The sequence below is a fragment of the Pygocentrus nattereri genome, chromosome 6 (genome assembly GCF_015220715.1).
Source record: "Pygocentrus nattereri isolate fPygNat1 chromosome 6, fPygNat1.pri, whole genome shotgun sequence".
Taxonomy (NCBI): domain Eukaryota; kingdom Metazoa; phylum Chordata; class Actinopteri; order Characiformes; family Serrasalmidae; genus Pygocentrus; species Pygocentrus nattereri.
The window spans coordinates 26,615,452-26,752,105 of NC_051216.1; the positions used below are offsets into that span (position 1 = coordinate 26,615,452).

At 39.6% G+C, this 136,654-nt stretch overlaps 1 protein-coding gene and 1 long non-coding RNA gene across 3 annotated transcripts; both read left to right on the forward strand.

Moving 5' to 3' along the window:
• Positions 1-15,707: 15,707 nt before the first annotated feature.
• On the forward strand, positions 15,708-118,538 carry LOC108431467. Of its 2 annotated transcripts, XR_005130363.1 has the most exons (5): positions 15,708-15,756; positions 50,054-50,119; positions 92,085-92,258; positions 102,267-102,462; positions 116,241-118,538. It is a non-coding gene; the product is annotated as an uncharacterized LOC108431467 (long non-coding RNA). The 2 variants fall into 2 exon arrangements; XR_001858155.2 differs by lacking the exons at positions 15,708-15,756; positions 50,054-50,119 and adding an exon at positions 91,871-91,991.
• sox1a (SRY-box transcription factor 1a) lies at positions 96,608-98,366 on the forward strand. The gene has a single exon (XM_017704647.2). It carries the CDS (start codon positions 96,949-96,951, stop codon positions 97,978-97,980), a length of 1,032 nt encoding a protein of 343 aa, XP_017560136.1. The 5' UTR covers positions 96,608-96,948; the 3' UTR covers positions 97,981-98,366.
• Positions 118,539-136,654: the final 18,116 nt, after the last annotated feature.

Genomic DNA, 136,654 nt, shown 5'->3' on the forward strand with positions numbered 1-136,654 from the left:
ATATTTTCTCCCTATTGTTTGTGCAGATGTAGTTATTTCCACTGGTCCTCAATTTTTTTTAAGTGAATCAAATTCAATTTGGACGTCAAAGAAGCGATGCACTTTTTTATGTAGCCTTTTTTTCATTTTCTTTTTCTTTCAGTCTCATTTTCTTTTGCTCTTTCTCTCCCTGGTTCCTTTCGGTTGCGTAGGTGTGTATGTGTGTGTGTGTTTGTATGTGTGTGTGTGTGTGTGTGTCCTGTGTGTACGCGAATGTAGGAACACATGCGCATGTATGTTTTTTGTATGTGTGCGCATTATGCATGATTTTGGCAATTGCTGAAGTGGAATGTGGAACTCATCTTACTTAGCAGAGAATGGGCCAATTAAGGCCTAGCAGGGAATGAGTAGTGGTGCAGGAAGCCCACTGAATGTTCCATTGATTAGCAATGTTAGCTTAATCACAGAGTGTCATAAGCTCATATGCTCCAGTCAGCAGGGGCTCACTCGCTGCTCTCCTCTAAGAGGGCAAGGTTTGGGTGGCAAAGTGGAGGTGAAACAGGCCAATGATTGCATTTCCGTCGCCTCAAAGACGTCAGGATGTCATCCAGAAAAATAAGCGGCGATTAGTGCCTGCAACTTTTCCTGCTCCATGAAAAATTTCCCACTTTACAGGAAACGGGAAGATTCAGATGACTGGAAGGTTTGAATGTGAGCTAATGTTGGTGTGCGTGTGTTCTTTATTTATCATGCTTAATGGATGGTGTGAAATATCAGTTCATATTCATTTTCATTCACATAAACTCCCGCTTAGCCTTTTTTATCCCTGCCTAAATTTTTGCAAATTGAAAAGCGATAGAGAAGCAGACTCGTCTAATAAGCATTACTTATCATATTAATTAAAATCGGATGGCACAATATGGCTGACAGCTGTGGGTTTTGATTTGTTGTGTTGCTAATGTGACACTCATTATACAGGTCATGGTAAGACAAAGCCGCAGGGGTAGCCGTGGTAACATGCAGATGCGGAGACTGAGGCCTGCTACACAAACACGGGGGGCTCGCCTAAACGGCCCATAATTACCCCAGCGCACAGCCCCACAGTAACCATGGAGAGGTGAACAGCAGTTATGACCTCAGACATGGGACATGGATTCAGATGTGTAATTGTTTTTAAAATGGAATTAGTTTTAGGTTTTTTTTGGAGATGATCCATATTTCTCGGCAATAGCTTGTATTCAAAGGCAGGGCCATTTAAATGAATAGTGAACTCAAGATGTGTGTTTTTGTCCTGCCTCTCTCTCTCTCGGTCTCTCTGTCTGTCTCTTGGTCGCTGTCTCTCAGCGAGATCTGTTGTGTATATGGAACAGAACAGTGCTTTGACCCCCAAGGTTACTGTATTCCACTCTTCTGCACCTTTCCTTTTATTCTCTTTTTGCTATTCATAATGAATATTTAATAAAGAATATGTAGGACAGAGTTATTGCCCTGAGTATGTGTGTGTGCTTGTGCGTAAATGACTAAGTTGTACTGTTGGGGACTGTGTTGGGGGGTGTCACTCTAAGTTTGAGTGAAAGCTGCATGAGGACTGTGTGATCTGTTCTCTCTCTTCTCATGCTCTGAGCATGGCCGTCTCAGCATGGTCACTGCCATAACTTATAAAATATCCCACAGCATTCTGGGCAAAGCACTGACCTGCTTACACTATGTGTTGTCTCTGCGGCACAACTCTGTATTACTGAAATGGTAACTCAATCATAAGAGAAAGAAAAAATGTAATGTTCTTGAATTTAATGTACATTGATGTAACATGTTTTCATTCTACTTTTGGACCTTTTCATTTGGCCCGTTCATCATGAAATGTTCAACAATAGATATTTCTTTTGCAAAATTCTTTCTTAATGCTTTCTGAATATTAACATTTTAAGACTAATAGTAGTGCTTTATGGATACCCAACACAACAAATATTATTCATCCTTGCATTTCGCAAATCATTTAGTTGACTTGGCTTGGATGCTTCTCCTTTCAGATGTAATATATATGCACACACAGTATTGTAAAGAAGCCACCCTTCACTTATTTAAGTTCCAATCAAAGCAGCCATGAAGTACAAATTATTCATTTTTTGCTGTCTAGAAAAAAACCCCAATAAGAAACATATTTGAAATTAAATTATGCAGAAACCTCAACAAGTAAATACGATTTCTTATTCAGTATTTACTGTGTCTTGCTTTTATTACAGATTCCATTCTTTTCAGTAGGCTTGCTTTTAATTTTTTGTAGAAATCTGCAAGGACATTTTTCTATACCTTTTAAAGGTGGTTTCACTTTCTGCTTCTCACTATTCAACTATTCTCAACTACATTTAATGATGTTGAGAACTGGATTCAGTCTCATCCTTCTGAGAACACTAGCAGCTTCTTTGTTTGATTTGTAAATTGTCTTCTTATTTTCTGTTCTCAGCTTTTCAACAGCTACACATCCTTTCAGCGGAAGGGTGCACAGAAACACGTGTAGATTTTTTCAGATCTAAAGTAATAGTGGTGATTGATTTTCTCCTCTCTCTCAAAGATGAAAGTTTTAAGTACTGTTTATGTGATTGTAACAGGTTTAGTGATCTACCATGTTTTGCACGATTCCCTGTTTTTTCCCCTTGCTGTCCTTTGACTTTTCCCTTCCTCATGTGTCTCATTTCCCTATTATATCTAATCAGTTCAGAGATATCTCATGAAAATGAATGAAATTTGTGCTTAATGGCAGTTTTGACTGGAAATGAAGTAAATGAAGAATGGTCTCTGACTTTTGCACAGGACTGTACATATTAATGTACAGCCACACAAATTAATACAATGTGTGTTTCAGAATGATATTTTCTTCTTAGCAGAGTGACAGAAACATCTTTGTGTGTGAGAGAGAGACTGACTGTGGCTGGGGGTTATGGAGATTTGGCGGGCAACGGTGAGGAGCAGGGTGAAATGCGGGGTCAGGATTGGACGTCCCGAACGTTCACCCCAACACCAGAGGGCACAGAGAGTGGGGCGTCACCGTGGTAGGGTCAGCGCGGGGTGATCCAATTCCCCCTGGCTGCAGCATGGCTAGATTGGGCTAGATTGTGTGCAGGTCCTTTTGAACCCACTCCATGCAAAGGTCAACAAAATAAGATGAAGAATCATAACACGGAGAACAACGCTTGTGTACACCAGCACACTGTGTCTGTGTTCGGAATTGCGTGTGTGCGCATACACATTGGTGTATGCGCGGCTGTTCTTTTGATGCCAAGTTAGTGTTTGTGGCAGCAAATCTGAATGACATTGACAGGGCCAGACTGTAATTAGTGGTCTGATCGGAGGCTCTGAGGAAGCAATGCATTGTGGGATGTTTCCTCTGACACTGAGCATTTACCAACAGCTGCCTGTCAATGTGATCTCCCTCTCTCTGAGAGAGGACGCTTTAATTAGTTAGAATCCCAAGAGGAGCCTCTCATTTACAGTGGTGGCCATCTTCATTTAAATCAGCCCCTATCTCTCAATCCCACATCGCTTTTTCTTTTTATCCATCTTTTTTTCCCCTCGTCGCTCCAATGGCGATTCACCTTCATATTGAGTTCTGTTTTCCCCAACACACCTGTCTATTCTTCTCTGAAGTTCATTCATTGTGTCTGCCTTCTTGTTCTCTGTACCTCCACCCACTCTCCTCAGTCATCCATGATGTTCTGTTTTTCTTCTTTCTGATAGCTGCTCTTTCTAATGTCATCTCACCCACCACATTCAGTCTTCATTTTCTTTTCTTTCGTGCTAGTGTGCTAATTCTGTTTTCCTACACCCCCTCACTCCCTTCTTGGCTGTTTCATTCGTGCAGTGTGTCGGTCAGGCTGATGCTTTTTGCTGACCCTTGCGAGTGTTCTTGTGTGGTGATGACATTGTCCTCTGACACTCAGGAGACTCGTCCATTTTGATCTCTTTCTTCCTGTCTATAGCTCTTTCGCTCTCTCTCTTTGTTTTACATTAGGACACTATATCTCTCTTCCCATCGCAGCATGTCCCGGCTCATGAGAAGGTTTTTTCACCTTGAGTTACTGCTCATGAGAGCCATGTTTGCGTTCACCACATCCATGCTCAGTGTCGAGAAATACAGGTCAGCTAGGGGTCAGCGGGCCTGTAATGGCCGTCCTTAAAGGCTCCTTATGCAGTACTGTGAATCTTTAACTGAAAAGTGTCCTGCCTGCGGACAGATAATCAACACTTACAGCCGTCTTGTTGAAATGTACTGTTGCCTTCGCTCATTTGCTACCTTGGTTACTACCCTGAGATGTTTTCCTGTTTTTTTTCCCTTTTTTGTGCTCTGTCAATTTTATTCCATTGTTCATGTTCCTTTGTGAGCTCTGTGAATGGAACAACACACTGTTACTTGTTGCCTGTCAGTCATGTTGGTTTGAAAGGATTGGGGGGACTCGGTGTCTGTTGAATGTTGTAGTGCTGTCAGAGCTGGCTGTCTATCTATGTCAACCAGTGAAGTTGTCATTTCAGATGTCATTGTGACATGAGGATAATCAGACGAGGCAAACTGGCTGTGGAGTTCTGTTCTTGCTCTTTTACTGTTCCACTACATGGAGCACTTTGCAGCTTTTAGCTCATTGCCTATTTTCCTGCTTCAGTGGTAAGCTGTCTTGGTAGTGAACAGATACCAGACTAAGAGGCAAACTTCAGCAATATATCAGATCTAACTTCCTATCTAAGAGTGATTTTGGGCTGGCGGTTACAACACAGTTACTAGATCTGTAAATTATTTCATTTATCCCAAATCTGGACAGTGTGCTTTTGAAAATAAAGGTTCCAAAAGAGTTAACTGAAGAACCACTTTTGATTCCTTAAAGAAGCTTTTGGTGGATTTTTTATTGATGCTGTTGGAAGACAACCTCTCAATTTTTGTTGTTTTTCAGTTTTTGACATCATTTAAAAAAGCCTGTTGCCCTTTAAATTGTATGTAAATTTCATGATGAATGGACCAAAAGAAATGGCCCAAAATTACATTCAAAAAAAGGACACGTAACATTGTGTGTTTTTTCCTTCTCCTGTAAAATGATCATTTTAGAGATACAAGGTTTTGTTCTAACAACACTGATAGTTGTGAGTGAGTTTGAAGTTTGGAAAGCCCCCATTTAATGTAACCCTTACAAAGAGAAATGGAAATGCTGGTTTTTGGACACTTGTTACTTTAATGTTATTTGACACATAAATCTAAAAAACAAATGATTGTGTGAAACATAAAAAATGTGTCATGACGTGCAGTCAGTGCATGACATATGTGATCACGTATTACTCACGTGTTTACTTGTGATCACATGTGGTATTTAGACACTTCATGTAGGAAATATATGACTCTTCTGTTAAGGAAATCTTCTGTACTAGCTTTTGAAGTTAAGAAACCTTTAGCATCCTTTATTTTTAAGAATATACATCTTTGTGTACTTGTCCCACCACAAACATTAGCTGTGTCTACCATGCTTCTCCTCCCTGTCTTTTTAAAAATTCATCTCATGCTGCAGAGTTAGATGCTCTGTAATGATATATAATTATCCCATTTAGTGTGTCTGGCCCTGTTGCCAGAGCGAGTCATTCTCACTGTCTGTCTTTCTGCTCTTCCATTTCTCTCATTACCTGCACTAGGGTAGTGCCAAGACAAATGCCAGCAGCTATGCCAAGCAAGTGAACACTTTGGATGCTCGTGTTATGTGTCCACTCTCCTCTCCAGCCCATAGAATTGGCCAAATTAGAAGGATCGCCACCTCTTCACAAGTGGCATTTTTTAAGTGGAGTCCATTTTGGTTCCTCTTGGTAGTGTAATAAGCTTGAAATCAGTGCATCATTGACAGGATGACATGGAGGCTGACTCCAGATCATCTCTAATGGGCTTTGATAACATGGAGGAGAGGCTGTCTGACTCATACAAAAGATAGCCTTCTCAGTTACATTATGGTACTGCCATACCATGCAATTACTGGACTAGGGTCAGCTTTACTCAAAGAGTTTTAAGAGACATCCCTCTAGGCTGTGGGGACAGAGGTGGAAGGTGACATACAGAGAGTGTTTTTTTAATCCTTCTGAGCTACAGTAGACTCTTCATCTTCAGCTTAGAGCTTGTCCAGTTCGGCTGCCTGAGGGATTATTGTCTGGGTTTAGTTTTGTTATGCCTCCTTGATCCCTGTTTTTGTTCTGAAGTGTCCCCCTGAGCCTTGTGTCAGATGTCTGAGACTAATGGAAAACGGACCACATTTTTATTGATATTAACGCTCAAAATTTGGCACCAGAATCCACTGACTTAATCACGTCGGACTGGGTGAGTCAAGCAAAGACCCTCGAACCAATCATTCATTGTCACATTATCGATAGTGACTCTCTTCTCAAGAGCTGTTTACAAAAGGCCTCTACATAAGGTTTACAAGAGACCTCCTAATCTGCAAGTTACACAAGTGAAAGCAGATTTTCCTTCTCCTGCAACTCAGAGTTTATTTAGTGAAGTTCCTTTTGGGAACTATCCTGTTACTTACTTTCAACAATGTCATTTTACATATGAAACCAAAACCCTTAATCACCCACACACTGGGAGGATTTAGAAGATTAAAAGACTCAACTCTGACAATGTGATTCACACTCTTCATTTTGAATAAAGATGCATTTCATCTGGTAACCTAAAGAACCTTGTTGTAGATGGTTCTTTAACGAGTCGTTTTTGTAATTTAAATGAAGAATATAAGGTAAAGGTTCTCTAGCAAAAGGTTTTATCTTTTAGGAACCTTTATTTTTAAGAGTGAACATATTCTTTTGACTATGTATAAGTTAGGCAACATTGCAACTTTTAAGAAGCATTTCAGAGTGGAGAAGTGCAGACATCCTTATTAGAAGGAAGAAGTAACAAGTAACATCATTGAAGTCCAACGTCCAGGCTCCTGTCTGATTTACACTGTCTGTCCAAAAGTTGGTAGACACCTGCTCATTCAGTGTTTCTTCTGAAACCTGAGAAAGTTATTAATATGAGTTTCCCACATTTGCTGCACTGACAGTCACTACTCTTTTGGGAAGGCTTTACACTAGATATTGGAACATTGCTATGAGGATTTGATTGCATTCAGCCACATAAACATTATTGAAGTATTGATATTTGATGGTTAGTTCTGTTTCACAAATGGCACTCGATTCAGTTTTGAGCACTGGGCTTGGTGACAGGCTTGTGTGCAGCTGCTCCAGAGTGTGTCATTCTGTTGGCAGTGTTTTTCTGTGAAGATTATACAAGCTGTGTATATAACTGAATGTCTGTGTCAGTAAACACTTATAGGAAGTGTTGCACCTTAAAGTGGCTGAATTCTCTAATTTTAAGAGGTATCTACAAATGTTTGGCCACACTGTGTGTGTAGGTATTAAATCCATAAAATATCCACAGAGATAATAACCTGTTCTTTAGTAGAGATGAATCAGAATGTTAGAATATTCAAAGAGTCTTGAAAGAATCAAATAGCAAATTAGGATTTTCAACATGCAAGCTTGTCTCATAGTAATACATTCTCTTAATAACCATAAGATTTCTGAATCCTGTATTAGAGTTGAAGAGCCTGTGTCTCACATTTTGGTCAGAGTTTCTTATCTGATTACTCCAAACATGCTCTCTCTGGCACTGGGCAGCAGACAGCATAGTAAAAGGTGTAGAAAAGACTAAACACAATAGAATAGTTAAACACAATAAAAAAAACTTTGACTTACTTACCTGCAAAGAAGAAAATTAAGGTTTGCATCCAGTTTTGTAAATCATTTCCATCAAAATATATTCCATCAGTCTTACTGAAGAAACAAATGCATAGTGATGAACTTCTACAATAGGTTAAAATTGCATTTCATTGCTACTGTGCATAAAGCATAGCAAGACGTCCTCTAGTAATTACATTTAGGAGTTTCATTTTTCTCTACTATGGTATTCTATAGATCTTTTGTATTGTCGTAAAACACTGTGTCTCCAAAACAGAAAATTCAAAAGAGATGGAAAAAGTATGTTAATGTACCAAGACCATATTCAAGAAATAATTTTCTATCAGTCCATTCATCATAAAATGTCCATACAGTGCAAATGGCAGGTACCATTTTGAAATAGTGGATATTGTCAGTTTTTATAGGGGAGTGTGAATATATGTATATATATTTTCCTTATTTTCCATTCTGGGTTTATTTCAGTGGTGTGTTTAGGACCATTGGGTCTGTGGGGAATCAGGGGTATTTAAGGACATTTTTTCCCTTTTTGCAGGATAACATGTTTGCAGTTTTTGAAGTAACAGACAGTGGACAGATCTTATTTTGTGCTCTTGCACAAGCCAGGCCTTTAGTGCTTCTTTTTTGGCATGTAATGGGTGAGTATAAAGAGGAGAGAGGACTGTTAAAGAGATGTCTAAGGTCAGCTGAAACAATATTTTTCTTGGAAAGTTTGTAACAGAAATTGTGTGTGTGTGTGTGTGTCTGTGTTTGTGATTCTTTGCTGTGAGTTGGGTGTTGTTGGATGTTGTCCAGTGTTGCCAGCTGGAGGTGACGGGCTGAAGGCCTTAGAGTGACATCATGTCCCCCTCTGTCATCCCCAGCTGCATGGCTGTTCCCCCACCTGTCTCAGCCATCACAGGCTGATGGCTGCTTGTTATTAAGCCACAGAATTCTCCTTATCAGTGTCTTATGAGGTCAACTCCATTTCACTTCATTTAAATTAGTTTCATTTGAGCCATTTCAGATGACTGTCCGAAGTTCAAGTCATACTTAACTCTGATAGAGTTTTAGGCAGAACAATCAATCTGTCTTTGACAGCTGTATTTATTAAACATTTATTGAACCTAAAAAATACAGTGGAGCAAGTCTAAAAGTTGCCTTAATAACCTATGTAATGTATGTAATATATAGTGTATTGTATACAGAATTTCCTTTTTTTGAATAAATGGAATGTCCACTTGGTCCCAGTATACCAGTATACATGCTTATTCAGTAGTATCCAAAAATGCTTCACTGATAGCTTTAAATCCCACCACATGATTTGTAGATACAAACTCTCCATCTTACTCAGTTGCCTTAACATAACAGTTCTGGCTACCAGTTTACTGAATGTGTTCATAAGGCTACACAATAACTACATAAGCCTTTCATGACAACTCATGATCATTCCATCCAAACTGGTTCGAAGTCAGAGTTGAACTTGGACTTTAGACTAAAATCTGTTTCCTTTGAATGACCATACACGTTAATTATTTATATTTTAGTGAAACAAATGATTAAAAACTCCATTTTGTCACTGTCACGTCTGCAGAAGAAACTAACTCGATCTCCCAGAATCACCAGGGAGATGACCATGACACGTCCTACTCCGTCCCAAAACACACACATGGGCTCGATCTCCCAGAATACATTGGGAGATCAGCTGACTCCAGATTCTCCCACACGATCCTATCCGTGTTCTCAGTCACCTGATTATTGAATTGTTAAACCTGTCTGTTTTGATCATGTGATGTTTTAGTTAGCATATAAGCCTGGGCTTTAGATGTTGTCCTTGCAAGGTATTGTTTTGCATGGCAACTACTGAGCGTTCTTCTGACTGTCTTTTCATTTCAACTCTGGTTTTGGATTTTGTGTGAACCCTTGTTTGACTTGACTGCTCTGGATATTCTGCCTTTGTGTTCTCACCTTCTCGTTTGTGTTATGATGATGACATTGGACTGCCCCTTTGGTTTGTTTGCTTTCTATACACACAGAAGCTTTTCTATACACACAAAGCTATTTGCTTTCTGTGTATTGACCTGTTTACCTGTTTTTGGATCACGATTTTGGATGTGGATTTCTACATTAAAACCGGATCTTCTTTCAATGTCCGCGTGTCTGAATTCTGTAACATCATTACAGTCACCAGCAATACAGTTATAATGCCTCAGAGATTTTATCGAATGTTTTAGTAGTGATTGTTTTGGTAGTGATAGTTTTAGCTAATTTTGAATTTCTTTTATGACTTAAATACTGTATCTGTCCCTTTACACACATCACAGATCAAACAGGTATTCAAGTCAAGCAATGCTGCCTCCTCTCTCTTAGATAAACTGCAGGTCCTAAATATTCAAATATATAGATTATAGATTAGTACAGTCTCACAGTTTGTGCAATGTGATAGAATGTGATTTTGTTCTGTAATTCTGCTTACATATTTAATATTCTAGTTGACATGGTCATAGTGACTTTTGACTGCTCTAAAATGATATTTTCTCATTTTGTTTTTATTTAGTCTCACAAATGATGAGATGATATATTAAGGGAAAAGACATTCAGTATTCAGTACAAATTCAGTATTCATTTTAACTGAAAGCTTTAGCGACACTCACTTGCTTTTTACTTGATAACTGATCTTTATTATACCTGCTCCTTCAGCTCTGTTGGTCTCCTTTAGCTTCTTTCTTGTGCTCTCCTTCCTGTGTTTAGTAATACATCATTTTGTTAAACTCAGATTTACAAGAACTCAAGGATCAGTGAGTTCATTTTTTGCTTCTTCTTCTTCTTTCGGCTGCTCCCTTTAGGGGTCGCCACAGCGGATCATCTGCCTCCATCTTGCCCTAACTACTGCCTCCTCTACTTTTACACCAACCATCTCCATGTCCACCTTCACTACATCCATAAACCTCTGAGGTCTACCTCTTCTCCTTCTACCCGGCAGCTCCAACTCCAACATTCTTTGACCAGTATATCCACTATTCCTCCTCAACACATATCCAAACCATCTCAACCTGGCCTCTCTGGCTTTATCTCCAAACTGCTCCACCTTCACTGTCCCTCTGATCTGCTCATTTCTAATCTTGTCCAGCCTTGTCACTCCCAACGAAAATCTCAGCATCTTCATCTCCGCCACCTCCAGCTCAGCCTCCTGTCTTTTAGACAGAGCCACAGTCTCCAAACCATACATCATAGCAGGATGCACTACTGTCTTGTAAACCTTCCCTTTCACTCTTGCTGCTATCCTTTTGTCACACATCAGCCCTGACACCCGTCTCCACCCACTCCATCCTGCCTGCACCCTCTTCTTCACCTCTTTTCTACACTGTCCATTGCTCTGGATGGTTGACCCAAGATATTTGAAGTCATCCACCTTTACGACCTCTACTCCTTGCATCTTCACCTTTCCACCTGCCTCCCTTTCATTCACACACATGTATTCCGTCTTGTCTCTACTGACCTTCATTCCTCTCCTCTCCAGTGCAAACCTCCACCTCTCCAGATTCTCTTCCACCTGCTCTCTACTCTCACCACAAATTACAGTGTCATCTGCAAACATCATGGTCCATGGAGCCTCCTGCCTGACCTCATCTGTCAACCTTTCCTTCACCATTGCAAACAAGAAGGGGCTCAAAGCTGATCCCTGATGTAACCCTACCTTCACATTGAAACCATTTAAACTGGCAAAAATCTTCTCACCTGACTGCCACCTCTTAATTACTTCTTACAGATTGAGGAGGGATATAAAACTCTGTCAGGATCAATGCAACACCACCATTAGTTATGTGTATAGTACTAATATATAACTTTTACTGATGTTATTGTTTCAAAATACGTATTTGTAATAACAAATAATCTGTGAAGAATCTGTGAAGATCTTTAACTAGGTGGTGTTCATGCTTTATGGGTAATCCCCTGTTTTTACCTTTATTTTTGTATGGCCCTCACCCAGGTCTGATATGATTGGCTTAGACTTTTTCCCAAGTCTTGCAGTTTCCTGTTGTTTTGTTATAAAATCTCTGGTGGTGGATTAGAGCAGCAGCTTCTATTTCTATCATACTGTTGAAGATTTGAACTAATAATGTACATTTAAATTGTACTTAGAAATAAAACTGGTATAGTGACACCCTAGAAACATAGCTTTAAACAATTGTACATACATAATGTCTTAATGTTGTAATGTTGTTTTATTAAAACACCAAAAGACTTTACCTAATTTACCTAGCCACCTCCCAGTAGAAAACAATTAAAGTTGAACATTTATTACTACCTCTCTGCCTTGAGTTTAAATAGACCATAACATAATCCTTGTAAATTTCTAAGATCTTAATACTTTAATATTTTTTATATTTGCAGTTAGAACTATTTTGGTTGAATGTTCCACACAGACATTTATAAGGGCTAATTAGAAAAGGCAGTACTTGCTGAGGTGATTTGACATAAACATTGACAAAAGCAGCCTTTATGACAACTGATGCTTGTGAAAATAGGCATTAATAAACGTTTTTGTAGGTTTATGTCAGATGTCATGAAAGAATTATGTAGATGTCATGTAGCCTTAGGAATGCTGCTCTTCAGTGTTACCAGTTCTGCTTATATAAATAATTTATATTTATATTACATTTTCTTATATATAGTTTGCAGTGATGCAGTGGACCCAGGCAAATATGGCCAGTGCAGTCCACTTGCTCTGCATATACATCCTGTTGAAAAGTCAATCTAGGAGTAAATAATAGTGTTTTTTAGGAGTCTGCAGAGTGTTTGTTCAGTCTGGGCATTGTTTAGATGGATTAATCTGTTATCTGGCTTAAGATGATCCAAGGAGAAATAAAAGCCCTTGCAGCCTTTTTGACCTCGCTGTTGAGACCTTGAATTGTGATATACTCCCTCCCTATCTATTGGCTCTTACACATGCTTTGCTGTCTTTGTCCAGTTTAGTCTGTGGAAGAGCTGCAGAAATCTGTTGCTGAAACACTGCACTGTTCCAGAGAATGGCATATCTGCATAATCTGTTAAATTGTTAGGTTGTTTAGTGCTGATGTCCTCTGGGCTTCTGCACCAAGCCGTTGAGCAGATGAGATGGCTTTATTTCTTTGCCCTGCTAAGTCATTTTTAATCAACCCTCTGTTTGCATGGGGATGGCCCAGGGGAATAGGATGAGGGGTTATGTTTGAGATGCTGGGCCCTTTCTGGGGATGGGAAGGAGGTGGGGTTAACCCATGTCTGAGCTGGAGGAAGAGTTATATTTGTTGAAAATGTTTAAACATTTATTGATTGAACAGTTGAACTTGTCGGAAATCAGGTTTCCTGTTGGAAACTCAAAGGAATGATCAGTGAAAATCTAAATTATACAATTACCCCAGATTTAGTGGATCAGTCAAGGCATGTTTGGTGTCCAAATTTGGCTTCTTTATCTCAACTTACTTAAACTATATCCAGGTCTCTATTAAGGTTGCACCAGTTTTGCTTAGGGCACAGTTTGACTTACAGAGAACTATAAAAGTGAACAAAAAACACTGTAGCTGAATGCTGCAGTCATACATTTTAGATAACAAACATTGTGCTGAATTCTGATCCTATTCGTGTGAATACACTTCACATAGATAAACAGATGCTACACATTGTTTTAAATTTGTGTTGTTTCTGTCAGTAAATAACTGTCAGTTGACTTCTATTGACTTATAGTGTTTATCAGCAATGTTATGGCACCCTCATAAGACCAGCGCTAAACTTAGAAAGCTAAATATGGACAACAAACATATTTATGCTGATTGACTTTTTTTTTTGCTAAACCATTTATTTAATAGTAGGATTATTGGGTTTACTACTTTGATGAAGAATGCCATGTGAAAAAGGTATTTTATTATGCTGACGTATCATTGCTGTCAGAACAAAACTTTGTGCAAAGTGAGTTTATTTCAATTATCATGAATTGTTCAGACAATGTAAAGAATCACTGTTGATCTAGCAGTTTTAGGATACATCTATGTATGTGATTTCCTGTTGAAAACTCAATAGTAGAAAACTGTTTTTACCACTTTAATCTCTTCAAAATCCCAGGCCTGTTACATACTAAGGCTTATTATAGTAACTACAGGGACTTTAATGCAGATTGGCTGAGCTATTTCTAGGTTATATGAATTTGTTATAAAACTTCCTGATGGGTCCTGGACATTTTAGGGGGTTAATGAACACTGTCATGTATAAAGCAAATTTTCTAATGCCAACATGCCATTGGTTTTGGAACAAAACCCTGTATATCTTCGCTGCATAACTGTTCTTGAGAAGGAAAAAATTTTCTAATTTTTAAGTTTCAGGCTGTACTATATGTAGTGTTTGGGGATTGTGAGACCTCTTTGATGGAAAAGTTTTGTAACATTGGTTATGCTTCAGACATCTTCACCAAGTGGATAAATCTGATGATTGTAAGTTTGATTAGAGAGCATTCAGTGAGAACTCAGTCAAAACTTGAAGTACCTACTATTTTCATCATCTTCATCTGTTTAATGCAGAGCTGGACCTTTTTTTTGAGCCTATGCGTGTGTTGTTTATATGCGAAGATGACAAAGTACATAATACAAGTTAGATTAAATCTATATGTATGTCTATTTATTCCACATATTGCATTACATGAAGGCTGATTTTTATAGACAGACCTTTTAAAAGCTTACTTTTAGTTTCTGTTTAAATCACAATTAATCACAATGGCTGTATTAATCAAAAATGTCATCCGGCATGGTGTGGTCCAAAAAACTCCCATAAAATCCATCTGATTATTGTTATTGTTTTAGGCTTTAGGCTTTACAAGGTGAGTTAGGAACGCACAGAGCACTGGTCTGAAGTCTGTCAACACTCTTGAAGGCCTTGCGCACAGATGCTACTCTCTTACTCACTAAATGACAAACCTAAACTCTTTGGCAAAGAGGAGGTTACTGTATTTCATTTTTTCCTTCAATTCAACTGTAAACACCCTGGTAGACATTATCAAGGGCCTGTTTATGAGTGTGTGAAGGTGTGTGTGTGTGTGTGTGTGTGTGTAGGGATGTGTGGGTGAGAGAGAGGAGATGAGGGCCAGTGCTCTTTCGTCTCACTCCATTGTGCCGCACACGCTCAATACACTCAACTGACCAAACCCACATGTTCCCCTCTCACAGACGAGCAAATATAAGCCGCAAAGGCTCCTGTGTGAGGTTGAATGCAGAAGTGGTGGTGGTTGCTGTTCTCTGAAGGACCTTGAGTTCATTGTGTAAGGGGACACTTATGCATTTGCGTCTGGCTCCATTATGATGTGCCGGCCTCAAGATATAGTGCCGGATAGAGTGACATTTTAGAGAAGTTCTCAAGTTACATGCAAACAGTTATATATGTTGTACACCTACTCTTTTGTCCAGGTTCAACATGCCCGATTTGTCCACATTCTAGAGGCAGTACAGTGAATTGCATGCACACCTAGTGCTCGTACTGTCACTCCTGCCTATGTGGAAACTCTCTTGCACGCATGGGCTCACGAATGCACACTGCACACGCTCAAAGACAGCAGCAGTGAGATAACTTCTAACTTTGTTTTGACACTTTTGATTAAGGACCATTGAAGGGACACCTGTACTGTGGCGGTGAACAATAGCTGGGCCCCAGGAGAGATTGATTTTCTGCATGAGAAAAGGAGTCTTTGTCTAAAGCCACACGCTCCTTTCTTATGCTAACGAGTCGTGGAAGATTTCCAATTCAATTTCACCTGAGCGCTGGTCAGCTCTCCGCTCTTTTGTGTGCTGTCCCTCGAGCCCCTCTAACACACGCACTCAGACACACACACACACACACACACACACACACACACACACACACACACACACACACACTCACTCCCACTCCCCCATCTTTTAAACTCCAATTTAGCAGTGATGGGTGGGTAGTCCAGGGGGAGGTAGATGGAAGATTGACAGGTGGCGGGGAGCTTCCTCTGTGATATCTCTGAGGCTCGCCGCCACACAGGAGAAGAGTGGGGTATGTATGTCTACTTCATAGAAAAGGCCAGTAGGGCCGTGCCTTAAAAAGAGGATCAAACTGAGCTAGAGGATGATCTTAAATGTTCTTATCCTTATAGAATAATGCATAGAATTGTGCGTCTGTGTCTCTCAGTTTTATTTAACAGAGGTATTAATGTCGACTCATATTTAGCACTTTCCACTCTGATCTGCGCCTCCTTTTTAAGACAGATGATCCTGGAATTTAAACAGCTGTTCAAAAGAAAATAAAAAATGCTATTTGCATATTTTTGCCTTCTCTGTACATTTGGAACATTTGGAATGCAATATTTGCAAGCTTTTGCATGGATAGGTACAGTGATTTTTTTGCTGTGACAGTGTAAATTAGTGCTGAGATTCTTTTGGTTGCTTTCTTTATGCATGTTTACAAACCAAATGCCACCCCCTTATTTAAGACTTTCAAATCAGATGAATGATATCTGTATAAAAGTAAAGGTCTGTAAATGTATCTTGGCTTGGCTGTAAAGTTCTAATGAAAATGCTTATTGGTGTAGAACCATTTCAAAAAACCTTTAAAAAGGTTTAGGGCTGTCAGTATCAAGAATAATAGTGATTGAATATTCTGCTGATTATTTTAACAATCAACCAGTCTTTGTGTTTTTTAAGCCAAACAAAGTATAGGCTTAACTGAGCATATCATATAGAGCTTTTCAAAGATTCCAAAATACTTTACTGAGAAAGATATAGGAAGGAAGGAAGCCTTTGTCCATACAGCTCTGTTTCTTACTGTAAGTAAAGCTAGATGCAAATGCTGTTTTAAAAAGGTGAATAATAATGATACAGATTGTTTTAGATGGCAGCAATGATTCAAAATGGCACAAGTGAGGTTTTATCTGTATGTATGTGTATTTGTGCTCTGTACAACATTACATTACGACTACAGCCCAATCACATAGACAGGCCATATGAAAGCACATATTGACTAAACCACAAAAGTCAGTGCAAACAAATGCCTTTTGTAATTTAATTCAAGTACAGCTACTGTCTGAATCTACTTGGAGCTGCTGCAGGGTCAGAGCACCAGTCTGATGTCTGATATGTGACCACTTTTGAAGGCCTTGTGGACTGATGCTACTCTCTTAATTTATTAAATGATCTTAGACAGAAATGAGCTTTGTGGCAAAGAGGAGGTTACTGTGTTCCATTTTTGTTTTCAGTTCGACTGGTTAAACACACAGGCAGACATTGGGAAGAGCCTCTGTGTGTGTGTGAGCGAGAGAGAGGAGATGAGGGCCAGTGCTCTTCATCTCATTCTGTTGTTAGGCCTTATTCATTTTAATACTTTGAGTAATTTTAATGCCAAACTCTGGGAGATTTAAAGAAATCTTCAGTACTGCTTTAGTCCACCTGTGTGATAAACCTCATCTATGGGAATGTCCATGTTATGTTGGTTCACTACTTTCACTACTTCACTACTTCAGCAAGTTTTAAGCATGCACATTTGAATCATTTAAAACTTGTAGCAGACATTCAGGTGGCATTCTTTACTTTGTATGTTGCAGTTTTCCTTTGGTAAAACCTAACTCTAAAGGCTGTTAGCCTGTTAGCTGTCTGTTAAGCTGTTTCAATTTATATCTAATTCAACAATGCCTCTCAATTCATGTACACACGATTTTTGACAGTAAACGTGTAATTTTATTCATATATATGCAGTTTGTAACTATAAATGTGTTCGTGAAACCCTGCTGTTGTGTGTTTCATCTTTTTCAGTGATGCACAAAAAGGACTTGATCACTAATAGCTTCCGCTTGTGGAGAACAGCGGTGGACAGTAATTAAGTAAATGTAATTAATTACTGTACTTAAGTAGTTTTTTCGTGTATATGTACTTTACTTAAATATTTCCACTTTCGTGTGTCTGTACTTTGCTGAAGTATTTCCATTTTGGGTGACTTTTTACTTTCACTCCACTACATTTCAAAGTCAAATATCTTACTTTTTACTCCACTACATTTTGAGAAATCTGACGTTCCTTTTGGTTTTTGTTTGTATAAAAATGTAACATGTCAAAACAAAAGAAGCACAAAGCAAGAACACCAATCAGCACAGCGGTCACTTTGTTCTGAGCTTGTTTTGACCTGTTGGTCATACCAACCCAGTGCAGCACACGGTTCAACATCAGTGCAGCAGCATAAACATTTGGGAGCACATACATTTACCTAAATGATGAACTAACCTAACTTTGTGTAAATAGACCATAATATAGAATTATGTACACATGCAGTCGTGACTGGCATGTTTCTTTTTTTCTGAATTCATACAAACACTTTCATTTGATAGTAAATTAGTTTCACTTAGTTTATGTTTATGAACAGAGACCTAAAGATCAATATACACTGCTCAAAAAATAAAGGGAACACGTAAACAACACAATATAACTCCAAGTAAATCAAACTTCTGTGAAATCAAACTGTCCACTTAGGAAGCAACACTGATTGACAATCAATTTCACAGCTGTTGTGCAAATGGAATAGACAACAGATGGAAATTATTGCCAATTAGCAAGACACACTCAATAAAGGAGTGGTTCTGCAGGTGGGGACCACAGACCACTTCTCAGTACCTTTCTGCTTTCTGGCTGATGTTTTGATCACTTTTGAATGTTGGTGGTGCTTTCACACTCGTGGTAGCATGAGACGGACTCTACAACCCACACAAGTGGCTCAGGTAGTGCAGCTCATCCAGGATGGCACATCAATGCGAGCTGTGGCAAGAAGGTTTGCTGTGTCTGTCAGCGTAGTGTCCAGAGGCTGGAGGCGCTACCAGGAGACAGGCCAGTACACCAGGAGACGTGAAGGAGGCCGTAGGAGGGCAACAACCCAGCAGCAGGACCGCTACCTCCGCCTTTGTGCAAGGAAGAACAGGAGGAGCACTGCCAGAGCCCTGCAAAATGACCTCCAGCAGGCCACAAATGTGCATGTGTCTGCACCAATGGTTAGAAACCAACTCCGTGAGGATGGTATGAGGGCCCGACGTCCACAGATGGGGGTTGTGCTCACAGCCCAACACCGTGCAGGACGCTTGCCATTTCCCAGAGAACACCAGGATTGGCGCCCTGTGCTCTTCACAGATGAAAGCAGGTTCACACTGAGCACATGTGACAGACGTGACAGAGTCTGGAGATGCCGTGGAGAGCAATCTGCTGCCTTTAACATCCTTCAGCATGACAGGTTTGGCAGTGGGTCCTGCCATTAGGTACCGAGATGAGATCCTCAGACCCCTTGTGAGACCATATGCTGGTGCGGTTGGCCCTGGGTTCCTCCTAATGCAGGACAATGCTAGACCTCATGTGGCTGGAGTGTGTCAGCAGTTCCTGCAAGATGAAGGCATTGAAGCTATGGACTGGCCCGCCCGTTCCCCAGACCTGAATCTGATTGAGCACATCTGGGACATCATGTCTCGCTCCATCCACCAACGCTATGTTGCACCACAGACTGTCCAGGAGTTAGCGGATGCTTTAGTCCAGGTCTGGGAGGAGATCCCTCAGGAGACCATCTGCCACCTCATCTTAGCATGCCCAGGTGTTGTAGGGAGGTCATACAGGCACCTGGAGGCCACACACAATACTGAGCCTCATTTTGACTTGTTTTAAGGACATTACATCAAAGTTGGATCAGCCTGTAGTGTGTTTTTCCACTTTAGTTTTGTGTGTGACTCCAAATCCAGGCCTCTACTGGTTAATAAATTTGATTTCCACTGATGATTTTTGTGTGATTTTGTTGTCGGCACATTCAACTTTGTACAGAACAAAGTATTCAATGAGAATATTTCATTCATTCAGCTTATTCAACTTATTTGTGATCCTGAGTTTAAAGCAAGTTTTTATTCAACTTGTAACTAAGTTACAAAGTAATCTTAAACTGAAACTTTGCTTGTTTGTAAAAGTGATTTCAGAGCCACTCGGTTCTACCTGAGGGAAACTGTTTACCTTCTGTGTTTTGTGCTTATGATCATTTTAATAGATGTCAGTGTCATTAATTAATGAGATTCTATTAAAAGACTGGTTTACCAAGAGAGACGCTGGAGGATTTTCACCTAAAATGAGTTCAGGAAGCGAGTCTTGTTATAAAAATGATAACAGGACATCAGAGCCATAATTAATCTTTTAGTACTTTTACTTTTGATACTTAAGTACATTTGAAGGCATATACTTTAGTACTTGTAATACTTTAGTAACTCAAGTTGAGGTCTAGAGTAAGGACTTCTACTTTTACTGGAGTAATATTTTATCTTGGGTGTCTCTACATTAACTCAAGTACATGATTTGTGCACTTCGTCCACCTCTGGTGGAGAATGGTCAGATTGCTAAACACAGCTTTATAATGACCTGCAGATATTCTAAACCAATTACTAAACCAATTAATTGAGGATATACATTTTCATAGATTTTTTAAAAATAGAATAATTAATTTTAATTGAGGAATCATAACAAGGGTCATAAAGAGTTTCATAACAAGGTCCTAAAAAGATTTGCCACACCTGCACATCTCATTTACAAACATGATTCTTTAAAAAGTCAATCACTGAGAGGTTCTTCTTGGAACCAAAAAACGTTTGTGGCATCAAACTAAACAACTGTTTTGGAACCTAAAAAGTCTAAAAAGATACACATGCTAAACAACACCATGTTTCAGTATGGTGCAGCTTTCACCAGACTTGGTATTGTGGTGTCTGAAATATGTATTAGTGTCCGGTGAAAGCTATAAGGTGTTAAAGTGTATCGAGGAATTAGCTGAAAAGAACAGATGTTCTAATTCTCCTTGCATGTTATATGTATTGTCTAGTCCACCCACTGGCTAGAACTTCACATTATAGCTCACGTTTTGTTCTGCAACTTCTTTACATGTTTATCAACAAAGCCTGGGCAGGCATGGGCCCTTCACTAGCCTGATTTAGCTTGTTTGACTTACCTACTAAAGCTAGATTGGTAAACTGTATATTAATTAGAACAGTTGCATGGCTGGGTTGTTTCACTTTCAAACAACTGTTGTGGTTGATTTAATGCTTGATTTTTTGAAAAGAGCAGAAGTGTATTTCATCACATAAGATGTTCAGCATTCTAAAGACACACAATGACAGAACATTAACTGTAGCATCCTACTTCCATAACTAAATTTCTCAGTGGGCTGATAAGAATGATATTCTTAAATGAATAGGTCTCCTCATGAAGCTGACCATAATTGAAATAACATAATTGAAATGGCAGTGAAGACGTTATGCAAGCAAATGCTGTAATATTTTATTAAGATTATTCTAATGATTGGAGTATAGGGATAATATGGAGAGAAAGTGCTGATACTAACACAATGCAAGAACTAAATCCAAAAATGAATGTGAGATGAAGTGAGATGAAATACTTGAATAAGCTTTTATTAGGCCCACTTTATAGCTGTATTATTTCTATGGAAATTCGCCAGAGATTCGTGCCGTGTAGTTCAATAAAGCAAGTAGCACTTAATTAATTTCTCTCATTAATGAAGTTGATAGAAAACCATACAAAAGTAAATGAGCAAAACTGCTTAAACAAATAAGCTGTAGTCTTCTGCAGTTCTTCATTCTGGGTTTACAGAGACAAAGAGTTGTCTGCTGGACTGATGCTCAACAGCACCAAAGAAGCAGAAAATTGGTTACTCCGATAAACCAAATGGCATCATGCTGCAGAAATAGTCACTGTATGATGGAAAGTCGGCTCTATTTTTCTTCAAGCTCAGCTAATATGTAGTTGTGATCAAATTTGAATAATTTCTTCTGAGGTGGTCTAGAGCTGATGGTCCCAACTCAGCTTACATGACCCTTTTGACTGTGTTGTGTGTAATTGTGTCATCAGGGAATCAGGTCAGGTGATTTTGATGTGTGTGGTTTCAAAACAAGTTCTGAAATATTATGCTTCATTCATTCAGTGTTTTTTTTTAAAAAACAGTTAGCCTTAAATCACTTGGCAAACCATTTGACCTTAAAGGGCTTACATGGTTGATGATGCTGGCAAAACAGGAGATTTGATGCAATAATTTGCAATTATGTTGCTACAGCACGCAAGAGTGACTCAGCCATTGACAAATTTGACTCTGACGCATTGCTAATTTTTAATTAATTTGTCATTTATCTAAGCTTATGAGGAGCCGTTTTTGTTTTATACCACACGTCTTTATTAGGTAATGTGGTGCTTCTGTGCAGGCATCACGTAATCTTGGCCTGAGGAACTGATATATTTAGTGGCGAGGGTATTGTAAAGGATGTTATAGTGAATATGAAAAATAATTAAGGTTGTTTGATCCTGAATCAGTGCATGACTGTTCTTTGAGCTGTGCTTTCTTTGGACTCAGACTGTAAAATCGTTTGAGTGCTGTCTCCTGTGGCTCTCTGTTCCTTCCTCTGAACTGAATCTGTGACATGCTCACCTCTAGCAGATACATAGCCCCGCAGGCTCCTCTCAGTGCAAAAGCACAGGGAAATTATTTGAAACAATAAAAAAAAAACAAAAAAACAAATACTCTTCCTCCTGGGTTTACTGTTTTGGTAAGGACCCAAATCCCTTAAGATTTTTTTTTTATCCAATGCCGATTCTACGCTTGCCAATCTCTAGAACAGGATTTCCTTGGTCAGCTTCCCATATCTCTCCTTCTCTTCCTCTCCCTCTGTTACTCCACACTGCTGGAGGCATGATTAGGGGTGTCCAAATTCTGCCCCCACATGTTGGTTACAAGGCGCACCCCCTCCCTAAAGCCTTTCGACGCAACACCCTCTAACACACATCAACAACCTACATTTATCACTTTTGAAACCAGCAGACCTTGTTTTTCTTTTTGCAATGCAGGGATTCCAGTACAGCATGTCATTTTCAGCCAAATGATATCCTCTGTCCTTCTCCATCAGCTACCAGATCAGCCAGAAGGTTTCTATTCTCAGAACTATGAGATGAATCTGAGTTTGGAGCTGCACTCAGTGATCAGCTGCTTAGATCAGCTGATCAACTTTTGTATCACCTTTACAAATTTGATCCTTCCAGCTGTGTAGGGATGTGAACAAAAAATAGAGGAGGTAATTTTATCATTTGAGATATTCTGTGTGCAGCAACCTGAGAAAAATGTAACAACTGACACCATTTCTCAGAGGCAAAATTTAAAAAACAAAATGAAAAACAAAATGCATATCGTTTTCCTTGTTTCCATATGCTATCCATGAACATTCATCACTATCTTTGGTCCTCACTTGTGGTTTGCTCTCTTGGCCTGCTTTATAGATTTCCTGTGGTTCTGTGATTTGGGGGGATAACCATTATAAAAGCTTAATTAGCTTGATTTTATTGGGGGGGTGGGGGGTTACTGGGCCCTTTTTGGTGGAAGATCCAACAATGATGTGGATTTATATTCTGGTAGACAGGTAGAATTGAACTGTGCTGTATAACTATCCTGAGGAACCCAGGGCCTTTAGAAGTTGAGTGGCTCTGCAACATCACATCCACTACCATACAACTAATTAATGTGTGTGTTTTGTTCTTTCTTAACCATAGAACCTGGTTACACTGAGCTCTTCCAAAAAGCTTTTTGGCATAGATCTGCCATTTAACATTACTTTGGAGAACCCAAAAGTGCATCCAACATCTCCAGTTATTGTGATTCTTGCAGAACATTAAGGAAAACCAATATTTGTCCATAAACAGACACATTTTGTTTTAAAATTCTTGATTATTAACCTAAAAGTACCTGAATACATGAGTAGACATAGATGTAGATGTATTAGGACATTTTATAGCCATGATTATGAAGCTTAGACAGTTTAGGAGGTTTTATTTTACTGAGTTCATCATGTTAGACAGATGACCTATCCAAGGTTCTTCTTGCCATGTTTAAGGCTTTAATATTTGCTGAAGCTCTCTTAGACTGCTACTGATGTTCTCCAAAGTCAGATACCTTAATCATTCATTTCCTTTGATCTCTGGCAGATGGATGTACAGCTGCTATGTGATCCTCCTCAAGTTCATGTCTAAGGTCAGCAGTTACCTGAAGGTCTCCCTGAGAGTGAGCATTATGAAGACAGGTCAGGTAGAGTTACATCTGCTCCTGTTCAAGGTTTCACCCCCACCTCAGGCATGACTGTGTATCTAGACCTCTATAAACCTGCTGGCATTTATGCTTTAGATGATATAATCCAAGAGGTTTTGACTTTGCTGTGTCTTCATGGCACTTGTAAAGCACTGTATGAGAATGTTGCCAAAAATGTCTTTCTCTCTTTACCTTTGCAATATCACAAAAAAGGCAGTTCTATGCATGGTCAGTCATATTCTGTGTTATTCAAACAATTAAGTGTTTTGTGCCGTGGAAAAGTATTTACCCCTTCCTGATATTCTCTGCTATTGCTCATTTGTCACAGTCAGTGCTTTTATACCTTTAACACACTGTAATATTAGACAAAGAGAACATGTTCAAACATAAAACAGTGTAACTTTTGGACAGTCCCTATCAGCTGTAAAACTTCTGCATTTCGTAAAAAGGACATCATACCAACATTCAAACGTGGTGGTGGTGGTAAAGTGTGAGGATGTTTGGCTGCTTCGTGATCTGGATGGTTATTAAAATCTTGCTGTTATTGAAGGAACTATGAATTTGGTTCTCCATCAAAGTTCTTGAGGACAGTGTCTGCTCTTCTGTCCATGAGCTGAAGCTGAAACATAATTGGGTTATGTAGAAAGACAGTGATCCAAAACAGAAAAGCAAATCCACATCTGAATGGCTTAAAACCTTAAATCCTGACTTAAACCCAGTAAGGATGCTGTGACAGGGCCAGTCAGTAGAGCAGTTCACACTTGAAAACCTAATAAAATGTCTCAATTAAAGCAGTTCTGCAAAGGAGAGCGGGTTCACATTCCTCCACAGAAATGTTGATTTCAATTATTCCTGCTACTGTCCATGAAACATGCAATTGCTATTAAGGGGTCTGTTTCTTTTTCACATTGGGATGTCCTTGTTGTTTGTTAACTGCTGATAAGTTAATATAACTAGAGATGATACCAGTAAGATGATAATGTAATTATCAAAGTAATGTAATTCTTCCACTAGTTGTACACTAGAAAAGTCTTAATGATGGAGTGTCCTGACACAGTATTGTAAAATGTCAAACAATCAGTTTCCATTTTGGGTGACTTTTTACTTTCATTCCCCTACATTTCAAAGTCAAATATCTTACTTTTTACTCTACTACATTATGCAAAAAAAATAATAATAAAAATGTAACACGTTAAAACGAAAGAAGCACAAAGCAAGAACACCAATCAAGGCACAGTGCGCACTTTGTTTTGAGCTTCTTTTGACATGTTGGACATATCAACCTAGTGCAAGCGTATGGTTCAACGTCAGTGTAGCAGCATAAGAGTTTGAGAGTGCCTGTTCCTATATAATTGATGGAAGAAACTCCTGACTCTAACCATACTTTGTGTAATAGACCACAATATAGAAATATGTACACATATGCAGTGGCATGTGTACACATGTGTGTGACTGCCATGTGTCTTTTTTCTGAATTTATACACTTTTTCATTTTATAGTAAATTCATTTGGCTAGTTTATATTTATGAACAGACACCTAGAGATGCAGTATAGTAAAGTAAAGCACATTTGTGTTCAAGGCAAGTTTTTATTTAATTTTTAAACTTGTTACTAAGCTGCAAATAAATCTTAAACTGAAACTTTGCTTGTGTGCAAAAGGTTATTTCAGAGCCACTTGGTTCTACCTAATTGAAATTGTTTGCCTTCAGTGATTTTTGCTTATGATAATTTTAATAGACGTCAGCGCCACTAATTAATGACATTCTATTAAAAGACTGGTGTCACAAGAGTGACACTAGAGTATTTTCATCTAAAATTAGTTGATAAAGCAAGAGTCTTGTTATAATAGGACATTAGAGCCACAATTAATCTTTTAGTACTTTCACTTTCGATACTTAAGTACATTTGAAGGCAAATACTCTTGTAAGTGGAGGTCTAAAGGGAAGACTTCTACATTTACTGGAGTATTACTTTACCTTGGTTATCTCTACTTTAACTCAAGTACATGGTTTGTGTACTTCATCCACCACTGCAGACAATTAACATTACTGAGACTTACTATTATAATAGGATTCATTGTTCTAAAAATGTAAACTCTGGAGTGAGGAGTAGTCTGAGTGTGGCATGTTAACATTCATGTTTTATTTGTTTAGTTTTATATTTGTATTGTTTTATTGAATTATTAACATAATTGCCTTTTTAGTTTTATGTACTTCTTTGCTCATTCAAAGACTAGTGAAACAATGGCATATCGCGCTTTATGGTGTAGAGTTCAGTGGAATTATGTAACGTTATGTGTGTGGTTGTTCCTCTACAGTGAAGTGTGCTTGCTTTGTGCATTGAACATGTCGTAGAAGTTTTGGTTAGTTATGTGCAATGAATATGAATGGGCTTGTAGTGTGTAAATGGTATGCTAGTATTATTTGCTGTTGGGGGGGGTTTGAAGTTCTGTTGTGGAGTGTAGTGTGTTATATCGGGTCTGTGGGAGTTGTGTATTGCTACATTGCGTTGTAATGGTACACTGCAGCGTTTGTGTGTATTGGCGTTTGGGTGTTTATTGGCGTGTAATGAGATCATCCCTCTGTGCTGTTGGATATCAGAGAACACCATCAGTGGAGAGAGTGGATGATCCATGGGGAGATGAGAGGCCTAATCCTCCCTCTCTCTCTCTCTCTCTCTCTCTCTCTCTCTCGCTTGCGCTCTCTCTCGCTCTCTCTCCCTCTTGCTCTCTTTTTGTGCTTCAGGGGAACTAACTAACTCTTTCTCACTCTCTCTCCATGCCTCCCTCTCTCTCTCTCTCTCTCTCTCTCTCTCTCTCTCTCCCTCTTCATTATTATCTGCTGCTTGGCGTCCTTCCTCTGCTTCTGCCAGTGCCAACTAGTGGGAAGAGGAGGCATCAGGGGAATTTAGAGTCTAAATATACTCACCGTGGGTAAACATGTCCGCTCACACTGAGAGAGAGCAAAATAATCCTAGAGGCCTGAGAGAGATTAGAGATTTTCATTTATAATCCACTCTCCCCCTCCTTCAGGTTGGCTCGAACAGAAGGGACTGTGCTGCTTGTCCTGTTCTTTTTTCCTCACAGGAAAAAGCTCTTTTTTATACGTTGATATTTTACAGTTAACAGCAATGACTTAAGATAGATTGTCTCCACCAGTGATAGTTTGCATTGATGTTGAACTGGCGCTCTATGATATCATGAGTGCATTTCTCTGAAAGATTTCTCAACAGATAGTGGCCATTAATAGAAAAGATTCCTCTGACAAATAGATGTACAATGCATTCCATAAGTATTGAGACAATGTCAAATATTAGCTAAACTTTCAGATGCTCACCAATAGAAGCAGTAAACCTACAGCAAAACTAATTTTAGAGTTAATCGACCAGTCTAAAGTGCCTCACCATATTCTATCGTTAACAAACTAGTTAGAAACTTTTTGGTGGCAGCATCACCAGGATGTGAGCTTGCGATCTCCTGACGACATTGTGAAACCATACATACTTGTGTCACTGGGCTGAACAGCTAAATTTTAATATGCAATTAAATTAATAACAAAATGTACAATATATCCAAACCTTTAGCATGAGAATAACATAACACAAAAAAACTTTGAGAAGAAATAAAAACTAAGAAAAAATAAGGGGTCATTTATTACAGAAACCAAAAGAAATGTGGCTACTCAGAACTGGCAGTCATATACACTTATATTTAGAATGCAAATATTTTTCATTGTGCAATATGTTCGTAAATGCAATATAGATCTTATGCAACTCTTATTTTTATTCTTATTCTTATTTTGTTGTAAATAGTCTAGAGATTTAACTTTAACTTTTATTATTTATAATGTTTATACTGTTTCTACTGCTTCCTGTGCCTTACTTCTATTACTCTATTACTCTGTCTATTATTACTATTACTCTGCTGCTGCTGTAATGCTGTGAATTTCCCCACGGTGGGACTAATAAAGCATTATCTTATCTTATCTTATCTTATCTTATCTTATCTTATCTTATCTTATCTTATCTTATCTTATCTGGTCTTGTCTGGTCTTGTCTGGTCTTGTCTGGTCTTGTCTTGTCTTATTTGGTGATTCACAGAAGTCCATCATATCTGTCAATAAAGCACTGTTATTTTGTTAGAGCAACTAACAATAAACTATTAGAGCATAAATGTAACATTTGAAATATAAATATAAAATGATTAAATAATAATTTCATTATCAACTATCAGATTTTCTAATCTCTTAAAGGGGAATTATGTTTATTTTTCAAAATTTCTTCATAATTAAAGGGCAAATGTCCTACTTTCCTTTCTTTCTTTCATTCTTTCTTTAGATAGGTATTGCCCACTTACAACATTTGTGTGGTTTATGTACAAAAAAACAGTTTTTTTTCTTATGACCAATTTTGAACCTTTCTTTATCCTTTAGAATTAAACAGGTTGACTTTCGTTAATGTGCATTTAGCACTGATATGTAAATGACCTTTGCTCTTTAATATGGTTTACGTGCAATATCAAACTTTATATATATATATATATATATATATATATATATATATATATATATATATATATATATATATATATATATATATAGGAATGTACTATCTGATGTCTGAGACACTTTTTAGAGAGGTTTTATTTACAAAAATGGTTCCTCAATGAAGCAAAAAACGTTCTTTAGGGAACCAAAAGTGGAGGTTCTAGTGGTGGCACTACTACAAAGTATTCTTTTGGCACCTTTATTTTTTAAGAGTGAAGTTGTTCATACACAGGATCTGACCACTGGAAATGAAAGCCTGGGGTGCAGTACTGTTGTTTACGGGATGGACTTTCAGCTATAAATGCTTTTCTGAATTTATCTCATGTGGCAGCTTTTGATGCAGTGCCATTTAATCTAGATCAAGAGCCACTGTACAAAGTGGAGGAGACAGAAGGGAGACCCTCTGCAATATCGCACAATCTGTACTATACACACAATGTGTGCTTATGTTTGCTTTTATTTTATTTAAGCAGATAATAAACGTGATAAAAGATCATCTAAGGACAGGTCTTACAAACAAACAAACAAACAAAACACTTTGGAATAATTATAATAATTTACAATATAGTGCAATTTTAATAAAGCCTACCACTGCTATTTTAGCGCTTAGTTTTCTTTGTGCCACAGAATTTTTTTTTATTCCCCCTCTTTTTTTAGCTATACAATTTGAATTGAAGATTTGTGATCAGAGAACAAATGAACCAAAATAAATATGAAATTTCACATGTGGACATTTATGAATTAATAACTACTAACAATTGTGCTGTGTAAGATGAGCACATTGTGTTATTATAGAATGCTTTGTAGCAGACCCTTTCTGCACAGTGTAGTAGATTGTAATCCTCTACAAGGTAATAACTCAGACTTATAGTACCAATCCTGAGATATGAAATTATGCAGTTTACACTTAAGTCTCAATGAGAGAATATAGTTGTTTGTATCTCTGTGTCGTTGAAACGGTGGTGTCTCCACAGCTGAGCTCCACCGTCCCTGTTTTCACGCAGCCACTGATTAGTTTGCTGTCGCCTGATTAGAAATTAATTAAAATGATGAAACAGACTCCAGAGGGGGGGCAGAGGGACGCTTTTTAGGAGGATGTGGCTGATGACTTTCATGCAACCATTATGCCTCAGTCCAAAGGGATGTGTGTGGACGCGTGTGTGTTTGTGTGTATGGTAATCATACTACCATTTGTGCATTTTGGAGTGGGGATAAAGACTGGGGGTGCCTCATAGAGTCCCCTCCCCCATCACTCGTTGTCATTGCTGTCTCTTTCCCACTGTCTTCAACAACAGTTCCTTAGCCACCCTCTTCATTACGCCATCTCTTCTGCATGCTGTCCTTCAAACCTCCTTTAGCTCTTTCCCTCTTTTTTTGCCTTCGTAGATCGATGCTCTACATTATTCTCCCACATCTCTTTGTGTGCTCTTCACTTGTGCTTGGCGGGCACACTTAACCATTAAAACTTCAGTTTAAAATCTTTGAAGATTGCTGAAACCCCTCCTTCTTTCAATTTAGCGCCCTATAAATTCACATCTTCACCTTCTGTTCCCATGATGAAGTGTTCGCAATCCCCACCCACACCCCATCGCCTTCCTCAGTCCTGCATCAGTCCTACTACAGCTATGAGGGGGGATCTGACCTTCTAGCTACAGGCAGAAACTGCCCACAACTCCGGTCCAAGTTCTCAGAGTTCTCCCCCTCCCTCAGTCAATCTTCCCTTATACTAAATGATGAAGGCATGGTCTGAACTAAGACACCTGCCTTAGGACTGTCACAATTACTCTATAAAAAGAAGAGTCTATTAAAATTGATCATAGTTGGCAGTTTGCATTGTTATATGTAGTACATTCTTTTACTGGTCTCTCTAATACTGAGAACCGGGAATGATAATCACATTCATTTACATGCATATTTGCCCCTTTTATTCACATTTTACCACATATTTTGTGGCATATGTCTACCTTATGCCACCCAGTGATGCCTTGAGTGTCTATTTTTTATGAAAATTTAATGTAAAGGGCAACAGGCATTTTCAAATTATGTCAATAACTGAAAAAGACAAAAATGGAGACAGCCATTTTCAGACAGCAGTGATATTTGTTGTGGTGGGTAACACATCTGCCCCCCCTGCGGCAGGCTGGGATTCGTTCTCCCGCCCAGGCAAGCACTATACTTTATACCAATAAGAGTCGTTGGGCAAGACTCCTAACCGTAACTTAGCCTACCTCTATAAAATGATCAAATTGTAAGTCTCTATGAATAAGACCATGTGCTAAATATTAAATGATAATAACATCCTGACAAAATAGAAATATGGGAATAACTAATGTTTATTATTGAGATGCTTGAATGCCTTCAATGTGACACTATCCTGAATCTATGTGAGAGAAATGCTTTAGTCAAAGGATTCTACAAATGACCCAAATTAATAGGGAAATCCGTTTCATTTTTAAAATTTTGTTCACATAGTCATGTACAGGTATAAAGCTGTACAGCAATGCAACTGCACTGCAGTCCTTAATATAAATGTTTAAATTTGCTTAAGTATTTTAATATCAGCGATAAGATGTTGCAATTCGCCCCTCCCGTCTTCCATGTGCTTTTTGTTTTAGTCTTGTCCATGTGCTTTTTGTTTTGATTTCTTCACTGTTCTGCCCACCTTGTTTCGTGACTCCGCCCTTGATCGTTTTCACCTGTGATGTCCGCCTGTGTATGATTAACCCTTGTTGTGTCCCTGTATTTAAGCCCTGTGTTTTCCTGAGTTTCTCGCTGGTCTTTGTTTGCTGTTTGATTTGTTTGAAATGTTTGAAATGTTTGAAGTGTTTGAAGTGTTTGACGTGTTGTATGATGTTGGATTTTCCGGCCCCCGTTGTTTGTTTAACCTGTTCATTTTCATTATGTCTGTACCTCCTTCTCTCCGTGTTGGCTCTCTGACCCTGGACCATTTTGAACCTGATTATGGATTTGCCCCAAATAAATCTCGCTTTTCTCAGCACGTGCTTCCGCATCACCGTTCCCCGTGACAAAAAGACCAGCCAACCAACCGGACAGCAAATCCCCTGGTCCTGAGGGGACATGAGCGTCTCATCGTTCCCAAAAGAAGGCTAAGGACAATCCCATCTTATATTATGACAACGAGACCTCAGGTAAGCGCCTTGGGTCCAACCGTCTTGAGCAACGCTGCAGGGAGGCGCTACCTATAGTGCAAGACGAGGTGAGATGGACAGAACATGCAGAAAACCCTTTTTACGGCACTCGGCTCATTCTCAAGCGCCACTGCCAGCTTCCCATAGCTCGAGTGAGCCTTGGGAGCAGCCGAGTGGGTTTTGTTTCTGCTTGTTCCTCCAAGTTGTTGCCACAGTCTGTTCCTGGTGTTGTGGACGCCGCTTGAGTTCCTGATCCTGTGGCCGCACACCGTGGCACGCCTGCACCCGTGAACGTCGCTGCAGGCCCGCCTGCCTCCGTGGACGTCGTTGCAGGCCCGCCTGCCACTATCGACATTACAGCCCCTTTGTTCCCGCCCATCCTGCCCTCGCCTGTGTCTGCTGCTCCCCGTGGGCCTCCAGTTCTTCCTGTGTCTGTTGCTCCCCATTGGCCTCCTGTTCCGTCTGTGTCTGTTGCTCACCATGGGCCTCCAGTTTCGCCTGTGTCTGCTTCTGTGTCCCCTGTATTGCCTTGTCCTTTGTTTTTGCCCTCCTCTGTTCCTGGTGTTGTGTTGTTCCCTGCTGTTGTGTCTGTGTCTGTGCCCGTGCCTGTTCCTGTTGTGGTTCCCGTTCCTGTCTCACCTTCTGTTTCTGTCCCAATGTCTGTTTGTGTGTTGGTTCCTGTACCTCTGTCTGTTCTTGTTCCTGTTCCCTTGTCTTTTGCGTGGTCTGTCTTATGGTCTTGTGTTCCTTGTCCTGCTGTGCCTTCTGTCGTCCCTCGTTCTGTGTCGTTTTCTGTTGTGCCTCCACGTCCTCCCTTTTAGCCTTTGTTTTGTCCTCCATCTGTTTCTGTTTCTGTGCCTTCGGTTCCTGTTCTGTGTTCTCCTGTGTCTACTCCTGTTTCTTTTTCTGTGTCTGTGCCCTTGGCTTCTATTCCCGTTCCTGTTCCCATTCCTGCTTCTGTTCCTGTTTCTGTGCCTGTTCCGTCTTCTGTTTCTCATGTCCCATGTCTTGTCCCTGCTCTTTTCGCCTCGGCTCCTGTCCCCGTTTAGTTTGGTTGTGTCCCTGTTTTTGGTCCCTTGTGTCTGTGTTTGCTTTTGTTTTGTTTAGTTTGGCGTGCTTCGGAGCCATGCTTTTTGCTTAGGTCTTGTCCATGTGCTTTTTGTTTTGATTCTTCACTGTTTGATTCTTCAGTGCTGATATGTTATTGCCAAGCTTATGACGGTTAGCTCAGCATTATGTCGGATTTGAGCTCTGTTCTAGATTAAATACAGACATTTTAAGCCCGTATTAGGCATGTACCATCGTTACTTTATTTGTCACAACTTTAGTAAGTAACTTCTTCTGTGAAGGCTTAAACTCAGTCTTTTAGAATTACAGTGCTGTTAGCTCACTGCCTTTCTGTAAGCTTTCTGCTAACCTACTGAGCCAATATAATAGTGAAAGCAGAAGATATCCACTTACAGAGAACATCATCCAGTTAAGGAGAACTTATGATATTTATCTGCCAGTTCTTCATTTGGTTAGATTTTATAGTCAACGATAACAACTGGCATTTTTCAAGCAGTGCCACATTTTGTACTTGTAACACTTCTGCTCTTGCTATACTTTCACTCTGCTGTAGTGATATATGGTGCAGCTGCAAAATGCACATTCAGCTCAGTCAGCTCAGAGACATTTACGGGGACATAAAGTGGTGATTTAACAAATAAGCACACATTGCTTTACTTAGTATAAACAGTAATGAATGATACATCTGTTCTAAACCAATTTTTTTCCATAATTTTTGACCATAAGCGGTCACAAGAAAAATAAAATGCATATGTCTTTATTTTACAATCAATTACATCCTTTATAGGACTTATAGTTTTCCTTTTTCAGTAATATATTTTTTAAAGGGCTGGCATTTTTTAAAAATTGAATTCCTGATTATCATCAAAGTAGTCTGTGGATTGTTTGTTTGCTAACTGACATTGGCTCCAATAGGTTTTGGGATATTTTAACCATTAAGAGATTGGTACACTTTTTTGGTAAAATCCTTTAGGTTACTACATAAAATGGTGAACAGTTATTTGTTTTAAACAAAAACACTTTTACTGCAACATCAAACCAGTAGCAGTGCCAGAACACAAACCTGGAGCTCATAATAGTACAAAAATATTTGCTTTTTTTTGCACACAAGCAAAATTGCAATATGGCAGAGATGATGAACTGTTTGATGATTGTGTCATGGTCAGAGATCTGTAGTTATTCTGTCTATCTAATGCTATAAAGTTTGCTCAAATATTTTGTAGTTTAAACAAGTCGTGTCCGTTCACTCTACATCACTCTACATATCTATATTATGTTCCTCCCCAGATTTATCTCAGAAATGTTGACAGCATCACTATCAATGCAAGACAGTATAAACTCTTTCAAATTTTCATACCAGCATGTGAAGCTCCTTGATTAATTGCTGAAAACTGTAGCTGTTAGATTGAGATGGTGTTTGTGACTGTTTAACAATCCCTCCCAGTTATTGTTATTGATTAAACTGGGATTTTGTTTGGTTTATGTCAAAAGTGAAGTGAAGTGAAAATGAAAACAAATGTCTTATAAAGAAATGTACTTCTTAAGATTTAAATATTGCAAATAAGTATGAGCTGTTATTCTGGGTGTACCAGTGATGAAAGTGGATGCGACAGCATCAAACTTTAAAGTAAACATCACTTGGTTTGCCATTTTACTTTCTAACACTGCACACTTAATACATTTTTAAATGTAGCACAGTTGTCCAAATACTTTTCAGGGCCAGTGTAATTGATAGTGACAACCCTTAAGAGCATATGTAAGAAGAGAATATGTGCATTGTTGAATGTCTAAATCCACATTGCTCACAGGAGTAGGGGAATTGGCATCCCTGCAGCAGTGCTTAAAAAATGAACTGAAATTAATTACCTGAATTGTTGTAGACAGCACAGTTAGCATTGTGTAATGATAAATGCTATGTCGTATTAGGGCCTGATAACATCAGCCTTATGGATAGCGGGTAAATTGCTACTCCATAAGCGGTTTATACAGCTGTTGCATTTCTGCGTTTCACAGCTGAATGAACCTGTAATTGGAGCCTAATGAAGCCCAGAGGGGCTGGGTGGCGGCGAGCGAACACGCCGGTATTTATTTAACTGTGGACTCTTCAGATTAAAAGGTTTCAGTGTTTACCCCATGGCTCAGTGGATCATCTTTTCAATTTAGCCTGACAAGCGCTGAACAGCAATCCCTCAGAGGCACACTCAATTTCGAATAGGTGAAGAGAGAGAGCATGCGAGTGTGTGTGCAGAGAGTGTGCCTTAGAGAGGCAGAGGGGAATAGAGGCAGGGATAGAGGGATGAGGAATACAAAGTTTTGAACTGTAGTATTTGATAAGGTTATTGTTGATTTGAAGTACATTAATCATTGTTCTAGTGTAAGTGTTGTATAACAAAGTTTTTTCAGACAGTAAATAATGGGGACTTGTTTTTCTATTTTTACTTGATGTAGGATTTCAGCTGCTCAACAGTTTGGGATCTGTTTTGTCGTATTTTGTGTTTCATATTTTGTGTTTTGTGTTTTCACAAACTACCGTATGTTTTCTGTGGGGACTGCAGGCAGGTCTGTTTAGCACCCTGACTCTTTTAATAAGGAGCCATGCTGTTGTAATATGTGCTGAAATAAGCAAGACATTCGCTGAAAAAGACATCATCTGAATGGCAAAACATATTTTTCCAAAACATGTATATATCATTCAGCATGAATGGTGCCTTCACAGATAAGCAGTTTACCCATACCATGTGCACTAATGCACTCCTATTCCATCAAGGATGCTGATGAACTGTGTGCTGATAACTAGCCTGGAGGATGCAGTGTCAATGATTTCTCCCCTCTCTCTCTCTCTCTCTCTCTTTCTATTTGTGTGTGTGTTTGTGTATATATATATATATATATATATATATATATATATATATATATATATATATATATATATATATATATATATATACACTGCTCAAAAAAATAAAGGGAACACGTAAACAACACAGTATAACTCCAAGTAAATCAAACTTCTGTGAAATCAAACTGTCCACTTAGGAAGCAACACTGATTTACAATCAATTTCACAGCTGTTGTGCAAATGGAATAGACAACAGATGGAAATTATTGCCAATTAGCAAGACACACTCAATAAAGGAGTGGTTCTGCAGGTGGGGACCACAGACCACTTCTCAGTACCTTTCTGCTTTCTGGCTGATGTTTTGATCACTTTTGAATGTTGGTGGTGCTTTCACACTCGTGGTAGCATGAGACGGACTCTACAACCCACACAAGTGGCTCAGGTAGTGCAGCTCATCCAGGATGGCACATCAGTGCGAGCTGTGGCAAGAAGGTTTGCTGTGTTTGTCAGCGTAGTGTCCAGAGGCTGGAGGCACTACCAGGAGACAGGTCAGTACACCAGGAGACGTGGAGGAGGCCGTAGGAGGGCAACAACCCAGCAGCAGGACCGCAACCTCCGCCTTTGTGCAAGGAGGAACAGGGGGAGCACTGCCAGAGCCCTGCAAAATGACCTCCAGCAGGCCACAAATGTGCATGTGTCTGCACCAATGGTTAGAAACCAACTCCATGAGGATGGTATGAGGGCCCGACGTCCACAGATGGGGGTTGTGTTCACAGCCCAACACCGTGCAGGACGCTTGCCATTTGCCAGAGAACACTAGGATTGGCAAATTCGCCACTGGCACCCTGTGCTCTTCACAGATGAAAGCAGGTTCACATTGAGCACATGTGACAGACGTGACCGAGTCTGGAGATGCCGTGGAGAGCGATCTGCTGCCTGCAACATCCTTCAGCATGACCGGTTTGGCAGTGGGTCAGTAATGGTGTGGGGTGGCATTTCTTTGGAGGGCCGCACAGCCCTCCATGTGCTCGCCAGAGGTAGCCTGACTGCCATCCTCAGACCCCTTGTGAGACCATATGCTGGTGCGGTTGGCCCTGGGTTCCTCCTAATGCAGGACAATGCTAGACCTCATGTGGCTGGAGTGTGTCAGCAGTTCCTGCAAGATGAAGGCATTGAAGCTATGGAGTGGCCCGCCCGTTCCCCAGACCTGAATCCGATTGAGCACATCTGGGACATCATGTCTCGCTCCATCCATCGTTGCACCACAGACTGTCCAGGAGTTGGCGGAGGCTTTAGTGCAGGTCTGGGAGGAGATCCCTCAGGAGACCATCTGCCACCTCATCAGGAGCATGCCCAGGCCTTGTAGGGAGGTCATACAGGCACGTGGTGGCCACACACAATACTGAGCCTCATTTTGACTTGTTTTAAGGACATTACATCAAAGTTGGATCAGCCTGTAGTGTGTTTTTCCACTTTAATTTTGTGTGTGACTCCAAATCCAGGCCTCCACTGGTTAAAAAATTTGATTTCCACTGATGATTTTTGTGTGATTTTGTTGTCGGCACATTCGGCTTTGTACAGAACAAAGTATTCAATGAGAATATTTCATTCATTCAGATCTAGGATGTGTTACTTGAGTGTTCCCTTTATTTTTTGAGCAGTGTATATATGTATATACACATGCATATGAACTTGAGTGACATCCCATTCTTAATCCATAGGGTTTAATTTGATGTTGGCCCACCCTTTTCAGCTATAACAGCTTCAACTCTCTTCTGGGAAGCTCTTTCCAAAAGGTTTAGGAGTGTGTTTATGGGAACTTTTGACCATTCTTCCAGAAGTGCATTTGTGAGACACTGATGTTGGACGAGAAGGCCTGGCTCACAGTCTCCGCTTTAATTCATCCCAAAGGTGTTAAATCGGGTTGAGATCAGGACTCTGTGCAGGCCAGTCAAGTTCTTCCACACTAAACTCGCTTATCCATGTCTTTATGGACCTTGCTTTGTGGACTGGTGCGCAGTCATTTTGGAACAGGAAGGGGCCGTCCTCAACCTGTTCCCACAAAGTTGGGAGCATGAAATTGTCCAAAATCTCTTGGTCTGCTGAAGCATTAAGAGTTCCTTTCACTGGAACTAAGGGGCCGAGCACAACTCCTGAAAAACAACCCAACACCATAACTTTACACCATCTACCAAACTTTACACTTGGCATAATGCAGTCAGACAAGTACTGTTCTCCTGGCAACCATCAAACCCAGACTCGTCCATTGGCTTGCCAGATGGCAGTGCTTTACACCAGTGCATTGAATGCATTGCATTGCGCTTGGTGATGTAAGGCTTGAATGCAGCTGCGTGGAAACCCATTCCATGAAGCTCTCTACGTGCTGTTCTTGAGCTAATCTGAAGGCTGTATGAAGTTTGGAGGTCTGTAGCGATTGACTGCAGGAAGTTGGCGACCTCTGCGCACTATGCACCTCAGCATCTGCTGACACCACTCTGTCATTTTGCATGGCCTACCACTTCATGGCCAAGTTGCTGTCATTCCCAATAGCTTCCACTTTGTTATAATACCACTGATAGCTGACTGTGGAATATTTAGTAGCGAGGAAATTTCACAACTGGACTTGTTGCACACGTGGCATCCTATCACAGTAGCATGCTGGAATTCTCTGAGCTCCTGAGAGCGACCCATTCTTTCACAAATGTTTGTAGAAGCAGTCTGCGTGCCTAGGTGCTTGGTTTTATACACCTGTGGCCATGGAAGTGATTGAAACACCTGAATTCAATGATTTGGATGAGTGAGTGAATACTTTTAGCAATATAGTGTGTACATCTATATATGGACATTATGCCCTAAGAGGTTCTAAGGCAAAGTTCAGCTAAAACTGCTCTACACTGGCCAGTAACAAAGCAACTTAATTCTCTTCTAGATGTTTATTTGTTTATCCTTGCTGATATTTTTGTTTGTGGATTTTTTTTCCATTCTGATTAGATGTATCACTAGGGAAGAAGCTGGTGGATTTAAAGGTGCTGGCCAATGCAGGCATGAAAATGGATTTCAATAAAGCACTTGCAACCAACTTGATTATGACCTCCTCTATGACTGTACACACACACTCCCACGGTGCGTTATGCATGGTGGTCTAACCAAACAAGCATGTGCAGGCTAATTGGGAAATGCTTTAAATAATTTCTAATTAGAACAAGTGTGATAGTAATTGGCTTGGTAATCTCAGGATTAATTAGTGTTGCTGTGCACTGTGTGTGTGTGTGTGTGTGTGTGTGTGTGTGTGTGTGTGTGTGTGTGTGTGCTCGAGTGAATGAATGAATGAGTGAATGGCTCCTGCAGGTTTCTTATGGACCTTGAGCCACTCAAGGGGGTCTTTGGGGGTGCAGACAGAAGCATCTTTGTTTGGTTTGTCATTCTGTGGGTGGCCCCTCTGCATGGAGAAAGACACATTTGTTTCCAAGCAGATAATGAAATAAACAGAATCTATTAAACAGGCTGTCCACCCTCATGCCCTCATCGACTACAGCCCCCAGCTCCCCCCTTTTCATACCCTCTGCACTCTCTTCTTTTCTAGTAGACCTAACAGTGTGTCATGTGGGTCCATCTAAAATGCTGTCACTGTACCAGACTGTAACTGAATAGCAGGTGTCCACAAATAATTTCCCTTCAACGTTCTTTCTCTCATCCTGTTTCTCACTAGTCTCCCCAGCTTGTCAGCTGCACTTCACTTACACACTCTTTCCCATCTCTTTGGTCTTTCTTATGCCTGCTTCCTCTCTCTCTCTCTCTCTCTCTCTCTGTATGGTTCCCTCTCTTCCTCTCCCTCCCATGTCCTCCTGCCCATTGCCATGCTAAGTGGCCACTCATACTGGGAAGGGAGGAAGTGAGGTGAGTTCTGACTCTTTACACTGACCTGGCCTCTCATTACTCTATTCTTACTCCAATAAAAAAGAGGGAGTGAGGAAGAGAGACAGAGAATGAGAGGGAGAGAGATGGAGAGAGGGAAAATAAGAGGGAGAGACAGCAGGAGAGAGAGAATGAGAGATATTCAGGATTGATTTAACGTGGCCAAGCTAGAAGGCATGTGGGTCTTTCAAGGACATGGACTGTGAAAAAGTATGATTTTCTATATTTAATGTCATGTTATTTGTGTTCAAGATGCACTCGCTGCTTTTTTGGTTCAAAAGCCACGCTTCATTCATTTTCCCATTTTGTATGCATTGATGGATGTCATGTCCTAAGAGGTTCTGAGGCTAAATTCAGCTAAAACTGCTCCACTCCTGAGAACAGATTTTGTTCATTTCATTGTTCGTGTTTCTACATAGCCGTTTTACATTCTAACGATTTCATCAATTTGGCTTAAGGACTGTGCTCTTATTTGAAAGGATTTGATGGTTACCTCCTTAGACTGCAAATTTATTATTCAGTTATTAACCTTATGACTTATTATTCTGGAACTTGAATAAATTATTTGTTCTCTAGTATGAAGTTACTTTGTAAGTTATGTACTAAAGAGGAAGAGGAATGAAAGTATGGGCTCACATACAGACTATTACAGGGCCCTTAACGGGCTGAGTATCAGTTTTCATGTGAGATTTTAAATTGCATACGCAAAATTTCTATTTAAATATGTAAATTATTTTTATTGTATTGAATTAATGAAAAGCAGCAATGTAATATCTGTATCCTGTATAGTGGGTTCCACTGCCCTAACCTGTATTCTCAGTGATAACTGATGGAGGACGTCTGTGGCCATGTTTCGTCCCTCCGTTGCCCTCGTTGGTCCTGACCTGGGTCCTTTGTTCTAAATTCTAATGTATATAAGGGTATGGCTGGTCCCATGGCCTTTTCGCTGACATTTATTGGGCCTGTGCAAGGACATGCCCTTTTCTCCGTCTCCCCCATTCCTCCCCGTTAATCAGGGGGGTCTGAAAAGCAGGCAGATAAGGCCATTGTTTGGCCTGACAATGTCCTGATGATACGGCCAGAGAGGATCGCTAGCCTGCGCCTTCCCCTTTCAGAGCTAGCCTGCCACCAGAGAGAACTCATTACTACAGAGCAGCCAGGTTAATTAGCTCAGAGAGAGAGAGAGAGAGAGAGAGAGAGAGAGAGAATCTTAGAGAAGAAGAGATCGACATCTGTATTTATTCCAGAGTAAGTTTTTTTAATGGCTTTTCTGATTGTTTGGAAATGAGGAGGAAGCCACCAGCAACAGTGGCTGTCTGTCATCTGTCTGTAATCTCACCTTTTATTTTGTTGTTTATTACAGTAAAGGGTACAACTATTTCAGTACAGTATCAAAATAAATAAATAAATAAAATAAACAGAGCTGTAGCTAGAACTTTTAGAATAAGTAGCCAGGTACGACCCAGAGATTTTATTGGCACACTGCCAACATTTGCTAAATAAAATAGTATTACTGTATTAAAATGACATAAAAACTGTTTTTTTTTTCTCTGAAGATAACTAAAGTAGTCCAGCGTTTCCACATGAGCAAAATATCAATACAACTATTGCCAAAGGTAAACAGAGAGGTAAAACTGATCAAACATATTTTAATCATTCATGAGGAAATTAAGCAAATTAAATGCATCACCTTTTACAGTGCAGAATGAGAAACATTACATATGAGCAGTAGACGTTATTCATTTAGGTAGGTTATACATATAATTATTCTATATAATAGAAAGTTTAGCACTGTAAATGTTAACCTACACATGCATGTATTCAACTGTAAAAAGAAATTAGCCTGACAAATGAATATAGCTGACTTTTGATAGCATAGCCTACTTCATAATATGGCATACAGAGCAGCCCTACTGAAGGGAGCCAGCACACATTCACTTGCCTCTTTGCTGAGCAACAAGATACATTCATTTTAAATGCTGCATCATCAGACATTTATAACTGATTGGTAACTAACATGGATGGCAGAGTTTTTACAATTGATGCTTTATTGATAATGGTTGACTGATGATGGCTGACTGTCTTAATTGACTTGATCTATTTTTAAAAAGTCATTTTTTTGTTTTAAACAGTCAATCAATTAAAATGAAGGATAATGAATAGTGAATAAAAGTGTTACATAGGATTTGCTCCTGGTATCACAAGATGTATTCCCAAATACATTCATCTGTAAATATTTTGAGTTACGGATGATTTCTTCTATTCAAATAATTTATTGGCTCTTGGCTTAGTCTGCATATTCAGCAAATTGCCAGGGTTCATTGTTGTCGGTGTTGCCACAATCTCTATTACTGAGGGTGATCCTAAACTCAATGGACATTACAATGACCACTGTAAACCACCTGTTGTAAAATAAGTTGCACCAGCATAAGTTAAATCAATACCATTAAATCAAGTTCAAGGATCTTTATTGAGTTCAGCTGGAAATGTGAGAGTAGACAATTAAGTAAATTGTATGGAGCAAAAAAGGTTTATGTTGAAAGAAAATCATGTCATTGTGTCCAAATACTTTCCATAATTCAGTTAAGTTCAGGTAAATAATGTTTTTTAAATGCAGCTGGAACAATCTAACCAAACTGATCAACAGGGGGAGCTCTACAACCCTGCAACTCTCAGTTCCCAATGCCATGATTTGATTGAAAAAAGACATTAGATGATTTTTGTAAGCACTGTACTGCAGCAATGTGAGTGTCACTCTGTGCACTTTGGGCTTAGATGTTTGTACCCATGCTAATAGTAGTTTCGGTGGTCCTTTGACTAAAAAGTTTTTTTTTTTATGTGGTGGTTTGTGTCCTCCTACAACAGAACAATGATTCATGTTTTTGTTATAAGGCATAGAAGTCCTGTCATATCTGCTGTGTTGAAGCAGCTGTGTGGAAAGTGCTGCATGTCTTCACTAGCTATTCTGTAAGGCAGTTGAAAGTAAGGCTGGGATGGAGATGTTGACAGTCAAACCTGTTTCTGTAGCTCGTCCCTTTGTGCGGTTTACCACTGAAACTTTACACTCTGGCTGTAGGCGGCTGGACCGATCTATATGTGTATGTGTGAGTGTGCATGGCCACATATTTTCTTTTTCCTATTTAATGTGGGCTTGATATCAGTGCTGCTGAATTTCAGTATTTGCACAGTGCACTGGTTCCTGTGAGCCTTTAGCCTTGTCATTCAGGTAACAGTGGGAAGGGCCCCTTTCAGTCCAGTCACCTTTTAGCCTGCATTAGAGTACATCTCTGAAATACGGCACCATGAGGGGCACCTGTTCAAGTACTCTGTAATCTTCATCAGAACGACTCTAGCCTCCCTCTCTTATACAGCGTGATCAAGATGAGAGAAATCCAGAGTTCTCCTATATCATTACCGGCTCATTTCTGATGGGTCTGTGATCTTCTTAAGCTCAGCTAGAGATCTGACACAGAGTCGGAGCCGCTGCCGATGGAGGGGTGACAGGGCTGCCAAGCTCTTTTATGATTTCTAGCTTTTACAAACCATTAGCTTTTATAACCCACAGTCAAAAAATAATCTTAAAATGCTCCAAGATGCAATGCATGTTACACTACACTCTTAAAAATAAAAGAGCTGAAACTGTTGTAGAAGAACCATGTTTGGTTCCCTGCAGAACCTTTCAGAAGGTGGTGAAAAAGATCAACTCAAAGGTTTTTAGGGAAGCAGTTCTCTTATGGCATTGCTGCCAGTAAGAAAGTGTTATCTGACATTGAACAATGATGATGATGATGATGATCTGTTGGTGTGAATATTAGGACCCCTTGAGTCTGTTTGTTTGAGGCTTTTTAAATGAGCTTCTGAAATCTAAGGCTTATGTGTTTGTGTTTACCATAACTACATCAGTATCATACAGTGGTTAAGTTACAGGTTTGGCTGATCTCAACTCTTCCTCCCTCTCTTCCACCCTTCTGGCCTCCATCGTTTCCACCCTCCCTCCATCACACCATCCCTCCCTCCCTTCCTCCCTCCGCTGTCTCTTCATTTTCCTTTTTCTTTAGAAAGTGCGAGAGGAGATGAGCAGAGCGAGAGAATCCGTGGCTATTGTGTGTCAATCACAGTGTGTGTCATGGTCTCTCCCCCTCCTGGTGATTAGCTCTCTTAGTGCAGCTCTGCAGTATCTCCCCAACAAATAAACCCAGCCTGCAGCCAGCTGCTGAGGCCTTGGGCATGAGTTCACACACACACACACACACACACACACACACACACACACACACACACACACACACACACACACACACACACACGTACACACAATCCAATTACTCACCCCCTTTGTCACACCCAGCTAACACTATACAACACGCTTACTGTGCTATAAACGATATTACTGTGAGCTACTGCTATAGTGATATAACATTTCCACAGTTGATTGCTATAAAGTGAAGGAATAAAATATTATGACTTGAAAATATTGTGGTATTAAATGTTTCACAGACACACACATATGCATCAGGAAATAAGCAGAAAATGTGTATAAAACAGATATTTACGCAGAAGCTTCACCAGCCTAAGAGAGTTTCAGTTTTCAGTATTTAGTATGTCCACATTTCGCCTTTATTACAGCTTCTATTCTTTTCAGGAGATGTGTTTTCAGTGTTTCAGTGAAATCTTCAGGGCTATTTTTCCACACCTCCAAAGTTTAAGTTGGCTGCATCTTCTGCTCCTCACTATCTGAGTAATCCCAAATACATACAGTAATTTTGAGGTGTGGACTATGGGGTGGACAGTCCATTAATATAGGAACATCAGCAGTTTTGTTTGATTCGCAAATGTTCTTCTTTTTTGACAGCTGCACATCCTTTGAGACTCATAGTGAGTGTCATAGTGAGTGTCACTCACAGAGTGTCTGCTCACTGTGGAAGGATGTACAGAAACACCTGTGGATTTTTAGAAGCAAGAGTGGAGCTTGATTTTCTCTTCTCTGTCAAAGTTGAAAGATTTAAGTGCTGTTTATCTGATGGGGACAGTTCTGGTGGTCTTGAATGCTTATTAGAAGTGCTGTTTCCTCTGTAACTTTTAATAATTTTTATACTCCAGTTTTGGAAACTCATTTTCATTCTCATTTTTTTTCAATTATTTTCTTTTGACTTCCCTCTTTAGCAAGTCTCATATCCAATCTTCTCAGAAATATCTCTGCACAAGTAAATACTTGTACTTAATTGCCATTTTGACTGGAAATTATACAGATGGTTTAAGAAGGTTGCTCTCTGACTAAGGCACCTGTGCCTAAAATGTAATTTAAAAATCTTTTTAAAAATAATTTATTTGCAGAGAAAGCACAAATATTAGAACAAATACAAATAATAATGGTAATAATAATAATAAAAAATAGAGATTTTACATATGTAAATGTTTTTAACCAGTTCTAAAGCTTTCTTCTTGGTAGCCCAGTATTAACTGTAATGACTATCTAACATATGGTGACTAGCTCACAATTCTTGCTATTTTAGTGTATTTTTGATTGATTATATATATATATATATATATATATATATATATATATATATATATATATTTTTTTTTTTTTTTTTTTTTTTTTTTTTTTTACATTGTTTTTTTTTACATACAGTTTGGATATATATATATGGTAGACAGGTGTGTAACAGTACAGTAATGTGTATACTTATTAATTGTGCTCCATATTATCTTCTTGTAAGATGAACCATGCTTCATGATAGATATGGATAGTGAATTTATTATTATTATTATTATTATTATTATTGTTATTTCACTGTGTATCATACATCATTAATGCTGCATTTGGAACCATGTGTAAATAATAAGTATCTGCTATCATTAAATGTTGTAATATATTGTTATTTTCCTTTGATATTTCCTTTGATTTTTCATTTTACTTTGATATTTTACTATAACAATAAGTTTGTATATAACATAACTTAGCCCAAGATGTTACTGTAAGAAACCACCCAGTTAAAACACTGTACATTTATGTGCTGAGAGAGACATTGTGAATACAAGACAGCTCAAACCATGTAGTGAAGCACCCATTCTGGGAGCATGCCCAATAGCATGTACCTTAAAGGACAGGAAGCAAAGTGAAAACACAATCCATTGTTTATTTTGCTGATCACATAAAACAGCATCTATAAAGTGTAACATAATGTTTTTGTAGGAAAACAGGCACAAAACACTGATTGAAATTTAAAAAAATATGCTGGTAAAGACATAATGTGGTATTGTAAAAGCGAATTTTAATGTTTTCCATGCTTCTTTTTCATGCTAAAGAACATACTGGATCTACTTATGTTCATATGTTACATTCACTCAATAAGTGACAATTTAACATATCTGGACACACGCCTGGCTGCCACTGCCAACAAGAATACTGCGTTTTACAGGCCAACAACATTTATATGGAAAATTACATTTATGGTACTTTTAATGCAAGCTGTCTTTACTGGCATGTTAGCAACACATGGCAAAGAGCTACATTTCTGTTTTGACCAGTGCATAATAAAAGGCATAATGTAGTGTTCAACCTTCATCCCTCTAATCTGAGCTTAGTCTTCTCTCAGTATGTGCTGGAGCTGTTGGAGTCTACAGTAGCTGTTTTCTGTAAGACAGCTGGATGAGATACTGGGGTGGAGATGGTGTCAGTGGAACCTGTTTCTGTAGCTCGCTCCTTTGTGTGGTTTGTCATTGAAACTTTACTGTACACTCTCGCTGTAGGCGACTGGAACATATCCTGGTCCTGGGCAGGAAGGGGAGAAACAACGGAAACGTTAAATGTGTCCCACTCAATCAGTGCTGAGGGTGGGTGGAAAGAGGCAATTCTTTCTGAGAAGGTGACGGATGTGGAGGATGTGATGGAAGAAGCCAGGCTTGATCTTGTACCTTGTTGTCTTCTTGTTGTTTCATAGTAAAAGAGAAAATGTATGTAGCATTTCTAAGCACGAGCAATTAAAGTCATCAGAGACGATTAACAACATCAAATCAGAGTAAAACGTATCACCTATTTTCAGGTATTACCTAAAACACTGAAATTCCTTTACTGTATGCATCTCTGATTCTGGCCAAAATCAAAGAGCAATAAAAAGGTTTGTTTGAATGTTTTAAAATGAATAGTCTTCACAGCTTCATCGAGAAGGCATCATTCTCAAAATGAAATGAGTTGTTTCAACTCCATCTTGAGTTCAAGTGTAGCTTTTTTCTTTACCTAAAACCTTTTTATTGTTAAATAATAGAAACATATTAACCTTTGCTGTGGTACCTTTTACAAGGGGTTGGGGGGAAATACAATTACACTGAATTTTTGAAGTGATTATCTTACGGCTTTAATGTGGTGCGTTACCCCCCAATGTTTCTGAAAAGTACCACCTTGATCATTTTTTCACTTCATCTTTCTGAAGCCTACATGCTGCGCTTATGTTGCTCTTCATTTTCCAAAGCTCACCTCTGGTCATAAGATGGAGAAAGCAGCCAACCTTACCTGAACGTTTCAGAAAAAAGCAATTAATGTGAGAAATGTGAAGAATTAAGAAAAATATCTGAATAACTTTCTGCTTAAATTTGCAAATGTTTAATCATAGAATTATTTAAAAATTAAATTATGGACATAAAACCATTGTTTGTACTGCAGTGTTTCAGAAGTTTCGTCATAGACTGGATGTGGATGGTGATCTCCCTGGTAGAGAGCACTTCTGTGCTTGGCTGTTGTTTGTTGACTACTGGAGCTGAAATCCATATAGTAATCAGGACCTGGGGCGAGCATTCCCACGCCTGCTTTGGTGCCATCTTACCAAATAACATTTCAGGGAAGAGGATCTTCTTTTGTTCTGGGCTGATCTCTATCTCTGTGGACTCGGAAGGAGGAAGTCTGCATTGGGCAAAACTCACAGAAATGTTTACGAAGAGAACAAGAAGTACACTGACAGCAGAGACGTTTCTAGGCTCATGTGCAACTGTCAGTAAAAATGCGAACTGCTAGACATTCTTCTCAGTTATGAATTATAATATTTATTACAAAATGTTTTGACTCTATAGTACTGAAAATACACACATGCCAACTATGAATTAACTGAATTTACCTAATACTACAAATAAAGCATAGAAAATAATACAATTAAATTAAAAACCAATTCTTTTATAATCCTTTATAATTTTTCCTTATCATGTCTTTATTTTTAATTGACAGCTACAGTTATGTGACCAGCTGCATTTATATAATGTATTTTATGAGTAAATATAGAATTTACTGCTTTGACACTGAAAGTTGCTTATTTATTTTTCTATATTAAAGCAGCTGTTAATTAGCTGTTTTCTTTATTTTGTCCCTTTTCAACTGTTGATTTTATTTCTAAATATCGTGTTTTTTTTCCCTTTTGTATTTTTGATTCAGTTGTATTTTTTCTTCTTTCATTTAAAACAATATGTTCTATTTTTTAAAAAAAATTCTTTCTTTTGTTTTCTTGAATTTCTGTTTAAGCTGTTGTCATTTTCACACACTTCTGGCTAATTTTGAAATTTCCTAAAGCTCACATTTTAGTTTTAAACTGTAGTTGTCTTTAATTACCTGAGAATAAAAGAAGGCGCTCTGTGTTTGTCGAGGTTCCTCCTCAGTGTGCAGTGTGTGAGTGTCAGTGCTGTGGCTGATGAAGGGTCGCAGTGTAAATATCTCAGTGGTAAAGTTGCCTCTGTAATGCTGCCTTACTCTTTTTGAAAGTCTCTGATAGTGAAAGGCTTTTGCGGGTTGTGCGCCTGGTGGTTCGTGGCGGTAGAGGCACTTCAGGGGTCCGCGCGCGCCTAATGTGTGTCATTTTATTGCAGAGTTTGTCTGTCCTGAAATTACTGCTGCAGTGTCTTTGTGCGCACTGTGATTTGCCTCCACGCTTTTCCTCTCGCCCTGATTGAAGTGAAATGGAGGCTAGTGGCGCGCGGGTTTGCTCTTTAGTAGAAAGAACAGACTCCCTCCTCTCTCTCTCTCTCTCTCTCTCTCTCTCTCTCTCTCTCTCTCTCTCTCTCTCTCTTTCTCTCTCTCCCTCCCTGCCCCCTCTCTCTCTCCCTTGTCCTGCTGTCATTCACCTTTGTACAGGTCAAAAAGGGGGGCACCGTATACGTAAAACTGAAAGCAAAACATAAAAATGCTGCTTGCTATAGGCTGACAGGATGCTATGTATATATATATATATATATATATATATATATATATATATATATATATATATATGCTTCTTTGTGATTACTGATGGTGGAAAATAATTATTTGTGGATTCATATTTATTTATATTGTAATAAAACTAAGGTATATAATATTATATATAATATTTTAGGTCCAGGTATTATATACTATAATAAGGTACTAAATGATGAATACTAAGTAAGGTACTCAATACAGGACTCCAAGTAAAATAACAGTAAATACTAAATAAAATGTGGAATGCTTTAGGTTCTTTTAGTTAGTTGTAAATTTGTAGTAATGTCAGATACATTATTCAAACTGTAAAGGTTGTGTGTGTGAAAGAGAGACAATTTGTCTTTTTTTTTTGTCTGTGTGATGAATAGTCTTACATTCTCTGTTTAAAAAAATCTTCACATTGTTTATGAATACTGTATCCTCAGAGATTAGTATAATCACATGCCATTACAACATGCACTCAACTTATGTGTTTTCTGTGAATCGTTGTACGCGTGCTTGAGTGTTTAAGATGATTTATCCTGTAAAAAAATAATGGTATACATTTGTCCTGATTGTAGCCAAACTGTTAAAGCCTGTTCAGGGTCTGAAAAGGGGCTGTGACAAAATGCTCTGCTGTTTACCATGGAGACAAGGGTAGCACACTCTCCGTTTCTCTGGTAACCGAGGCCTTTCTCCGCGGCGACGGCTATTGAGCTCCCACGGAGAGACAAAAGAGCGGCCTGCGCTGGTAATTTCTTATCTGGAAAAAAAAGCCCATTAGTGCCTGGGTTTAACTAGAGCCCACACAAAAGTAAGGAGAAATCATTGCCATGCAGCCCCACTGATGGGGTGGGGGTGGGAGTGAGGGGGCTGTTCATGGGTGTATGTGTGTGTGTATATATATATATATATATATATATATATATATGTGTGTGTGTGTGTGTGTGTGTGTGTGTGTGTGTGTGTGTGTGAGAGAGAGAGAGAGAGAGAGAGAGAGAGAGAGAGAGAGTGTGTGGTGATCTCCAACCCCTTGCTGTCCCTTCTGTGTACTAGAGATGTAAATAAACATGCAGGTTGCTACACTTCAGTAAATGGCCTATGGAAGCGGTATTAGCGCAATTGCTATGCTTCAAACATCTTATTATTGTGCTTGAAGAATTAAGCAGCTGCACAGTTTTTTTTAGCTTGGGTTTGTTATTCTGTATTGTTTGATAGCCATATTCACTGACATTCGACTGTCAGTGTTGATTTATAAAAGCATATAGGCACAAATACTTTACGCAAGCCCTGTACAAGCATTTTCTATAAACCTTCAAGTATTTTACATTGTCCCCAGTCTGCTGGCATTTGTGGCTTGTTTACAAAGGCAAAAGTCTAACTTTTTTCTTTCAGTAAATGAAACTGATCTACAGAAACCTGTGGCTGTATCGGAGAAACAGAGACAGAGATGATCCGGATTGTTTGTATCATGGATTGAACTTCTATTGATCTGTGCCTCCAGGTTCTCTACAGACTTCCGATAAAGACATGAAGAAATAGGAAGAGAGGGAGGCAGCGAAGGAGAGAGGTAAGTCAAGTGACCGTGGAGAAGAGATATCGACCTCTCTCTAAATCCCCCACAGGAACCTAGTGACCCCCTTGCTTAAATGCCACAACCCTCCCTCTCTCTAGCTCTGGATTGATGTGACATTTGACATAATTGTTAGCACAATCTCTCTTTCTCTCCATCCTTTTTCTCTCTCTCTCTCTCGTCCACTTGTGTGTGCTCTGTCTCTGCTTTTGTCCCCTCCCGTATCACATAGCACATAATTTGAGGTTATACCTGTACAAACACAGTATTCAGGCAAGGCAAGACAGTCTTGATCCACAGCAGACCGTCTTGTCGCTTTGGCTCTTAATCAGTGCTCATGTGTAATAGAGCCTGTTTCAGAAAAGAGGTGAGCTGCGGTCCAGTGGCAAAGGATGGAGGACACCATGACTTCTGCATCATGAGTGTGACTCACTTCTTCTTGTTATAACTCGATGTGTAGGGTTTGTATTGGTGCAATAACAACATGCCTACAAAGTACCTACCAGCTCTCCCTACATGCAGTTGTATGTCAAAGTTTGATATTATATGAAAATAAGTGAATGCATACTCTTCAAGAAACAAAGGTAAATATGGCATGTTTCTGAAAATGTTTGTGTCTAATTTTCATTTATTTGCTGAGTTTAACATATTGAAAAAATTAATCATACAATATGAAATGTGCCATAAATTTTGCACATGCCACATTTTATGTTTTTTTCCCCCGATGTGTTAAATTCTGCAAACAAGCAGTAACGGATCATTAAAATGTGCGGAAGTGTGTTCTCTATAGAGGATGTATACTTATTTCCACAAGTTAAAAATACATGTCATTTTAACCAGGAGCACACAAACTTTTGCACACAACAGTATATTATATGTCCAAAGGTTTATAGACACGTGCTCCTCCAGCATTTCTTCTGAAATTGAGGTTATTAATAGGTCATTTGTCCCCCCTTTTCTGGAGTAACAGCCTCTACTCATGTGGAAAGGCTTTACACTAGATGTTGGAATATTGCTATGAGGATTTGATTGCATTCAGCTATCTGGATCATAGTTCTGGATCATAAACACCACTCCAAATCAAATGTATTGGATTGTGCTCCATCACAGGTCCGTGGCTCTATAGCCCAGTGCTTTGGCCCATACTTGGCATTGGACATTACCTTAAGCTCAAGTGTGACTGCTCCAGAGTGTCCCTTTTAATTGGGAGGGCATTACAATGGAGATTATGCAACTGCTTGTGCACAACTGGATACCTGTGTCAGAAATGGTAGAGTGTAAAGTAGCTAAATTCTCTAATTAGACAGAGTGTCTTGATATTTTATGACATATAATGTAACTTGTGTTGGCTAATTCCAGATTCACTGAACCTTGCCACTGTTTTTTTGTACACACATGGTGAAGTATGCTTGCATGTACTAGATGTTTGTCTTGGTGGAACTGGTGCAGACATAAAGGGACACTACAGAATACAAAGGTAAACAAATAGTAATGAATAGATTATTAGTATGTTTAACATGCATTTTTGCATATTTGCAGTTTTTGATTTCTTTATGCTGTGTTATGCGTTATGCTGCGCTCGTCCTTTCATGTTTTCCAGTCTGTAGATGAATGTTTGTTTATGTTTGGCTTGTTCTGACTGTTAGGTGTGTCTAGTAATCTAACACCACCAGCTCCCCCTCCTCAAAATTTTCCCAAAGTGTATCATTGCGCATTCTTATCAAAGTCCCACAACCCCTCTCATTAATATGTAGTCCAGACTGCTGACTCCTATGCATCATTGTCTAGCTGTAGGAGGCAGGCTAATCACTCAGCTCCTATCAGCCGGCCGACAGAAGGCAAGCAATCGCGCCTGTCAGCCAGCCGGGAATCATGGGAGATCAGGAGAGGTTAAACAAGGCTGACAGACGTGATAATGACGACTCGGCTATAAATTAAGATGTGGCTACGATAAAGAAAGAAGAGCGGGCCAAAAAAAATCCCTGCCCCAGAGTGCTGTTTTAGCACATGAGGAGAAAGAGAGAGAGAGAGAGAGAGAGAGAGAGAGAGAGAGAGAGAGAGATAGAAAGAGGGTGTCTGAGTGATTTTGAGTGTTGCACCATCATCATTCTGCTGTCTGCGCATGACCAGTGATGTTTCGTTTTCGTTACTGGGCGACTGAATGAAACTGTCCCGAATCAGCTGCCACATCTGATAACACGTCCAGCGAGTTTCTGCTATCTGACAGGAGTCTCCTCTCTGACAAGGGACGGGAAGGGAATTAGGAAAGAAAGGAGGCAGAGGAAAAGAGAGATTGAGAGGTTAGGGGGAAGAAAGGCCTCAGTAATATGTTGTAATGAGTAGGGCACCATTTCTGATTGCTGCAGGTCCAGACACCACATTATCTTCCTCTTGGATATAGAAACAGGCAGCTGCAACTTCTTCCTGAGCAGGAAGAGATGGACCCTTATCTGATGGGAAGTTTTTTTTTCTTTTTTTTTTCTTTCCAGCGTTTCTGTGTAATTCCAGATAAAGTGGATACACAACTGACATATTCCCTCTGTAGCTAAAGAGATTAGCATTGGAGGACCTTTAGTGAAAGCTGACAGGGAATTAGGAAAAGCCGGGAAAAGTAATCCATCTTTTATTTTTCTTTTGTTGTGTGATGGTGTGTTTGATCATGGCTGTGGGCACATCTGAGCCATGTGGGCTTTTAAGATGCTCTTCTGTAATTGATAAGCTTCCCGAGGCACGGAGAATTTCGCTCCGGGCTTGATTACATCACTCAGACTGTATGAGAGGGTTGTAGCCCTATATTTTTTTCTTTCTCCTTCTAAAATTTCCATTTTTTTTGTCTCAGCCTCTATACTGAGTGTGTGTAGTGCATGCTTGTATGTATCTGAGTATGTATTTGTGTGTGTGTGTGTGTGTGTGTGTGTGTGTGTGTGTGTGTGTGTGTGTGTGTGTGTGTGTATGTGTCAGAGGTTATTCCCATTTCCTGTACTTCAAATCTTGTCTTAGGCTGGATCAAAGGTTAAAGGGACAGCTCTGTGTCCAGCCCCTTCCCATCCTCCATCTGACAGTAAATACTCTTAGTTCACTCTTCCGCACCAACACACTCCACACACACACACACACACACACACACACACACACACACACACACACACACTGCAGCGGACTCAGGGCCTTGGAATGAACGCACACGAAGACGCACACAAATAGGCCGAGTCAAACTATAAAATAATCCAGGACATTTCAGTCTTATTTCTGTTGGCATATTGCCCTGTTTTGGTCTTACTGCAGTGAGCCACTGGGACCGGACTGTAATCACACTTACACATACTGGTGCCAATTTAGGGGGGAGGTGGAGTTGACATGCCCCCACCTCTTTTTTGAAATTATTAGATAAATTTGTTGGTTAAGGTAAGGTAAAAGGTAAATGTCTCAAAAGGTACATAGCCTATAGCCATATTGATGATATCTTTTTGAGAGTGACTTTCCCTAAAATCACATCAATGATCTCGCATTGTCTACAACACAAAGCTAAAACAGAGTGGCATTGTAAATGAAGACTCACCACACATCCACTGAGGTGTAAAACTGAGGTGTATCTGTCTTACCAGCTAGCCTCTGTCATTTACTTCTATCCACATTACGTGTTTAGTATCTATCTATTCTACAAAATGTCCACATTTAGATTGTTGCCTTTTAAGAAAAGGTCTGCCATTCAGTTACCTTTATGAAGACTGGATTTCTGCCTGTTGTTGCCGTTACTCAGTTTATGTTTGTCTACTGACACATTTGCTGGTGTTGGAAACAGCTGTAAGATTTTTAAAATATTGCCCCAAACAGTCACAGATACTGTTTCTTTGTTTAGGTACAGTTAGCAGTGCTATTCTGATGTGTGTTTGGAATCATGTAATTTTTTTTGTTCCAGGAGAGTCAAAGGAAATGAGAACCATAAACTATGTTTTCAAAGAGTTGTGGCTCTGTGGAGTTTGAATAAATCATGAATTTAGTCTTGTACATCATGAACAGCGTGGTGCATCATGATTGGCTAATGATGCACCTTCGTTTGACTCACTGTTATGAAGTTCATCAAATTTGAACTAAACATTTTTGTGTGCATTATATACAACACAATACAAAAATGAAGCACTAATCTGAATACATAACTACATTACATTGCTATTTACTATTTACTATTGCACTGTATACACTAAAAAAGGTCAATTGGTTGCACACAATAAAAAGATTACATAAATGCAATTGTTTTCTTTAAGTAACTTACAATTATTAAGTAACTTACAATTATTATATTCATGTAATACATTTTATTCATGTGCAGCCACTTAATACATTTCAGTCATGTCAATTGAGTGCTATTTTTTCAGTATCATAGTCAATGGCTGATTTTTTGCTGCTAATTTATAGTCCTATTAGTATATTTCCTCATCACATCATTATCAACATATTTTTAAATATTTATTATTAAATGCAGATCAGATGAAAAAAATTTTTGTATTTCAGTGTATATTTTTTAACAAATAAACAGATCAACATCTTCCACTACAAAAAGCACACAAACTAATATACTGGCTGTGTCAGCAAATACAGGATGTATTCCTGTATAATAATAATGCCATTTTTTTTTCAGTATTGATTTAGATGATAACTCTAACTGCAGCTGTACTTTTTCATTTTGTTTTAGGTTTAAATTGCTTTATGCAGAGATCAGCTTCCCAGTGTTGCCCCCTTCCCATGTGTCTAATCAAACTTGCACCCCTGCATGCACAGGTGTTTCCCTTGAGAAGTGACAGAAAGACACACAGAGAGTGAGACCCAAAAAGGAGTGTGTGTTTGTGTGTGTGTGTGTGTGTGTGTGTGTGTGTGTGTGGTGGTTCGGTGGGGGTTGTAATCACACCTACCAAGATGAGAATCGGTTAAATTCAATGCAAACTAATGTGCTTCCAGCAATTATGGGATTAATAATTTTGATTCTATTACGCTGCCACCGAGAACGGCAGTGAAGAAGGAGGTGCTGTGTGTGCGTGCTCGTATGTGTGTGTGTGTGTGTGTGTGTGTGTGTGTGTTTTGTCAGAGACCGCAGATGAGCAAATCTCCAGTTGTAGTGCATTTTTAAATGCCTGTTTAAGGTTGCGAATGGGGTTCAAGAAACTTAATTACAGTGTAACGCAGGAGAAATTGTGAAGTGATAAAACGAAACATTTAGATGGATTCTGTGGGAAATTACTGCTTTAATACCGTTGCCAAAAGCCAGAATCTTACATACAATACCACAGATTCCCATCCAAGAAAGGCCACAGCAAGGGCTCTCAGTAATAACTAATGTATATATTGAGAAATTACCTCCTTTACAAAACCATGGCACTTTGCATTTTGTGAGTCTTATCTGTTCTTGTAAATGGAAATATGTAATGACATTGCCAATGATTTTTTTCTGGTTATCCGACATGCTGGAGATATTTTGTGTATGTAGGCGTGTGTGCTGACACATCAAACTTTCCTATTTTCTGGTCCTTTTTTGTGAGAGTGCAAATCAGTAATGAGGAAATAGGACATCATATTTTGTTGCAGGGCAGTATTTTAGTTATATAGTAGGCAAGCTTTGATAAAATTACATTTTCTGCAGAATCCATTTCAGCCTGTGGACGTTTGCGTTTTGACTGAAAATCACCAGTCTTGTTTTACATTACTGAACTGCATATGTAGTTTGTATTATTTAGAAATGAGTGTGACTTTATCTGAAACATATGATCATTGACCTGAAAGATTAAAGTTGACTCTCTAAAAGCATATAAAAGTAATTTAATTAAATGTCCCCCTTGTTGCACTAGCAACCTTATTGTTCAGACCATGAATTCAATTAAGACTTTTTGAAAGTCCAGATACCCTGCTATGGCTGACACAATACACTCATCAGCTCCTGCAATGCCTTACAGGAGAAATGTCTATGAATTGTAATGTCGCGTAAGCATCTTTATACCACTAATGATATTAGCATATTAGAAGTGATTAATTGAATATAATGTAATCCATATCTTAAAAAGAATTCCTTTGGCACTGTTGCTGGCCTGCATGTGTGCTCTGTGATTCAGTTTGAATTCTGCAGTGTAAGAGACCTCATGCTGAACAAGACTGCTTAGTAAAGCAAGGTATGCCTTCAGTGAGGGCTGGGCCTATGGTATTAATTAGGAAATTGAATGTGAATGGATATTTAAAGGGTTGCATAAAGAAAAAGTAGAAGCAGACTGGTTCACATGTCCTATAGGATCACTTCACTGACTTTCTATTAGCACTTTCCAGTTTTCACTGGTTACAAATAAAAGATATGGCTGTAAATTTGGTATTTGTACTGTTTACATGTTTATTGGCATGCATGTGGAGAGCTCCCTAATTAAATTCCCAGATGAAGAACTTCTTCCTTGAGTTGAACATTCTATCTGCTCTTTTTAAATACTGTGTAATATGCTGTTGTTGTATGTTGGACCAAGGGACCTGAAGAGCAACACTGTGTTCCAGTGTTCCAAAGTTATATTGAGAAATGACAATAAAGACACTTAAGTGACTTGGCCTAAGGTGAATATTTTGAGTTTTGAAACAAGTCCCTTTGCCATCCACCTCTCTGTGTTGTTGCAGTAATGCAATGACCGGTTGAGGAGGCAGAAGTGATATAATGTTAGTAATCATCTCTTTTGTGAGTAGTAATGTGTGCTGTAACTGTGCCAGCCTGTCTCATTCTTACCAATGTTTCCATAATCATCATTCTTAATATACACTGTGAAAAATGAGAGGTCATCTCAACTTAAAATGATTTAGTAACTGATTCCATGGCTTTTCTTGAGTTGAGTCAACTTGAGTTCACACAACTCAAACTTCTTAGTTGAGTCAAAAAATTTCCAAGCTACTGTTTCTAGATCTGCATCTCAGTTAGATAAACTAAACTGAATCTGTTTTTTTTTTTTTTTTTTTTTTTTTTTTTTTTTGTATACTGTTTCCCCACTAGCTGCAATTCCTGCTATCACACAGTCCCATCTGGCATATTCTCCACTTGGGTTTCCAGATAATGGACAGCTGTGGTATTCCTGGGATTCAAACTCACAACCTCCTGATGTTGGGATGAATTATTAGACAGTTGCACCACATGAGATGATGCCATGCTTCAAAGTCAAAACAACAAATATATTCTCCAGTGTATTAAACATTTGTAGACACAAAATCGGAGTTGCTTCATGTGTTCCTGAGTGGTGCAGTGGACTTAGCTGCCAACCCAACAGGGGGTTGTGAGTTTGAGCCCCAGTGATGCCATAGCCATCCATGAGTGTGTACTCAGTGTCTCGCAGGATGGTGTGATGGAGAGAGTCTTGGCTGGTGAGGAAGTTGACCATAAAAAAACAAGTTCATTTTATTTACATAACTGAGTTGCAGAACTAAAAACATTAAGAGAACTTTTGACTCAACTAACAAATTTGAGTTGTGTGTCCTCAAGTTGAGTCAACTCAAGAAAAGCCATGTAATCAGCTACTATATAATTTTGAGCTGACCTCTCATTTTTTTTACAGTGTATGTGGTATTGGACTTTGACTTTGCTTTCATACTTAAAGGTGGTGCACAGGTCAGATATAATCTAAATGCTGCTTTCTGAAAAGCATTGTAGTGCTAAGTCTCTGATTACATGGTAAAACCATTATTTAGTCATTCAGTAGCAGTTAAGGTGATTATAAGACTGTGAAAGTGTAAACAAATACATCAAAGCATTTAATTAAACACTACACTGTTTGGGGGAACTCATAATTTTCAAAATGGCTCATTCATAGAGCCCCCAGCACTTTAAATGTTTTTTTTTTTTTTTTTGCTGATGTAAATGTATACATCATGTATACATCATGTGCACATCTTTACACATCTTTAAGTTTATGTACTTTTGGCAACATGTGTATTGATATGTAAAATATATGATTAGAGTGGAAATGGTGTATTTCAATCACAGTCAATACGATGCATTACTTTTTCAGTATTGTACTGCCAATTTAATCATCACCATTTCACAAATTAATGGTTTACTCTTGAATCTAATCCGTGTTGAGAAGCAAAAGTGCAAACCCTGATAGACCCTTATGTTCCGATAAGAAATCTCCCAGTTTATTTATGGACCCCTGAATTTAGGCACCACAAGACATAAATTCCATCAGTAAGGCTGACCCTCACTAAGCATTGTTTGTAGTGGGTGCCCTATTTTGGCAACGTATTCCCCAAGACTGGAAGAGTAATTGTTTTGGTTCAGTGTATGCACACTTAAAAATATCTACTGAAAGGCACAAGAAATATAATGATTAATTACTGTTTATTGCCATGGGTTGAGCTTTGGAGTAATTAGTATACTGTACTCAAACTCTGTCAATTAGTCTTTTGGAATAGGTTTTACTGGTGCTACATAACATTCTATGTGTTATTAATTGGAAAATATGCCCAAAGAAATTTCAATTGAATAATTTTGTTTCACTTTGTTACTCAGTTAACAATATGTGTGCTGATTCTCTCTCTAACTTAGTTTTTTGTGTTGTAGTGGATAGGCCTATAAATGATTAAAGTAATGAGAGAACAAGTGAATACATTTAATTAAGGCTTGTGCCATATGTTACCATGGTGCAGTTAGCCCCATTGGCAGCATTGATGAACTGAGGTCTATTATTGGTGATTGATTGTAAGTTATTCTAATCAAAGGGTAATTACACTCTTAAATCCAGTGAGGAATCAATGATCAGTGCACATCTAAAGCTCACTCTCTGTTCACTGTACTGGATAGTAGAGGAGTGACAGATGCTCTGTCCTTTTGCTGCTCAGGCTAAACCGTTCTTAATCAATTTGATTGATTCAGTTACATACAGAGGAACAACAGGACAGAGTGAATGTATCTAGACTCAGTCAGCAAACAGAATAAGCTGTCAGTCCTAATCCCACAACACTGGTCTTTGGACAAAGAGTATCAGAGCCAGGAGACCAGCTGAGAAGGCAGCCATAGAGAAGTCGATCAGTACATATGAGCTTAATGACCATATGCTTACATTAACATGATGTGAGAATCCATTGCAGAAATTCAGTGTTTTTCTGTGTTTAGCAAAGGTTATGTATACTATCCTTTCTAGAAATGTATCATAGGGATCCAAGCACCACAAGTGCTGCAAGCTTGTTGTTTTTGGTAATACTTTACTATAAGGCAGTGTTCAAGAGGCTATGCGACCTACATAACGACATACGACACTTATTTCAGTCATTTGTCAGAAAGATTTTCCAACGTTGATGTCAAGTTGACAGACCATCTATACCAGGTAACATGGATTTTTGTGCTACGTATGACACTTTCTGAGGTGAAATGACAGACTTCGTAGCTTGGTGTATGTCAGTGATATAATGCTTATTATATTGTGAGGGGGCATTTTCTGACCAGATCCCTCTCATTTTTGTGTCCCTTAGGTAAAGTGAGTTTAAAGATATTTATACCAAGTGTAAGATTTAAGCATCAGATTAGAGATATGCCGTCCAACTAATTTGATATTCAAATATCTTTAAATTCGTGAACAAATAACAAGTTAACCACAGGGAAGGAAATAGCAAAGTCAACAAATAAATAAATAAATGAAAAATAACAGAAAATAATAGCAGAAAATAATGAAAGGCTTCACTTTTTAGGTGACAGCACTGGTGTTACTGCCTTTTCTAATAAGCTAATGAGCCAAAAGAGCTAAGAAGTGTCACATTGAATGCTGATGAGGACTTAATATCTTGTACAGAACGTATTTTCTCTTCAGTAGGCAATGTGCCTATATATTATTTTGTCAGAGAAATGTATTTTCTTTGTTTCTGGACGTAGCTGATATCAGCTAGAATAGCTAGCAGAGTTAGTGATATAGTTGCATTTTATCTGTGATCATGTTTAGAGTAGCAAAGTATAACATAACATACTTACAAATATGAGCAAAACCATCTTGTTTCACGGAATCAAACACGTGTAGCTACATTAGATATTGACTATGTCTGAAATATGACAATATTTTATTATTATCATGATAAATTATGTCACAATAAGTTTCTGTTTATACAGTGGTTATTGTCAATACGTAAAGATCACTGCATCACTAACTACATGTTTCATTAGTGATCATAATTAGGCCAATTAGATTTTGAGCAGTGCAGTTTGCAAAACATTTAATACAAATTTTTGTTATTTGGTTTGTCATTCTTAAATGTAGCACTACGGGTTCTATTTCTATTTTTTGTCTCTTCCAATTTATTAAATCTTTGCCACGCCACCCAACTCTAATCAGAAATTTAACAAATGCAACAAGCACCAGAGGTGAGTTCAGTGTACGTATAAAGACAGCCATGCAGAAAAGTACCTCATCACTGTAAAATATGGAGGTGGATCTGTGACGCTGTTGGGCTGTTTTTCTTCCAAAGACCCTGGGTAACTCTTCTTCAGATATGTGGTATCATCTCAGATATTGAATATTGAAATTAAAATCAACACAAAAATCATTCAGTGACCACAGAATTGAAGTCGGCAAGTCCATCCCAGTCCCCTGACCTAAACCCTGTAGAAAACCTGTGGTATGAGCTGAAGAGGGTCCACAAGCATGGACCTTGACCTTCATGGAATTTGAAGGATCTGGAGAGATTCTGTAAGGAGGAATGAGCTCAGATACTCTGCCATGTGTTCTCCGGTCTCATTAAGCATTATAGGAGAAGACTCAGGGCTGTTGTGTTTTGCAAAGAGAGGATGTGCAAAGTATTATATGAAGGGGTGTCAACAATTGTGGCACACAGATTTGAGAAAACTTAAATTTATTTCCTAATAAGATTTTTTTTTTAAATAATTGTACTTCAAATAAACCTTAGTGTTTTTGTTAATATTTTGTATGAAGAATCCAAAGGATAAGCAAAGCAGAGTGTTTATTATAGCCTGTTTAGCTCATGTTTGTGACAGGTGCCAATATTTGTGGAAGACAGTCTACTAATCTTAGCGAAACAGCTACAGTGTGCTATGCCATTTAACCCAGAAAAGTGTCAGGACAACTCAATATCAGAAAAAATCGGTCACCCAAAATAGATGTTGCTACAATTTGACGTCAAAGTAAACAAAAGTTGACAACCTTTATGACAGACGGGGAATTAACCTTTATAAATGTTAATATAAGTTTATGTCAGTTGTCATTGCAAACTTATCTAGGTGTCATGTAACCTTTATTACACTGCCCTACAATAAAAATGTTTTCTTTTGATTACTATTACTATAATACTAAGAGCACTATGGTTATTCAGTCAGCTTGTGATTGAGTTTAAGACAAGTTCACTCCTGTACAGTATTATAAATAGTTAACCGTTGTAGACATTTTATTTTTTCCATATTTGGCTCACTGTATTGAATTTCCTTATCAGCTTCTTATCTGCATTATTGTGTCATTTTTACTGAAAGTGTAGGAGAAAAGGTTTGTGGAGAGGAGAGAATATAAGAACAAGGCAGCACAGCCAAGAGAGACAGTGTGAGCTTGGGGAATGAAATGCTAAGAGAAATTCATGAGCAAGAGAATGTTCATGAGTGAGAGAGAGAGGGAGATTGAAAGAGGGGGAGCAGAGGGGGAAATATGAGTGGAATTTGACAGAAGCACACCCTCAGCAGCCCCAGGTGTCACTTGGTGAAAAAGGGAAGATTCAAATTAGAAAAATTAATAACAGTGTGCTGGATGAAGAAAAAAATGCATATTTTGGAATACAGCTGTGACAAGAGCAGAGGAATTAGTCCAATTTATGGTGGTAATTGCTTTGCTAATTCCTCTGTTAATTTCTCTTTCGCTCTAACTAAGGATGATAGCATAATAGCCTGAGACTCACATTTAACCCTTTGAGAGGACCCCTCTGTCTCTTTCTCTCTCTTTCTCTTCTACCTATTAACCCCTCCCAGCCTCTCTGAATTGCTGGCAGTATATTATGTAGAAAATGCCCACTTTTGCTACTTCCTTTTATTGTTAATTTAGGTTATATTCTACATCTCTACAACATGGGCAAATTTGAAAAAGAGACACTACTGAACTGCAATTTCCTACCACTTACAGAAACTACGCATTCAATAACCCAGCATCAAAACTGGCCATTGTAGAACACAGAAAGAGACTGAATGCATAGAAATGTCTTTCTCCAGCAAATACCTATTGAAAAGACAAACACGCATGTGCTCAGTCTTCATGTGGAACAATTTTGGAACAACACACGGCACAGCACAGTTATGTGGCCTTGAACACAATACCTAAGCATGCTCATCTTGAGTGATTTTCAGACAGTGGGATGACAAAAAGTGTGCAGAGACAAAAAACCCTCCCTCAGCATGCTTCCAGTTCGTATTCTGTTCACATACCTTTTCCATGGTTCGGCATTGACTTTGTGTGAAGCATCTGGGGTTTGGAGGACACTGCTTTTCTAATTGTTCCTTCTGAATATGTAATTCCATTATATACCAACACCATGATATTCATCATCAACAAGCAGCAAAATAAAAACAGCTGTTAAATATTTTGAGCTATGATAAATGAACATTTGATTGATATGATAGGATTCCATGTAATATCTTCTCTGAGAGCATCTTTCTTTCTATGAAAACCAAAAGACTTTCATAGAACAAAACTTGAGCCACATGATGCTTGATATGTATCTAATCTTTTCCTTAAAGTCGGAACAGCAGAGAGTTATTACTAGATCAGTTTAATTCAGATTCAGTCCTCATTCACATACTGATGCAGTCATTGTTATTTGAGTAATGAAAAAAAAAAAAGCTAATTGGATTAGACTATTCTACCCTGCTGTCGAAAGCTACAGTGTTTATATTGAGTTCCATTGTTAATCAAGAACAATTATTATTCCAGTTGCAAAGATTTGTGTGGTTGCCCGTTTAAGCTTCTATTTCAGTGCTGTAATGTCTTGTGTTTTATGTTGTTTTGTGTAATGGTTTGCAGCACTTGTGTTCCTGCATTCCTATTCAAGGTCTAAATCATAGATGGATGTTATCTGCTATAAAATAAATTAAATAAAATAAAATAGGTCATCTCAAGATGACCTAAAATATTTTATGAAGTATAGAACATTGCATTGACATAAGGGGCCTTGGACTAAAGTAACAGGCATTAGTTTAATTTATAATACTGTTATGAATTGCCATTTCCATGTATTAGAATCTATAAGGCAGAGACCTAGTTAAGAACACCCCATATCAGTTCAGTTACTTTAATGTACTCATATTTTTCTATATAAATGAAGCTACAAAAAAGGTATTTGCAGGTATTGCAGGTAGCTTAGTGATAAAAGGCAGCTAGGCTCCTAATTGACTAACTAAAACTACCTTTCATGTCATGCTAATATAAACCTATCAGTGAACAGTGTCAATGTTTGTTTTTCAGCCACAGGTAGCAGCCAATCTTTGTTAGCTAACATCTCTGAAGAATGTCAGGCGGTTTTCATATCAAGTTTGTTTTCTGAAGTCTGCAGAGTTTTTGTGAGATTGCTTGTTTTTTATTTCGTTTGGTTGGTTTCACACTGTAATAGTAATAAAGTGGACTAAAGTAAACATGTGGGGTTTTTGTTTATTGGTCAGAAATTTTACAGGGAGCCAAGATATGTTACTCTCACATTCCCCACCATCAAAACAGATAAATAGAAAATAGAAACACTTCACGTCTGTGTGAACAACAGTTAGAGTAATAACAATAATCCTTACTTGATGTCTGCTTCTTTATGATTGCTTTACCAATTTGACAATAACCAATCAGGTTAGCTAACAAAGATTGCCACCTGTGGATGCTTGGCGAATAATAGGTTTCACAGTCCACGCATTAAAATTAAATGCAGATCTTTGCCGTTATTTTATTGCTCGTCTATCATTCTTAACAGCAGCTCATGGTGCAAGAATGATATGATATGTAAAGAGTAAAATGTAAAAACAGATTGTGCAGACAGTACAGCAGTGATATGCAAAGAGAAAAGCGCATACAGTGTTGTGTTGAGCTCTCTTGTCATAAAATGTATTCCCATAAGCAGCAAACTAAAGTAAGGGTCACTAGAAGCAGACTGAGCCCCAGGTTTTTTTCTAAATGTTTGCATTTCAAAAGGCAAAAAATAAAAGGTTGATAGGTCCGCATCAAACAAGGTATGAAAGTAACCTTAGTTCAGTGCAGAAGCAGCAAGAAATATTCAAACAGACATTTAGTAAGTCCACATGGTGCATAAAAATAAACCATGACCCAGTGCATTAGATTCTGTATTACAGTAAAAAAAGAACTGCAGCTCTTCTCACTGGATCTGGACTGACAAAAGCTTTACTGTTTGGAAAATGTCCCATCACCTGAAACAGAGGTTTTGATTAGTTTTGACCATGGGTTTGACTCTTTGTCTGTTCCTGTTTATATTAGTGCTCTGTGGAATTTTTTTACGATGTAAGCATACTGAGCTCACTCAGAATGTGGGGGGTCATAGCCCTAGTATTGTGTCAAAAGCCCGCTCACCCCCATGATTCCGGCAGCTCTGACCCTTGGCAAAATGTTACTCCAATAAAAGCAGAAGTTTCTTCTCTGTATATTTACTTGACCACAAAAGTACATTGAGTGATTCTAGTTATTGTGTAACGGTAATATTTTGATGAACCAGTTCTGTTAAGGAAGCCTGTTTGACTGCAGACATGAAAAGCAGAGTTAGTTGTCTGTGACAATGCGTCTTAATTTTGAACCATTTCTGTTTTATCCCTCATTAAATTTAACATAATTCATCATTTGAAAACTGGAAAAACTGGATTTTTCAAATTATGCAAAAAAGTAAACAATGACAAAAAATAGAGATACAAGGTTTTTGCGTGACAGTGACAATATATAACTGATCAATTATTATTTAACTAGGCCTCTGCATTATAAGCACCATAATTAGAAAATTATGTTTTATAACAGTGTTATAAATAAATGAAATGGCCAAAACAATCATGGAAATTCTTAACGATCTGATGGATCTTGGCTGTTTGATTAAGAGTAAGCATTTAGGGTTAAAAAAGTCATTGAAATTCACTTTGTAGTCGGCTTTTTTTTTTGCCATGATGGATTTCTGAGTATTTGTGACAAGCTGAGGAAATGACTGCTGACATGAGGTCTGTCTGAGTTCAGCTAGTCAATTGAATTCCCATCTGTCATGGTTAGTTTCACAGTTGTCATCTGTTTTGCTGTTACCCAGCAGTCTAGCTGTGACCTTTAACCCAAACACATTCTATCCAAATCACATTAGCGGTCCGTGTGTTCTTTAGCGCGCCTTTGAACCAGCTGAGTAAGACATCTGTCCTGTTGTGTTTCAGCTCAACAACCTCACTTGTTTCCCCTCACACTCTCTGCTTTATCTGATCTTATGCTTATTAGGTGTCTCTTTGAGAGCTGGAGGTGATGGCCAAAGTTCAGCCATGTCCAAAAAAACAAAACAAAACACTGTGAGATTTCTGTAGTTGCATTTCTAATGAGAGCATTTTGCTCATCTGCCTCATTGCGACATGGCCTTTCATAGGCTTTATCAGTTGCAAATGTCATTCAGGAAACCACAGGGCTGAGTCCTACATGGCTAATTGTCGGGCCTTAATTAGCGTAGTAAAACGAGGTATGCAATGCTGAGAAGAGCTTCCATTAAGGGTATATTCAGAGCCCGCAAGATAGCAAGGGTCTAAGAGCTAATGCAAATCTAAAGAACATATTGCTGTTATGAATCAGGTGTGTCTAACAGAAGCTAGAAGGGAGAAGAGACGGGGGGAGGAGGGGGAGTGGAAGTGAGTGCTGAGGGGAATAAAGAATAACAACACATCCTCTAACAGAAATTTTAGTCACATTGTGTTCCCATCTTAAATCAAGGTCGTTGAGGTCCCATTGAAAGCCCTCACACTCATATTTCCATTACTGGCCCTTTTTTGGCTGTGTGTTTGTGAATGTGTAGGTCCCTGAGTGCTATTTGCTACATAAGATCAAGTGCGCAGCTCATACGGTCCCCTCTATTTAAGTGATTTACAAGCTGGAGCTTTAATGCAATAGAATTAGGGTGTCTGTTTTATCTGGCCACTGGTTGGGACAGAATGTCCACTTTTATTTGTTATTATTTAGCCCTTTTTTGCTATGTTCAATATCTTTTCTTTAGTAATAGAATGATCCCCTTTAGTGCACATATGAGTGCACTTTCCATTTTGAAAAAAGTGTTTCGGGGAACTAACTGAAATTAACTGTTTGATGGTCCCATAGTTCTAAGTAATGGTTCCAGAAGGTTTTTTGTTTACAACCATAACTTGTGTGCATTCAACTAATGTATAAAATACAGCTTTGCTTTATTATCATTGTGCAACCCATTAATGTGCATCGTGTGCAAACATGCATACCAAAGCTGGATAGCAGTCTTATTTAGCCAGGCCTCAATTTTCTACTGCATCTATAGCATTTATCACTCTATAATTAAGATGGGTTATAAATCTGTGTCAAGGAGAAAAGATGAAGTTGTTGTGCTGCTTGTGATGCAGATATACAACCTGTTAATTAGCCTTCCATAAAGTGGTGGTGTACTTAAATTCAAAGCGAGCCCAAAAGACCCAAGGAGTCAATGGTGGCTTCACTTTCCTAGGGTTGGCCATGTTAAGGCGGTTTAAGTGAAGTGTACAGGTCCATGCAAGAGAAGGCCAGCACCTTTACTCCACTTTTCAACCTGTCCAAAAAGAAGCTTCATATTTCCATGAAGATTGTGGCGAGAAAAATCATGGGAATCACAGCAGACTCCAGTGTCCAGGGTCTCGAGAAGTGGTAGAGAGAGGTGTTCGGAAGACACAGTAAAGCAGTAGCATTCTTTAGTCATGACCAGCTTAGCTGTGGTGCATATTCCACTCAAGGCCAGGGCTCCAAACTCATTATGGGGTCATGCTGCTGTATAATGGAGATTTAGTCAAGGCTACATGACTACAAGTGTGTGTGGGTTGAAACCGTCAACCTAAGGGGACACACAGGCGCAGCCTTCCATGGCCCTTTGCTTGTTCTTCGCAAGCCTGGACCCAAGGACAAGCGCCATTCAGACATCTCTCTCAGAATTCGCATTCAAACTGCCTGAGCTTTCAATTAGTGTTTAGCTCATGAGAGCCACCTTGAGCCCCTGTGAGAGGAGAGGTGGGTTTCAATGCGAGATGAACACACAATAGACAGGCAAAGAAGATGAAGCTATAGCTGAAACTCAACATTCCCTCAGCCCTGTATCTCTTGCTTTTACTTTAGTCTTCCTTCCTTTCCTTCTTTTCTCTTTCTTTCTTTCTTTCTTTGATTTTTTTTGATTCATCAATATTCAGGGAATCACGGATAAGATGGTTGGTTGCGTTTCAGCACTGCAAAGGGCAAAGTGCACAAATCCAAGTATCTTTATCTTTAAATGTTTCGACTGTGTACACATATACACATATAATCTGGCCAGCCACATCTTGTCGCTGTCAGAACAAAATTGTGAATTTCTTAAGGAGAAAAAAAGTCTTTAACTTTTATTTTGTATAAGTCAGTTGTTGCGGGGGACAGAGTCGTCTGGAATTCTCTGCTCTCTCAGCTGCTACTGTGCCCCTATCTGGCCTAAGCGGTTAATGGTTAACTATTTCATACTTCTATAAGCTAAGGATAACTCAACCAGCTTGCATTAAAGTCCCCATAATAACTGAGCAATAAGCATGAGCAATATCAACGATGTCATCAGTATCATCTACTACTGCAGGGTCGTGATTTGCCTATAGGTGTGGTAATAGCTGGTAATCTTGGAAGAGGAACTGATCCTTTTTTTAATGAAATACACTAATCTCATGATTACAAAGTCTTTAAAGACTAATGCATTTATTTATGCATAGAGAGAGCCATCACCCAGTTCTCTCCATATTTATAAATGTGATTCACCTGCTCCTTATGCCTTTCCTTTTCAACTCAAAATTAAAGGTATGGGGAAAAGCCAAACCTTTCATCTTCAGGGAACAAGTGTCTATGTGTGTGTGTGTGTGTGTGTGTGTGTGTGTGTGTGTGTGTGTGTGTGTGTGTTGTGGGATGCTAATAAATGTGGGCTAATAAGCAAGCCCCTTGGCCTCTTCACCACAAGCACAGAGACCTGAGACAGTTCTCTCTCCCTCTCTCTCTCTCTCTCTCCCACCTCACTCTTTATCAGTCTCCCTTGCTCTCGCACTGTTCCTCTTGCTCTCTCTGACACGTGGCAAATATTATTCATGGGCACAAGGGCAGCATTTTTGAAAGCAGCAGTTCAAAGGCTTTGCCGCAGAGAGCAGAATGAAGGTGTTTTTGAAAGACCAGAGTGCACTTCCACCCCTGCTACAGAGCACAGGGCCATTTGTGTAGATGAGATGAGCAGTGCATGTGTTTGCATGTGTGTGTACATGTCCGTGGGTGTGTGTTCGAGTGCTGGAGGAGGGGCAGAGGGCATACAGTTATTAGGGACATGGACATTTTGAAAGGAGGTGGTGAGACACTTTTAATTAACGTTTTTGGTAGATGAAAAGATGAAAGCGAGTACAGTTTGTTTGTACAGAATGAGTTGTTTATCGGAATCCTTATGCATCTATTTTGTTATTGTCCCAAAACCTGTTGTGAGGATCATGTCCAGGTCAGTTTGGGAGTGAAACCAAGCCCATGTAGGGTTAATGAGACAGCGGCCCATTGCTCATCAGGCCGGCTAATGAGCCCTCTCACACAGCCCTATCACATGACCTCCAGGGTCACATGACTGACTAGACCCTGTCTGCCTTTCCCTGAATCATCTGAATATTTCATTCAGCTGCAGATTAACAGCAATCAATTAGTCATCAGAGCACAGGCCGAATCAGCTGCCCACGGTAGGCGGCTAATAAAGCCATTCAGGGGTGACTGAGATGGAGTCCAGGGAAGGAAGGTGCATGCTGTAGTCTGATGTGGGCCCTCAGGGTTTGTGTTGGTCCTGAACATTACTGAAACTACCGGTGACTTCGTGCAAGAGGTCCAGATGTATGGCTGTTAAGCTCACTCACCTGGAAAAGAGCTTTAACAGAGCACAGAGGAAGCTCAGAACACCCAATAGACAGGGCTTTACACTTATGGGAAACTATATAAAAGTGATTATAAAAGTGGTTAATATTGTGATTGCGACCCAAATCTGCTCATTTTCTATAAGTTCTCTATAGTTTCCTATAAGTACTAGGCCTTTTTGAAGACTAGCACATCCCTTTGTTTGAACTTAGCTTGAATGCTGAAAGTAGTGTACCAGATTGCCAGCTCTGTATTATGGGCTTTAAGTTCTGCACATAAAACACTAGAAAGTGTAGGATACAATTGAAATTGTGTCTCATGCGATTTGAAAATTGTTCTCTTTCAAATTGAGATTCTGATATAAAAATGATCAATCATTCAGCCTTACCACTAGCAGTGATCAGAAGACAAGTACAAACACTCTCCAACTTCAGTCCATTTGCTCTGGAGAGATTCCAGTCGTCCATCCGTGAAGTTTGCCCAGTTATATAAGATGTGTGTATACGAGTGTTCATTAACTATTTAAATTGTATTAGTGAGGTGAGTGCTAAGGGTCAACAGGCTGACATTAGTATTGAGTGTCACCTTTTGCCCATCAGGCTGATCAGGTGTCAGCTGCCATTTTCTCCACTGCCCACACTCCCGCAAATCTGCTGCCTGCTCTGGATGAGCGAAGACGGGGAGAAAAAAAGAACGAATTAGGAGGAAAACGAATGTTTTCTTCACCTCTCAAAGTAGGGTGGGGGTGTGAATACATGATATGATGGGATTTGAAAGGATTTAGGATCCAAGAGGGGGTGGACTACGGCCTCCCCGGGATTCCTCACCCTCTTTCTCTGTTTATTTTAATACATGGGATTAGACAAAGGATATGACATGTCTTAAAACAAAACAGAAGAATTTCAACACTGATAGAAGCCCTCCTGAGATGGATTCTGGAGGCTACTAAGATCCATAGAAAAATTAATCCTGTCTTTCAAAAGACTGTGTATATGTATGTCAGACTTTCATACATTTAAATGTCTAATTGGATGCAACTTTTAGATCCATTCTTTTAATTATTTTAGGAAATAGTAGCTCTAGTAACTTTTATATGCAGTGCTAGGCCTTCTGTGTTAATTTTCTGATCAGGTGTTTCATAAGAACTTGGTTATCTGAAAGGTCTTTATATACATCGCATCTAATATATCTTTCCATCTTTGTGAGTAGGATGGTGAGCACTAGCGTGAATACAGACTTACATAATCATGATTGATGATGATACAGTAATGATAAAGACGATGACCTCCTGTGTCTAGCTTTTCTGTGAATGGCTGTTTGTACCTGATTCAGGGCCTGATAGAAGGAGATTAGGAGTGTTGTCCTGAGTTTCTGAACATTTTCTCATGGATGATCGTGGTGGTATTGAGTGTCCCATTCCCAGGCTGTTCTGGGGTTGTTACTGTCTATCTGAACAATAACGCGGGGCCTGGCTCTGAAATCTATCAGATAATGACCCGTCTCTGTCAGAATAGAAAGCCAAGGAGTTTAAATGCTTTTGTGTGCCCCACCTTCATTTCTCTTCTCTTCTCTTCTCTTCTCTTCTCTTCTCTTCTCTTCTCTTCTCTTCTCTTCTCTTCTCTTCTCTTCTCTCATTCTCTTTGGTCTTTCCCTGCACTCTTTGCTAGCAGCTACAAGAAAAGTACATTGTGTCCAAATATGTCATATTAGCATGTTTGCAGTGTGTGGTGCTGTAGCTGCCTGTCTCACCCTCTTTGCTCTTCATCTCTGCTGAGCCTCCCAGGGGAAGCAATTGGGTTATTAAATATGAATGGGAGAAGGGAAGGGGAGGTACATATTCCCTTTAATTTTTTGTGTATTATTAAGCAGGTGGCTGAATATGATAGTGCTGGCTGTCATGTCTTTAATTAGGGGCTATTTTCCGTCAGCTCAGCTTACAGTGCCACTCTGCTGTTCATCTGGGGTTCACACAGCCACTGGCCGCTGCTCACCCCTGGCATTCTCTCAGCTCCTAGCAGCTAATATTCACGTATTTAAAAAAGAACAATATTGTTGAGCTTTATCTTTCACTTTGAAAATCATCTCACCATTGTTTTAGTTATTGTGTTTCTTGTTTCATGTTTATTTGACAAAATCGCTAGTGATTCCTAAAGGTAAAGTATTAGTTTGGCAAAAAATCTACCATACACAGTTTGTCGTTTACCCCAAATGTATCCAGTCAGGCATAACATGCTTGATGTCCGGAGTCTGCTTTTTTAGTTTATACCAGGGCTCCAAATTGTACTTGGAACAAAAAAATGAAAATCAGAAATAAATAGGATTTTGCTAAGAACAAAAACTAAATAGAATACATAGTCATCCTCAACTGGTCCAGAATACAAATTTTAAATTGAAATCTCCAATTACTGGTTAATAAATAATGTTACTGGTTAATAAAATGATTTTGTAGTTTGCTGTAGCACCTTAACAAGAATTTGATCCAGCTTATTTTTTGTGTCTTAAAACCAAACTCCCAAATGTCTTTGAATCAACAGCATGTTTATGTGCTTTTATTCAGCGTTCCAGAGATTATCAATGACTGAAGGACATAGCAGTAGTGACACCAAAAGTATCCACTCACCCATCCAAATCATTGAATTCAGGTGTTCCAATCACTTTCATGGCCACAGGTGCATAAAACCAAGCACCTAGGCATGCAGACTGCTTCTACAAACATTTGCGAAAGAATGGGTTGCCTTCAGGAGCTCAGTGAATTCCAGCGTGGTACCGTGATAGGATGCCACTTTTGCAAGTGCAGTCATGAAATTTTCTCACTTCTAAATATTCCACAATAAACTGTTAGTGCTATTATAACAAAGTGGAAGCGATTGGGAATGACAGCAACTTGGCCACGAAGTCGTAGGCCACATAAAATGACAGAGCTGGGTCAGTGGATGCTAAGGTGCATAGTGCGCAGAAGTTGGCAACTTTCCACAGAGTTAATCACAACAGGTCTCCAAACTTCATGTGGCCTTTAGATTAGCTCAAGAACAGTGTGTAGAGAGCTTCATGGAATGAGTTTCCATGGCTGAGAAGCTGCATCCAAGCCTTACATCACCAAGCACAATGCAAAGTGTTGAATGCAGTGGTGTAAAGCACCACCCTGGACTCTAGAGCAGTGGGTATGTGTTCTCTGGAGTGACAAATCACGCTTCTCTGTCTGGCAATCCAATGGACAAGTCTGGGTTTGATAGTTGCCAGGAGAACGGTACTTGTCTGACTGCATTGTGCCAAGTGTAAAGTTTGGTGGAGGGGGGATTATGGTGTGAGGTTGTTTTTTCAGGAGCTCGGCTCGGCCCCTTAGTTCCAGTGAAAGGAACTCTTAATGCTTCAGCAGACCAAGAGATTCTGGACAATTTCATGCTCCCAACTTTGTGGGAACAGTTTAGGGATGGCCCTTTCCTGCTCCAAAATGACTGCGCACCAGCAAACAAAGTAAGGACCATAAAGACATTGATGAGCAGGTTTGGTGTGGAAGGACTTGACTGGCTTGACTTGACTGAGTCCTGACCTCAACCCAATAGAACAACTTTGGGATGAATTAGAGTGGAGACTGGCCTTCTCGTCCAACATCAGTGTCTGACCTCACAAATGTGCTTCTGGAAGAATGGTCAAACGTTCCCATAAACACACTCCTAAACCTTTTGGAAAGCCTTCCCAGAAGAGCTGAAGCTGTTATAGCTGCAAAGGGTGGGCCAACATCATATTAAACCTTATGGATTAAGAATGGGATGTCACTCAAGCTCTTATGCATGTGAAGGAAGATGAGCAAATACTTTTGGTAATATAAAATAGTCTGTTCTCTTGGCTGACAAGTGGGGTCACCTATGATGGTGAAGGGGTGTTTCTTGCTTTAGTGCTTGCTTATGATACATTTACTTTTGGCAACATAGTGTATGTTATAGCATCTTTAGTCTTTTTAACTGCCATTATTTCACAGCTCATGGATGAACCAAGAAAAATGTAGTTTACTATGAATGTTTTTTCAACATAAAGCTCATTATGTTAAAATATATGTCATATTGGTAATCAGGTTTATTTGTTGTTTGTTTGGTAAATAATTAAAATAAATAAAATGTGAGTGCTGATAACTACTGATATTTCTATGTATATATTTTATAACTATTATTATTATAACTATTTAATTATATTAGGTATATATACTAGCTATGCAAAAAGATGTTATGTTTGAATGCGAGAAAGAATATTGGCTGTGCTCATATTGAGCCAGTTTGTTTTTTATTCTGTTTCTGGACCCTGATACTCGAGCTATGATGTTAATGGAAACTTATACCCCACGATTATCAGCACACAAACTGCTATATTTTCACACTCTTTCTTCAAACTGCATCAGGATGTTAAGTAATCTCACATACAGCTGCTTATATGGTTTCTGACACGGTATGACTAACTGTGATTTATTAAAATGAGTAAAAGTACTACAAAACTTACTAAGCCATCTTAACGTCTGAATTTTGCTGATACTGTTATATTTAATAGATTGTGACACACTGTCTGAAACACAAAAGCAAATTGCGTATCTCCAAAATGGCAATTTTATGGGAGAAGGAAAAAAAACACTTTACTTTTAATGCCAGTGGAGCCAGACTTTTTGTCTAAGTTTATTTCGGTACCATTCGTCGTGACGTTTTGACACAATATAAAAGGCAACAGGTACTTTCAAATTATGTCAAAAACTACAAAAACGGAGATTCAAGGTTTTGTTCCGACAGCAGCGAAATACTACATGGTAAGCCTTCATTGCTTATTAACAATATCCAGTTCAAAATTAAGGAAACAAACTTCTGACAGTTTTGGCTGATTAGCATTTGGGATGTAGGGAAAAGTTGTGTAAATTACACAGTAGAACATTAGAAATGTCAACAAGGGCTATATTTTGAGCATTCTTATACAATCAAAGAATATCAAATGGGTTGTTAAGAATTAATTATCTGGTTAATGTCCATTTAAACAGTATATTATACTTTTAAAATAATCTGTTTTCTTGGCTGACATGTGGGTCACCTATGATGGTGAAGGATTGTTTCTTGCTTTAGTGCTTGCTTACCACACATTAAACTGAGACTGATCAGGTTATGTTATGGGTCTCCCTGGCTGTTTACAGCTCAGCTTGGGGTGTTTCTAATTATTGTTATATGGGCAAATGAGGCAGAATAATTAGTATGTAGCTGCTAATTCTGTTGTACAGGGTTGTAAAAGAGGTTGATAAATGCTTCACAGATTTAGATTTCACAGGATTTCAGTTAACTTATTACTTAGCTCAGTTTGGCACTGGATTCTCTGCAGTGTAGGCTTTAATAAGTGCTATTGGTTATAAAAAAATCTTGGTACAAAAGTTTTCTGCTAATATAAGCATTGCATCATGTAAAGGATCCTGTAAACCCCTTAAAATGCAAAGACATGTAAGCCCACATTTCAATTCCTAACTCTCAGAACTACAAAGTTAAAAATGATGCTTTGCATGATTAAAGGGTTCTTTGCGTAATTCTTCTTTTGTTACAACCTTGACATCGTAACAATAGAAGAACACTTTTTGGTGCTATATAGAACACTTTTCAAAAAGGTTCTATATAGAACCATCTCCAACACATTCTCCATCAATCTGAAGAACCCTTTAATCATACAAAAGGTTCTTGAGGTGTGCATGGTTCTATATATAACCATTTTCTTTACTAAAGAGCCCTTGATGAACCATCTTGTGTACATAAAAAAACATAATAATATACATAATATAGTTCCACAATAGTTACTAAATAATTAAAAGTACTAAACTTAGACCTACTTAGTAAAAAAAAGTCATAAAAAAACTAACCTCTGTTGAGTTTTATCCAGCAGTTTATTAACAATTTGCACATCAGCTGTAGAGGACTATCAAAATGTGGCCAAGGCTTTTTTATACATTTGTTTTATCAGGGATACCTACTCCTCTCCTGGAGAATTCAGTTACAAAAGATTTGTTTGATGCCAAACTCAGTATCACTTTTACTGTGAAATGCTCTGTTTGATAGGGCGTGTAAGTGCATGTAGTGTTTGATGTGCGTGTAAGGCTGTTATATTTGGGCTGTGAGAGTTGGCTGGCAGTCTCTTTGGTAGTGTTAGGGATTGAGCACATTAGAGTTGCCTTCAGTACAGAGGTTCTGTTCTGACCTAGGCATCACGTTTCTGAAGATACTCAGATTTTCTCTTCTCTTCTCTTCTCTTCTCTTCTCTTCTCTTCTCTTCTCTTCTCTTCTCTTCTCTTCTCTTCTCTTCTCTTCTCTTCGCTTCTCTTCTCTTCTCCTGTGCTCATCTCCCCTTTTTCTCCTCCTCTCTCATTCACTTTCTTTTTGTGTGTATCCTACATTTTTCTTCTCTCATATCTTAATCCTTCCCCTCTTTTCATTTTTTATTCTCTTCCTTTTCCTTTTTTTCTATCATGCTTCTTTGTCTCTTCTTCTCCATCTCTTCCCCTCTCATTTTTCTTATCATCATTGTCCAATTCTCTCTTCCTCTTTTCCTCTTTTCCTCTCCTCTCCTCTATTTGTTCTCTCTCTCCTCTGTTCTCTTCTTTTTTCTTCTAACCTTTGCCTCATTTTTTCTTCTCTCTTTTGCTCTCATCTCCTCTCCCCCCTTTTCTCCTCTCCTGTGCTTGACTCCTGTACTTTTTTTTTTCTTTGGGTTTGGCAGTTTCTTTTTCTCTGCCAATTCTCTTCTATTTTTATTTTCTCTCCCCCTCCTCTTTTCTCATATATATGTACACGTTAGACTCTAAATATATACAGATATATGCAATATACACATTAACACATTAATACATTAATTCATCCTCTTATCCATTCTCCAATTCTTTCACCCCCTTTTCCTCTCATCTCCTATATTTCCTCCTCCTCTCCTCTGTTCTCCTATTTTTCTCCTCTCACCATGACCTCATTTTTTCTCCTTTCCTCTTCTGCATATCATCGTTCTCTAATTCTCTCTTCCTCTTTTCCTCTCCTCTCCTCTCCTCCATTTGTTCCCTCTCTCCTTTGGTCTCTTCTTTTTTCTTCTAACCTTTCCCTCATTTTTTCTTCTCTCTTCTTTTGCTCTCATCTCCTCCTCATCTCTCATCTCCTCTCCTCCTTTTCTCCTCCTCTCCTGTGCTCACCACCCATACTCCCTCTGCTTCTTTTCTTCTGCCAGTTCACTTGTTTATTTATTTTCTCACTTGCTCTCCCACCCCATTTCCACTGTCCTCTCCTCCTTTTTCTTCTCCTTTGCTCTTTTACTTTTTCTCCTCTCCTCTCCTCTCCTCTCCTCTCCTCTCCTCTCCTCTCCTCTCCTGCCCTCCCCTCTTCTCACATTGTGCTGGCCTATCTGATCCTGGACTCTTTTGTTACTCTTTGAAAGGCCCGACCCGACACTCATTATTTTCTCCTTTATCTTCCTCTCTGATTAGGGTGGTCGGGTTTGACAGTCGCCTCCACAGAGATCCTATCCATTACGCTGTCACCAGGGGCAGTGTGTGTGTGTGTGTGTGTGTGTGTGTCTGTGTGTGTGTGTGTGTGTCTGTGTATGCATTTCTGTGTGTCAATGTATATGTGGAAGAGAGAGAGGGAGAGAGAGGATTAAAGCAGAGAGTTCACCAGTGCAAACATATCTGTTTGTTTGGTTCATGCATGCATATGTGTGTGTGTGTGTGTGTGTGTGTGTATGTGTGTGTGTGTGTGTGTGTGTGTGTGTGTGTGTGTGTGTTTTCAGGGGCATGGTGTCAACATAAGGTGCTACGTGAGAATCAGCGGCCCATCTCCAGCTAATTATGCCAGCCTCCTTGTTAATTAAATCCCTGTTAGCGGCAGAGGCAGAGCGGCTAATTAAACTGCTCTCTCCTTTCATAATTACAGGATGATACAGAAGTAGTGCAGGGCTGCGGGGAAATATGGAGATGTTGTATGCAATGGGATCTGCTGGGTGCTGTGGAGTTGTGGAATGAATAAGTGTGTGGACTGCAGGGGAGTAGATTGTATGTTTCTGTACTGGGTGACACCTCTCTCTCTCTCTCTCTCTCTCTCTCTCTCTCTCTCTCTCTCTCTCTGTCTCTCTCGCTGTCTCTCGCTCTCTCTCCAGGCCTGTATGTGTGGATGGTGCATTGTGTCAGTAGGTGCAGGGGGAGTAGTCACTGGATTGCTGATGCAGCCAAAACTATTCTGGATGATCCTCCTGGCTGTCATTTGTTGTCAAATGACCGGGTCCTGGACCTTTTGTGTTATTGTAATGAATGTGTTTGTGTGCATGCATGCTTTTGTGCACCGTATACAGTTTGTGTGTGTGTGCATGTGTGTTTGTAAGAGAGGGAAAATTTGACTGTTTATGAATTAGCCAACTATAACAGGTGCTTTACTTATGCATGATGTAATAAACCAAATTAGAATGTTTGTAAGAATAAAGATTGACTATATGCCTGGGTGGATAACTCACATCTAGTCAGCACTAGAAGCAGCTCTTTTTAAGCAACAATAATGCAAACAGATCAGACTGAACTAATTCATGATAATGATAAAATATTGTCATGTTTGAATGTGTAATGCAAAATGTACCCCAGTATATGATACCAGACAGAGCTGCTATAAGTAGCAGCTGAGGCCAGAGACAGATTTAACAAATTCTTTACTTTTCCAGGTGAAGATAAAACAACCAAGCACCACTACATAATGTAAAAAAATGGTGATATGTCAATAGCATTTTTTTAAACTTTGTCTTTCGCTAAAGTGACAAAAACTAGTTAGCATTCATGCAAATCTCCACAGAACTAGTGTGTCTGCTGATTTTCACATTCATCAGAAAAATATGACCTTTGAGTTTACACATAATTCTTTATTAATGTAAATGATTTGCAAATTTGTGTATGCTAAACAGTGCAATATATGTTTTCATATCAGCCAATATGTTAAGCTAGCAAGAAAAGTACCAAATTAGATGCATTAAACTGGTATAAAATGATCAAAAATGACCAAAAAGTCAATTAAATCATGAATTTAAATGTTTCCAGCTTGTTCATGATATCTACGATATATAACAAAAAATAAATAGATAATTAAAAGAAATGTACACTTCTTCAACAAGTATAATTAACTCAAACAGCCCAATCATTTTAAATAGTTTCAGTTGAGCTGGCAGTACTCCTTTGAGTTCTGCTGACTCTTGGATGAGTTAGGTCTAATGAGTCTAGTTAAATGAACCTCATTTATAATTTCCCCCAAATAATGGTGGCAATAACGTTATTATGTAAAAGACAACAAATGAAAAAATTAATTAACAGAAATCAACAGAACTGTTTTAGAGAAAAGACTCTTGTGTCTGTAGGGCTTATTCAAATGTACTGATATGCTCTAGATTTACCTGAGCAACTAAGGATTATACAAGATAATATAGGGGTTACTATATTTACATAAGTAAGTTTAGCAAATGAGTGAAGTAAACCAACAAAATTAAGTGAGTATAGTGAGTGTAGCTGTTCTATTTGACTGTGTAACATCTTTAGGATACAGGTTATTTAATAACATTAACAAGAACAATTAGGAACAGCTATTCTGTCAAACTGTGAATATTTAGAAGTAGACACAAGTAGAGTATTTTGATATTTCATCATAAATGTTTTTAGTTTTTTTTCAATGTCTTGTTAAATAGCTCTCAAATACCTCTCAGGATAATGACAAAATGCTGTTGAACCAAAGTAATGCTACCAGTGTTTTCTACTTGGAAATAGGTTCTGTGCTTACGCTGATTTGTCCTATAGTGCACACTGTAAACATTTGGGCTGTTTGTTTATATTGGAGATGTGTTGCCTGGGTGACTGACGGGTAACCGCCAAGTGTCTTGTTGCAGTAGCTCTTTGTCAACACTGAGACAACGTCGAAGTCATTGAGCCTGTGGGTATGTGTGAGTGTAGAAAGAGAGAGAGAGAGACAGGCTAGAGAGCTCTACATTGATGATTGCTCGATTGCTGGTTTTGCCTCCAAATAATAGGTCTGCAAGGCTCAGTGATGAGTGCATTTACCATCCTGATGGCCACAGTTCATGTGTGTATGTGTTGCGTGTATACTGTGTGTGTGTGGCTGTGTTTGTGTGGGAATGTGTGTTTCACACTGAGTTACATTTTATTCTTTGCACAGTAGAAAGTGAAGACTGACACACTCCATTTTAGGACTCTCCAAAAGACTTCTAAATCATAATATCACTCACGCTGAATCACCCCCCCCCCCCCCCCTCTCTCTCATACATACTCACTCAAATGCACATGTATTCATTTATTACAATTATTAAAGGAATGTTTTTGGCAATAATCTAATTGAATTTTACACTCAGGTATAGATCAGATGCTATGAGGCTAATGTTGCCAGCAGCAATAGAAGTTTCACCTAAATGTTTTCCAAAAAACCTTTCTTAAACTGCTCAAACCATGTCTAGGTCTTGAATAAGGACATGTAGACTTGTAAGTGTGGTTTAGAGCAGGCCTTAGAAAGTATGAAGGCCCACAGGAAAACAAAACTCAATTGAGTACAGTAATATTTGGGTGTCTACTCTTACAATATGGGATGTGTGTCATGAAAATAAAATGTCAGCACATTAGGCTGACCTAAGCTTGTTATATATCAGAAATCAGGCAGAATGATGTTTCCTAAATGCTTTTTTGTACAGTTGCAGTGGACCAATATTGAAGTGGGCAGTTGTGTCTATTTCTAGATAAGATGAGAAGCAAAAAATAGTTGAAAACGCTTTGCGTGCCATTTTTTTATTGTATTCTTATTATTAAGTCAATTATATGTTTCATTCAGTTTTATCACAGTGTGCCATTGACTGCCCACTATGGACCACTTGCTCCTGCATCAGTACCGGGCCTTGGTCCACCAGAGTGTGCTTCACAGCCCAGTTGTGGCCCAGTGGTTGAGAAGCCACTGAAGCCAAGAAGTGTGAGCTACTTAAAAGTACAAAACTTCATAGTGTAGCTGAACATACACACACTGGCAAATGCTTAGTGCATATGTATGCTAGATAATATTCACAATTTCTGTTGTTTCTATTTGCAATCTTTTATCTTCAGTTTGAAATTTTTAAGATTAACAGCTGTTTATAAACAAAAATAACAGAATTTTTTAATGTAATGTTTTGTGTCCATATGTCTGTGATGTGCATGCTGATGAAAGGAAGTTTGAATTCGGCACCTGTCTTAAATAGCCTCCACTAGTGTTAAGCTACATGGTGAAGTGCTGTTCATTTTTGTGATTCATAGTAAGTCATACTGTGTCCCAAAATCTGCACATCCTTAATGAGGACCTGGATGCTGTTTGTGTGGGTTAAGAGAAGTTTTGTATTTTGCATATTGTATTTTTATTTGACACTGTATTTTCGGAAAAGCTATGGGTGACTGTTGACTTCTATTATTTGTTACCTAGCTCCATCATTAAACAAAAGAAGCAAAATCTGGACACCAAATATGTATTAGTTGATCAACTGTATCTGAGGTGAGTGGAAAATTGTGTGAATTTGATTTCCGTTTCTATTTCAATAACACATTACAGCCGTTTGTCAGTATGAACAGGTTATAAAAGAGCATTGAATTAGGAAATTCTTCCATATTTACCATATTCAGTATGGACACTTGCTTATGATTTGTGTTATGCCCCATTTGTTGTTTTAAGCTAAATAGATTAGCTTGCCTTTGACTTTTGTTATTTTTGTGTTATAGGATGGAAAGCTAAAGGAATTGTGTTTGCCACTAAGCTTCTATAAGCTGTTGAAGTTAAAGATGTGTGCAAGCAGGGCATGAAACAGCTTATGTCTGAGAACTACTTATAAAACTATGCCCAGGTAATTGCATTCACAGTAAGGCAAAACATGACTTTTTGTTAGCCTTTATTTGTAATTTGCGCATTGGTGGTTGTTTAACATTCATTTTCTCCTCATGTAATGGTCAGAACGTCATTTACCTTTAAATTGCATTATCATAAAGAAATAAACCAGAATTTGATGAACGATATTCACCTGAGTTAATGGAATATGCATTTTGGAGGGAAGTAATTATTTGGGTTTTCAGGAAATAGACGTAGTTTTTTTCTGGAAAGGGCTGAAATGAATTTAAACATTAATGGGCCCCTTGATTTGCATCACAATGGTGCGTTATTGTCCTGAATGCAGACTGATATTGGATGTGCATTTCTGTCGCTCTGAGCCCTTGTGATTTTAAAACGCACCGCAAAGTTAAATATGCTGATTAGTGGCCTTATCTGGCAACACTGACCATCTCATCACTTCTGTCAATGGCTGCTTCATTTAAAAAAGATGCATTAAAAAAATCGGGGAGAAGGTAATCGAATATAAGTGAATTAGTGGATTTTTTCCCCCTCACAATTTCAGCTTTAACCAACAGGCAAGAAAATCCTGCAGTAAGCAAAATTCAGAGGGGGCTTTTGAGGACTGGGCATCTTAAGACGTCGGGGGGTGTGGGGGGGGCTTCTTAGAAGCTGCTAGTCAATAGGAAACTTCAGGACATAAATGAGAGAGGAGAGAAGAGAGAGGAAAGAAAAGGGCAGGTGTAGGTAGGGGACTTTGATCCTCTCAGACCTCTTTTAGAAGCATGACCTCATTTAGAATGCTGGGAGCTGGGAGAGGGGGTGCCCAGTGCCCACCGACCAAGCCATTTCTTACACACTCAAGACACACATACATACACATACTAATCAGCAGGGTACCTCATTGACCCTTCATTCCCCCCAAAAGGGGGGAAAGGATAGAAGGACCAAAGAAGCTTTTACTCTAATTTGGCTCTGGGGAGGCTGCTGCCTTGTGGCTGCACTAGCCCCTGTTAGCCTCAGGCTAAAGCTCTGTCCCTTCCCTGGGGACGACCAGAGGCTGGGGCTCAGAGAGGGACTGTGTGTTCTGGGTCAGAGGCTGCTGTTGACTTTTTTACGCCGAGAGGCTTTTTTGGTGTGCGTTGTTACCATGTCAGCTCTAATTAGTGTTGTGTTGTGAGGGTTAAATGAGATTACACAGTCTCCAGACCCTGCTGCTCAGCTCATGGGCATGTTAAACAGCCATTTCACACAAACACACACACACACACAGATGGAACTGTTCCCTAGCTCTCTAGCTGCTCTCAGACTGAGCAACAGTTTGGATTCCGTCAGTCTGCTTGTTCCCTACATTAATACAGTACGCTTCACTCTGAGAGTCATTCACTGGATGTCATTCACTACATATATCAATCGCCAGCGGTGCTCAGAAACAGAATTAAAAAAACAAGTCAGTAAGCCTTTTGCCTCAGCAGTTGTTTGTATTGACGACAAGTTTACAGACACATAGGCTGTGTAATTTTACTGTTTTGCATCAGTAAGTATCTCTAACACAAGGCTATCAGGCAGCTCATAATTATTTACCAAAGGTTATTATAATATTATCTAATGAGTGCAGTGTTGTGTTTGGCTGTCTATAGGAACAATATAACCAACAGTTAAACACCTTTATCCACAGTTTACAGTTTACACTGTTCTATGTTTAATGGTTTTATAGTTTGTGTTTTATATCAAATAGCTTATAGTAAGCTATATGTTTTTTTTATGTGTTTTGGCTAATTTATTGTGTTTATTGTCTTGTTTGTCTGCTGCTGTCTCTTATTAAATGCATCCTGCTGAAACTATATTTCATTCACTCACTCAGTACGTCAGTATGAGATAGTGTAACAGTAATGTTGACTGTGACTTTGGCTTTTGACCTTGATCTATGTTGCGAACATGTTTGTATTAAACTTTGTTTACCTAATCCATAAATTGTGCAGCAACAACAGGCTGGAGTAGCTACAATGTATCTATAGCTACTTCTTCAGTCATTCACAGCCGCACCTCAAGTTGCTGCACAGTGTGCATAAATAAAACATCGAATAAAAGCATGTGAGACATGCTGTTGATCCAGAGACATTTGGGAAGTTGGAGGTAAGAAATAAGCTATGTCAGATTGTTAAGATGTTGGCTACACTGAAAGAAAACAAAAACCATTTTTAACTGGGAACAGAGATTTCTAACAAATGTTTCTGACTGTGTTTTGTTGCAGTTCCTGCACTTTAAGTAAAAAGGTTCTGTATAACACTAAAAAGGGTTGTAACAATAGTGGAACCCTTTTGGTACTGTATAGAACTGCTCATAGAGAAGTGCCATTTGACCATGCAGAAAACCGTGTATGCATTCAAATGGTTCTTTGAGTGTTTAAGGTTCTATGTAAAACCATTGCCTTTAAGATTGTAGCTAAACACTTTGCTTCCATGTCAGGTTTCTAGGTTCCATTTTCAGTTTTCATTTTTGTTCTTTGAGTTGATTCTGGATGGCCAGCATGTCCTATTAGTATTTTTCATTTCAATTAACATAACAACGAATATATAAGCCGTATTAGGTTTATGCTGAAAATACTGTGATGTGAAGGGTTTTCCTTTTTTGTCCGTAATAAGATTAAAGTTATTAGAGGAGGAGTGAGACATGACCCCTTGAGGAGATGAGAGGAGGATTATGCTCTCCTCCCTCCCCCATATTTAATTTCTTATGCTCCTAAAGGAGTGTGTTGAAGAATTGTGTAAATCCAAGGGTTAATCATACTAGAAGATGTAAAGAAGTTTAGATGTTAAGGTTTTTTTTTCTCCTAGGGTCTGCTTGTGTGTAACATTTGTAATAATGCAAAATATGACATCACCCAGCTGTCTGTCTCTCGTTCAGAGCTCTCGAGGCTGGGAGCTGCACTGCGCTCTTTTAGCAGCATGTGTGTGAACCTCACAAATTCATAGCGTCCAGACTCAATAATAGGTGCAGCTGGAAGCTCTGGTGCTAACGAGGCCTAAGTGGGAAAGTGGCTAACAAGGAGGCCATCGCTCTCTCTCTGTGTCTCTCACGCTCCCCCCTTCCTCCATCCTCCCCCTCTTTCAGTGCTCCTTCCCTCCCTCGCTTCTTCTTGTGCATAGCAACCATTGTGTGTATAGCCAAGTGAAGAAACTGCTTAGTCTTCCATACTGAGGTGCTGGGCCTACATTAAAAAACTAAATGTTATAATTTTAAGACACTGAAACTCTTCTATTTATTTTCCACTCCTGCTAATTATTCTTCCCCAAAATGTCTTGCTCTCCTTTCTGTTCTGTACTTTTTCTCTTTTTCTGCACTAACACTCCCCTTATCTTTTCTCCACTCCCTCCTCTCTTCCTTTTTCTTTCTTTTTCTATCTCTGTCAACCCTCTCTTTACCTCTCTCCCCCCCCCCCATCCTTTATTTTAACCCTCCTTTCTCCATCTATCACTCTCTTCTCTCACTTTCCCTATCTCCTCTCTTTCTCTCTTGCTTTCTGTCCTCCCTCTATCTCCCTCTTTCGTTCCCTCTTCCTCTTGTCTCTCTTTACCCCTTCTCCGTTAACCTCCTTCCAGTCTATTTTCTTCATCATCACATCCTCTCCCACTTTATCTCTGTCTCTCTGATTTCCTCTTTTCCTCTTTCCCTCTCTTTCCAAACTCTGACTCTCTCTCTTCACTCTCTGTCTCTCAGCTTTCCTTTTTCTCTAATCACCCTCCCCTCACACTCTTTCTCTCTCTGGCTCTCTCACTTTCTTGCTACTCTTTCTTTCATTCTCTCTCTTACTCTCTTTTCACCCTTTTTCTCTTCACCCTCCTTTCTCTATGTTTTTCTGCCATCACCCTCCTCTCACTCTCTCTCTCTCCCTTGCTCTCTGTCTTTCTGTCTGTCTCTCTCCTTCTCCTCCTCCACCTCCCCCCTCTATCACTCACACTCTTTTCTCTTTCTCTAGTGTTTGGGGGTCTTGTCTGATACCCATTAGCGTTAGGGCTTATTACCTGGGTAATGAGCTACACAGTCTCTAATTAGCCAGGGCCTGGAGAAGCTGACATTATTCCAGCCCCGGAGCCGCCACAGCCATTAACAGAGCTGCTCTAAGTGATCTGTCTGTGGACTGTTAAAACCATTACATTCATTATATATCAATCAAAGGAAAGGTGTTGCTGCTAATTGAGGAGTGGAACAATGCTTAAAATCTTGCCGTAATTGATGGGTAAAAAAGGAAAATAAGAAAAACACCCCATCGATCTCTGGATAATGGTCATATGTGCTCTCCATGTGATGGCTAGATTTTCTTGCATAATGGATGATTTATGTCTGAGTGAACATACTGTGTCTTTTAATGAAATTGTCTTTAGCAATACTTCTCCTCACCTGAGGAGATGAACAGATTGTAAGATTAACCAAACTATCAAATTCTCATTTCCTGATACTGTAAGTACATTTTTTCTAAGTGCCTAAGGTTTTGGCCCAAAACACGTATTCAAGATTAATTATTTCTGTTTTTTTACTGAAGTTTGTGCTGAGTCTCAAGTTCATTGCATAAACTCTAATCAATCGGAAACAATGACTAACACATTTTTTGCCATTGTCATTTTACAAGTGATTTGAGATGTCCCTTTGACAGCTATGAAACTCTGAGAAACATTCATGCAAATATGCATGCTTTTTATGTCTCAGCTTACATATTTACCATACTCAATATGATAAGCATCTTAGACAACACTACTCAAGCAGCACCATCCTCCTTCTATGCAATTATGTGTTTTTAAGAGCAGTATGGGAGGGGGCCCCAGGGAGGGAGGGGGGGTGGAACAAGTGTGGTTTTGATTTATTATAGCCAGCCCCTCCTTATCTTTCACTCTGTCTTTTAAGGGATTTGTTAAGTCTCTTATTACAGACCCAAGGCTGCTGAAGTTTCTATGTTTGAAACCAGGCTTTGTGGGAGGGGGAGAAGCCTTTGGGCTTTTAAGCCTTTGAGTCCATCTCTCCCACAGTGCTTTTAGACTTGACCCCACACTTCTTGCTCGGTCCCATCTTCTCTCTCTCTCCCTTGTCTGCGTCTTTAAAACATATGAGGCTGCAGACAGCTCTGGACAGAGATATGGGGAGCCTTCAAAGCCGTGTTGTGACTGCTGTTTCATCTGAGTACAAAGAGCGACACGGAAATGTGTTCAGCCTTTCAGTACGTTTTGCATTTATGCTAATGATGCATAAATCAACAGATCGCAGGGGGAACTGTGCTGCCATGCGAATCTGTAAACAGACATAAGAGATATTTCTCTGTAAATGTAGACTAAGCCATGAATCTTCTTTGGCATAAGTAATAATGACACATACTGACTTAGATTCTTAGTTTGTAATGCCCAAAAGTCTTCTTGTTTGAAACCTTGCAACAAATGCATTTTTGCTCATAAGAACACTTTTTTACATTAGACAAATGCTAAATATTAATACAATAAAACATCAATAGATTTCTCCTCAGTGCCCCTAGCCATCATTGACTTGTACAAATCCACCACCAGCACACCTGATTTAAATGAAAGAAGTGCTATTATGATGATTAAACATAAATAATTATGGGCTTCCTGGAGAAAAGGTTTAGAAATGGTTAGACAAATACATTAACATACATAAAATCACTCCTTTTGTAGTTATTCTAATATTAGACTGAGCAAATACACCCTTCCATTCCAGATAAATTGCTTCATAAATCAAATTTCTCCTGGACTACTACAAACATTGTACATACTGTTTAAACTAGTATACTAATATACATAGTTCACCCCTTAGATTGCCAGGCTTATTACATCCTTATTATTCAGTAATTATATGGATTATAATGCAAACTGTCTGTTATTCTTTGGTTCTAAGAGTGAAGAATAGACGTCTGGACTGGTCAGCATGTCTTGGCCATTTTAAGATGTTAAACTAGATAATTTAGCTATTTATTTTTACATTTATTAAAACAGTTACTGACCATGACAGTTAAAAGACTTTGTGAAACAGGAGCTCACAGTGCCATTATAAACCACTGCAGCTTAGGTTTACTCAATAATGAATGTGTAACAACTTGACTAATTGTGTTATCAGTCGATTCCTCTGAATAATCTATGACTTGACAAACATTCAGGACTTCGGTTTAGTCTAATCACAGTAATTAGGTTCTATAGAATTGAAATTGCTTCAAAGGTTTAGTAATTTGATTGAGCCGAGCAGTATAGCAGGCTGCTAATGAGGCCTGCTAGGAACAGGTTACTGTCCTTGTTTATGTTGGAAAGCATGCATGGGATGAGCTATGGGAAGAAGCGAAAAAAACAATGAGATTATTTGTAATTATATCTGCTAAGAGTTTAATGACACAGATTGGTTGCAATAGCACTGGGAGAATCGGTCATATATGAATCAATAATCATCCCACAGAGGCAAAGTTAGGAGATAGATTGCAGTGGTAAACAGGAGAGACAGGCTTGACACCTGCTCGTGTCTCCTCGGCACCCACCGGCGCTGGGGAGAGGGGACTTGATTAGCTGCGCTGTGCTAATAGAGTGAGAAAATTAACACAGCGGTATCCTGCTGAAGGAGAGCCATACCCAGAGAGGGATGTTTAACCACTGGCAGCCCCAACAACCGTGGTAAGAGATTAATGAACTGTGCAGTGATCAGTTCAAAGTCCTGCTGATGATGGGGTTCAACAAGACTCTGTTGGGGATAATGATCCCATGATGAACTGTACACACTGTTGCATTGTTAGTGTCTCTGTCTGTCTGCCTGAAACACAAATGAGGCATAGATTACAAGAGCCTTTTCTTTAAACTGAACAAGACATACTGCATTGTGGTCAAAGGAGTTAGTAGGGCAGAATAACTAGGGATATGTTAAAAGTATATTTGCCATGTTTGTTTTATTTATGACACTGTAAACGATTGCTTGCACTTAATCAATTACCATATGTATTTGTATTTTGCTGTAATTTTTGGTAGTGTAAAGGTTTTCTGTAGAATTTATAGTTTTCTGTAAAACTGAACTATCCCAGAATTCCTGGAAATCTTTACAAAAGCAAACTGGAAAACTAAGGATATTGTCTAAATTTCCATGGCATTAGCACAAAATATGCTAGATTTATTAAATGAAGATTTATTATGTATGCATAGTATAAATTAAGGACACAGAATAGGAAAGCGAGATAATAACCACAAAGTAGATTTGTTTGCCTTTGATATTCAAAGAGGTGCAGTCAGTGAATCAGTAGTTTGTTGTGGGTAATGCTGTAATTACACTGTATGTCCAAAACACTCCCCTTATGATTAGTGAATTTACGGTGCACCTATTGTTGATACATGTGCTCAACTGTGCACACATAGCCAAGCACTGGCTAGGATTGGGCTGAGGAGCAGTCAATAACCATGTTCTCTGGAAAGATGAAGCACCATCTGATACCTTTGGGATGAGCTGGAGTGGCATTTGTGACCCAGAACTGAGAATTCAACTTCAGCAGGTGCCCTCCCTAATGCTCTTGTGGTTTAAGATAAGATCCTCGCTGAAATGTTCCAACATTTAGAGAAATGCCTTCCTAGAATGGTAGAGTAGCAAAGGGGGACAAACCCCCTCCTATGCCCTTGATTTCAGAAGAAATGTTGGATAAGCAGGTGTCTACAAACATATACTGTATCTGTATGGTGTAATTTTAAGAGGTGGAATCAGCAAATCAGTAGGTTGGTATTGTAGATAATGCTAGAGCTGTCTACAGAGTGTAGTTATTTACACTCCCCATGAGTCAGGTCACCATTGCAAGGTTCCCTGGGTAGCGGACCCTGATATAAGTGCATCTGTTGCAGTGTGGCTGTTCCAGCAGTGAGTTTCATGCTAGCCAGAAATGTCACCTGTAATTGTGTACAGTAAAATACTGGCAACTGAACATTGTTGATTTACACTTCACCAGAAACGTTGTGCATTAGCTGACCTAAACCACAGCTGTCAGGATAAAAATCACTGTTAAAGGTGCCTTCAAGCAGGTTACCAATTATTTATGTTGCTAGGAAAAATTCCTGAATAAGGATAAGGAGGCTTTATTGTCATTTGCATCACACATGTGGTACACGAGGTGGAACGAAATAGTGTACTCAAGGTCCCAGTTAATAGGGCTAATTCTTAAACTTAGAGCTGCTGTCTAAGTATAAATGTAACATTAAAATGTTTAGCCAACCCCTCATCTTGGCTCAGTTAAATGTCACAAGCCTAACACATAACACTTATTGTGCAAAACTATGTTTAAGCAGTTCCAAACATTAAATTGGTCACAAAATTTTGTGTTTTATTTAACTGTGCGATTGACTCCCATTTTTCAACCAAGTAAAGTTTTGGTCGGCTTATATTAACGGCTCATAGTCTGTTCTCACAACAATTTGTATTTATTTAATTTTAGTAATAATTCAAATCAATATTAACAAACACTACACGCACAACATGATGCAATAAATAAGCCACGTCCAAAAAAAAATGCAATACAAAAAGTAAAAAGGCAGAATCTAATCTAACTTAGAGAGTTTTGCTTTGGAAGTCCACTGAACATTTGAATACATTTCTTTCATGAAAGACTGAATCACTAACGCAAGACCATAAAGTAAGGTGGGTGCCAGTTGAAGATCATCACAGCTATCTATCTGAGCACATGGACCTATTCTTAAGCAACACTGCTGTCATGAAAGCAGTTCTTCTGCAATGCATAGATTTTGTTAAATGGGATCAAATTTAAACGTGGTGCTGAGACTGGACTTCTACTGCACAATTATAGTACATAATTACTCTTTTTATGGAATTGTTCATAATCTATTAATCTTTAATTACCTGGCCTTTCCTTGTTTAATATGATTCTCACCAACTTACAGACTCTGCCTCAACATTGTTGGATTTTGCCTAGTGACAGCAGGGATAGCAAAAATTAATTTCACTGAGGATACAGAACCAGTACTTTGACTATGTGTAATCACAGAGGGAAAACTTGCCGGAGTCAATAAAAAAGAACCAGATGAAACACTCAGAGAATACTCATGACGGATCAGGATGAGGATTTGATTTGTATGGTTCTCAGAACAGAGGCTGTGTTGCTGCAGCATATTATTCATATGTGAGAGGCCTTTTTCTCTTTTGTTATGATGAGACATTTGATAATGTCTAGACTTTCCAATCATCTCATTGTATGATATCTTCTAACTGATGCCATTTAACCCCCTCAGTATAACTCAGTATAGCAAGGCAGCATATTTGGAGTTATATAGTCAGTTAAGTATTTGAATATATATAATGAACCTAGATGAAGACAAATGTGCCAAAACGCACTGGTTAAAGTGTGAAATTCTCCAGTCATGAAGTGTTGCTGGTTTTACTCTTTTAAAATAATACATAAATCAACAGCAAAACAGGTTGTTATTATTATTATTATTATTATTATTATTATTATTATTATTATTATTATTATTAATATTATTATTGTTATCATCCAGAAGCTTATTCTTGAGAGACACACAGTACTATGCAAATGTTTTAGGCATCCAAAAATGATTTAACACTTCAGCCATTCACTGTAGTTAATAAGTGGCATCTTGTGATATCATTTACAGTAATAACTGTAAGATGTTGGAACCCGGAAATTAGCAATATAAGCCATCCATACTCATCATAGAGTGGATGAATATAGACAGAATGACTGTAAGAGAGAAGCTGTGGCGTTTTGGTCACGAAATGTAAACACCTACCATCAGATGGAGATGATGTATCTCCCAGTGAGTCTGTCTAAACTGCAGTATAACAGTTTTACACTCTGACAGACTGTCAAAGACACATGGTGACAAGCTGTGCTACTGGAAGGCTTACAGAACACAGGGCAACCAGAGGATTCACCACCCAATCACATGCAGCAGGGACTATGCAAAAAAATCATCCACTGCATAAACAAACTCGATTTTCTCTCTCTGCTTACATACAGTGCTACCACACTGTTTCCTATTGTATGTTTTCATGAGTTGACTTCTCATGGTTCCACAGGACGCATCTTTTAGTAGGAATGTTTCCTGCAAACGTCTGAAGCTTTTCTAAAATCTAGGGTGGGCATCTCATCATTTCTGGTCTGAAATAGTAGTGTAGTCTGTCTATTGGCATAAGACTCAGTATCTACCCTTTGTAGCAGGAGAAAATAAGTGAGAGATTGGAGCATTCTGTCATTTAGCTGGAAGGTTATTATGGAGCTTTTTCTGAACCACACACACTGAGGCTTTTCCTTTTTTATTGACAAAACGAGTCTGTCCTGTTATGCTATGTCTGAGACCCCGCTAAATGGAAGGATGTCTGTTTAAGAAAAGTGTTTTTCTTTTTACTCAGATTAATTCAATTGAATTTGTGTCTGTGGGAGCCACGCAGCAATTGTGAGCGGTAGTGGAGACTTTTGAGGCGTTGGAGGTGAAGGCTGTACGCAGCTATTGGGCGCTGCTGCTCTCCAAGTCCGTTTCCAATAAGGAGAGGCGCTTGGTGCCAAGGCTCCGCCCCCCCTTCTCCTCAACGCGGGGCTTCATTTTTCCCCACCCGTATTCTGACAAAGCCTGCCTCCTGTGATGGAATTGGCTAAAAGTTCACACTAGCCAGTCGGCGGAGTGCGTGTGAGTGTGAACCACTAGCCAATCCAAGCGCAGGACACGAGGCGCCGGCGTCCAGTCGTCGCGCAGGGGGCGGGGGTTGTCGGAATATGGGTGGGGAAAAAAAAACATCGCCAATACGCCGCAGCTGCTTTCAAATCCAACCGCTCAATTCCATTCATCCTCGAGAGGGAACCAAAAAAAAGTGGCTGTTTATTAGAATACTTGTTTTCTATTGTTCCGCGCCACACAAAAGGCGCTTCATTATGTAAGAAGGGAGCCTTTCTCCGGGAGAAACAATAACTTGAAAATTGTCTTCTGGAGTCTGTAATAAATTTCATTTTCTTGTCTCTCTCCTCAGTGTGTGGTGAAGTGGTGGAATTGGGAGCCGGCCGCGCTCGGCCTCGCACACTAAGAGTGTAGATTTTATGAGGGATGGCGGTCTGGCGGCTCGCCGTGGCTGGTTAGGACAGAGCGATAGAAACGAGGGGAGGACAGTTTTCCATCACCGCCGAGGTGGGACGATGGAACTCGCGTAAGTTTGCTTCACCTCAAATGCTCTGGTTTAGACTATTTCCACGGGGGGGGAAATCTTCTTTAACACTGAGTCGAGGGGAAATGAGGGGTTCGCTGACGATTCTGTGGCTGAATGCAGCAATGTGCTAAACGGGTGGTCAAAAAAGGGTCGTCGGCTTGAGCGCGCTGGAGCTGTCAGCACTGCTGCTGAACACGACGAGCGTCTGCGCTAAATTTCACAACCTTACAGTCCGAGTAGGACGCGTTAGACTTTAGGCTTTAGAGGAATTTGTCAGAGAAATCCGCGTCTGTCGTGCGAGTCTGTAAATCTCTTGTGTCCACACAGAGAGAGGAGCGACCCGCCATGGAGAGGGCGGTTTAGGGGTGAATCCAATCGAACTGGAGGAGAAGCTCAGTAACTCTCAGTGCCGGTCCAGATCGGAGACCCCGTTCTGCGCCCCTCTCATAGAATCGCTTCTGCGGACAATAACACGAGGCTCAGCAGTTAGTTTTGGCTTACAGACACGGCTTTACTAGGTTTAAAGCTAGTTTTAAATGTTACATCAAGAACAAAAAACTGACATCATCCAGCCTGCGCGGTTTTACTGTCATCTTAAATTATTTTAAAAGTCTATGTAGATTTTAGGTTGTTGTCCATTTAACTAAAAGTCATTTAACTAGATTTGGAGTATGGAGTACTTTAAACCTGTGGCTAATATTCTTCGTGTGTGCAGATTGTTTTTCCGAATTGGTGAGTGATGTCTTTAAGCTCTTTATCAGGAAGACTCACAAACACAGACGGATAGAGACTCAAACTTAGACGATGTAGCTGTGGTTAGTTTCAGATTTTGTAACTTGCCCTGTGTTGGAGCTGTAGACCCTCAGTGACATCTTAACAATGTAGCCGAGCCCCTCTTCCAGCCAAACCTATTTTCACTCTTCTTTTCACCCTCTCCGGAGCGTAATTATGGTTTGGGGAGCTGCTCGGCCGCTAACACCTGTCAGATGGCCATGTTAAACTGCCTCCTCACAAGTTCAAGAGACTCTCCACTTTTAGGAGAGCTTCACAACTGAGTGAGAGAGAGAGAGGGGCTCGATTGTTCGCCTCCAGTTTATCTCACAACTATATTCTTTTTTCAGTCTACGAATAATTTCATCCAGAAGCTTCTGCTGATCTTGTCTTAATAATGGATTTTAAAGTAATGTCGGAGGCCGAGTTTGTTCACAGCGCCACGCTGACCTACATGTGTAATCTTTTATGTTTGGAGGAAGAGCGCGCATCCGTCTTAATCCAGCGACTAAGAGCCCTCGTGCAGCGCTGCGGGTCAGTGCTGTTTGTTTAGGGGAACTCTGTAACCTTTGGCCTCGCACGTGCACCGACAGCGCCTTGTCCCCCAGCACGAGCTCTCCCTAAAGCGCGCGAGGGTCCCACGAGGGTCACGGTGTATTTCAGTGGACTTTAATTCTAGAGGAAACTGGACCGTCTAATCCACTCACTGCGCACAGCAGCAATGACAGGATCTACAGTAAATGCGCATATTATTATTATTATTAGTAGTAGTAGTAGTTATATTATTATGTTTTGTTATTATTATTATTATTATTGTTGTTGTTGTTGTTGTTGTTATTACACATATAAAAGTATGTTATACATTTTTGAAGTCTGACTTTTATTCGAATTATATTCTTCATTTTTTAGATACATGGCTAGTTTGTTTAAAAATTAAATAGCTACTGAAGATAAACCGATTTACCACCAAGTTCAGTTAACACACACACACACACACACACACACACACACACACACACACATATATATATATATATATAAAATGACTTTTTAAGAATCTGAACTGTATTTGTATATTTGTATATGATGTAAATTGTGTTGAGAAATATAAAATAATTAAATGCGAGTGTAACCCTGTATTCATTTCTACTGGTATCATTTCATATTTGCATATAATTTAAAAAAGGCAAAGATTATTTATGTAGACATTTTTATACTTATCATTTCTTTTTCACACCTATAATTTGATCCTCTCACCTCTTACAGAGCTGTTGGCAGATGTGATATTTTCCATTGTCATATGTTTAAGCTCAATTACACAATTTAATGTGGGATCCTCGATCCTTGCGATCCTCATGCACATTAGCCTATTAGCCTAATAAAAAATTGTACAGCTCCACACAGCTTCCTACACCTTTATACAGCTTCATCCACATTCACACGTCTTCATACACCTTAATACAACTTCATATATCTTTATACAGCTTCCTACACCTTCATACAACTTCATACACCTTTACACAATTAAATCCCACTGAACTCCACACACCTCTGCAGCTCCACTGAACTCTACACACCTATACAGCTCAACTCAACTCTATACACTTCTATACAGTTATTAGTATATTAGTTTCTGCACAGCTCTACACACCTCTGTACAGGTCCACAGAGCTCTACACTTCTATACAGCTCCAGACAGCTTTACACACCTCTATACAGCTCCATGGAGCTCTACACAGCTCTATACAGCTCAGCACAGCTCTACACACCTCTGTACAGCTCCGCACAGCTCTACACACCTCTGTACAGCTCCACACAGCTCTATACACCACTATACCGCTCCACATAGCCCTACACACCTCTATACAGCTCCACAGAGCTCTACACACCTCTATACAGCTCCACACAGCTCTATACACCACTATACCGCTCCACACAGGTCTACACACCTCTATACACCTCCACACAACTCTTCACACCTCTATACAGCTCCACAGAGCTCTACACACCTCTATACACCTCCACACAACTCTTCACACCTCTATACAGCTCCACAGAGCTCTACACGCCTCTATACAGCTCCACTGAACTCTACACACCTCTATACAGCTCCACAGAGCTCTACACACCTCTTATACAGCTCCGCACACCTCTATACAGCTGCACACAGGTCCATATAGCTCTACACACCTCTATATAGCCCCATACACCTCCACAGCTCTACACATTTATATAGCTCTACATAGCTCCACATACACCTCTGTACACCTCCACACAGCTCTACACACGTCTGTACAGTTCCACACAGCCCTACACACCTCTATACAGCTTCACACAGCTCTTTACATCTCCGCACAGTTCTACACACCTCTACACACCTCCACACAGGCCTTCACACCTCTATACAGCTTCACACAGCTCTGCACACCTCCATACAGCTCCATAAAGCTCTACTCCTCGTTACTGCTCTGCACAGCTTCACACAGCTCCATACAGCTCTTCACAACTCCATACGGCTCTACACAGCTCTAATGCATGTTGTAAACATTTCTATACAGGTCCACACTGCTCTTTACACCTCTATCCACCTCTATACAGCTCCTCACGGCTCCACAGCTCAGTGCCTGCGGCTGCTCAGCAGGATAGCAATATTTTTGTTTTGCATTCAATTAGCGACTGATTGAGGTTTTCAGGGCAGGTCAGCTGTGAAATCCCAATTACACATGTGCTGCATTGTGCACAGTGTGAGATCCTCCTTTGCCAGTGAATAGTAACACGAACTTCGTCTTAATATGATCTTCGGTCTGTGATATGTGATCTGTGTTATACAGGAGAAACATGAAATACCTATTTGTGTTAAACATAAAACGTCTCTTCTCAGATGTTGTTTTCATGTCTTGTGCCTTCATAAGTGTGTTGGAACTGCCAGTAGACGGCAGTACCACTCCTTTCAGCAGACTCCTATAGGACTGCAGGCCTCTTCACGCTTCATATAGGATTTAATGTAATGTATATTTTGAACATGTCTTAAAATGTAGCCTTAATGGGGTCAGTTGCGGTGGACCTCCCGATTAAATACTGGACGTGATTCCCTTGAGATGCAGGTAAGGGGCCTGTTTAGATAAAGAAATGGCAATAAATGGGAACTACAGTAATAAAGTGAAGAGTTTAAAGAATGTGGTTCCTTCTAGTTTTGTAACGAGCCAGATCTCTAAGCTCCTGTGTTATAATAGGTTATTATGCATTAAAAGATATAGCATGGGGTGAATTCAAATATCAAAACATCATTTTATCATTTTTTTCCATGCCTAAAACTGGACACGGTTGACCAAGAGTTATAATAACCGAAACGGTGTTTTCTTTTATTTTCAATTAAAGGAAAGATGAGGGATTCTTTTCTGTGTTGGTATTCGTTTACTAAAACTCATGGAGTAGCCCAAAACTGGCAGGCTATCCCGCTATTTACTTTCGGTTAGAGGGGCGGTGTTGACCCCTGTTGCCCCCACCCCTCCTACCAGCTCTTTCCTCGCTCGCTACGTCAGCACGCCGAGCTCCATGCAAATCGAGCCTCTTTCTGGAGCGCCATTGGCCGCTTGCTCATTTTAATCGCTGTCAAAGCGCATCATATGGCCGCCGCTTTAACTAGCTCCTCAACTCCACCAGGGAAAGGAGCTCAAATGCGCTTTCAATTAACGTGGACGTGAAACCGCAGTGGCAAAAAAATAACTAAGCTACGGGAGGAAAATAGCAAAAAAGAACTTCAAAACTCACTACTGTTTGGATTAAACTGCATCCACTCCACTTTTTTGCTTGCGTGCTCTGGAGCTCTGCGCTTGTGTTGCACCTGCTCGAGCGGACTAGCGCCGAACGAAAGTTCATGCTCTTTCTGTGTAGGGTGAGCAGCCTCTAAGCCACGTGAATGTATAGCATGATGATGGAGACGGACTTGCACTCCCCGGGACCCCAGACCAACACGAACCCGGGTCAGACGGGACCCAGCGCGGGGGGTAAGGCGAACCAGGAGCGCGTGAAGCGGCCCATGAACGCGTTCATGGTGTGGTCCCGCGGGCAGCGGCGGAAGATGGCGCAGGAGAACCCCAAGATGCACAACTCGGAGATCAGCAAGCGCCTGGGCGCCGAGTGGAAGGTGATGTCCGAAGCCGAGAAGCGGCCCTTCATCGACGAGGCGAAGCGCCTGCGCGCCATGCACATGAAGGAGCACCCGGATTACAAATATCGTCCGAGGCGGAAAACCAAGACGCTGCTGAAAAAGGACAAGTACTCCCTGGCCGGTGGGCTGCTGGGTGGGGCGGGCGCGGGCGCGGGCGTGGGGCTCGGGGTGGGCATGAGTCCGGCCGGCGTGGGCCAGCGGCTCGAGAGCCCCGGCGGTCACGGCGGCTCGGGCGGCGCGAGCTACGCGCACATGAACGGCTGGGCGAACGGCGCGTACTCAGGCCAGGTGGCTGCCGCCGCCGCGGCCGCTGCCATGATGCAGGAGGCGCAGCTGGCGTACGGGCAGCACCCGGGCAGCGGCGCGCACCACCACCACCACGGCCACCACCACCACCCGCACAACCCGCAGCCCATGCACCGCTACGACATGAGCGCGCTCCAGTACAGCCCCATCTCAAACTCCCAGAGCTACATGAGCGCGTCCCCGCCGGGTTACGGAGGGATTTCCTACTCGCAGCACCAGAGCTCCAGCGTGGCGTCCTCCGCCGCCATCGGCACGCTGAGCTCCCTCGTCAAATCCGAGCCCAACGGGAGCCCTCCGGTGAGCGGCCACTCCAGAGGCCCCTGCCCCGGAGACTTGCGGGAGATGATTAGCATGTACTTACCGAGCGGGGAATCCGGGGACCCGTCCGTTCAGAGCAGACTGCACGCCTTACCGCAGCACTACCAGAGCACAGCGGCCGGAGTAAACGGGACTGTGCCGCTGACGCACATCTGAAACGGTCCGACATGCTGGGGGTAAAAAAAAAAAAAAAAAAAAAAGAAAGAAAAGAAAAGAAAAGAAAAAAGCGCGTACACACACACACCACCAAATATTTACCTCTTTCTAGATGGCCATTTAATTACTTTTTTGTATAAAAACGTTTTACGGCGGTCTTGTAACTGAAGGTAAAATATTGTTTCGATTGCCGTTCACAGAACAAAACAAGAACTGCTCATATTTGTCACTTTTGATTCAACCTTATTTTTTATTTTTAATCATCGTTATTCATCATTATTATGCTCTCCATCAATTCCAATTGACATTCTTCCTGGCCATGCCAAAAAACAAAAAAAAAAAACTCCCGCGATGTCCCCTCAGTATTTCATTTCAAATATTAAAAATCTTTGTGCAAATCCGTTTTTAAGTTCATAAGATCACTTCTAACACAACTTGGAGAAATGTTTCTGAGAGTTTATAAAGAGTTTCCTGCATAGTACATTTACCAAAACGTTTGTATACGTGAATCTATGTACCTGAATTATGCTGTAATATTTCTTGTAAATTGTGAATAAGTTTTAATATTTCAGAAGACTGGCACGTAACTGCTGCTGTATATAATTTATGAAATGCATTCCTGCCAGTTCACATCCTGACTTTGCGCTGATTCATTGTCTAAATAAAATTTGGAAGAATGTTACTCTGCTTCTAAACGGTGTTAGTTCTGTTATTTTGTCCACGTGTTATTAATCCCCTTAAACATCTTCATCTTGGGAAATTATGTACTGACGCATCTGTGGATAAGACTTAATGCTGCTCCCTCTAATTCGGTTCTGTAGTAAACGCACACATTATTTAACAAACCTCACAGCACCGTGAACGTTTCCTGAACAGCTTTAACGATGATCTGGGTTTTCACAGTAAGGAGCGCTTTGAGAAGCACGGGGCATTAAACTGAATCACACACTAAGAAATCTGTGCACTACTGTAAAATAATTAGTTTTAAAAAGACAAACGGGGTTTTTCCCCTCACTGAATTGTTATCTATAAAATATCCTAACATGCACAATTAAAACATTCTGTATAATAGAATCTATAATGTTCTTCTGGCTGCTCGGTGTTTTATGTATTTATTTTTAGGAGGCAAACAGACAAAGATGTTACATTTACAAAAATCACTGCAGAACTATTTAAACTCTCAGAGAAACTGTTCGAGATGAAGCGGCTCTGAGTTTCCAACATCTCTACATCAGCCTCTTCATTTCAGAGGAGCTTTTTAAAAGAAGTGGGATTGTGTCAGACAGCAGCTCTCGAGGACTAGATCAGATTGTTCCTCTCATTTCAGCACATCTAAACTCTTTAAACGCTTTGCCGAAGTGCATGAGAAGATTTTTAAGCAGAGACGAGCTCAACACTGAAATCTCTCAGCCTCTCAAAGTCAGAGGAGCATCAGAACAATGACCCCAGTAAATGTGCCAGATTCGTCATATACAGGATTTATTAGGTTAACATGTCTTTAGGCCTAAACCTAAACCCTAATATTATTGATATGTGATTAATGTCAATAGTGATAAAACAGCAAATAAAGAGAGCATTTAAAATATTTAGACACATTTAACCATAACGTGGCGCGTCGTATTTTACGATGGTTTTTTGCTCATTTGTTTCCAAAGAAGTCAATCTTATGTTGTTTTTAATCTAATATGTTTTTTGGTAAAAGGTCATAAATGCAGTATTATTTAGAGGGTGAAATTGAGGAAGTTAAGGTTATTTTTTTAATGACATTTATTTATTGTCTATTTTAAAGCAGATGTAATCACAGCAGGCTTTGTAAGTTGCAGGTCTATAATAAAGCTCCGCTGCCGTATCTGAGTAGGTCCAATGTGCTCCAGTCTAATTTGAGTTTTACTCTGGGTGGGCTTCGTCTGATTCCTGCATGTAATCACTCTCTTAACCGCTCTTTATTTTGGGGTTCTTGTTTTTTTTTAAGTACAGAGTGCTCTGCTGTGCTCATGGGTTTTTGAGAGAATGGCGTGAATGAGAGGGAAGAGATTCAGAGTGTTTAAAGGGACGCAGGATTAACCAGCAGAGGCGGTGACCTCCGGGGTCAGCAGCAGACAAACTGTATTACCATCAGCGCCCTGTCTGTCTCTCCGCGGCAGCTTCAGCAACAAGTGTCAGCGAGCAGGGCTGAAGGCCGGAGGTATTCCAGCAGCTCCTCTGAAGGAGCCGCACAGCCCTGTGTCCACTCTGCTCCATCACACACAGAGAGAAGTGCAGACAGAGCTGGGACGAGAAAATAGTCCGAGAAATCTGAACCTCCTTCTGGAAACACTCATAAACAATTAATTACTGGCTTATTTCATCGCTGAAGAGATTATCAGTCAGCCACGACACATGTTGCTGCTCCTGGTAGAAGTACAGGTACACGCCTAAAAACAAAACTGCCAAAAGGATGTTCTTTGGAGCGACGCCGTAAAGAACCAGTTTTGGTTTCCTAAAGAATCGTTTTGAATAACACTATTGCTTTATCTAAATTTACTTGATTTAGCAACTTTTTGTACACGGAAGAAAGATTCATGACACTTTTGTGTCACAAAAAGAAAAACATCTCGCAGCAGCACTATTGTTTTCTCCTAGTTTACTTGTTTTAGCGATTATTGTCTTCATGTCTTACATTTTATTCCTGCCCAGCCACTTGATACATTTCAATCAAGTCAATTCAAGCGTCGTTTGTTCTTCCGTATGAATGAGATGAACACAAAGAATCCGCACATAATAAAAAAGTCCTAAATACGGTATATATTTAAAATGGTTTTTTGGTGGTTGTTTTTGTATTTTTTAACGTAGAACCGTCCAAGGCAAGAAGAGCACATATAAGTGTTTTGTTGTTGACCGGTGTTTCCGTTTTCTTCCCGCTTTTGTTTTTAAACTCCAGCCTCCATAAATAAATTAGAATTCACAGTTTTGTGGCGCTTTGTCAGAAAATGATGACCAAGTGGCCAAAACTGTAATGAGGCTCCATATATACACTTTTCCTCCTCTTATCACTCGAGGTAAGGGATTGCCCACTCGGCAGCTATTTGTATTTTTTATCTGCCCGTGAAAAGCTACACGGATTAGCGCTGAAAACATAGAAGGCGGAGTGCAAGTCACGGCACGTTGCCAGGTTAAAGGGAAAGCGTTCTGGTAAATTTAACCAAAATCATTTACCACTCCAGCAAAGAGGGGCGGGAGGCAGGAGGGGGCGATAGAGGGGGGTGGGGGGCTTTCTGAACGGGACGGGTTTGAGACTGGCAGTGGGAGGGGTGCTGGTGAACCCCAACCAATAAATCGTCTCAGGGGCGCGATGCCCTTATCTTGTAACCACCGATATATTCTGCGTTGGGAAGCCATCAGTGCTGCTGGCTCGCTCGTAAACTCCCGATCTCTTGCACCCGCTGTCCTAAATGGGGATAATTAGCATCACTTTATCACGCCTCTGCATATTTTCTCCCTTCTCCAAAAGAGCCGGCACGCTGCTATTGGTCGCCGCTCTGTCACAGAAGATTACGGAGACAGATTGCACGGAACGAATGTGCTGAACGAGATTAGGGGGGAATAGAAATAGCAACTGGGCCAATAAATTCCTCGCGAGGGCCTTATCGTGCAATTACACGTTGACATGTTTAACAATCTTGCTGCCTCTTAATCCTGCGCCCTTCCAAGAGGAGAAGATGCTGCACCGCAATTTCTGCAGCAGCCCGCCGCTCTGCAGCAAGCCTTTAAGTAGCACAAATGTGGGCTCGCCTGCAGAAGGGCCCTAAAAACCCCACAACTTGCTTCAAACTTTTATTGTACAGCGTTCCCCTCGATTTTGTCCACTTTCATGCCGTCGACGCCACACATTTGTCTGCGCTCTTTCGTTTATGGGGCTTTGAGTGAATGTTTATGGATTGGATGTTTACCTTCATTTTAAAGAGGAAATTGTCTCGTGAGTGTGATCAGCGAGCCTCTGAAGCAGGCTTCTTTTAGACTGTTTCAGACACACCTGCTCAGAACGCTGCTTTGATCATCAGCATCCGTGCACAAACATATTATTATGTTCTAGTATTCCGAGCAAGCGATCAGCATCAGAAGTGCAAATGCGCTGTTCTAAAACATAAAACACGAATCGGATATCGTATATGACCGAGTTACATGTTTATAACGCAGTCACAGTGCTTATTTATACAGAACTTGTTATCGTTTTTCAATCCTAAATGCTCTCTCTCTCTCTCTCTCTCTCTCTCTCTCTCTCTCTCTCTCTCTCTCGTGCTGTACAGGGATGATTGTGAGAGACTCTGCAGGAATTTGGCAGGCCCGGAGCCCGGAGTTTGGAGAGGCGCCCCACGCTGACTCCCATTCAGCGGTCCAGCGCGCTGTGCGGTTGGGAAGTTTCAGTGAGCCGTGCACTCAATAGCTCCACAAAGCTGATTACAAGCCCCAGCGAATTCCTGAAGGGAGCGGGCAGCCACACAGGTGTGCGGGAACCCGGGGCAACCCTTCAGAGTAGTGACAGAGCGGGACAAGGGGGGTTGCGGGGTGGGGGTGAGGGGGTGAGTTCGGGGGGGGGGGGGGGGGGGGGGGGGGTTGGGGTGGAGGACCACACAAAAAGCAAAATTGTCCCGGGAAGCGGGCAGGGATTTCGGTGGGAAAAGAGTGAATGAGTTGGAGGAAAACAGCACCTTTGACGCCTCGAATGCCCTCCCATCTGTAAGTGAACAGAAAGCCTTCAGCATGTATTCCCCTCTTTCTCCCGCGGAGACTGTAGGCTTCTATACAGTTTGAGTGTTTGAATGGAGAGGACGATCTACTGCCTTGCATGTTGTAGCCTACTGGTTTGCGTTGGTGTGGTTTATTTGCGCCGTCTGTAATCTAAATTAGATACGCTCCGGTCAACTAGTGTCTCATGATGTAACTTAAGTCGTGGGTTACGGGTTAACAACGAGTCACAGAACGCATTTCTCGCGGCGCCGAATCCATTCTCTCTGGTCCGCAAAATATACATCAATGGAGCAGACAGCGTATTTAATTAAAGCGGAGTCTAACTATCAATTACTGAGGAAAAACAGAGGGTCCCCAAGGAGCGGTAATCAGCACACCAACAGTCCGCCGCTCGCTCATTACAGCAAACTGCAGCCTGGAATAATAATCACGGCGCATCTGCCCATTCCCCTCGCTTACTGGAGCCTGGATGTTGTCACTCACGAGTTTACTAACTCCTAATGTGCACGCAGATTGCTCTATTAGTAGCTTTTGTTGATCTGTATTAACAATATTGAGCTTCCCAGTGTATACGCTCCTGTCGTTGAGCGACGCAAGGAGTGAGGAAAAAGCAGAGTGGTCCAAAAAAAAAAAAAAAAAAACGTTTGAAACTCCGTCGGCATGACTTCTTTCTCCCACTCTGTAATAGACTACTCTGCTTTGAGCGCCACTTTTCCACACGTTTAGGTCTATTGTGGTCGACGAGCGTTTAGGTCCATTCAGGTTCTGTTTAAATAAGGGTACAATATCGCAATTTGTACGGCTAATTTAATTCCCCTCGCAACACAGTAATGGAGGTCAGAAGGGAACATATAGTGGCCTGTAGTGAATCGCAATCAGTCTCTTCCCATAGGCACTGCAGAGTGTACATGCACTGTTAGAGTTTGTTTCCAATGAATAAAGCGTATATTTAATAGACGCGGAGATCTTGAGATCTTACGAGATCTTCGGTTTCCGTTCTCATGCCTTCCCCAGTATAAATGCCAATAATCCGTTTTAGCTTCGGCCTCACCTGGGTCCTGTCACCCCCGCCATCCTGGTGTGATTAGGGGACAAAAGCGCGCTCCCAGTCCGGCTACGGTAGTCAATCAACCACAGCGGACTATGCTAATTGAGGGGAAAGGCGAGAGGATGGCGAACAGTGATCCCGATTGTTCGGCAAATTTCACAGCTCAGCGCAGCTGCAGCGCTACTGCTCCTCGTACACACACACACCCACACACACACACACACACACACACACACACACACACAGTCTCCCTTCACCTCCAGCTCTACTGTAAGTCCGTCAGCATTAGGAGTGTAGAATAAGTGCGCTCTGTAGAAAGTTCAGATACACTCAGGCTGCTGAGTTCCTTCAGCGAGGCGGCCGAGGAGCTGTCCGGGTGCTGAAATGAACCGCGCTCAAAAACACTTTCTCTCCACTTTTACATTCGATCAGCCGACAGGCGACGATTAGCGCCGCTTAACGTGCTTGAAATTCCATCTGCGTTTGTTGTCTTTCTTTTATCTATCTCTTCTTAGATATTAAAGAACGCATGGATTTATTCGTCGTTCATGCCATTAGTTTAAACGCATTTATATCCTCCACCGACTGCTTCAGGTGTCATGGGTCATCAAATAAAACGAGGCAATTTAAGAAGCTCTTACTTGTTTATACAGCTTCTACTGTAGTGAGTTCTGTTTGAATGTGAAGGAAATGCACGTGAACAGGGTATTTTTTAGAGGGAGATTTTAGTGGATCAGAATCAAAGAATGCAGGGTATGTGAAATGCACGCCCCATATTACTATATGCACTCAGTAATAAAGGTGACATAAGGGAACCTTTGAAGAGATAGAAAAACCTTTCAACTGGTGATTTTGTGAATTACATGTGTGACTGTAAAGAACCTGGTGAATGTGAAGGCTCTGTACCAGTTAGAACCAAGGCTTTTCCTGGAACCATACATCCAAAAACTTTTTTTTCCACATAACATGATGTCACATATTACCTGAATCCACCAACTGCTGAACGAAGTGATGTTATGTACGTTTATTAGAAACACTTTTCTTTAAAACATAAAAACATACGGCTATCACAGCTTAATGTGTAATGATAACAAGAACATTCTGTGACTCTGTGCCATTTCACACTGTTTCAGTTTGAAATCAAACAAAAATAAACAAAAATGGTCTAGCCTATAAACAGACCAGATGACAACTGTAAATGACTTTTTCCTCATATCGCGTCTGACCCATCTCACAAGGTAAACTTCTGCTCAGCAGGGGTCAGCAAATGGGTTTTTGAATTGTTTGTTGTGTTAGGGCCCTACTGCGACTCTGTATTTTCTGATAGGGGGTAAACTTTAGCTGCGTCTGATTATGTTGTGCTTTTACATCTGAAAGAGGCAGAGAGATGGAGAGAAACAACAATAAAAGAAGTTGATGTTTATGGATTAGTCATTGATTTTTTGGTGTCCATCTTTGTGGGTCCAGTGCTGAAAAGGGGGGGGGGTTGTGGAGAGTGGAGCGTGTAGACGAGTGGAGGAGACATTGCTGAGTGAAGCAGAGGGAGGTGGAGTCCACGTGGACAGTGGATGACAGCAGGAGCACCTGCCCTGAGGACGGCGGGGTGGGTGGAGGGCAGAGGAGTTGGGGATGATAATGACACACCCCACTGAGTGTTATTACTTAAAGACTGTGCTGGGATGAAATGACATTGTAATGGGAGGGTATTTTACGCCACGATTTTCAAGGCACTGACTGGGTACTCTTGCTTTTGCAGCTTACCTCAGTCCCTTTTTTGTCTCCTCTCTATTTCTATTTCTCTTTCTGTTCTCTTTCTCCTCTGTCTTTTGTCTGTTCACCCTCTTTCCTCTATCTTTCCTCTATCTTTCCCTCTTACCTATCTGCCTCCTCTCTTATTTTCTTTCTCCCTCTTTTCTATTTCTTTCTCATTTGTTGTATCTTTTGCCCTCTCATCCCTCTTTTTATTGTTTCTTCTTTTTCTCTCATCCTTGTCTTTCTCTTACCTTCTGTCTTACTGTCTCTTTTTTTGTCTCCAACCCTCCTATCTCTCACTCTGTCGTTCTCATGTACTCTTTCATTTCTCTTTCTCTCTGCTTTTTCTCTATTTTCTCTTCCCGTCTCTCTCTCATTGTCTGTCTGCCTTTTTCTCTCTCTTCTTTCTTTTCTGTCTTTTGTCTGAGTACATGCACCAGAGAATCTTTCATGCGTGTGCAGTGCACAGGTTTCTGGCTCTGTACACAGAAATTCAGAGAACTGTTTTTGTTCTGTTGGTGATGTTTAAAAGAAACCGAATGTGTCTCTGTGTCACGGCTCCAGCACTCAATACTCCATCTCTGCTCAGCCTCAAACATGCGGCCCGTCTGGCTCACAGCTGGGTCGACACCACAAGAGCGCACGCTGAGGGAAGCGTTAGAGTTTTTAAACAGGATGAATTCATCCAGTGTGATTCTGAAGTGAATTATCTAGAGTAAGTTGTGTTAAGTCATGCTGCTAAGGAGTGTACATACAATACTGTGTCAAAAAATGGCTATCATTGCATATTATTAATTTGCACATATGAAATAGGGCATGTGTGTGAAGTGTAAGCATGTAGTTGTGTGTGTGTTGGTCAGAATCAGACAAGATTCGAACAAGCCATTGAAAATTGGACAGTTTATTATTTTGATTATGGCTTATCTGTGTTAGAGTGTTATAACGTTAATAATGTGAGGCAGGTAAGTGCACTAACTGTATTTGAATGCTGCTGCTACCCTTATACCATAATGTTGTAGCATAATTATGCATGAGTCATTGTGCTTAATAGCCAGTTGCCTCTGACTTCCAGTAGCACTTTATTTAATTTCATGTTATATAATTTTTTGTTGTTTTACCTGTAAAATGGCAGCCCACAGTGTCAGCTTCAGGTATTTTGAAATGGCTAATAAAATAGGCCAAAAATTGCAGATTTGGCTGTAAAGAAATCGGAATTGACCAAAAAATAAATGTTCAGTGCACCTCAAGCATACATGTGAGAGTGAGTAGTCTGTGGTTTGCAGTAGTCACCTCCTAGCGAGTGTAAGGCTGCACTCATAGTGTGTGTAATAAGTAGTTTCCTGCCTAATTGTTTCTGGTCTTATGTATGGAGGGACTCCCTGGGCCCACACACAAAGGCTCGTTAGCTCTGCTGGTCATTTTCCTCTTGGACTTAAACATGCTTTGAGAGACAGTGCTACTCTCAAGCAAATCAGACTGACCGGCAATCATTCAGCAAGTGTTAATCTGAGTGTGTGTGTGAGAGAGAGAAAGAGAGAGAGAGAGAGAGAAAGAGAGAAAGAGAACTTTTCTAGTTTACTCAACTTGAGCAAAGTATACCAAAACAGTTTATTTGCACAAAAACAAAAGTAATTTGAATGGATGTTTTTACACTCTGACTTCTTTCTAACTCATCCTGAAAGAAGAAATGTTTGTTGTGTAGACTATTACTTCCAGTGTTGGGTAAAGCTGTTGCAGTGAAGCTGCAGTGAAACACGATCAGTACATCTAACAACATAGAAACTGTAATTTGTTAAGCTCTAATCTTTTGTTTTTATGTACTTACTTATTTACTTAGTTTTGGGGGTCAACCGCGGCACCCCTACAGATTGGAAGCATCTTTCTGTCTCACACACACACACACACACACACACACACACACACACACACACACACACACACACACACACACACACACACACAGATACACACACACACACACACAGGTTTGTTTTTCTACATTGTTAGGATATGGGGTCATACACATGTTCCATGTATTGTATATGTGTCAGTAACTAGGTTCAGTAACAATGTGCTTAAATATGTATTATATATACACTACAGTGCAGAAATCTTTAGCACCTAACAAATTATTTCAAACTATTTATTTCACCAGCATATGTGTTGTTGTCACTAAAAATCAATAAAGTTTTTTTTTACATAATAACGAATAAATAATAAATAAATAAATAAATAAATAGTAAGAAAACATTTTGATATTTAGAGACCTGTTTTGAAGAACACAGGTGTGGTTCCAGATTTTTTTTAGATGTTCCCAGCCACATGATATTATTCAACTGTTGTGATTGTTACATCCACCTCTGTATTGTTCAAACACACACAAGCACACATTTTAAAACTAAATTGCTTATGACATTTTCAACAAAAACTGAGATAAAGAATGTTTCTGTGTTGAAAATTAAGATTTTGCAGTAAAGACTGGCTCATTTTAGATGAACACATGTTCCATTTTACCAGATTAACAGTAGGGTTGAAATAGATGCAGACAGCTCTACAGCTGCAGGACTTATATAATTTCAACATAGAATGAAAGAGGAGACCTGTCTAAATGACTAAACACAAATCTGAAAGTCATGCCATATATGCTGCTTTATTTTTAATTGAATTTGTAAGGATTTTCCAAAACAGTGTCCCAATTTACCTGACTTCGCCCTATGTAACTGCCTCGCGCCTGTTGATGCCCTTTTAGTGTTAAACAAAGTTGGGACATATTTGTCCTGAACATACAGACATACACATGCTGTCAGCTCCTTCACACGTCTCAGTTCTTTTGGTGAAGATGCTGCTTATTATGGCCCATTACCAGTGTTGAATCATGCACCTACTGCTCTTTATGGGCTTCATTGTTGGCTTCTTATGAATCAGCCCAGACGTATCGCACTGACCCAGCACCTTTAATGTGGATAGAACAAAGAGAGAGTGATGTTGCTGCCATTGGGACTGACCTTAGATAAACACAGAGATGGGTGTGATATGGCCAGCTCAGTGAGCATGGCAGCTGGGTTAAAGCTGCATTGCTCCTCTGGTTCCTGAGCTGCTAATGTGGCAGTGTTTCTCAGCAGGGTTAAAGAGAAACTGTCAATCCTCACTGAGGCACCCAGCCAGCAGCTGACATGCACGCCAAAACAGCTAATCCCTTTAGAGCGGTAGGCGAGAAATCTTTTACGTATACGTCTTATGCAAACAAAAATAAACACACAATTCAAGATGCATAAACTCTCTCTCTCTCTCTCTCTCTCTCTCTCTCTCTCTCTCTCTCTTTCTCTCTGTCTCTCACACACACTCATACACACCCACACGATTGGTGGAATCGTTGTGGTGTGTGATTATTCTAAGTAAGAGAGATTAGGTTAATGAGAGGTCAAGGGGGTGATGATAAAAAACAGCAAGTGCGTTTCCTCTGGGTGTCACTGATAGCTCTCACTACTGCTGACCTTTGAACTCACTTACAGCACGAGATCAGCACACACACACACACACACACACACACACACACAAAACGCCTTTGGCTGGCTAAATTACAACCTGATTTGCAGCTATTGGTTTTGTAATGGATAGCAGAAATATATCTCTCATTGATAAAGCTAAAGAGCACCTATTTGTAACAGTGGTCTTTATGTACAAATAAATTTGATTCAGCAGCACATGTGTGGTCGATGTGCATTCAATAGACCTTCCTGATATTAAAGACATTCACCTATTGACCCACACTTGGTTTCTGACATGTTAGCATTTTCTTGCAAATGCCAAGAATATACCTTTTCTCTCTGTCTCTTTGCTCTGTGTGGAGCCTGTTGTAGATTGAAGCTGGAATAAAGGCACACTTGTTGGAAAGTTAGTTCTTCTTCTACTTCTCTTTTCTTTGTCATATACTCTCTAAAAAGCTGTTTATTAGGAATCTTCAGTAAAGGTAATGGTTAATATATAAAAATATGTGAATTGTTAAATGATCATTTTCTATTATTTTTTTATTACTACATTAATGATGAAGGTTGGTCTCACTTGGATATTTCACTGTAGTCCTATACATTATCTACAGATGTTCAAAAACTCAGTTGATCCTGAACAGTGGTGAGGTTAGGGTTAAGTTTTGGACCAAGGCTAGGGCTTGGGCCAGGGTGAGGTTTGGGTTTAGATTCTGGGTTGAGGTTAAGGTTAGGATTAGGATTATAGTAAAGCCAGGTTTATAGTAGAGAAAATGATGGTTAATTTCATAGATAGTAACTGAGAAGGACCAGTTGCTGTAGTTTTGAAAGTGAAATGTTTTCTCATTCTTGTTTGATATAGGATTTCAGCTGCTTAACAGTTTGAAGTCTCATTTGTCATATTTTCCTTTCATAATGTGCCAAATGTTGCCAGTGGTGACAGGTCTGGACTGCAGGCAAGCCAGTTTATTAATACATGCAGAATGTGGTTTGCCATTGTCTTGCTGAAATAAGCAAGGCCTTCCCTGAAAAAATTGTCTCCAGGGCAGCTTATATTGCCAAAACATGTATATATTGTTCAGCGTTAATGGTGCCCATACAGATGTGCATGTCACCCATGCCATTCACATTTGTGCATCTCTATACTGTCATGAATACTGGCTTTTGAACTGTGCATTGATAACAAGCTGAGTGGTCTTTAGCCCGGAAGACAGTGTCCATGATTTGCAAAAAAAATGTCAAATTTTGATTTCCACTTCCACTCAATCTATTTTAAATGAGCTTGGGCCCAGAGAAGGTGGCAGCATTTCTGGATCCTGTTTATATTTGTGGATGCTGTGAAAAACTGTTTTCACAGACTGTTTTTTGCAGAAGTGTTCCTGAGTCCAAGCAGGGATTTCCACTACAGAGTCATATCTGTTTTTAAGGCAGTGCTGCCTGAGGGTCCAAGGATCACAGCCAGCAAATACTGGTTTTTGGCCTTGCATGCAGAGATTTCTCCAGATTCTCAGAATCTTTTAATGTTATTATGTTCCATAGATGATGAAAAGCAAAGGTTCCTTGCTATTTTACATTGAGAAACGTTATTCTTGAATTGTTGCACTATTTGCTTGTGCAGCCTTTCACAGAGTGGTGAACCCCTCCTCATCTTTACTTTTGAAAAACTCCACCTTTCTGTGATGCTTTTTTTAAAATACCCAATCATGTTACTGACCTGTTGCTAATCAAACAACAGGTGTTTTTTTTTAGCATTCCGCCAACTTTACCAGCCTTTTTTTGCCCCCGTCCCAACTTTTTTGGAACATGTTGGTGGCATCAAATTAAAAATGGGCAAATATTTTTCAAAAAAGTATAAAAGTTCTCAGTTTCAACATTTTAATTATTGTATTTGTACTACTTTCAGTGAAATATAGGGTTTAAATGATATTCACATCATTGCATTTTATTTTTATTTATATTTTGCACAGCGTCACAAGTTATTCGGAAATTGGGTTGTAAGTTAAGTATCTACAAAGCATCTATAAAGTTTATTTAGTTTATTTGCAAGTTTTGCACATAAACAAAACTAAAGTGGTTATATATGATAACTGTTTTTACAAGATATGGATATTTATAATTATTTTATAATAATAAACTTTGTATGCATCTGAAATCAAGGACATTTATAGGGAGTCCCTATTGTCCTTCTTTACAACAGTAATAGCCTCTACTTATTACACTAGATGTTGGAACATTGTAGTGAGGATTTGATTGCATTCAGCCATATTAGTGCGGTCAGGTGTTTATACTATATGAGTGTTTATACTGTACTATTATTTTATTAGCAGTGCTTTTCTGTGGAAATTATACAAACCATGTGTGCACAGTAGAATGCCTGTATCAGTAATGAAGCACCTCAAAGTAGTTGATGTAACGCCGTGGAGTGATGATGAGGTGGACGCATATGCTGAGATAGTCAAGATTTATTATGGGCAAATCCATACTCTGGGTCAAAACAGTCCAGGATCAAGGAGCCAACATGGGGGTATTGCGGGACTGACATAATTTAACTAAATACAGACTGCAAACACCATGGAGGCTGTAAATAAATAAAACACCACAGGATAGAACAAAGACCACAAGATAATACACTAACAGGGGGAAATACAGGGCTTAAATACAAGGAATAGCGAGGGTTAACAAAACACAGGTGGTTAACAGGTGGTTACAATCAGGGGCAGGACCGGGAAGAAATAAAAAAGGAATCACATGGGCAAGACCAAAACAAAAGCACATGTAGGACTGGGAGGGGCCAATCGTGACAGTTGAAGTCTCTAAAAAGAAGGCATGCCTGAATATATACATACAGAATATACATACACTGACATACGCAACATACAGGACACATTTCTCTGCATAATCATTTTCTACCTGCCCGAGAGGCAGCTGCAATTATAACCACTCAAAAGTGTAATTTGGGGAATTAGCTATCTTGTTTGTGCTTAACTTGCTCTTAATTGGCTAATATGAAACAATACGTTGCACAGTTCTGAGTGAACACGCTCACAAAAATGTCCACATTTATACAGAATCAAGCAAAATTTCCATGTTTGTCTTAAGAGTTTTAACTGGCATGAGCAATAGCCACATTGCTTATAATTTAATACAACTTGTTTTGCTGACAGGAAATAATAGGGCAAGCTTATATTTTTCACTGTCGAGCGTGGATATATGAGCAAAAACACTTATTCTGTGCAGGTTAGCATAACTGCAAATAGCTTCTTAACCAGCTAATGTCCCTGTAGTGAACTTACAAAGCTTACAATATTACATAAACATACAATCTTACAAAATAATAATTCTAAAAATAGCAATCGACACATTTAAATATCATTTTAGTTTGCATTCTTGTGCAGATATTGGTCATTTAATAGTGTTGGTGACCTTATCTTCACCTGGAAAAGTAAAGAATTATCTAAATTTGCACAGGCTTCAACTGCATATATTACAAAACACAGATGAGAATGTCCTTTGAGTACCATTAAATTGTGTTCATACCAATATTGACTAGGTGCCAAAAAAACATAGAACCGGATTCTCTTGTACTGGGCAAATGACCAATGGAAAAAGCACAGTTACAGTTCTCTGGTGCCAGTACTTTTTGTGCAGTGGGAAAAATGCCCACAGTGTATCAGTACACATGCAGCAAGCAATATATGTCTATAGAATTCCTATTATGGAAATTTCATGAATGTCTACTGGAAATTTAAATACGCCAAATGATTTCGATGTGGTTACAGCCTTCTTGATATAGTCGTAGCTGAAACACACAGAGCATCTATTGCCCTTCTGTTTCATCACTAACAGACCCACCATCCCCAAACCAGCTGGAAATTCACACTGGAGCACATGTGTCACTAAGGCATCACTAATCCACCTTTTCCACACCTCAGTCCACTGACCCCAGTTTTCCATTCACTGCCCTTGAAAAGTGACTCCATCTTTGAGTGTGTCCATGGGCATGAATACTGCTGAGCTGAGATTGTGTCATGTCTGTGGTTTTGAAGTCTTCTGTCTCCAATGTTACTTGAAAGGAGTAGATCAATTTCTAATAAACTTCTTCAATAGCACAGTTTTGCCTTTCAATGGCTGCTTTGAAAGGCTCCCGTTAGCATTTAGCAAGAGAGACGGCGAGTGAAGGATGATTACAGAGATGTATGCTCCTGAAGGTCACCATTCAAGCATAATAAACAGCATGTTGAAACTCCACCTGAGCTCACATTTGGGAGTGTTTATGAAAACTTATTGATCCCAGGATAATTGTCTTGACTGATCGTTATATTTTAGAAGGAGAAAAATAGTCTTGCGTCCTTTTAAAAGCAAAAGATAATTGAAATAGTGGAAACTTCAGGGAGGAATTGCATCTGTTATAGCATGGTTGGATCTCTTTAAAGAGCATTTAATCACATTAAAATAACTCATGTCATTATTTTCTTATTTCATTGATTTTGCTAATTGCTGGGCTGCTACGAAGACCTTGTTTTTATGGTACTGAGATTCTTTTTTTGTAAAAACTTTAGTTTACAAAGCCCTCATCCATGTATCATTCAAGTCTTAAGGACATTCAGATTGGTTGAAAATTTCTAGGGGGCCAATTTTCAAAAGCTGGAACTGAATTAAATCAGTTTAAGAAAAAAATGAAGAAAATTTGCTATAATTCTCTGGCTAAAGCATCCCTATGCTACACTTTTACATTTCTTTGCATCAGGCGAATGTCAGCAAATACAGTGTGATTTTTAATGGTGATCCCAAGCCATTAATCCAGCCATTAATTTGTGCATGCTTTGCATTGGGATTATGGTTGATATTCTAATGACCTCTTACTGTCATCATATTGTGCTAACATGTATAATTGCTGTGAACACCACAACCTCGTGCTCTTCTGGCATTCTCTCTGTTTTCTTCCTGTGTAATTCTTATATTGGCAACTGAAAAGTATCATCGCAGGCATGTCGACTGAAAGTACAGTGACATTTTAACACAGCAGCTGGGTGAGAGGAGAGACCAGCTAACTGACATGCAATGATCTGAAAAATTCTTCATTATTTGGTGATGAAAGTATGGGTGGAATATTTGGAGTTTTATTGTGCTTTCCGCACAGACTGTGAAGTAAGGTGTTATTTCTATTCAAAGCTGTGTAATCTCAGGTGAACTGTCATAATGGGATTATAGGGATGCTGCTGTTGAACCCAGCACGGCCCCTCTCCCCGCTCACTCAAGAGAGACGCACAGTTATCACACAACAGCAGATTGTTTTGAACTACTTATATGGGGGGAAAAAACGCGGCGTCTGAAGACGGATGCACTCGTGCCAGAGTGCGGCAGTGTTAAGTGCATGGTTGTTCCCGTTGTTTTATTTAGCATCTGCAGAATTCCCAGCATAGTTAAGGTGCTTTAGAAGAGGATTAACTGTTGCTGGCACCAACGAGCAAGGCTCGCAGATTTCCCTCAAGCAAGAAAAGACAAAGAAGAGAGGGAAGGAGAAGAAGAAAAAGAGGCAGAAAAGGCAAAGGGAGACCACAATAACAAGTTGTATAAACAAGACCTGAGAGAGTGAGAGACGGGCAAAGGTGTAGTGAGACGACGATTATTCCTAAAGGAGCACTGGAGGATGCTTTCACTTTCTTGCCATTTACTTCAAACTCTCTCTCTCTCTCTCTCTCTCTCTCTCTCTCTCTCTCTCTCTCTCTCCCCCATCCTTCCTCTTTCTCCTCTCTCTTTCTATACAGTAAAAAGTAACAAGAATTTATTATTATCATCTTGTGTGCTAATTTGAAGAAGAGAGTTTGGTTCCAGATTTCATGGATTTCTTAAATACTAGCACAGCTAATTGAACCTAATGAACTACTGATTAACCTGGTATTAGATGACAACTACAAACAATAGCAGGCTGCCACAAGGAGTGGTTTGGAACTAGTTAAAAGGACACAGTGACATACTGACATACATAAACATGCATTGTCAACATGCATAAGATTATAATTATTATTATTATTTTGTGTTCATTTTAATATTGCTGTTTTTTCTAAGCAAATGCATTTACTGACCAGATGAACAGCTTTTTAATTGAAACTTGTTAATTTAATTGAAAGTGCCTAACAGTTTAGCACAGTATTGTATATATACACCCATCTCTCTCTCTTATCTCTGTCTGTTTGACCCTTTCTACTTCTCTTTTTTCCCTCTCTATCCTTTTCTCTCTCTCTCTCTGGCTCTCTCGCGCTCTCTCGCTCTCTCTCTTGCTTTCTCTCTCTCTCTCTCTCTCTCTCTCTCTCTCTCTCTCTCTCTCTCTCTCTCTCTCTCTCTCTTTCTCTTGTGTTTAGTGCCTCTATTCCCCTGCAGTCGCTGTTGAGTTAGACTCTTTGTGTAGATCAGTCACGACCTCAGAGCTTTTGGACACACTGAAGCTCCACATCTCTCTCACGGTGTGATTTTCCAGCCTTGTCCTTGGTGGCTCTCCCTAATGATCTCTCTGCTGTTGTGTCATTTTTTAATTAGAACAGCGAGGGGCAAAGGACCCCTGCAACCAATTATCCACTCACTCAGACACATCATGGGAACGCTCTTTGATACTTTCATTTCGCATGGAATATTTGTGAATAAAAACCAATTTCACCTGAGTGACTTGTAAGAATGCAAAAGAGTCTGATTTTAATAACATATGCGCCTTAAGTCTCCAATAAAGAAATTTTCTTTCGTCTCTGGTTTTTGTATGGACTAAAAATAGTTTATCCTCTCTGAATATGCGAGACTGACTGTAAAGTCAGCATGTCCATGAACTCAGAGTCTAATTTAGGCCAGAATGTATGACAGCATGACACACTGTTGCTTGTACTTTGAAATACTTTGAAATAATCATTTGCAGTCTAAATATACAGTTATATGTTTAGATTTTTTTTGTTTGTGTAAGTATGCTGTCATTGGACCCAAGTTATGCAGTCAATGTAGCGTCTGTATTCTTGTCACACACGACTTACAACTGCCATTATTTATTTAGCAGTTCACATTTTCATCCTAATACTAATTAATTTGTTAATATGCTGGCCTTGTTTCTGACAGAATATTTCTAAATATTCCACTGAATGTAATAGCAAATTAGAAGTATAAAATGTAATAGTTTAAATGTTACTTCTGAGGTTTTAGGTGTTTTCATATTAGAAAACATTTCCTCAGTGTAGCAATGACTAATGTATTTGTTATTCTTGCAGAATGTCCTCATTATGAATGCGCATGAAACCTGGATAAACCAACAACTTCATGAACTACCCACAGCGTCAACAGCAGTTTGGTGGTTCGAGGCACTGGACTCCTGAAACCACACAGACCCCCAGGGCAAGAAGGCCTTTCTCTGCCAAGTGTGTACTCCTGGGCCTCACATGGCTCAGCTGGGATTTGAATGTGCTTAGTTACTTTAGTCAATTAAAAATGAAACATATATGTGACATCCAGTTCCTTGGAGAAAGACTAACCATGTCATCATGCTTATCAGGGTGATTATCTAAAGTGGAGGAAATGTCCAGGTCTATTCTTGCAGTAACAGCTCTTGCTTAGTCATGTAATTTCTTGTATTAGTATATTGTATTAGTGTACAGAACGTATTGTAGATGTTGTTATTGATGTTGTATTGACAGATACTGTAGGGTTTGTCTGGGCTGCACTGCTGTGCCTGTGGTCAGGTGCCCTGTTTCAGGCGCAGGGGAAACCAGATCCGACCTGTTCGCAGAACCGCACACAAAAGCACTTGACAGACAGCCAGATTTCCTCTCATGGCCACGCTCAGGTTTCCACGCTCTCAGTATGCTGCTTGAGAGATGGCAGGTAATGCTAGCTCAGGTGTGCTCGGGGGCGTGGCTCCTCCTTTTCCCCTCCTTGTCTTCATCACCCCAAGGCCAGCAACAAGCATGGCTCTGTTTCAGCCACTTGTCCTCCACCGCTGAAATAATCATCTGATCAGCCATCCGCCACCACCCCCCACCTTCTCAATATTTATGCCTTCGTTTTTGCAGTCCTACATTGTGCTTTTTCTCCACATTCTCTCAGTTTCAAAACTTTTGCTTCAAAATGGGGATTTATCATGCTTATAGCATTTGAAATTTAAGATCAGAAAAGATTGGCTGAAAATACTGCGTCAGGTCATTTTGCAGTGAAAAATTCACATGAAACCAAAGGGCTTTGAGTTTTTGTGGAACATCAGTTAGAAACTGAGATATGACTTTCTCTCATTCAACCCACACTACCTACTCCACACACCGTGTTCACCTTTGCTTTTAGCAGGAAAGGAAGTGTGTGTACAGCCAAAGCATAAAAGAGGCACATGTTATATACTCTATTAAGAATAAGTATACTAATAAGTATATTAGCATGATTAATTTATGTAGCACCTATCCAAGGCCTCTCATACACAAACAGCACAACAACAACAACAACCACAACAACTACATAATCACCCCAAAAAAAGCTTCAAGTTGAGTTTTTAAGGAGGAACGTGACAAGGAGAATCGATTGTGGTTCCATAGTGTATGGCAGGGGTGCTTAAACTTGCTGTTCTGAATCTAGATTTTGTTCATTTTTGAAATATATTCAAAAATACAATTTTAAAATAAAACTAGAAATGTAATAAGCTACATTCAGTTATGCAACATTTTGAACATCCCTGGTCAAACTATATGTTTTGTTGATTTTCTTTGTGAAAATAAGTTCACTAATACTCTAAAGGAAACACAAAATATTTTTCCACTGCCAATTTTACTGCACAGTTTCTATTTATTCATTATTTAGTATTTAGTTATATAGTATTTACAAACATATTTATTCCTCAGTTTAAAATGCTGGAAAAAATATAAACAATAAAAATATGCCATAACTGGACAAAGGCCACACTTTGTTTTTTCTCAATATGTTAAATTTAGCAAATAAACAGCAATTGTGCATTAAATTGTGTGTGTTCTCTGTGGAGCATGTGTACTTATATACACTTAGTAAAATATGTAATTTGGGCAGCCAAATTTTGCATATAACTGCAATATAAAAATATGTTTGTTCTGTCTTTGGGTGAGGGCCTGGGGTTGGGTACCTTGCTGGAGTGTCAACTCAAATGACTTCACAGGCCAGCCAATTATGGCCTGTGGGCCACTCTGTCAGTAGCCCTAGTTATTGTTGGAAATGGTGCTAAGAGTGGCGACCAATCTGAATTTAGGAGCAGTTAAATATCTGTTTATGTTTTTCTTAAATAGCTGTTTTGCTCTTTTTTCCGTGCTTTGCTGTATTCCTTTACTCCAGGCTTACATGTCTGTAGTTAACCTGATGTGTTATAAAACACCACCAATGATGACATTCTCTACCACATGCTTTCCCAACTCTACCAGCTGCCGTTATTTGTTCTTCATATTTGCCCAGCCTCACACTATATGTACCCTGCCCCTCTATTTTCACATTGCACCCACACACCTGTTGACAAACAAATGTATATGTCTGCATCAAACGAGGAATAAAAGAACACCGCTGCACATGCTATATACGTGTCATTTGTATGGTTAAATATGTGGGCTGTAAATCTCTCTTCACTTTGCTAGGTATACTGTATATATTTGAGAGGGCTCCCTCCCAGGCGTGCTCTATTTTAGAGTGCCCATTTAGTCAGGCCCCCTGCCCTTCTGGCAGCTGATGGAAAAGGCAGCAGAACAATAAGCCCCCACCGTGCCTCTCTGCCTGCCCCTAGCCACCAGGGGAAGAGGAAGCAGCAGCCTCCGTGCGACACATTATTCTGTCCCCTCGGAACCTACAGCCAGGCCAGAACCCCCCCGGGCTCGCTTGGCCCTCTAAGTGCCGAACCAGAGACTGAGTGACATTTCCAAAGTCCTGACCTTTGTTTTTCCCATTGACTAGGAAGACGTTTGAAGGAGATGCAGTGAGAGAGCACTGCTTCACTCTTAGCGACACACACGCAAGTCTGCACACACACACGAAGTGCAGCACAAAGTATGTAGCTCTGGGTCTGCGTGTGTAACTGACATTTTTATTGACTTGGTGCCCATTAAGAATAATTTTGAATTTGCTATAAAATAAATGTCTCTTTGTACTTAAATCAATGAAAGTGCTGCGCAGAAGTCAGAGACCACCCTTCTTTTATTCAGCTTACAGTCAAATCAGCTATTAAGTAGAAGTTATTTATTTCTGAGGATATTAGATATTTAATAATGGATAAGTCAGAGGAAAATAAGTGCAAAAAGAGGGCATTTAGAGACAATATAACAACTGGGAGCACCTTGTAGACTACCAGACCTATCACCGTTAGATTAGAGGGTATTTCAAGCTTTTGTCTTTGAGAGAGAGGGAGAAATCCAGCTCCACTCTTACTTCAGATCTAACAAAAATCCACAGGTGATTCTGTCCATCCTTCTACTGTGAGAAGACAGCACTGTGAACCTAACAGGAGGTGCAGCTGTCAAAAAGCCATTACAGTGACAAAAATAGGCAAAAAACAAAAAAAGAAGAAGAACTGAAGAGACTGGGTGCTCCTGAGTCCAGACTTCAACATAACAGAATTTATTTAAGGATACTTGGATAGTGAGAACCACAAAATGCAGCCAACTTCTAAGACTGAACTTTGGAGGTGTGGAGCACATCCCCACCCAAAAATGAAAGCTGTAATAAAGTTTCTTTCATCATAAGCTTCATGATTTAATGGTATTTAATGCTTTTATACTACTAAAGTATGATTATGATATCCAGATTATGTTAGCAAAGCTTACTATCACTACAAAAAGTCAAATAAATATATAACTGCTAAACCTCTTCAAACAGGATAGTACCTTTTTTGAATGTTAACTTTTTACAGAAGTAGCTAACTATGACCAGGATTGAACTCCTGCTCAAAAAACTGGCATGGAGGCCAAATCTGCACTACCATTAAGAACCACGGAAATACGTACAAAAGTATTCTTTCAGGTGATGTGGTAATTCCAGGTATGGACCCTCATTAAAAAATATCCTTTTTAGCCCATATTTAAAAGCAGAATGGGAAAAACCCATGCGGTGTAAATGGTGTAAAGTAGCAAGAGCTGCAGTGTTGATAGCTTGTGTTCGGTGCAGCTCTCAGTACCTTCCTGCAGTTTTCAGCGGAGTGCTGAATGTGGAAGGCCTCATTAATGATATAAGCTGCTGCCCAGAGCTTTGGTCAAATCAGACTCCTGCTATGAGGCTGCACTCCAAGACTTGTGACATCATACGGAGCCGGACAAGTCAGAGGCACTGCTAATCGCTTAGCTTAATTGAGCGCTATGCTGAGACACAAATTGCCTTCTGCAATCAAGGCTCATTTAAGCGTCACACCATGTGCTCATAGCCCATGATATGACATTTCTTTTCTAATCTATTGTTTGCTGAATATTAACTTTGCTTTCAACATGCCCCCTGCATGTTCCCCTATTTAATACACTACAATTCAAGTTGCTGTTTTTGCAGGCCACACTTTTCTGTATTTTTACAGAACTCCACAGATGGATGGTGGGGTAGAATGGGGAGTGGGGTTGTTTTGGATCATGATTGTTCATCCTCATCTGCTAATCTGTTTATTCCTAATGCTCAAAGACTTAAAGAAGTTTGAGGTGTAGTCCACACTGACTTGTTTCAGACGCAAGCAGAGGAGGCAAACGTCAAGATATAGTTAGTCCAGTAGAATTTGAACACAAGTGAAGTAACACTTTGCACAAAAAAGAAAATGGCAAGTGAAGTCATCCTAAATTTTGTCAATATATCTAACATGAATCATATATCATGATGTATTTTCCTTCCATAGCAGCATTCCCCATAGCTAATGCTGCATTTCAATATTGGTATTAGCAGAGGGGAACACTCAGGGCCTTCTAAGCCTTTAAAGACAGCTTAAATATTATGTGAAATAAAATTAAAATACATGTTTGTAATTTTTTTTTATTCATTTAAACATTACACTGCTTGCTTTTAAAATATTTATTGTGTGAATACTTTCATTATTATATTTTAAATGGAAATAAACAGGTTGTATTACACCCAACAGACGCATATGACACCACACAAAGTCCATGAGTTAGCACTTAATTAACTCAGAGACCCTAAGAGTGACCCAGTGGTCACTCTTAGGGTCTCTGAGTTAGTTAAACATTTTACTCAGTGACACATGGGGGAGGTGGGACAGGAAAGTGACACACGCTATTATTGGTTAATATATTTTCCCTTCCCACTGTTGCATGGTGACACAAGCAAAAATCAGAAGCTGTTTTAGAGAAAGGCAAAAGACATGATCTTACAATGGAGGATTATGGGAAAACAAGTATTTTATCTTTTAAATGGTGTGATATGAATCATGTTTAATATGACCAGTGACAGGAACTAAAAAGGAAGAATTTTCTATTCTTTATATTTATCTAATAAAATTAAATTAAGCATTATGTCCCGAAACAAGCAATTGAATATGACCATTTTACTACAGAAAAGTGCACAAAACAAGTTTAAAAAGTGTACAAATAGGTTAAATAATTTTGCATTATTCTTACAGTATATGTGGATGACAGCAAATACACCAAAGAATTTTCAGTGTAATCTGTCACATGGCTAAAAGAGCAAAAAGAAAATCATATAAAAAAATAAAATAAAATAAAAATTGAAAAGGCCTTTACTAGCCATTCCCTCCTGAAAAAGTGGGGGCTTTATACTTTTTGATTTAAAACTTTAGTGCCCCCATTAGGCCAATCAATGTAATTTTCAGTTTCCAATTTAACTCAGTTTCCAACTTTAACTTTTTAAATTTGCATGTATTTTAAACTTTGCTGTGAATTATAGTCCTGGAAGCAGAGTGTCTATAGTACCGAGTCCAGCACAGCAGCAATAGTTACAAACCTGAAAGGAGAGAGAGTGGAGAGTGCAGGAAGAAGAGGCTTGTTTTGAAAGAGGACTCCTATGCATTTGTCCAGCGATCCTAGTGTCACCCAGTTAATCTGATGTTCAGCATAGTGTGTCACACATCACACATGACTTGCAGAGTCAGGCAGACAAACAGACACACACACGCACACACAAACAAACACGTATACACAGTATCAGGTGTGACAAGTCTTCACTCAGTGAAACTGGCTAGGCTACAGTTATCTAAAGCAGTTCAGAGTGAATCTTCTTCTCATGTTTGCCTTCTTTACTGTGTGAACTCTCAGTTGTTTCGTGTTTAGTGCTGTCTGTCCACTCTGCTGCCTGGATGAGCTCAAATTAAATGAAACTGTATTTCTTTATTAGTTATTGTGAAAAGGTCTGGTAGCTGCCTGTGAAGGACAAGACTCAATTTTTTTATGTTCTGTATCTCTTTCACTCCTTTTGCCTTCTATTTGCTCTCTGACCAACTCCAAGCTAGTGGCTTTATTCACACGAAGCGCAAAGCCTTGCAAATTACTGAAATTCTGAGTTTTGCTCATTTGAGGGAATAATACTATATCAAATGGATATAACTTCAAAAAGACCATGTACATAATCCATATGGACATTTTTTAAACACTTTTAAACAGTGTGACACATGTAGCACTGGGCAAAATACACAGGCCACCTTTACCAATCAAAAATAAAGCCATTAACTCCAAGTTATGAATGTTTCATGGGACATTTCTGCAAACAATAGATAACCAATAGATAAATTTGTCAATGGAATGAGTGAAAATATGAGTTTCTAAGATTAAAGTTCAAGAAATTATTAAACGATGTAGAGAATATGGGACTCCTAACAACCATGACTTCTAAAACTGTCCCCATCACATAAACATCACTTAAAGCTTTTGGTTTTTTTTTTAAAGACAGAGAAAAATCAAGCACCACTCTTCATGTTTTTCTGACAAAAATCTACAGATGTTTTTGTCCATTCTTCCACCGTGAGGTGACAACTTAACACTATAAACCTAAAAGAATGTGTAGCTGTCAAGAAGCAGTTACTGAGGGAAAAAAAACAAGAAGAAAATGTGCAACACAAAGTCCTGGCCAGTGTTCTCAGAAGTCCAGAGCGCAACTCTATTAAATATGTTTGGGATTACTTGGTTCACAAGATTGAATTTTAAGACAAAACTTTAAAGGTGTGGAAAAATATCCCTGCAGATTTCTCTGAAGAGCTGAAAGCAGGTCTTCCGAAAAGAATGGGAGATGTAATAAAAGATAAAGGATGAACACACTAAATACTGAAAAATGATATTTAGTTGTTGAGTCTTCTATCATTTTCTGTTCTGCTTTTTTGCAGAGGCTAAAACTGAATAACTTGTATTTAATGGCTGGAAATGAAATAAATGAAGCATGCTCTCTGACTTTTGTACAGCACTGTACGCATATGCTCTGTGAAACAATTAAGATCAAAGATCATCAGCAAGCACTTTATTGTTACTCTTGGTTCTTACAGCCCTGATCAGGTTCAGACCCGCTCAGATATTATGGAAGCGTTAAAAGGATAGGTCACACAAGGTGAAGAGTCATTTAGGAAAAGGTTGATCAGAGCCATTGTGTGCTGTCATGGTGGGGGGGCTGAAGGTGGAAACTGAGCCTCAATGCTCTAATTTGATCTGTGTTGGTCTTGATCCACTCCCTGCTTGCTGGGGCTGCGACTGTGCTATTGAAAGAGTGCTGAACGCTGACCTTAATTGCCTGACGGACAGCTCAGATAAACTCATATCAAACATGGCCACTGTAACCGTAGACGCTGTGTAATTAGCGAACTCCAGGGAGACAGATAAGGCATCCAAGACTGCAAATCAAAAAGGGAAGGAGCCTGTCCGCACTAGTTATTCATTTATAAGGGCATTGAAATGAATTCCTTAAGAAAAACCCACACGCACACACATATACATCCTTCAAGCTGCTGGACTCCTTCTCTTCTATTGTGTGGCTTTACAGAGCAATCAAGGAGTGGGCTTTCAGATTTTTTTTTCCGTAGACGCGCCCATGCTCTTACATTTAAAAGCACACGTACGGTGGCATGCGTGTACATGGCTATGGCACAGATCTCACCTGTTGGTGCATTCCAGTGGCGTGGCAAGGAGGACAGGCCAGGCTTGTCACTTAGTCAGCAAGCCTATCCTGTGGTGGGATGGAGAAGTTTTGGTGGTTGGAGGCAGCAGGCCTATCCCAAGACTTGGTGCTGGTGTAGGGGGGCAGAAAGTCTACCTCACAGCTGGGACAGGCCAGGCAGGGATCACTTACAGGCTGCGGGGTGGGGAGCATCAGTGTGGCACCAAAGTGCCCACAGTATTTACAGCCCCCCGACACACACACTTCAACAGTCTCAGGTTCAGCCTGCTGCGATGGAGCAGATAATCTGCCTGCGGAGGAACCATCTGGAAAACCGAGCCACCACTCTTCTATTTCTGCCTTAACGTAAATCCACCTGCCTGCACACCAGACCCCTCTTACACACTAACACATTTGCACAAATACACCCTCACAAAAACACAAATAATCATTCAAGACTCTGAGTATGAATGCAGCCTCGCCAAGAGGATATTTATTTACTAGTTTATCTTATTGGTGTTGTGTCTGTTTTCCATGTAAGCCCAGTTACCTCTTCGTCCTCCTGCTTACAATGCCTGCTCTGTTTCCACAATAACTGTCTCAACGGATCAAAGTACGAACACTCTGACTATAGTACGAACACCCTTAATCTCATAATAATCACACATCACCAGAGTCAACAGACAAGTGTCGCACTGGCCATCCCCTGAGTTTACTCAACTCATAGGAATTTGAATATTGGAATGTATGTACAACAGCTGTAAACAGACACAGTGAAAACGTTAAAGGCATGTTTTTCATTGTGCACAATACACAGCAGCCTTAGACCACATTTATGCTGCACTGAAATATTGTAACAGAGTCATATGAAAAACTTTATATATATATATATACATATAAACTCCTCCAAAGTCCAGTCTTAGAATTTGGTTATATGTTCTGTTTTACACAATTTTAGTAATCTCAGCCACATTTGATGATGTTAAGGTCTCAGTAATCCCGTTTCTCAGTAACGGCTTCTTGACAGCTACAAATCGTTTCAGACTCATAGAGTTGAGTTGTCTTATCGCGTGGAAGGATGGACAGAAACACCTGTGGATTTCAAAAGATGAAAGCTTTAAGTACTGTTTATTTTCTTTAACTTTCCCTTTCCTTATGCAAGTAAATTATCTTTTTTGATTATGTTATACATATATGTTGCACCGCAACCCTGACGGAGAAGCGGCTTAGAAAATGGATGGATGGATGGATATATGTTGCATTTGTACTTGATGGCTTTTAAAGTATGGTCTCTGACTTTGCATAGTAATGTAGATGTTCCATTTACCATTTCTATCTGAGGCAATGCTAAAGGTTAGACTTACATATATAATACAGATGAGCATACTGAACATGTGCATGAGACAACTTTACTCCATTAAATAAGAATCTCTATGTGTGTGTGTGTGTGTGTATGTTTGTGTGAAAGACTGTTTTTCCCCCTAGTGATACCTGTGTGTGAGTGTGGGCTGTTTGTAACTTAGCCTCACTCTCCTTCTAACCCACAGCTGTCTGTCCTGCCAGCTCTGGAAGTGTTTTCTTTCTTTCCGCTCATCGGGGACAAGGAGCAGACTTTCATCTCGGATCTGGTGACCATGGAGGGGACAGGGGGAGGAAGCGGGTAAGGTGTGGTCAGCCAGGTACATGTGCCCTGGGCGGCAAGGCTCCCTAGAGACACCTGCCGCACTTCTCCCTTTCTCATTCCCTCCCTCACTCTCTCCCTCCCTCTCCCTCATTCTGCTTCTGCTCTTCCAGATAGCCATGAGGTGACTCTCTCCTAACCGCATCCTCTTCCTCATTTTAACACAATTCTTCTCCAAGAAAGCCATTGGCCCCAGACTCAAGAGCTCCATGACTTTTTGCCTATGGCAAAAATACAGTACTTTGATGATAATATTTGAATGACAAGGAGAAAGACCTTGAACATCAATTACATGACGTATGTCACTTAATCACCACCACAGCCATAATCAACCACTGCTTGCTGTCCCTCACTAGCCTAAAGCCACTTTAACTGCACAGATTTCACTACAACAAGTTCACCTCCTCCAGCTCCCCTTGCACGAAATGAAGAAAATTGGCACCTTTAGGTCATAGCAAGACAGATGATAATACAAGTTTAATGCAGAAAAATCAACATTAATTTCTCATTGAGGTTCATCTGAATTTTCAGCACAAGAGCAGAAATCAATGTAAGAAGCGATCTTTGTGTTTCTCATTAGCAGTTGATTGTTGAGTTAATCAGCAGTGGTCAAACAGTCGTCCTCATTGATCCTGATAACCATCTGGCCAGATGCCTAACGAGCCACCGCATTAAAAGTCATCCAGCTTTGATGGTGTTGGTTAAAGGTTTGATTGAGTGATTGGTGTATTGATTGACTGGGTGCACTGGCATGGGAATGGAGCTGTGCTGTGGTTCTCAGTCTCCACGCTGATTGACGATAACAGTGAGAACGCCTATGAACACACTGAGCTGGAGGAAGGCTGCGAGGACTGACAACATACATCAGGGAGGTCTGCTCCAAATCTGACTGTTAATAAAGCTCTCTCATTCAAAAAGTCATCTTGTTCTTGGAGGAATTCTTGGCCCCCTTTTTTCACAAGACAGATTGTGCTCTTCTTTTCTGAGAGGAAAAAAAGCTGTAAACCAGTAGCAGTAGGGGGTCGATCTCCCCAATGGATGTCACAGACTTTAACGAGCAGTTTCAGCCCATCTCAAAAGACATGGAGCGCAGCAGGGTGAACAAAGATGGCCTTTGTGTGTGTGTGTGTGTGTGTGTGTGTGTGTGTGTGTGTGTGTGTGTGTATGTGTGTATGTGTGTGCATGGGTGGGTGAGCTGTGCATGTGTGTGTGTGTGTGTGCATCCTTTAGCAAGTCTGGAAGGGTGAGTATTTCACTATGCGTGCCCTCCAGGGGTTCTAGCAGTGTTTTTTTTCCTGTTGGAGCTGTTGGGTGGAGAGAGGGTTCCATCAGTTCACAGGGTGTAAGATTTGACACTCATTTTGTTAAGAGCATTTTAGGAAGTCTTAAAACAATGGATATGAAATAAATGAACATTCTCTTCATGCTAACACCCAATACTATAAAGATTTGCTGTAATTTTACATTATTTACAATACTATACTGTTTTCTTAAATTTCTTAAATTTCTTAAATTCTTATGAAAATTTGTATTTCAATTTACAGCAAATTCTAAAGCATAAAGAATTTGGGCCCTGTTAATGCTCAAAAATTATGTAAATATTAACACAAAATATCCCAGATTTTATGAAGATGTAACATGTATGTAAAGTTAAAATTAGGTATTAACAAAAGTGAAACAATAACAATGTAGTACATTTGTTTGGCTTTGACGCTCTAAAGGTAAGAGGTGGTGATAGTAGAGTGCTGTGTTCAGTGCTAAATTTCTCTGTAAAGTGTAGATATAAGACATGGAGTCAGTGAATCAGTAGTTTGTGTGCTGTGTTATAGTTATCCATAGAGTGTAGTGGGTGGAGTCAGTGAATCAAGGTTGTGTTTAGTGCTTTATTTATCTGTAGAGTGAAGTTATAAGAGGAGATGTCAGGGAATCAGGTTGCTGTGGGCAGAGCTATAGTGATCTATAAAGTGCAGTCCACATGAGTAGTGTCAGCATTTGACAGGTTTGTATGTGTCTCAAATTTTTAGGAACTATTTCACAACATGTAAAGCCAGTAATTCTTGTGTACACAAATGCACACACACTCACAAAAGTGTTGCTCTTCATACAAACAGAGATGCTTTTTTTTAATTACATGCATTATGATGCAAAAAACATGTAAAGTGCATGTGTCACTCTCTTTTTGACCCCTTTACACTTTTACAAACATTTAAGAACTAATAAAGACCTAAAGATGATAATGATTAAAGGATTAATCTGTGTTTTTGTGTGCTTTTTCATATACAGTATGTACGTGCATTTTAGTCTTTAGGGAATATGCTTTGGAAGGTTTTTAAAACTGCGTATTTCATGGGTACTTTTAAGTAAGAGCTCTAAAGCTACTGGAATGATGTGTAGAATTACTGTGTGATAAGGTTAAAGCTGAAAAAATGGGTATGGGTTTTTCATTCATTCAAGAGGCCTATCAGACCAAAGAGCTGAACCGCACCATCAATGAGTGGATACTGAATACACTGTCCAAGGTTTAGCAGATCAATGGTTGTTGGTTTATGTGTTTGGAAGAGACAGGGTGAGAGTAGGAGAGAGGGAAGAGAAAAAAAAAGCTGTGTGTGTATGTGTATGTGTGTGTGCATGTGTGTGTGCACACTTGTGTCTTTCAGACTTACAGAAAAAGAAATGTTCTACTCCGTGGAGTGGCGTGATCAGGCCTTGAGCAGACGGAGTGGAGAGTCTGTCTTCTTTTGTTTCGGGCGAAAGCGGAGACTGGATTCAGCGCTCTCTTTTGTCTAAGGGCCCAGGCCTGGAAAAATGGCCTTCGCCCAGAACAAAGCCTGGAGTAATCAAAACAAGACAATGAGTAGAGGTAAGCAAGGTTAGGAAAGAGAGAAAGGGAAAACTTTGTGTCATGATTTATAAACAGAATATAGCCTGTTTTGTTTGATACTTATTCTTCCATGCTGAACTGAGAATAAAAATAAATAAAAAAAGAAAAAGTCTGCAATGGATAGCAGGTTATGGTCAGGCCAAGGGACTGTCACCTACATTTTTGCTACCCAACCTAACTTTTAGTCCTCGCTCACATATGCAGATGCCTGGAAGCTTCTGTCTGTGCAGAAATGGACAGGCATGCAGGCATATAAATTTGATCTTGAGGAAAGATACAGTATGTAGTCAGTATGTAGTAGGGTTATCATACTGATCTGAGTACTATATATATGTGTGTGTGTGTTTGTGTGTGTGTGTGTGCATGTGTGTGTGTGCGTGTGTGTGCATGTGTGTTCTTGTTTATGTACAGTTGTAGGGCAAAAACTTCCTGATTTTGTAGGAAAACCATGTAAAAACAGAGATAACAATGGACCACAAAAGGACCATACGAAATGGTTCTGATGTTGTAGTGCTTTTTCATCAGTGGATGACATCATTGTTTTCTGTTATTATTACAACTATTATTAGAATAATAGCCATACAGTAAGGTATCAGATACAATTTAATCTGCCTGTGCTGTAAATGTCTTCAATTCTAAACAGAATTCTGAACACAATTGTGAAAAACCCTGGCTTATGGTGTATTTATTTATTTATTTTAAACTGAAAGAGCAAATCCATTTAGTTGTTGTAACTGAAGTTAATGTTAGAGTGAGAATTAGGATTATGCATAGCAAATCTTTATAACATCTACAAGTTATTGATTTTTAGTTCTGATATTTCCGAGTGATTAAGCATAAGATAATTCACTTGCATAAGGAAGGGAAAGGTTAAAGGAAACTAACTTAAAAAAAGTTTCCAAAACTTGAGTTCAAAAATGATGTAAAGGTGGTACACAATGCAATTATTCCATATGTATAATGTTTATCTTGTGATTCCATAGAAGGTATGTGACTCAGATCATAGGTTTTACTTGCCCATTTCTAACTATGATATGGCCCTAGAATGAAACAAGCTGTTTTCCCTTTTTGGGAGCTCTGCTCTGATTTGCTGGTTTACAGCGAGGCACTACAATGGCTCACACAGATGTCGAAACAGACACAGGCAGGAAAATAAAATGAACATCCATGTAAATAACCTTATGCTATTTAGTTAGCTAGCTATGATATTTGCTATTAGCTAATGTTACCTATACTAGCTACTTGCTTTCGAGCTCACATAAAGTTGTTAGCTTACTATAAAACTTCCAACTTAACATGGTGTGGCTTCCACTATGAGAATGTGGCTAAGATGAAACAGCATGAAACTGCCCCTCTCTTCAGTCTCTTCAGTGTGAAATGCTGAGCGAAACCTGCTTGATATGTCCAAGGTTTGAGAACCTGTCCCGGATTAAATGTGCAGTGAATTTTCCGTTTCTCCCTAAATGATGCTGCAGTTATATTCTGGTACCTGTACAAGCTGTAGCATTTAAGGTTGAAGAGCACATTCCATGAAGAAGTTGAAGCCAACTTCAGTCTTATTTAAAGATGAGCATCAGTGACGCCCATTGACAGTTTGGATTTTTGAGGAGGTATGAAAAGTGCTGACATTCCCTTCACAGGCCGGATGATGATACAATGTCTGCAAATAGCTTCCATTTTCATTGATGTTGCTCTGTTATTGCTGTTTTGGGCTAGAACCTGGGATGGTGTACGTACATTTTGGGGGCTTTAACATTATTAAGCCAAGACTTACACAACAGTTGAGGATTTTGGAATTGGCCTGTTTTACTGGCCTCTTTTACAAATGTAGGATTTTCATTTAAAGGATGAGACAACAGTGTTGAGGTTCACACCACATCAGTTCCACATGCCAAACTCTCCTTGTTGAACTATGCTAATATAAAGACAGTTTTACATTCAATGGCACCTTTAAAGAAAAAGAGAAAATGGGACCTGGTTACCCACCAAAACTCTAACCATCAGATAAACACTGTAATCAAAACTTGAATCTTTGAGAAAGAGGAGGAAATCAAACTCCATTCTTGCTTCAGATCTGAAAAAAATCCATAGGTGATGCTGTCTATAGATCCACTGTGAGAAGACAAATAGGTCCCCACAACTGGAAAGGATGTGCAGCTGTCAAGAAGCCCTTACTTAGAAATCGAAAGAAAAAGGATTGCAAATAAAACAAAGAAGCTGCTGTTGTTCTCAGATCAGTAGAATGACCACCACACCTAAACATCATTGAATATGTGTGGGATTACTTAGATTGTAAAAAGCAGAAAGTACAGCCAGTTTTAAGGCTGAACTTTGAAGGTGTGGAAAATATCTACGCATATTTATTTGTAAAATTGAAAGTAGGTGTCTCAAAATTAATGCAAGTCATCAAATTAAATACTGAAAAATTATATTACATTTAGTTGGTGAGGCTTCTGTTTAGATTACTACCAAATGTTTTCTGCTTTTTTCATGATGCTGAAAAATGTATAACTGGACTGGAAATGAAGAAAGAAAGGGTAGTCTATGTATTTTGTACCGTATACATAATATATATTGGAAACATTATTATTACATATAAGTACTTACATGTAGTAGTGTACAAAAGTCTTAGGTAGCCAAGAAAATGTTCTGAACTGCAGTAGTAAGTGTTTTTTTCTTCAGCAGAACCACCAATCAACATACAAAATGCAAGCATAAATAAGACAAAACATAACAAGATTATTATTATTTTCTGTTTAAAACATCATTAAAATCTTGGGTAGAAGAATACAGTTAGAATAAGGTTCCTGATTCTTGTTGCACTCCAGTCTTTGCCTGTACTTAATTTGACGAAGGATTAAGTGGTAGGTACCAAATGGAAAAAAAGATTTGGGAAAAAATTGCTTATAAAGGAGTGCCACAGTACTGACACACACACACACACACACACACACATATATATATATATATATATATATATATATATATATATATATATATATATATATATGTGTGTGTGTGTGATATATATATATATATATATATATATATACACACATATATACAGACTATCCTGATATTGTTTAAAAACAAAAATATGTGTATGTAAAGAGGCAGGTCACACATTACAGCATCAGGGACTAAACTGTCCCATGTGCTTCTTTATCAAACAGTTCATTTGGAGCCCTCACTCCCTCTGCTTATATGATTTACAGAACCTCTGTGTTTGTTTCAGTGTGGCCCTGTGAGTCAGGGCAGCCCCATGGCTACAGCTATGCAGAAATTCAGAAATGTAAATCAATCCCAGCACCTGTACTGTCCAATTACCTTCCCAAGAATTGCACTAAGTCTCAGGATCCGTGGCTGGCTGGAATAACAGAATCACAGATGAAATGGCAAAATTACCAGCGTGCTTGGCAGGAAATTGGAAAATGGGAAATCTGTCTGGTGAAAGTATTCAATTACAGCGATCCTTTTTCTGCACTCGGCCACATTTCTGAAACATGGTAATTTCCGCTTTTTTCTCACCGCCTCTCAAGCAGGGAACAGAGGCTACACCAATCATGGAGTATTATTACACAGAAATAAATGAAACACACTCCAGTTCATGGCGGCACTCTTAAAGATTTCCCCTCTCGGCTCTTTTCCCCACCGCAATGTTGAAAAGTCTGCGTCTGATGATGAAGAAGCAGATGAGGATTCCGCGCAGCACGAGCCAAATACTGGCTTACCCTCAGCGCCTCTCTAAAGTAGTGATACAAAATCTGTGCTTTAAGAAATATGCACATAACACACATAGGAGTCCAACAGTGACAGACTCCACCCTCCAGTTCTCCGTCCAAGTCAGCTTTGGCTCTCAGGCCTACCTTCTCTCTCACTCTCTCTCTCCTGGTGGGAGATGCCATGCGTCTGATGCTGCGTTTGTTATTGACGCTGGCTGCTCCCCTCGATAAGAGCAAGCGGAAAAATCAATCACCTCCATTAGACGCTGAGAGAGTGACAAGAGGGCAATCCCTGGCAAAGGCCCCCTTCACACCCATTCCTTCCATCCTCCACTCTCTCTCTCCTTCCTTTCTTTTACTCAATTTTCTTTCAGAGCTTTTCTTGTGTTTGCTCTCTCTGCCATCACTAGCTCTGTCTCACCAGCCATGTCTGTCTTTCTCCTTTTCTCACTTTATTCCCCCATCTCATTTAGGACTGGAGTGGTTGTATAGACATGGTGTGTGAATGTACATATTGTGTGTGTATTAATAAGCTGGTGAATGTGTGTTTATATCAAGGTTCATGAAGTCAATTATATCGTCACCTCGAGGAGAAACAGAGATGTCATTGTATTTTGTAACACGGCATGAATAGGACACAGAGCTCTCTGATGGAATTTCTGGGCAATTTGCTCAATCAGCACTGCAGTTAATGATGTTAAAGTTGTCCATTCACCGATTACTTGGACACCTTTTGACAGAAAAGAAAGCAATCTGTGCCACACAGCTCTATCATTGTAAATGCATCCTTAAGTTTAATAGAAGTCCACTAGCTACCTTAACACGCTAAATGCCATTTCTAGGCCTACCAACATCACCCTCATGCTCTTCATTAGTTGTGTTCTTAGCTTGATAAAGGAGACTGCACTTGCTCTGATGTCAATACCTCTGATGTATGAATGTTCAAGCTTTTTAAATAACCAATTAAGTGATTTTATTTTATATTATATTTGTTTTAATTACACTGACAGACAAAAAACAAACAGAAAAATAAAACCTACAATGATATGCAGTTACTGCTACTACTGGTCTAGCAAGCTGCACAGAACACTGTTTTCATAAGAGCTTACCTAAAAGCCAGAGAAGGAAATAATAGCAAAGAATAGAAGAATAAAGTGGGATTCATTAAAAAATCATCTCAACAAATAAGTAACAGGAAACCTTCAAGCTAACAAGAGCCTTTTATAGTTGGAATTCAATTTCATGGTTACCCCATTAAACAAACTCAATACGAAGATCATGGTTATTTGATAATCCTAATGAAGAAAACATTTTTGTCACATTCATACAGCTACTGATTCATTTAATGTGTCTAATGGTAAAATACAGTGCCTGTGATCATATGGCCTGGTTATCAGAACAAAAGTTTGTAGACGTGTGATCATCCAACATTTCTTCTGAAATGAAAGGTATTAATAAGGAATTCATTCTTTCTTTGCTGCAGTAACAGCCTTTACTTTTTCTGGAAAGTCCTTACACTACATATTGGAACAAGAGCCACAAGAGCATTTGTGAGGTCAGGTACTGATGTTGGAGGATTAGTTCTGGATCACAAACTCCACTCCAACTCATCCCAAAGCTACCGGATGGTGCTCTGTCACTACAGAGAATGCAGTGCAGGTGAATGAAGACCTAAGGCTCATGTGCAGGTGCTCTAGAGTGTCCTAATCTAGCAACAAAATAACAAAATGTCAATGAAGTGAGTGACTGTCTGTGTGTGTGCTGGGCAAATGTGCAACAGAAAGAGGGTGAGAGAGAGAGAGAGAGAGAGAGAGAGAGTAGTGTCGATGCAGATTAAAACAGCTTTTTAAACAATGTTTACCTATGTGAACCTGCCAGGATTACCTTTGTTGCAAACTTGAGTCCTTGCAGGAGACACGTGTTTTAAGTCAAAGTGTTTCAGCTCAGCTCAGCTAAAGTCAACTCCACTCCATCCATCCAACACAAAAGAGAGGGTTCAAGTCCTTGGCACACAGCTATGACCCCCCCCCCCCCCCCCCCCCCCCCCCTCAGCCACTTCCCCTTAGTCTCTCTCTCTCTCTCTCTCTCTCTCTCAGCTTGGTGTAAATCCTATTTAACACTGCCAGTCTGTGGTTCTTCACCGTCTCGTCAGCGATTTTCCTGTTTGCGTATTAGTATTCCTTCCTGGTTACTAGCTCTCCTACGATGAAACCAACTTTCACAACTGTTCTCCTCTTCTCCTCTTCATTCACTCACCGTTAAAACTCCCACTTCACTAAACAAAATGTGAAACCATGCTAATGTCCAAGGGTGCAAATACAGGAATCTAACATATTCAGGGACTAAACACAATAAAATTATATAAGTATATTCTTCAAATTTTCACAATTAACTTCGAACGTTATGAGAAACACCCATGCAGAATACCATGAGTGTTCTTACTACTCAATAACCTAAAAGCTTAAATTGATTTTTAGAAAATGAGCCAGACTTTAACAGAGACACTGACTGTCTGTATTTTTTCATCTTTTGAGGAGAGACACTGCACAGCAGGAGAGATCACCGTACAGGACAACACTGCCATCTACTGGACACACTTTTAATAGCACTTTTTGTTTTTCATTTAAAATTACAATAAGAGTTTTAAAACAGTGTTGTTGTTATTGTTATTATTATTATTGTTATTATTATTATTGTTGTTGTTGCTGTTGTTATTGTGAAAACATGTAATCTGTTTGAGGTCAGCTCAGAAATCTAAGGGTCAGGAATGAAAACTGATTAACATTTTATGCACACTGTGCTATAATTTCCCATTATAACCTCGATAGTTAGTGACCAGAAGGTAAAACCTAATGGGAACTAGAACGATCTCAGTAATGTTATTAGTCTTAATAATGGTAATCATTATTATAACCAATCTCTGTTGGCTACAGTTGATTATTAGCAATGCTCTCTTGTCATCATGAGAAATTTCTCTAAACAGCAAGCAAACAGACAAATAAAATCTGCTTCACCAATGATATGAAATTACTGCTTGCAGTCCAACCAACTCCACAGAACACTGTTTTCACAAGAGCTTACCTAAAAGCCAGCAAAGGGAATAACAGCAGAGAATAGAAGAATAAAAGTGGGATTCATTAAAATAATTGCCGCAAATAAATGATAGGAGGCCTTCAAGCCAACAGGGGCCTTTTGTAGTTGAAAGTCAATTTCACAGTTACTCCATTAAACAAACTCGATACCAAGCTCATGATTATTTGACAATCTTACTGAAGAAAACACTTTTGTCACATTTGTACATTTTTGTCTCATGTGCCCAAAGGTTTGTTCTTCTGAAATCAAGAACATGACCAGAGAGTTTGTTCCCATTTTGCTGCAGAATCAGCCTCTACTTCTGGAAAGGCCAAACCTGGTGGCAGAAAAATAAAATCCACTATACTGTGTTACAAATGATTGTGCAATTCAGTAAAATGAGAATTTAGGTTTTAAATTTTCAAATAAAGTGTTTTATTTCTCATAGCTTTTTAGATGACCAGTATCAATCTCAGGCAGTTTAGTTAATTAGTTTTCCAGGTGATCTTGATTAAAGGGAAACTCTTCCACATTATTAAACAAATCACAGTTCTCATGCCAAAAGATATATGAGCGATTCAGAGCACAGACGAATACGGCCGGATAAGGGCTTACAAAAGAAAGTTTCTGTTAAACAAATGAATGATATTAAAATAGCAGCTATAAAAATGCCACAGTGAAGCAGCAAACAGGTATTTGAAGCTGCTAGTAACTGTGGAATCTCAAAAAAACTCTCAGTGCAGGATCCTCCATAGGCTGGCACTTGTGCATAAAGCTGTATTTTGGCTGCTACTAAGCAAAGCTCACAGAGAGAAATGTTTGCAGAGGGCTCAGAAATACAAGAAGACCCATTTTCAAACAGTTTTATTCACGAATTAATGCCATGCTACACTGGATGGTCCAGATGGATGGAGAGGGATCAATAAAGTATCTATCTATCCATCCATCCATCCATCCATCTAATCCGATGTGTTGGAGCTGTTAAATCACTAAACTGTGCTGGACACCAGCCCTTCGGGACTGCAGATGTGCACCCCTGTTCAAAACAATCAGTGTAATTGGAGCGAAATTCAAAAGAGAAAAACAGAAAAAATAAATACAATTACAGTCATTTTACTGAAACTGCTCAACAACTGGTTTATTGGCTGGAACACCTGTCAGCTACCTGCTTTGGTGAGCTCACCCTCTATATGCATGCTCCCTCTCCCTCAGTGACTGGGACTGCCTCTGGTGTGTTTTACAGGTTAGCTGTTGACT

Excerpts from the sequence above, each read along its gene's own strand:
- sox1a (XM_017704647.2), top strand. The coding sequence starts at position 96,949 with ATGTATAGCATGATGATGGAGACGGACTTGCACTCCCCGGGACCCCAG.